This window comes from Idiotropiscis lumnitzeri, chromosome 8, assembly GCF_059441095.1.
Source record: "Idiotropiscis lumnitzeri isolate Australia: NSW breed Sydney's pygmy pipehorse chromosome 8, RoL_Ilum_1.0, whole genome shotgun sequence".
Lineage (NCBI taxonomy): Eukaryota > Metazoa > Chordata > Actinopteri > Syngnathiformes > Syngnathidae > Idiotropiscis > Idiotropiscis lumnitzeri.
The window spans coordinates 12,210,798-12,352,427 of NC_142398.1; the positions used below are offsets into that span (position 1 = coordinate 12,210,798).

At 40.4% G+C, this 141,630-nt stretch overlaps 2 protein-coding genes and 1 long non-coding RNA gene across 6 annotated transcripts; 1 reads left to right on the top strand and 2 right to left on the bottom strand.

Moving 5' to 3' along the window:
* Positions 1 to 1,195: 1,195 nt before the first annotated feature.
* LOC148332203 (alpha-1,6-mannosylglycoprotein 6-beta-N-acetylglucosaminyltransferase B-like) lies at positions 1,196 to 83,706 on the bottom strand. 2 transcript variants are annotated; one of them, XM_088303566.1, is made up of 17 exons: positions 83,217 to 83,706; positions 77,429 to 77,541; positions 57,864 to 58,014; positions 46,572 to 46,681; positions 44,957 to 45,033; positions 44,223 to 44,405; positions 42,041 to 42,205; positions 32,823 to 32,992; positions 21,236 to 21,367; positions 14,367 to 14,500; positions 12,739 to 12,869; positions 11,111 to 11,272; positions 10,838 to 10,984; positions 9,661 to 9,777; positions 5,495 to 5,569; positions 4,068 to 4,363; positions 1,196 to 2,025 (listed from the first exon to the last, which is right to left on the bottom strand). In XM_088303566.1, the coding sequence occupies exons 1-17, from the start codon at positions 83,282 to 83,284 to the stop codon at positions 1,827 to 1,829; spliced, it is 2,430 nt and encodes an 809-aa protein (XP_088159692.1). In that variant the 5' UTR covers positions 83,285 to 83,706; the 3' UTR covers positions 1,196 to 1,826. The 2 variants fall into 2 exon arrangements, with proteins under 2 accessions (XP_088159692.1, XP_088159693.1); XM_088303567.1 differs by lacking the exon at positions 77,429 to 77,541.
* Positions 83,707 to 100,626: 16,920 nt separating this feature from the next.
* Positions 100,627 to 118,902, top strand: LOC148332204 (uncharacterized). Of its 3 annotated transcripts, XM_088302943.1 has the most exons (5): positions 100,638 to 100,662; positions 114,749 to 114,873; positions 115,182 to 115,254; positions 116,824 to 117,150; positions 117,890 to 118,902. In XM_088302943.1, exons 3-5 carry the CDS (start codon positions 115,194 to 115,196, stop codon positions 118,288 to 118,290), a joined length of 789 nt encoding a protein of 262 aa, XP_088159069.1. In that variant the 5' UTR covers positions 100,638 to 100,662; positions 114,749 to 114,873; positions 115,182 to 115,193; the 3' UTR covers positions 118,291 to 118,902. The 3 variants fall into 3 exon arrangements, with proteins under 3 accessions (XP_088159068.1, XP_088159069.1, XP_088159070.1); XM_088302942.1 differs by lacking the exon at positions 114,749 to 114,873 and having other exon boundaries at positions 100,627 to 100,662; XM_088302944.1 differs by lacking the exons at positions 100,638 to 100,662; positions 114,749 to 114,873 and adding an exon at positions 115,003 to 115,044.
* Positions 118,903 to 122,968: 4,066 nt separating this feature from the next.
* Positions 122,969 to 134,098, bottom strand: LOC148332205 (uncharacterized). The gene is made up of 4 exons (XR_015844654.1): positions 133,666 to 134,098; positions 125,967 to 126,066; positions 124,893 to 124,969; positions 122,969 to 124,366 (listed from the first exon to the last, which is right to left on the bottom strand). It is a non-coding gene; the product is annotated as an uncharacterized LOC148332205 (long non-coding RNA).
* Between the last annotated feature and the right edge of the window lie 7,532 nt (positions 134,099 to 141,630).

The window sequence follows — 141,630 nt, forward strand, 5'->3', positions numbered from 1 at the left end:
GCTCTCTCTCTTGTCACATAAACTCAGTTAACATTTTGCTCAGCAATATTCAACGTATTAGATGCCGCGACGTGCATGAGTGCTTTAATCCATTACAGCAACTCTGCAATCACATCCATAGTCATGTCGCAATTCAATTGCACTTTTATTCGATTGAATATGTTCTTAGCTCGATATTGCCATTTCAGTGTTTGTTTGTAATGGCTTCAAAACATTTAACTTCACAAGTGTAGAAGCAACTCTTGAGATAATCAATGTGAGTTTATTACACATTTTGCAGAAAATAATTGATTACTCACTTCAGTTTGAAGCTGCTAATTGCTCATACCTGTGTTTGAACTCATCAAGTGCAGTAAAAAATGTCTTTAAATCATTTGTGTCAAACTCTCAATGGCTCTGTCATGAGGAAAGCTTGGCACAATTTTGCCCGAGTTCAAAACGACTTGAAATGTAATCGCATTCTGCTCCTTTACTGAAGTAATTCCGCATTGGCTTTGCGACTTACCGTCCACAAATTTAGCCATTTGTGTTTTCTGTGGTTTTTGCATATTTGCTGGAAAACTCACCCACTTGTGTTTGTGCTTTGTGAAACGCCAGAAGATACCAAGCGAGACGCCATCAAAGTTCTGACTAAATAGGAAATTGAGATGGTAATTGGTTTCGTGTTGAAGTGACAGCGCAACGAGGAAACAAGCTTTACATGTTGGGGAAGAGCCAAGTTTAGTCTGGGTTGTCAGGGAGAGTCTTCTTCACATTTGCATGTCCAAGTGCACTTCCTGAGTAGTTAGAAAAAAATCAAATCAAATCGGTATGCCTGTTAGTTTTAATATGATGAAAGATGTGTTTGAAATTATTTGAAACTGTTTTGGGTCAAAGTTTGTAGTCTAATTACAGTTTAAACAATTAACGTAAGCAAGGCAGGCTTCGATCCCTATCCCGAATGCGAACCAAACCTTTGAACTCAAAACTGAGTTATGTACCAAATGGTCACCAAAGAGATTAAAAGCAGCTTTGTAACTCCGAAGCCCATGACAAATGCAAGTTGAAGACCCCCGCTATAGAATTGAGACAAAGCGCATTTGACTTAGGATGCTGGCCTGTTCAAATGAAAAAAAAAAGCATTCATTGTTGAAAGATGAGAGGGATCGTCGACACGAGCACAACGAAAGAAGACAGCGCGAGGCTTTGATCCACGATGATCTTTTTATTTGACGACCTCTTCTCCATCAGGCAGCGCCCGAGGAGTCTGAAAAATCCACTTGAGCGTATTCATTGAAAAATAATTTTGTCGCCTTTATCTGCGTCGTCTCTGCTGCTTTTCCAGCCTTTTGTGACCACAGATGATTACATTGAGCGATGTTGCTTCCGACTCGGGGGCCCGGTCTGATAAATGACTCTGCCAATCGACAACGGAAGGGGGGTAGGGGGCACGGGAGGGCGCAAAGCCCGGGCAATAACCCCCGCTTGTCCATCTGCCTTTTGTGCGTGTGCTGAGAGGAGATTGGGATATTGAACTGTCCTCGCCTTCTCATTTGAGTCCACGCGTGCCAAGGAATGACACCGCACTTCTGCCTTCAAAGTGACGACTAAACGTTTCCAAAATAAACGGATGTGTTCTTCAAGTGCCCTCCAGGGGGAAGGTTACACTCTCGTCGGCTCTGCCAACGAACTCAGCCACCCGCTGACATCATATCGTACCCGGACGCCCGTTGGAGCGCTTTAAATCCATGCATAGGGCTTCTTTTCCTTCACTCACGATTCCACAGCGGCGGCCGCCTCCCTGCACTCGCAGGTAAGCGCTCATCACCTGCCTCAACGACAATTCTTCAGAGGCAGTCCCTGCACAGCGCCACCTGGCCGCGTCGGAAGTCCCTGCAGGGGCACAGGCGTCTGTATTTGGGCGAGTGGCCGGCGCAGCTGAAGAGCAGCGGCTCCCGCTGAAGTCCGCACTCGCGTCGCAACACAGAGAAGGCCGGGAGGACGTGGTTCATCTCGGAGTCCAGCACGTCGCACTGTACGTCCAACCTTCAAAAGCAGACAAACAAGACGGTGATGATGAAAAACGGTTTCAGGGATATCATTGAAGCAAGGCAAGGCAGTTTTATGTATATATATGTATATTAGGGCAGCTAAACATTGTCTTAATTTTCAAAGGACAAATAGTTCTGATTTTCCACATGAACATGTCAACAATTTGAACAACTGTCTGTGCAGTGATGAGACAGCTGATTTTAATCAACTTTAATGCTGATGTTCTCTATCTATCCATTTACCTTTTCTTAAGAGACGCTGAGGTGACCTGAATTTGGGGATGATCTCTAATTCAAAGATCAATGAGAAATAGTCAAAAGATAACATGTCAACATCCTTCGTGATGACCAGATGTAGTTTGTGGCCTTGAGTGTGTGTGGGGCCGTTTACATTTTGTTGCAGGCTAAACGTGTACAATACAGCAGAAAGTTCTTCACCTGTTCATCTTAACTTGAATGTTAAAGTCTACTGCTACGACTAAAAAGTTGTCTGTACAGAAAACTGACTGCTCTATAAATGTCCTATTGTGTCCTGGAGATCTATTAATTAAGAGTTATTCAAAAGAGCCGAAAATCACCCAATAAAATTTATTTTCAATGAATTTTTTTTTTTTTTTTAAATAGCAGCTATAGCAACAGTAGTGTGCTGGTGGTCATTCACATTTGCACTGGGACGCAAATAATTTTTGGACCTCTCGTATATTAGTTACAGTACAACTGTTCAATATAATGTTAATTATCTCGGTGGTCATCTCTGATTTTACAATCAGGGCTGCTGCTGCTGTTTATATCTGGTATGGGCAGTGTTATTGTGAGGTGTTAAAACATTATTTGATCATGAGCTACGATTATTATAAATAGAAAAGGAGGCACATGGTAGAACTAAATGGAGATGTATTTGCTGTCAAGCACAGGATTATTAAACATGTTCTAACCCTTTCACGAGGGAGTCATTTTTGAAGGGTGTCACGAAACAAAAGATGTATTCCACACGGAAAGAAAGAGACTGTAGAAGGGTGTGAAAATTCACTGACGGAGACGAAAGATTAAGTGGAGAAGCAACAAGGACGATGGAGGAGCTGTTTTGCAGGTGTGAGATGAAAGATCATTTGCGTCATACGGCAGACGTGCACACGCAAAGCAGACACAAGGATGACAGAACTGGAAAAGAACAACCTCTCTATAAAGCCAGGCAGGAACACAAAAGATGCCAACGACACATGCGCAAGAAATTGTTGAAGGAGGATGTATAAAAAAAAAAGAAAAAAAAAAAAGAAACCCGACTGACTAGAGGAGAATGTGTGGAGAACAATGCACACTTCACACGTATACACATTACTTGTCAGGGCTCCGGGAAGCAAACTGAACCAAAGGTCCCGTTTTGGAGAACACTTAAAAACGTAGCTTGCGCTCATATGTCTACATGTAGCAGCACTGTGGATTTTGTCAGTGACAGAATAATTGCTGGGATGTTGCTCCATGCGGTACGTGCATGCCGGTTCCCAGTTTGATAGTGAACTTTTGTACCAAAATGATTTTTTTTTTAACATTTGTTTTCAACTCATTTAAATCATTCATCATTTAATAAAGAACAGCGTTAATGTTTCAACTGTGCATAATTTTTAAAAAAAGTTTTTAATATTACTTTAGGAATTAAAACTCTGCCATATGTTTTATGAACACTTAGGCCCACTATAAAAGTGAGTGTTAGTAGTAGAAGGTTATGCTTGATTTATTGGTAAATTCCCAACGAAGCGGTTTGAAATTCACCATTACAGCTTAAAATGGTAAAATGTAGATGAGTCCTCATTAAGCACTTCATGATGTTGAATAACGGCTTCTCCACTAGTCTAATGCGTTTATAAAAATCTGCATCTGGTGTGTCACAAATGTTCCATGACACGTGTCACAACATTTTGGACACACCTTGAACAATGCGTGTGTATGGCCCACAATTATTATTATTTTTTTGTGCAGATTTCAAAAGATCTAATATTGCCCAATTAATCAGCCAGGCCCGAATAAATGCAGCCATACCTGCGCAGAGCCTCCTTGTTGTTGATGAAGCGAAAGTGAGCGGCCTCGCAGATGAAGCCGTGGCTCCGGCACGCCTCTACGCACGACTCCCCCTCTTGCGATACGAGCAGCCGCAGGGAGCTGAGAGGGGGCCAGGCGCTGGGAGGCGCGGCCACGTCGGGCGCCCAGCCCAGGGCTGTGGAGTTGGGCAGGGGCACAAAGAGGGGCCTTCCGAGAAGGCCGCCACCGCCTCCGCCAGCGGAGCCTTGCCTGGACACGTTGGCGGGGACGAACAGTTGCTCCGAGGCACAGAAGTCCTGAGGGGGGAACGCACCAACATCATTTGGCAAATAATTTTTCAGCTTTTCATAGTTTTGTTTGGGTTGTGGTGTCTAAGATTGATGCTCGTATTTCAGTACAGGTGGTCTTTGGTTTACGATGGAGTTCCATTTCTACAGTGGAGATGTACAGAGATTCTACGCTGGCCCAGTAGTCTAAACATGGTATTCTGATAAATATTGCATTTGCGCAATTTAGGTGAAGCATTAAAATCCATCACGGCTCACCAAACAAACAGGTGAGCCGTGATTGGTCGATACCTGAGCCCAGAGCAACTGCGATGTCACTTTCAGTGGACAGAAGTGACAAAATGGCCGCCCTCTGAGATGGTTAAAAAAGGGGTGAGGTTTGTTGCTGAAACTCATATTCATCAGAATGTCGTGTTTAGACTAGTGAAGAATTTTTTGAGGGGTTCACTTCCCCTTGGAATCCCCCTCGAGTTTTGTGTGAAAATGTAATCTTGCAGTGTGGCAGCACTAATTTGATGTAGCTGTAAATGATAGATTATTATATTTTGAAGCTCAAAAATCAAATTCTAGCATTTAAAAAAAAGGACATTGATTTGCACATTTTCAGTGATAGGCTGGCTTCGTTGGCCAGCCAGTGAACTAGAGGATCTAAAATGTTTACTAAACAGTCTGTAGTCACGACTGTCACCTGAGCTGTAAATAATGAAAACGACACTCAAAATACAAAATCCCCTGTTTGCCGTCCGTATTTAAAAATACATCAGCTTGGCGCATCTGTGCTCGCATAACTGGTCCCCATTTGATCAATGTCATTAGTGCTTTGGACCCGAACGGAGGGGTTAGATTTGTGAGAGTGTTGAGAGAAACTGACATGTGGCTCGAAGATATTGAGGAGATGTGGTGAAGTGCTATTTAATATACTCTAGAGCAGTGGATCGCAAATTGTGGGGCCCAGATCAACAGGGGTCAGCAAGCCATAGACGTTGGTGGTACACAATATCATTTGTAGCTAATTATAAGATGTCATTTTAAAAATCAAAAACCTACATACCTTAACTGTAACCCGAATATATATATTTTTTTTTAAAATGAATTTTCATGGTGTAAATGAATGAAGGGGACTTGCTCATAGCATCTCACCTGCTGCTGTATGTAGGCGTGTACACGCTCCAACATGCCCTCACACGTGTACTCGTAAGGCAGGTACGGTTGAACCTGGCACACACAAACAGCAATCATAATTATGTTGCATATTTAATACGGTCATTTCACTGAGGGTGCATTCGTCTGGATGCATAATTTCCGCACGTGCCTGATAGACTCCATTATAAGCGGCGTGGATGATGGCGAAATGGCGATGTATTTGCATGCCGGCACAACAGAGTGCCTGCTGTGAAGCGCCTGCTTAAAATTCTTTATTTGCCTAATTAGCTCCAAAAGAACTGCCGGAGTGATCTATAACTGTAGAAATAAGAGCATAAAGCAAGCAGATTGGAGGCGAAAGGTGCCGTGGAATCAGGCCACACTGCACGATGATGCACTTTAAGGAAGAGAAGTCAAGACTGCTGGAGAGCAACCTTCATAAATCTTTTTTTTTTTTTTTTTTTTTTTTTAAATCACAAGAACCATCAAGAGTGGTTTGATGAGAAGACAGACAGAAAGAAAGATATATTGGAACATGATGACTCGTCAGACAGCATAAGATTGCTTTGTCCTGCATGACTGAACAGAATGTGTGCGTCGTGAATGTGTGATTTGTAGATAATGGCCAAAATGGGTGGGTAGGGCTCAGTGGGCTGATATGACTGATACAAGGAATTTCATCATCTCAATACGATTCACAATCCTGTTCTAGTTGTCTGTATTGGCCTGTGTGTGTGTGTGTGTGTGTGCGCGTGTGCACGCATGGGTAAGTGCCAGAAGAGCATGGTGTATTTTTTTTTGCATGAAGGGCTCCATCAGCTAACCCTCAGAGATCTAATGACAGCTGAACCAAAAAAAAAAAAAGAGACAATCACAAAAATAGCAATGCTTTCATAAGTGGAAACGTAAGGTGTCACTCTTTTTCTAGTCGAGTCAAAACAGTTGCACCAAAGGAAGCATGTAAACAGTCTCCGGGATGAATCAAGTTGTAAGGACCGAGCACAACATTCTTTCATTGATGCGAGTCCAGAAATGTACACAAGGAGGAGCAGCCCTAAAACGTGGGCTATGAAATCTTTTGAATTTAGAGCACTTTTCTTCCTACGTACTCTGTCTTAGTCAAGTTGCCCAGGAAAGTTCAACTCAACTCAACTGTATTTCTAAATCACTTTAAGACAATGGACATGGACAAAATGAAGTTATAAAACAACAAACAATAGAACAAGACAATAATGAAGACAGTAAAAAGTACAAAAAAAACAGTAAAACCCAAAACCAAGTCTCAAGCTGAGTCTCAAGCCAAAGAATAAAAATGAGTTTCAAGACAAGTTTTAAAGACGGGACGTTCCAAAAAGTAGGACCGTAGCTTGATCCCTTCTGAGCCTTGGCTTAGTCATCAGAACCCCTAATTGTGTCTGGTCGACAGAACTGAAGCACTGGGCATGTGCGTCAGGGTGGAGGAGCTCAGGGAGGTAAGGTGGGATAAGACTATTTAAAGATTAGAAAACAGATAATGGAATCTTAAAAAGAACTCTAAAATGTAAAGGGAGCCAGCGAAGCGGGTAGAAGTTATGTGCTCCCTCTTACGAGCTCCAAGCGAGAGGCGCGCTGCAGCGTTTTGGACCAACTGGAGGTGCTTAATGGAGGATTGGCTGAATGAGATACTTTACCTTAGCCAACTGCCTAAGTTGAAAAAAAGCTGGGTTGAACAACAGCACCAATTTGCCGGTTCAATTTAAAATCATTGTGCAGTTTAAGAACCAAGTTTGAGACTGTTGGCTTTAGATAATAACCATTGAAGTTTGGAAGTCATTACAATATACGCCAAACATCCGAATAGTATTGTTAAAGAGAATAAAAAAAAATACACAAGTATCCAATGTACTTAAATTGCCACATTACGTTTGTTCTTTTCTTTCTACTGCAGTCTCATGCAACTATACATTGACATGAAGGCTATTTCTCCAGCCAGACCAATCACGTGCTTGACTGCTGCTTCAAGCTAATTAATTACAATAATCTAGAGCAAGCTCCTCAATGGATTGCCGGTCACCATGGCCGCACAGAGATATTGAGTTGATCAAAGAGGCACTGAGAGGCGGCGATAACAGCGTTTTAGCCGAGATATTTATGGATGGATTGCTTTATGTCGGTGCTAGCAGACTTTTTCCTGCCTATTATATTTATGATGCGGCGAGAAGCGATTCTGCTTCAAGTATTTTTCCAGATGGCATTAAAAAAAACCCAAAAAAAAACAAGCCTTTGGATTTTTAGTTTATTAGATAGAAAAAATATTACTACTCCAGACACCAGCTCCGAGAAGAGTACACACACTTCTGCTCATGACTAAATTCTACATTGATTGTAAAAGAGTAATGGTGACTTGTATATTAAATCGTTTGTTTTTATTCCAAAAGATCAGGGGTGGGCAAACTTTTTGATTGGCGGGGTACAATGGATTCTAAAATTTGACATAGGGGTCGGACCAGGAGCAGATGGATGGAGTGTTTAGGTAACCTCACCTCATCTAAGAAAAAAAAATACATTTAATTTTAAATGAAAGTGAACAAAAGCATTACAACAATATATATGTCAATGAAAAACCACAGTATTTTGAAAATAAAACATTAACGAGGTTTAGTCATTTAATTGTTTTCAAGTGCTGCGGGCCGGATTAAAACGTTTACCGGGCCGCATGTGGCCCCCGGGCCGTAGTTTGCCCACACCTGCAATATAGTGCGTATGTAACGCAAAAAAATATTTTATACAATATAAAAAAAGCATGCTCTCCTTCAAATTGTGAGTAGAACTGGACCAGTCAGCACATCCAGATTGGCGGACTGGCGTAAGGCATTTTCACATTTCAAGTGTGCTTTCTCTTTTCCATGAATTTCAATGACATTCACAAGTGTCAGGAAAGATCCATGCTTCCAGAATTGGAAGCCAGCCTCAGTGGTCAAAGTATCACACCTCGTTGGTGTCTCCACATTCATTCCCAGTTTACGCACATGGGTGAGTTAGAAGCCTGAACTGCAGAAACTGCGTCGAAGAAAAGTGCGCAAGTCCAGGCATGTAAAACGTGATGTGCAAGAGAACGGGAGAACTTGGCATTTCATGACCAAACACCTAACTCTATTTACTCATGTATTTTCTCTAATGAAATGCCATTAATACTTTGCAGTCCCACTAAAACAAAATTTATTTTTGTTGAATTTTTTTTCGTAGCTCGTATAATAGCTTTCTGGTTAGCTTTTTCTAACCATGAGGAATAGTGACTATCGCCGCCGAAGGTATGAAAAGGTGTTACATTTCACGCATTCGCATAAGGTAATTAATGGTCAGCGTCGCTGACTGTCGTTGCGGTGTATTTTCGTGATTTTTTTCCAGCATGACCTTGGCGTCGGTCACAGTTGGCCAATGTCGGATTGGTCTACCTAGGTCTAAAGATAGTTAAGATAAGACTGCATGGGGGACTAACTAATATTTTGATGATTAGTCTTCTCGTCGATTGTCAGAGGTCTATTTTTAAAACAACGTAAACAATTCTCGGCCAAATGATCTCAAAATTTAACAAATTGTATAAAAAAAACTATGTTAATAGGAGACTTAAAGGCGTGCATGTTTTTCTGCAATTTCCCAATATTTCTGTGACATCAAAATGCCCCATCGATCCAGAATTGTAGCACAAGAAGGTTTTTACAAAATATTCATAAAAAAAAAAGAAAGAAATAATCGGTAGCCATATTGCAGACACATGTTTCAAAGAGATGAGTTAACTCGGAGGCTTTGTCCACAAGGTGACCTGGGATAGAGCATGAGCCTTGGGACTGAGTTGCTTGGGGCAAAAAAAAAATAAAAAATAAAAAAATTCCCATAAGGAAAAAAAAAAAAAAAAAATTCCCACAAGGAAAAAAACCTACCAAAAAATTATACTGAAAAAAAGCTCATGAGTCGTGTGACAGACTGAGCATATTGTACATATTTGTGAACTGTTTGAAATCTATTTTCAAACCTATATCAGTCTGAATATGTTTGAATTTTCAATAAATTTTCGTTTGCCGCAGTCCTACTTTAGATGAGCTAATAATAAATGACGTGTTTTTAGATTCCCTCCATGCTGGCGAACAGGTGCAGAAGTGCAGGTTTTTGCTGGATGACACTACCTTGGTCCTCATAATTTCTCTGATGGCAGCGTCAAACTCCACAGAGTTGTTGTAATCCACCGTCATGACATGAGGGCTGCCGATGTACTGCTCCGCGTACGGATGCTGCGACGATACCTGCACAACAACAACGGCAACGGCAACTCTTCATATTGGATATTTTGGGTGAAAATAAAATATCACACTATCCACGGTCATCTTGTTCTCGCGCCAACAGATTGATTTGCCTGGCTTAGTGGGCTGGCCTGTTTGAGACCAAGAATAAAGTGAGATAGTACAGAAAATAGTATATAAAATTCAAGCAGTATAAAATTCCCTCCATGATATAAAACAAACAAGACCAAATCCCGTTTCATGAAATGGTGGCGTCTCCTCAAATCGTCCCTCATGACTTATCAGCGGTACCATCCACTTAAAAAAAAATAAACGCTACGCCGCAAAGCAAACCCCTTGAGACCTTGACATCGTCATATCTGTCAAGCTGAAGTTTACAACGCAGAGTGCTGCAAGATGTACACGTCGACCGAGCCTGAAGCCGCCTTATGCCTAGTGCATACCAGCTATGACCGTAACCTCATCTTTTCACAGTTTGCTATTCACATTTGTTCGTGGAACAAATTTTCAGTTATTCATTGAAAAATTCAACTGGTATCGTTTTGTTGCGCTTTCTGAAATGCTTCAAGCTGTCACAAATTGTGACAAAGCCCAGGATAGTAGGGAAGTTGTAATTGGTGTTCAAGAAGCAAGTCTGAATAGATATTTCTTGATTTTTGGACCTTGAGGAGTGGCTAAGTTTAGCCTGAGTCATTCGCAGATGGCTTGTGTAATCTTAGTGGTTATTAGAAAGTTGACGGTAATATAAATGTCGACTGCAGGTGATTTTTTTTTTTTTTTGGAAAATCTCTTCATCGGACAGCCAAAGATAAATTTGTAAAAATTTGTTTCAACTGAGATTATTTTTATTTCCTCTATAGGGTCAGTGAACATTTCAATTGTGACAGAAAAATAACAATGCACCACTTTTCCAGTCATAGGGCTGTAAATGTGAATGGTTGTTTTGTCCGTTTGCTCCAGGGTAAACTGCATCTCTTGCCTAAAGTCAGCACGGATGGGCTTCGGCTCACCTTCTGACCCTAATTAGGATGAGCGCCAAAGAAAATTGATTGTTGGAGCTTACTTCTCTTGATGTGGGCTTTCCTTTGAAGAACTCGTGATTGAGCGAACTGTGAGGCGGTTTAAACTTTGGCTGCAGGAAGATGCAGCCGTTGGCTATTGCTTCCAGGGGGGCGGGGCCTTCGTACGGAAAACCAAAGCCGATGAAAAGCTGCAAACAGATGAATAGGTACGTAAATATTTTATCCTTGTAATTACGTCATTTTGACTTACTCTGTTTCGGCAAAACCCAACCAATACAAAAAAATATATATATATTTCCCCGAGTGTTCTTTACCTTGGCTTTGCGCAGCAGCTGCTGCAGCTCGTGCTGGGGCAGCAGGCCGTGATTCTTGACAAAGGCCGGAACCTCTGGAGGTCTTTGGGTCTCGTAGTACACCGTGCCGTGAACCTCCATGTATTTGTGGAGAATCTGCAGGAAGCCTTCTTTGCCCTGAAGGGAAGCATGAGGCAGACAAAAGGATGAAGCGGCTTGTGTTGCACACTGGAAGCTTAGTTAAAGGAGCTTGATATTGTTTTCATTGGTCAACAATTTTATTGAGTCATCTAAGTACTCCCGATGTGAGAAAAACAACTTAGAGAACATCACAAATGTTTGTCTTTAATCATGTATTCATCTTTAATAATGAGCAAGAAAGCTGAAAAGACTTTTGAATTGACGCTGTTTTGGTTAACAACAGAGGTCAAATGGGATCAGCATTTAAGTTTGTCCGTGCAGTGTTTCAAAGTACAAGAGACAATTTGCAATTCAAAGCTAATAATGATGATAAACAACACGACACTGGCAAAAAAACAACAGCAAAAAAAAAACAAAAAAAAAAAACCGCCATTGAACTATTCCAGTGGTACTCACTGTATCCCTCCACCTGCACTCTGACCCCCTCACCCCGACAATCCTCCAGCCGTAACTGGAGGCAGAAGCGATCGATCAGCTTCTCCGTGGGGATTTTCCCCAGCCAGAGAGAGATTACTTCGTCTACTAACAGTGAGAGACAATACGAATTATTGGAAGGTGGAACAGAGGTGGATCAAATTCTCCTTTGCTGTGCATTAACATAGTTTGCAAGGCAATTTAGCTGGATATGTTACAGGATTTAACTACTCCGTTATAGCCGGATTATTTTCCAAAAGCTGTCATTGCTCACTAAAAAATGTACGGCACAACAATAAAAAGAAGTCAAATTCTATTTATCTGTCTGTCTGTCCACCCATCCAGCCATCTGCATCAATAGCACATATGGATTTATTCTTTTCAGCTCCTTGGACATTTTTTGAGATGATTGGTAAGATTAAGTGTTGGTTTTAAGGATTTTCAAGGCCATCAATTCGTATGAAAAAAAAAAATAAAAATAAAAATCAGGATCGGTTGAGACCAAGTATGGAACATTTATACACACATTCATAACACTCATGAATACTTGTAAAACCTCAAGGACAGTTTTCAACAGCTTCAGTATGTGTGTGATTAGAAAGTGCTGGCTTCAATCGCTCTCATTTTATTTGGAGTAAAGTTAGATCTTTAAAATAGAAGTGAAAAACATTTTAAAAAATCTGTATGCAAATTAAAAATTACATGTATTATAACCCTGATTTACATACATGCAACAGCTGTGAGATGTCAAGTCAAGAAATATAATCCAAAAACTGGCTTACCTGAAGCTTTTGTCCATGCAGAAAGATGCAACGTGAGAAAGAGACAAAAACATTGAAAGAGCATGTCAATATGCATTGCGAGACACCACATATCTCAATACATTTGGGGATGATTCGTAGACTACTTTAGACTAAAACAGAAACATAGCACCAGGGATTTCTCCCAGGGCCTATATTCGGTTACGTTTTGCTGCCAACTGGAAGCTTTAATGTGGCATCAAGCCCCGTTTGTCATTTGTTGTTGTTTTGTACCTTCCACATGCTGGCCTCCTTCCCATACACCACTGCCATGCTGTTGACTTTGCTCTGCTGGATGCTCCTCTTCTCGGTGTCGTTCAACTCCTCCGACACGAAGCCCATGAAGGAGTTGTCTGGCGTGTGAGCTAAATACGGGCACAGTTGTGGCACGGTGAGACAAAAAAGAGGAATACAAAGACAGTCGTGCTGCGAGTGAGATACAAAGAGCATCCGGGTTTGTTTCATTCCGCTGCTAATTCGGCCCTACAGCTGCATGCCTAAGTATTATAAATAGTAAATTGTCCATGAGCCAGCTGCTGTTGGCGAAGATACATGCTACACAAGTGTGTGGGTTTAGTCTCAGTAGACACGTAGTCAAAGTGAAACATGGGCACCAACAGAAAGACAATAATGGCGCCGCTACAGCCGACTGGTTTACAAGTGAATGTGAGAAGAGCTCCAATAATGTAGCCAGTAATTCAGGGAGTCACACGAAGGAGGCAGAGAACAATAAGTGCTTTGAAAAAAAAAAAAGAAAAACAACAGCCCCATCACTCGAACGTTTTTGTAGCTGGTCGACGCAGCTCGTTAACTGTGATGCTGCTGAAAATAGGCACTGTAATGCCGTGAAATAAAACAAACGCGCAAATCTTAGTCACCTGTCAAATGAATGAGTCAATGGCCACTGTTTGAAAACGTTATAGCTCAGGGAACACTTTCATTGCTATGCGCCAACATTCATCAACGAGCAAACAAAATAAGTACAATCTGCAATTGAAATATTGAAAGAAAAATGTGGACTTTAAAAACAACAACTTTCTGGACAAAGAGCATTTTGGCTGACAAGTTAAAAGGACAGCAGTGGGGCAAGACATCATCAGCATGGAAAATGCAGAATTTTTTCTGGAGTCTAAAGTAACAACTCCAGCTTGATCCGATGACATTTTAGAGAATGAGCTCAATGGAATTAATACATGTTGAATTCATAAATCTGGAAACTTTAGCCCATGCACAGAATTTATTTTTTCCCCCATTCAATTTTACTTCAAATTTTTATTTATTTTTTAATTAATATATATAATATAAAGATCCTTAGCATAACAATTAACCATAATTTCAATTCTATATTCACCTGTGGCTAAAAAGCGAAGCATGGGGAGTCTCTGACTTTCTCCCTTTGTTTTATGAAGAAATAAGTTTCTTCCTGTACAATTGTGCAATACTATTTGTAGTTCAATAAAAAGTCTCAACATGTTGTTTCCTGATAACAACATCAGATGTCATCGTGTTTTGATTTTAGGTTATGTGTGCGAGGCTCAATCGAGGTGTGTGATGCGAGTCCCCAACTGTAATTTGTTGGTGATTGCCCAGTTAAATTGCATTCTGCCGTGTCGCTCGATGTGCGGCGAGCCTAACACCAAGGTGATTAGTGTTGGAGGCACAGATTCCCAAACAATCCGAATTGTCATTCTTAAGTGTGAGCTTAATCAATGTAAAAAGTAAACCCAATAAAGGGCGAGACTTATTTACAATGTCAGGGGCAATCGGCTTTAGATGTTTCACCCCAAGAGGATACAGAGTGTGAGTTCGATGCTTTTCTATTAGAAAAAACAGCTCGACAAAAAGCACACTGAGCTTCTTACGGAACATGGTCATGAACTGCCTGGCGTTCAGGTTCCAGTAGCCCCAGTTGGTCCGGTAGCCGTGCAGAGTGGCGTACTCCTCGTGGTTGTAAGCCGGCTCTGTTCCAAATGTGTCAATCACTCGGATATGACATCTGTAACGACACAATGTTTTCAAAAAAAGTCACCTGGATGGGTTTTAAAAATAACAGCAGCACTTCTGACATCTACGGCTTTGAATAAAGAGATGAGGGAAAAAATGGCAAACTGGTACAATTAGAGTCTACAAGAAAAACATGATCCCTCATGACAATGACAAGTGTTAAAAAACAGCAAAGAAATAAAAGCTGTTAAATATAAAAAGTGTGATCGGGCATTGCTGCATTGCCACTCAAACGCACACTATGCCCGTTTGTGTGCCAGCGAAACACTCGCCACTCTCGACCTCACCAGTCCGTAAACTCAACAAAGATTAACGAGGGCTAAAAGTGCCTTTCTCTTCCTCACCTTCGCAACTTCCTCCTGGCTAGCAGCTTTATTGCAATATCCATCCATTCTCCGTACTGCTTCCATATTTTTTGCTTTTCAATTTTTCTCTGCCTCAATACTGACTGACTTGAGCGATGGGGGAGTGAGTAAAGCTTAAACTCCTGAAAAAAGCAAACAGAGGAAACAGACAAACCTTTGGTCTTCCATTTGTTCCGTGACCATATTTGGAAATCTACGCACTCACATCTCAAGTCATCTTTCCCCACTGCCCTAAGAATGTTGATGACGGAACACTCGAAATTGTCCCGAGTCGCGTTTGTGAGGGCGGATGGTTGTGTGTCTTTGTGTGCCCTGCGATTGGCCGGCAACCAGTTCAGGGTGTACCTCGCCCACTGACTGAAGTGTCGTAGCGATATGCTGAGTCCTGTGGCAGGACACCGGCAAAGCAGGAAGATTAAACGCCTACAATGTCTTGAAGAGGTATCAAAGATGACCATATCCGATGTTTGGGCTACGTTCATGTAAAAATTTTCCTGGATTTGGTCACGTGATGTTCACAAGGCGAGGCTGAGGGCAGTGATGATGTCATTTTCAGTTGCTAGCAGAGAGTGGTATTGAAAAAAAGATGGATGGATTAATCTGCTCATTCCATTACTCCAATCTTAATGGGAGTACTGTGTTTGGACTAATGGGGTACTTGACACCTGTCTCGAGATGGACTTGTGCAGATGCACATACAGGGAACGACTATGATTCACGATTCTTCCCAGTAGATGCATCGGTACGTCAAGCACACACCAAGACAAATGCATGTTCTGCCACTGTTCCGTTTGATGGTCTATTGAAGCATCTCATACAGAGACATTGATTGGTATGATTGTCCCTGCTTCTGTGATGACATCTTTATAGGATTAAATAAAGCGAGTCTGGGGTTGAAAAAAAAAAATTGTAACTGGCAACTTACGGCGGCAAATAAGCGATGAAATGTACCATGTACAGCTGTTTGAGGTGCGGTATTGTGTGAACTCAATAGCAGATGCAGTGGAAACCAACATTGTTAACAGTCACCAGAATAGAAAACTAAAATAATTGTGGCACATATTTGTATTTAGATCACCCTAAAAAAGGATAGTTGTACGTTTAGGTCAAGTGAAAGCTCAGAGCAAATTAATAATGAAAAAGAATAAGTCAAATATCGTATCCGGTTTCCCCTCCCTAGTCGACCTATCGCATGTCACCCTTTTGTAAAATGATCACCATTTGCCATATATAAAAGGTCGCCGAGGGAGGGAGTGCGGAAAAAAAGGACGGCTTTGAATGGAATATCCAATCAGCGCTCAGAGTGAGCGGCTAATTCGAGAAGGATGCTCACCAAGGCTCATCTGATAACTACAGAGTAGTTGACACGCCTACATTTAAACTGTTTGTCAGCCTTTTGTTTGACCACAGGGGCAGTCTAGACAATAATTATGCAAATTTGTAGTTCTCTCAGCGCACAAGTTGGTTTTGAATTGCTTTAGAATGACTCAGGTGATTGTGCTGCGTATCATAGCTCGTGCATTGCCAGATTGGAATGGGACTCTTTTAATATTCCAACCTCCATCTGTGTCTCCAGTCTGGAGCGTCTACAAATTTACCAATTGGCTTTGGAGATGCATTAGTTTAGGGAGGCAGCACTACATTTTCTTTCACACACTCCCACCGAATATGGGCAGATGCCACAATGCCAAAGAAACAAAACAAAACAAAACAAAAGCAATGACGACCAACAGCTTTATGTCATGATATATGAGACCAAGGGTGATTATTTGAACCCGACTGAAAATGAATGGATAATAAATATCACATTTAATCTTAATTATTCTTTATTTTCTGTGATTGGCTGGCAACCAGTTCAGGGTGTACTCCACCTACTGCCCGAAGACAGCTGGGATAGGCTCCGGCACCTACGCGACCCTCATGAGGAAAAGCGGTACAGAAAATGGATGGATGGATTCACTATTGTATAACAGACAATCACATTGTTTATTTTTCAAAACTACCACATTCACAATGCTGTCGTCAATTGATCAGATTCGATTCAACTTTCTGCACATTAAAGAAACAAACAATCTTTAGTCATCCAGCCACTACACTGCAGATGTGTGCCACCTAGCAGCCTCACCATTGGGGCCATTGCGTCTCTTAGAGCGTAGACTACTATTTGAGTATGCTCCATTCATAATCCAACATATTGCAGCACTGTGTCATCCAGACACAACATAAGAACATTTAGAATGATGGAAAACATAAAACGAGAGTAATTAAATGGAGCTGAAAGGCTCCAAAGCGCCAGAACAATTGATTAATGAGGCTTCACTGCACCACAAGGCTTAACTGAACCGCTCCAGATATTGACGAGGAAAACTTTCGATGAAAGACGGAGACTTCTAACCATTCATTAGCAATCTCTTGGCCATGGATTTGAAGATTTTTGAGACTTCAATAAAAAATATTTTATACACTCATGCAAACAGAGAAGAAAAATACAGTGAGTGTGAGAAAGCAAAGCCATGCCCAGTTAGAGACAGATAGATGGACAAGAGAGGAAAAATCCATACTGAGATAGATCAGCAAGAAAGACAGCCACACGGAAAGAGACCAAGATGAGAGCGTGACGGACAGACAAGGACAGACAAAGGCAGGCGAGAGAAAGATCGAGAGCAACGGTGGAAGCACACACGGGGGAACAGACATGAAAAACAAAGACCGACAGACTCAGGCAGGGCCAAAGAAGCGGCAGACAGACGGACAAACAGGTTGTTCATGTGTCGCTTCACACAAATGGAGAAAGCAGTTTCCTGCTCGGGAAATAGTTCAAGTGGATGATTGATGCTGAATGATGGGTGCAGGTAACACAGACAAGTTTAAAAGATCTTCATGGCTCGTTGGCCGATTGGTCCAAATAATGATTGCAACAAACATTGCTATTGATATTGATGGATATTATGTGGGGTGACGGCAATACCTATGTTTCAGTTTTGCTCCTGTATCGACGATAGCGGTATTAGCAATCCGGCAGATTCTATACTTTATTGGATACTACCAACCACGACCCCCTATTGACAACGTTGTATTATTTAAAGCGCAAAATGTTCAACCAACCAAACCATATGATGAAAATAAAAGTCTCTTGGCTTGATTTCAACATATAACGTAAAACACCACAGATGAGCTAATGGAGATTAGCATTGATGTTACGGTAGTGGTGGCGGTCAAGGTTTTCACAGCCTTTTCCACTGGCCTAACAGAACAAAGAAATCCTGATCATATTTTTCATTTTTTTGTACACATTTATGTCATATGTTGTATTTTTAGGTGAGAGTTTTTATCCAATCAGAATTCAGCTAGCCTGTGTTGCTAGGTAAACTTCATAATACCAGCAGTACGTTGTTTCCCTCCGAGCCTTCAGATTCTTCCCTGTGGGCGTCTGTTCTGTGCGAGTAAAAAGTGTGGATTTGATTACAGTTATACTTTTCCATTTTCAAGACGGTCCGTTCAAGTGAAGGTCACTCAGTATTATGATTGATGTATGTGTCATAAATGATGGTATTATGAGGGGGATTTATTCAAGTCAGACTAAGTGGGACTTTACCGAAGGCCTATGTGTGACATGGATGGCCCGCCACTGTTACGAGAAACATAAACGTTCACAACTGCTTAACAACTGCTACGTTAACACACACGGCGTAGCAACAGACGATTCCACACCGGAATATAATACCTTTACTCGACAAGAACAATGACCATTACTGAGGTATACTAGGGAAGCGCATCTGATTTTTCTTCCTTCATTTAACTAGACCTCAGTGTCACATATAGTGGCAAAACCTTACAATACACCTAAGGCGCACAACTCTTAATAGCAACCCATAAAAAACAACTGCTTAAACATCTGCGGTGTGAAAGGTAAACCGCGATGGAGCAGGAGTTCACCGAACTACACAACTTGCCGCAATAGATCTCGGCTTGGAAAGAAAAGCACCCAAGTCGGGATTAGAGTCCACATGTGCTTATCCATTTTTATGTATTACAATGGAGTGCTGCACATTCTTCTCCTACGAACAAATTGTCACATGGTGTTTGAGAAAGCACAAATCAGGACTCCAAACACTAACATAGGACTGCTGTCCTCAGCAAGCAATTAGATTCAGACTGCTGCTGTGCGCTGACATATAGTCGGGGGAAATGTGCTATTTTCTAAGTGTGACTGACTGGATGTGTATAAGACACACACACGCACGCACACACACCAACATTGCGAGTAAAAGAGAAACAGCAAAACAAGGTTGTGTTCTGGGGAGAAAAAAAAAGCGCTTCCATTGTAATGCTCATAATTGGATTTTAAAAATACATGTCATGGCTTTCACGGCTCTGTGTTGTTTGCTATCAGACATGTCCCCGCAGAGAACTTTATTCCTTTTGTTTCATTTTTTTGGTGCTTTTTGCTCTCTTTCCTACATTGTCACATCCCCACCTTAACTCTGATTCACATATTTGTTTGTATATAGCTGTGTTCTTTTGGCATTTAGCCTGTAGTCACATAACGTGTGTCTCATGCCTCCACTTTGCACTAACCACAAAAGAACAAATGTCAACTGCTGCAATCGTAGTAAAAATATGATGAAGACTGTATTACTGAAAGGATTTTGCTCCCTTGGTCTCATGGCTGTTGTGTCCTACTTTCCAGGATGTTCCACCTCTGTGGGAATGCCAAAAGCTGTTAGGCACACTCTGAGATGCGCGACTATCGCACACAAGCACACCCCCACAGACACGCACACACACACTCACAAGCACTTACACGTTTTTATAATCTTAACAATATTGTTTTTGTCAGGCATGCTATGTCATGTCTTTCTGCAGCTTCTTTAAACTTCCCTTAGGTGACTCAAAGAACATCCGAACAACAGAACTACGGCTAAGAATAGATAATATGACGGAATGGTCTTCGCACCTCATTTACCAACGGCTGTTAATTTGCATGTTCCCTCGTACAGTGTTGGTGGGTGTGTTGAGTGTCATCTACTGAGATTGAGAGGTTTTCCAAAGCTCCCAAAACGTGGGCGATCAATTGAAAATTCACTTACACGAACACGCTACTAACATTATACACCGTTAGACGGCTAGATTATAGGAATATGAGAAAAAGGATGGATGGTGGATGGATGCACATTAAAAAAAAAGTTTCGAAACATTACAAACAAATGTTTTGTCCTAAAAAGTTAAATACACCACCAACTAATGAATTACCCTTATGTACTACTTTCCTATTTTGACAAAAATTTGGTGACGTCTTATAAAACTACAAGGCGGTGAGTTTTTAGCAAATAGCTGGGCTGAATTTCACACAAGGAAAACACATGGACACGGGACTCGCCATCTGAATGTTCTGAACTCCCTTTTCTATGCAAGCAGTGCAGTGACCACAATCATGTTGTCGGTGTCATGATGCTCCCACGCTGGAGGTCTCCGTGGATGCAGCTTAACATCCCAACGCTGATATCATGAAGTTGAATCAACAGCACTTCATCTTGGTGGTCGTCAATTAATACACTAATACGACCAGGAATTGATTTGACCTCATCTGCCTCAAAACATCATTTTCAAATTCTAAGCAATCAATCAATTAATATGTTCATCCAATTTCTCAGCAATATGCTCAAGTAGGGAAAATTATGGTTTTTTTTGTCCTTTCTCCATTAAACTGAGCGACATAAGATCAGAATAAAGTGGTGGAAGCACAAATTTGTGGTTTTGTAATGTAAAGTTTTAGAAAAACATATTCACCCTGTTTGGCGATATAGTATTGAGTCGAAGTAGAAAATGAGAAAAGGAACGTCATTATTGTTTATGAACACGTGCATCAAGCGGCGAAAAAATTGGCACCCATCACCGAGGCTGTTTTCTCAACAAGCTATGTATATTGTTCAGCAGGAATTTGCAAAGATCGCATTCAGCCTGCTTAATTTGCCGAATGAATATTTTTTTCACTTCTTTCATTAGATAATAAAAATGTCATTACTTTAGGTATGTGTTAAATATTGCAAATAATATTAAAATAGTCAACAGTTGGATCGCATATTTTCCCAATATCGTGTAGCTCTATCAAGTGGTATCCAGCATTATACAACAAGGTGCTCCCATAAATGTGAGGCATTAAGATTTTTTTTCTTTTTTCTTTTTTAAGTTGTACACACCAGTGGAAGTACGTTTAGCCAAAATTATGAAACATGTTTACTGAGAAACGGGACAACTATTTCATGCTGCACTTCTATTTTAACATTATTTACAGCTACTCTCTTCTTGACATGCAAAATAAGAGCAACAAAAAAAAAAAAAAAAAGAGGAGCGGCACTAACTTGTGTCTCTTGAGCGAGAGCCCCATGTGCTGCTTCATCTGCTGCAGGCCGTGGTAGTCCGTATAGATGAGGTCAAAAGGCAGAGGGCCAGTCAGCGGGCAACTGCCTCTGCCGGGGGGCACACCCAGGAAGCTACAACACAAAAGACATTTTTACAAATCGACTAATAATAAAATATGAAATAACAACCAAAATTTCAAGCATTCTTTGCAATCATGCTTGTTGTATACCCGTAGTATACCACTGCATGATAATTCAATTATCAAAGGTTACTGCCTTACAGGCATGTGTTGTTTGTCTCAAATTGCTGACAGCAGAAAACATTTATTTTATGGGGATGACTGCTTTTTGCTGAGTGTGCTGCATTTTGGGTGAGCGAAGCACAGTTGAGGAATCAGAAAAACTGAGGGTGGCATACGAGAGAGTGTGTTTGACTGACAGATGTTGGGAGTGATAAGCAGCAGCAGTCAGCGCAGAATATTTTCCCATAGAGATGCCGATCAACGCAGAGTTCCTGTCGTATGTAGATGTACCAACGAGCACTGGTGGAATATTTGAAGAGGCAGATGATTGGCTAATTGCTTTCAGGTCACGACCCTGCTGATTGGCTGCTGGTGAAGAGACCGACAGCAAATGTCAAGCTGCTGTCAGAAGGCTTGTCTGACAGCGGCCATGTTTTTTTTTTTTATACCAACAACAAGAGGAAATAGGGGGAGAATCCCGGGAAAAATCCAAAAATAATAATAAATAAAAAAATAAAATAAATAAATGCCAGCATTTTCCGTTCTTTAATTAGCTTGTCTCAGCAAGCCCAGCTTTGTTTTTTTTTTGTCATGGTATTCCTTATATTCTGATTCTGAACTTCTCCAGATAACAACCATTACATATAAATTGGTGCTGCATTTTTGTGTGGTATTTATAATTTATATAATTGTGACGTGATATTGGCTTAAGTCCTCACTGATGACCCAGGTACCAAATGCGTGACCTGACACGGCATGCACAGGTTCACCTGTGAAATCCTCATCAGCCAGAAATAGAAAACTTTACTGAAAGGTATGAAAGCATGTTTGTCCATGAGGCAGCATCACAAGCATAAAGCTTTTGGTCCAATCAAAGCAAAGCTGGGAGGGCACTGGCCTCTGGCATAACATAACACAGACAACCAAGATGAAAAAAAAGAGTATTGATGAGGACCCGGCTCGGTGGTACCTTGCAACAGCAGATGGTCAACTAATGGTGGGAAGCACCACGGATGTGTTGTCGCTCGTCTGTGTTTGTGCGTATTTATTCATACAAGCACAGCTGCTGCTTACGGGCCCATGTTACAAAACATCAGATCAACGCTCCATAAATTCACGCTGGCTGGATTGGGCGCATGTAAGCAGGCAAGGTGGACGCTATGCTGACAAATGCCATGCAAAATGCTTGCTCATTAAAACCTACAGCATACACATTCATGGAACACCTCATTATGGCTTACAATAGGTCTGCACCAACAAAGATAACACAGGAGGATGAATATAAGCAAAGGAATAAAGAGTAGCTGGGAAAATGGCACACAAACGCCTTCTTTTTTCCTTTCTCTTCATTGGCACTCTGCTGTTCTTTCTATTGTTGGTGAGCCTGAAAGGCAGTGAAGCTGATGAAACCACATTGAATACCTGTCTTAAGGTGAGTCGTGTGCAAAATAAACTACGGCTTCTTTTCCATTTTGCCATTGTTAGAGCCTGACGGAGAGTAAACAAGCAACTTTGTTCACGGCCAATGGACGATGTCCAAACATATTCCGACATACAATAGACCCTCTACATTTCAATGCCCAATTTGGAATATGACCAACATTTTGATTGCACATGGATGAATGTTACGATGCAGATTATGCGTAATACGCCCAGTAATCTATTAGGAGGGATATATAGTCACCTCCATGATCAGGGCCCCTAAAATTGTAGAATTTTATTGAAACAAGAAATAGAGTGTGCAGAAATTCCTGATCCGTGGGGAATTTTGATGAAATAATGTCATGGTAACATTATTGCCCATCAAATGAAAGATTTTACAACCGGGACAACTTCACCCCGGTGCATATTAATTCTATTCCCTTCATTTTGGATCCTAAATACAGAGATTAAAAGCAGACTGTTCGACCAAGATGGTTCCACTCCTGCTACCGTTTCTGTGCAGAAGCAGACAACGTGAGACAAATATAATGAAAAGGTTAAGGTTTTTGGAGCATACAAAAGATTCTCTAATGCTGTCTAAGTCAAGGCTCCAAAGTACAAAAAGCAACTAGTAATATTTTAACATAGCAGAAATACATCTTGCCTTGGTTGGTTTCTTCTTTTGAGTTCTCACATAAGCACACCATGTCAGCATTGAGAAGAAAGTGAGCACGTAGAACTAAAACAAGCAAACATTCAAATTGTAGATTGCGCACACAAAAAGGAGAATGCAATTTAATTCAAATGCTTTTTTGTTTGGTAATATACGAAAAAAAAAAAACACTTGCATGAAAGATTAAACTGCACACTGCCATTATGCATACCAACTGTCTGCAAAATGTGCAAATTCGGCCACGTCTAAATGCGAAACTAAGCTTTGACGAGCACACACTCATGGCATTCCTGGTAGTCCCATGCTGGGCCACAGTGGAGGCCAATTATCCACGTTGTCGAGGTCTCCAGGCGGCTGTGGTCAACAAGCACTCAGCGAACAATATTAAGTGAGAGGAAAAGAATCGGCACCAAACGTGAGAGTCGTCCGATCGTCATTCAAAGAGGATTTTGCTGCCCGTTCCAACTGCTAAATGGCTCTCTGTGGGTGTGACTGGAAATCAGTCGACCTTTCATTAAAGGGGACCTATCATTGAAAAAAATATAAGGAACAATTGATTTTTAGGGGCACAAGGTAGCATATTCTCAAAGAGGAAAGTGATATTTAACAAGCAAATTTGCTAAATAAATTCTCCCTCAATATTTTCACACCTGTTATCCCGGAAAATACCTTTATTCTCAAAATATCGCATTTTTTCTGTTCGTGTAATGTCTTTTATTTCATCCCCAAAATGACTTTCTTCATGCAGGGATGTCAGATTCACAGTATGTGATAAAAAAAGTTACAATCATTAAGCTTTTAATTGGCCCAAAGTAAAAGGAGGGAGGAGTAATCGCCTCACCACGTTTGTTTTTATTCGAGCACCTGCCCCTTTATGTAGGTAGAATGATCCGATGACAATTCATTTCACTATGAGGACCCTCAAGCTTGCCCCCTGGAGCCAGAGGAAACTCATTTGATAAAAATGAAGGCATAGATATATTAAATAGATATGATTTGATAGCTCGTGCATCATTGCGAAATAGTTTAATGTCACTTTCCAACTAAGTAAGATATCCATATATAGCAAGACGCCCCCCCCCATCCTTTTACTATGAATTTTACATGACTCACGAAAAGATGCAGATAGTTGCCTTTCAAGGCAAAATTTCTGGGTAAACCTAAAATGCACCACAACATTTTATAGGTGAACTTAATTTGACCTTCTGGATGTACTTTTCTAACTGTTTAATTTAGTACTTTTTTGCACAAGTTGCTGTTCTGTAACAAGGAGTCACAGAGTAAAATTGGATCCATATTTGATCCAAGACTCAACTATTAAATTTGCAAGGATGCCTACTTCTATTCAGCACTTTGTTAGAACAACAACTGATGCGAAATGTACTGAAACAGTGAGAACAGTTGGTCATTCAAAAGCTTTGAGAACATCAAATTAAATTCACCTGGAAAAGGTGTAGTGCATTTAGGTTCATCTTGAAATTTCAACCTAAACCCCAATACCTTACTTTTTATGAGTGTTTTTAATAAGTCCCTAGTGCCTTAAGTTACTTTATCAAAATTAGCGAATAGGTGAGTTATTCAGCAACAAAGCGAGGCTAGTTACACAGCCCTAAAAAAAAAATCTGATGAATTCATAGACACTAATTATTTTCAAACGACAGCAACTAGTGCGATGTGCAATAGATTCCATTTAATGTTTACTTCTCATAACTTTTACAAAATATCAATGGCATAAATACAATACACCACAGCCTAAGTGATGTGTGTTTTTGTCTGCATGCTGGCAGAGATAACTGAACCACTGCCTGAACAAAAGTAAATGATGTTTAATCAATACGCTCCGATTACCACGTTGAATCAGTGATAGTCGCAACACACACACACACGCGCGCGCGCGTCCGCGCACACACACCCATCACCAGTCATGAGCATAATCTAACACTCTTACATGCATGTAATCATCCATTTCCACATGCGCCTCTGATTACACCAAAGGGATAGCACTCTGTATGCATGGCAAGGTTTCTTTTAATTGAAACGCACACACAGACAGACCGAGCACCTCTGCTGACAGGCTCCAGTTATCAAGCGAGGCAGGTAGCCATGGATCAGGCGGCCGCGAGGCATCATACAAAGCAATTCAGGAACGAGGGAGAGAGGAAGAGTCGCAGTGGAGGGGATGAATCTGAGATGAAAGAGGTAAGCGCGAGGAGAGGCGGGGGATAAAATAAATACTCCTGTCAGAGATAATAAAATTGTCAGATGGAGAGCTACGGTGCAGAGGGGGTGACGTTGAGAGATGCGAAATGCGAGGGCAATGGGGGGGGGGGGAGGCGAAAGGTTGGGATGAAAGGGAGACTTGGGAGGTCAAGGGAGGGGAAACGCAAAGAAATTGGTGAAGAAAATGAGGAGGCAGAAATAGATTGACAAAAATCTTTTTATATTAACGGCGCAATAATAACCAAGATAGAGGAAGCCCCAAAGAGAAAGAGGAAACCATGGGTGGCAACTGACATAGCGCTTCAATTTGCTGTTTAAGTCGGCCAATTGTGGCGATTTTTACCCTGGCATCATTTCAGCACAGTCCCTATTAATCTGGAAGATCTCTCGGGGAGTAGAAACCCACACAGAAAAATAAACGCCATAGATCACACACAAACTGTAATTACAGCGACCTAGTGACACCGCTATTTTGTTTTGTATCTTCCCGAAGATCTGGATAAGGTCCATGCGAAAGGACAACATCAAGCTGGTTTTCCACAAAGCCAACTTGCATTATTGTTTGGAGTGAGCACTTATGTTATCTCCAAAGTGCAGGGCAAGTTTCATAATGGGGGGCGATGCCAGAAACCGGCCATTAAGAAGATGACACCCCAAAGAGACCGATTCGTTTTGTCACCCAGTCAACACTTGGCACCCATCGGCTATCCTCAAGACATTTGCATGGGGTGCCCTGACCTCAACCCCACTGAGCACTTTTGGGAACGGCTCGGACGTGCGGAATTGGGATAAATGAACCATTTAAAACAATCATACACAAGCTTTCTGGCATCATTTGAGTAATTGCCACGGAGCTAAGTTACAACAATCAAATATAGTTTCTTCTTTTTTGTGCTTATTTTACGAGAGGTATCTATTTGAAGTTGGCATCTATTAGTGAGGAGGCCATTTTATTTTCTTTTTTTCCTCAAATTAGACCTTTTCCGATCAACCTTGTGGCACTACCACCTAAATCTCAGAGTAAAATATTTGAGGATAGGCATTTACCGCATTGACTTAAAAGTCTTACATTTTCTCCAAAGACTGGAACGCGTCGCTATGTGAGTTACGCCACAATTTGTGAATGGATTGCGGATGCTTGGGCTAACGTTCCGGCTTGCACTGTTGTTCGAGCTTGCACAAAAGCCGTCATCATTTCTAAAGGAGCCGAACGGCAATGTGACTGACTCTGACAATGATGAGAGGGAACGTGGCATGTTAAATATTTCAATTAAGTACAAGTGAACTCCGTTTGTTCCCGCTGCCTTTTAAAGAACATACGTTAGCATGCATGCTTGCGTACGTTTTAGCATTCTACTGCATATTTAAGCTAGTGTATCTTTTACTATGCCTGCTCCCAATAATACGGTGAGCCTTATGTCCGTGTTAAATCCAGAAATAGCACCCGTAATACGGTCATGAAAATACAGTATTTTATTTTTTTAATATTTGATAGTTGGTCTTTATTTGGAAACATAACTATAGCAAAGGCAATTATGTCCACTTACACTGCTTATGTTTTCGTAAAGAGAAAAATGAAGGTGCCAAATGGGATCCTGTGTTTATTTGACGGCGGATGGACCCTCAATTTGATTAAAAAAATGGCTCAAGTTAGTCAAGTCAGTCTGTTAAGTGTGGAATTGGAGAGAAATGTTTATTTCCTCAAATGGACAACGCCTCCAAGTGTGATAATTGAGGCGCGGTGCCTTTTAGGCCACTATTCAAGGGTAAAATGAGAGATACTTTTGCAAATATCAGAGTCCACAGATACTTGTGAAGGGATGAAAGCTGTTGAACATAGGAGCAGGTGGATGAAGTGGGAGTATACTCAAGAATGTGGATGAATGTGGTGGGGAAAAAAAGAAAAAACCACTCATCAGCGAGTCATGTCAAGTCGAATGGGTTGACGGACCCTCCCTGCCCCCCACACGTATGAGCACTCAAGAGAAGCTACTCGATATCGATGTGTTTTGCAGACCATCAACCACCTTGTAGCTGCAATCTGCGAAGGAAAGAGAGCACTATTTCTCACCAAAATTGACCTGGCGTTGGTTGGAGTAAAATAACAACTTCAGAATCATTTGGATGAGACAGTGGCTGGTAATTGGGAGACAAGCATCGCTGTAGTTGCCATGGGGATATATTAGCAGCATGTATCAGTGGAGCGGCCCACACAGCTCTCGTGTCGGTGTTAGTGTTAACGTAATAGTGTATGCTCAGTGTGTGCCACACACCAAAAAAATGATATGGGAAGCAACTTGAACATTTTGCTTTTTTTTTTGATAAAATGTAATCTGGATATTGAAAAACCTCTCAAAAACTGCTTCAATAAAATGATGAATGTTGATTTCAAGACTTGATGCTAAACCACACAAACCCCAAAAATGGTTACAATCAAATTTGTTGGGACACTTTTATCCTGGAAATACAATAAAATGGGGACGTACCAAGCAAGGCTTTCGGTTGATCCCTTCTTAATGCGAAACGCCAATACATGCGATTACATTCACTTCCCCTTGCACGTCTTTATCCCGTTGTTTTTAATCATCTCCTTTTCTGTCTTCTCCTGGGAACATCTCATGACAAATAGAGCTAAAACGTGGGGAAGGAGGCTGATGAATGGATAATGTCAGGTTTACTGGCGCTCACTTTAATGTGTCCCCTGGCCCTGGAGACTTTCCAGCACCGGAGCACTGTTGGCCACTGCTTCTTATCCTCGGGAAAAAAAAAAAGATTGAAATGGAATGATGAAAAATAGAATCTCATAGGCATGCGGTACAGTCTTCCCCTCATTTGCCGTGGCAGTCTGTGGGGCTTTCCATCATGTTGGCTTAGAGTAAACCAATTTTGGCTTGTGTGGCGGAGGGATGCCGATCTGTCTGTGCCGCCAATAACTTCAGTACATTGGAAACCAATGCATTCTGGTTGAAGTCCGTGGTGTTCTGATTTTCATCCAAAATCATAGTTGGCAATCTTTTAAATTTGTTACAGTGAAAACTGGAACATCAAGAGCCAACTTTGTTGCTTAAATTTATACTCGGGCTGTGCGATATTGTTGTTGAAAATAATGATATCAATATTATTGCAATATTTAACATGTTAATAAAGAAATAACATTTTTATAAGTTGATGAAAAAACCCCCCAATATTTTCTTTTTAGTATTTTATTTTCTGTGTTCTACTAAGGTGCTTGTAGTCGAAAAATGTTTCAAGCCAGGCTGGAGGTGAAAAGCAGCGGAAATGGGGAAGTTGTTAACAAGCACGCTGATTTGAGCTCTGAGGGAAACAATTGGCCAAACAAGCTCCGGAGAAACAAGGAAACAAAAGGAGCATGCAAGCCAGAACAGTACGAGGTGGGAGAGGTGAAAAAAAAAAAATGTCATGCGGAGGTGGAGAGGAAGCTCGTGCAAATAGTTTGGAAGAAGACAAGTGTGGTTCTTTATGAATCTAAAACCTTCAAATTGCTACAAACTAATAATCCCAACAGCTAATCGTTCACTTATCATATTCACAATCACATAATTCAGATGTGGTTGTGTTCATAATTACCCAATAACACTCAAATTTATGTGAAGTTAATAACGTTTGGATGTTCTAATATGCTTTTCCTGACATTTTTGTAGTTGCATTGAACAACACAAAGGGAGCGGAGGAGCTCCCACAGCATCAGAACCTTCTTGTTCAAAGGTATCAGTCAGGAGAAGAGTACAAAAAGAATTTCCCGGTCATTACTGAAGAAGAAAACTGGTCAGGGAGTCTCCTAAGAGGCCGACAGCAACAATGAAGGAGCTGCAGGTTTGGCAGGTGCTGGATGTTTAGTTCTTCATCATCAAAATGCACTGAATTAATAATAATAAAAAAAAAAAAAAACAGTGATGAGGGAACTTTGTCAGTAAATAAAACAGCAGCACGTGCTCACACACCATCCACCTCAGTTCATTTGGCCACAAACTGGAGCAGCTGGAGTATGATATAGAGCAGGTGTAGCTCTGTCTCCCCTCGCTTTCACACTAATCCATCTGGGGTGCCTTTGAAATCTAATTTGCAGCAGCTCCATTTCCATCACGCTACTCTCCGTGAGCCCCACATTGTTATAAGAATGCACGATCAGCACAAAAAGGTGACGACGCAAAAAAAATGAGGCCTGCAATGTCCACTCTAGTTAAAAGGAGCAAGTGCATAATGAGGGACGGTCCAAAATGCCTGACAGAGGTATCAGCGACGGTCCGACACAAACATGCATTATTTTCACGTTCAAATTCAAAGGATGCCAACTCAGCAGTTTCCTTTTCTTTGCCTTATCCTTTATGGGTTTGCACGTATGCACTTTTTCGTCTCATCTCAGCCCGCCTTACGATGATGAGGCGTGCGACTGAGACAAATCTATCACAGAAACACAATATGTGATTAGACACCGGAATATAGCATTCAATTTAGATTTCTAGTCATTATAGAGCTCGATTCAGATCTGTAATGCTTTATCCGCAAGGCACTTCCTAATTGGCAAAAAGCCGAAAACGAGCAAAGAACAAGACTGAGGCAAATTGCGACAAAGTTGTTTTAGAAATGTACTAAAGCGGAAACGTGTCAGAGAGCAGCGCTTTGAGGAATCATCAAATCGCCACCAGATACCCGCCAACCGTTCAAAAATCTAAAGTACATTCTTGCTTTTTTTCAACCCCCTCTGATTCTGCGAAACCCGTTTAGCTCGAGGCCTAGCAGGTGGGTAGTGCTTCTCATCAGGGCATGGGAACCCCCACGATGACACGGCAAGATAGCGAGTCACTGGAGGCATCAAGTGCAGACATTGGAAAGTTGCTGTACAGTTAAGAATTTGATTGACAGATGGCCGTTACGCGGGGCGTGGCTTCAGCACAATCAGCGGACGCGCCCACAGTGTTTGAAACACCTTGATTTTTTTTTTTAGATTTTTAAAGCTACATTTAATGTTCTTGGAAAATTTTTTTTAAACCTTGAAAAATTTGGCAGGGTTGTTAACACGTCAAATTTTTTCAAGATTATTTTCACTTTACTCGGATTTCAATGGAGTCAGCCCAATATCTCTCTGCTCTCACTATCAAATGGTAGCCTGAAAATCCTTCATAGCAGCACGTAATAGGATTGTGTTTTTCTTCTAAACTGAAGCAGATGTCTGTGTGTGCTGTCAGTTCATAATGTATTAGGTACAGCCACCTGATAGCCGGGCGGGTCAGGGCACAAACTCGCTAATCACCCCCTTAGTGACCAATTACATATGTACACTGCACTCTCCACCGTATTTCACGACACTGGGCACGGTGCATCAATGCAAAAAGCGAACAACCAAGTTGGCTTCACTCACAAACTCGAAATAAATATCAGCGCAGCCCAACATAGCAAGATGAATGTTTTTTTTAATGCATTTGGGCATGTTGTTGTGGGCAACTAGACACACTTCCAAATCCGCACAACACCCAGGAAGAGATTCTCAAGAGTGAATTCAAGCAACCATGTCATCTTGAGAGACTGCTGCCAGCCGATATGTCCACTGAGAGAAAAGGGAAGCGGTCGGGAACAAATGTTGTGCTTCCTGCGTCATTTGTAAGGCTTTAAGTCAGACAACAGTGTGTGTGGTCCCTACAGACATCATTATATCGATCTTAACTTTATACCAGTGCCACTGCGAGAATCGATAGTGGCAGGAAGACAAAGGCGATTGGAGCGATTGATGCTGAACAAAGGATGCCAAAGCACAATGCGTGAATCACCCTCTTTTGCGCTTGCTTGAAATTACAATCGGGGAATGGAACCACTAAACATCCGTCATCCATCATCAGGATGTGAGCGGCTCGACAAGATGGGTGATTGATGACATTTAGGGCAGGAAAACAGATTTTGAATAGAATGTACAAAGCCAAGCCACAGGGATTTCCCCCCCCCCCCCCTCTCCTCAACAAGGGTACATTCACATCCATCCGTCAGCCTTCGTGTATGTTGGCACAAAACTTGCAAATGTCAGCAGAAACGTGGAAGCATGCTGACGCAGTGCCCACAAAAAGACGCGCGCTGACAAGACGCTGCGGACGGACGTCGATGCGGATCAATATTGCGCCAAATGAATCAACAAGCGGATACCGTTGTCTAATCTATGCCTGAAGAGGGAAGCTTGCCATTAGAGCACATTTAGTACATGGAGTGGAGTCTGTAAGACAACACCGATGACAGGAGGATTGTAAAACATCATTGATTGCTTGTCACAGCTGTCATTACAGGTCATTTTGAACGCGACAGTTATGCAGCTCTTTGAAGTTCAATCCTTGCTGTTCGGTGTGATTTATATACAGCGGGACTTCCTGCGCTACAGACAACAATACTGCTGTTTCCTTTTCCTCTTTTATGTGCAGTAGGTGCTTGTGCATCCAAAAACGGCAACCCTTTTACGTGTGCTATGATTATTTTAGTATAGTACTAATAACATTGATACCGTTTATCGTCTTGGTACCCTGTGTGATGTTCGACGGTGTGAAAAGGGTGCCACTGGTGGTACACAGGCTAGCTTGTGTTGCCCCGCAGATTTCCGCCGTTAGTATACCTTTAGAATGAACAGTGCGGGCGCCTCATGCTGTGTGAGTGAATGGGCTCTTCGAGTTGATTGAAAGTTGTAATAGCAAAACAGATCGCGAGTCGGTCCTGTGATGCGATAACCACAGAATCAACAAATCCACACCAGACATTCTTACCCGGCGACTGGTAGAAAATCTGAAATATATTCTTGCTTTTTTACCCACACTGGTTGAAATGTGTGGATCTGATTGCAGCTATACTTGTAATGCCATTTCCAAGGCGGACCTTTCAAGAGAAGCTAGGAGCCGAGGCTGTCCTATTTCTCTGTCCCACCTCTCCCTCTTCTCTATTCCAATCCAACCAAGCCTGGTAAATGGCACCATAACAATAAAATTGAATAGAAATTATTGTCAAGCAATACTGGCGGCACATGTTCTCAGCGACTCACCTCTGCAGCTCCTTGACAGACATGGAGATCTTGAGGTTGTGTCCCAGAACATGGAGTGTCGTGAGGATGTCGGCCCACTGGACCATTTCGCCGAGCGGACCCCCTTTAAGCACTTTGGGGCTAAATACGTCACCAGACTCTTCTGTTAAGAACCCCACGTGGATTAGAATCTGCAAGAGGGTACAGACACACAATCTTGTTAGTGTCTGCTTCATGTCAACAAGTTGAGAATAACATTAAAGGGGAAATTTTCCAAAAACATTATTTGCAATAATATGTTCCATGTGCCTTCCACTAGTCTAAACATGGCGTTCGAAATCCTCCGTTTTTTAGCCATCTCAGGGGTCGGCCATTTTGTCACTTTCTGTCAACTGAAAATGACATCATAGTTGCTCAGGGCACAGGTGATGACCAATCATGGCTCACCTGTTTTCTGAAGCTGAACCATGATTGGTCATTAGAAGTCGACAAAAAGTGACAAAATGGCTGCCCCCAGAGATGCCGAAACGAATGGATTATGCTGCTTAACACATATTCCACAAAGACAATATTAATCAGAATGCAGTGGATGTTTTATTGCCAATAATTTTTTGGGCAATTTTAAGGGAGGAGTTTTGTCAAATCTCACATTGTGGTCTTAATTCTGCATGTTCACCGAAGGTTAGAATGAGAAGTTAATGTGGGTAACTGCATACTGACAATACACAACATTCTGTACGACTGTGATATTTACTAATATAATAACCCAAGTGAAAATTGTTCGTTGATAATACTCAACACACAAAAAAATTAGTTTTGGCTGATCAAAAAGTGTGCACGTTTCTATTGTCATGCCTCAATTCCAACCTCTGTGATCCTCTATTAAAACATCATTTGTAAACTCTTGATAAATTGCAGAATAAAACAAAAACAAACAGACGATCTTAATTAAATATTCACATAATTGTTCACACATAGTTTGTTGAAAGCTAGCTGCTATTTTAATGCCTTTGGAGGTTAGAAAATTTGAATTTCAAATGGAAAAAGGAATTTGGCAATCCCCAGGGCATAACCTCCTCATGCTTAATCAAACAAGCCAGCGCAACGTTTGTATGTATGCGCGAGCATCTATTTGGCCTCTCCAAGGAAAAAAATATCACTTTTTTTGGGGGGTGCCTGCATAATCAATCAACGCATCCCAGCAAGTATGAAGAAACATGTCGTTTTTGAGACTGGATTAGACTGGGCCATGCCCGAGCCTTGCTCCGAGAAGTAATCCTGATTAGCCATCACAGCACGAACACCTCCCACTGCTCGCTTGCAAACAGGTCACGTTTCTTTCCAGTATGCATCCTCGATGAGTCTTGCTTAAGTCTACCTCATGCTACCCTTTTTTCCAACTTTAAATAATTCTGTATACATACAACGACAGTGAGACCTTTTAAAGCCCATGCTCTTGAACTGTGTAATGCCAAATCTCCTTGGTCCGCTACAATGCCGGAAATAAGATTTATGAACAGCTGGACCACTGTTGCCATTTTCGCTAGTTTATCTGTTGAAGTTAAGTTGGCAACACCACAGAAACGTAGCTCTTGCTTGCTACCTCGTTTGTACTAGGGTCCACATGAAATAAAAGCACAACTTTCAAAATAAAAGCACCACATATTTTACATTTTACTTTGACAAGATGGTCACTGTGCGGTCCGGACAGCGATTAGAGGTGGGCCGGATGTGGCCCTTGGGCTGTAGTTTGCCTAAATCTCCTATGAACTAGATAATTAACTCGCAATTGCACCGGATAAATGCTGATGTGAGCAAAGGCCCCCCCCCAAAAAATAAAAATAAATACATAAATAAAAATAAAAATCGCTAAATTCCCTTTAAAGGGTCTTTAAAATGTTACGTGAAACATTAGCATTTTTTAAGTTAAAAGAGCGCTACATCAAAAGATTAGTTTTTAATTTTTTTATTTATTTATTTTTTTAAATCGAGTCATGATTAATTGTTGTCAAGTTATTTTATGGTATGTGAGGTGGTATTTTACCCAATAAAGACATTTTTTCCCAAGTTTCAGAGAAAATGGATGTACAGTGAAAATTGAGTTTCAAATAAGCTATTGAAATTGAACATGCGTTATTTTTAATGGACTACTGTACATTTGACCACAGACTGCAGTGTGTTCAAGCTCACTGTACTGAAAACTACCCGGCCATCCGCGTAACGTGCAAGGCAACTGCAATCTCATGTAAACACGCACCAAACATGTATGAAAGAGGGAACAATAGTGTGCGTGCGTGCGTTCGTGCGCGCCTGTGTGTGTCAAGCGCCACGAGAGTACAGCTGGCATGAAAAAAATCGTCAGATTTAATAAGCCGGCGAGCTATCTTGGCTATTAGCTCGTGCTTCATAAAAAAAGGATAAGTGAAATTTAATTACAGTTATGGTGGCAGATGGCAAGAGTGACAACCCGTGGCAGCAGCGCCATTACTTTTCACGCTTGGCCGCAATGACACCACGTGGTGAGGCAGTACGGCACAAAAGTGGGAAAGTAGTTCATCTCAAGAAAACACAGAACTATACGACCTCTTTATCACAGTGAAGGAATCTATCGCAAGACAAGAGAGCAACTACGAGTTTGGTCCTTTTACTGTTTTAATGAGAAAGCTTGTATATTTGCTCCCTTAATAATTAAAATAAACTGTTGCTAAAGCTGCACTACTGCACGCATGTTTAAAGAGAGCTTGTTACATTTTGAAATCAATCAATCTGGATTACTGACTTGAAAACCTGGCAAAGCCATTGAGGGGATTGGGTGAAAAAAAATAAAAAAACGATATAAAACAACTCAATCTGGCTGATATTTTCGCCCGTCCAAATATGTTCATGTTTCTCAACAACATTTTTCCTACAAATAATCTCATCTTTAGTGCATAACATATAGCAAAACTTTTCTAACCTAATACAAGGCTTTGATGCATGTTTTTAAAGAACTTGTGTGTACTACTACCACGGTGCTTGAAGAAAATAATGAGCGGAATTAGAATAAATGGATTTATTACACGGGCCTGGTCCACATCAAACTGAACTATTAATGGTGTGTGTGCGTGTGTTTGTTTGGGGACCCTGGTTGAAGGTCAGTTTGATGGAAATGCACAGGTGGCAACACAAGCTGGCACTGTCAAACAGCACCACTACACCGTTAAATTCACCGTCTCTGATTTACCTTCATTCTAAAAATCTTGGCTGTTTTTCAATTTCCAGTACAGCCTCACAAAATCATCTTCTGCAACATGAGCCGTCTTTGACAATGAGGTTTAAGTGAGCAATTCTTGGGTTGTTAGACTACGAAATTATATAAAACACTTTTGGAACACCCTTTATATACTGTGTCTTTTAATTTCCTCCAGAAATAAATATCGATAAGCGATGGGAGATGAAATCATGTTCTTTATGAGAAGAGGTTCTCAGTAAATCGATTCGTAGGAATCATTGGTTTGGTTGCCGGACGATTGTGCTCTTACGTCATAAATGAGTAACCATCAATCATTAATATCATTATTATCGGAGTCGCTCTGTAGCTACACTAATGTAGCATTCGAGACACAAACCTTTCAGACATGACCATTCAACCCATGCTTAATTAACCTGTTCCACGAATATAACTAAAGCTGAGTGCAAATTGAGGGGGGGTGGAAGAAGTAAGGCGAGTTCGAGCCTCGGGCAGGACCGCACCGTATCACCACCGAGACAGAATGAGTTACAGAATTTGTATGGAAAGAGTGACTTTAGACATGCCACGCTAACATTGTATGAAAAATTTATTCAGCTAAATGTAACGGCAGCAACACTATGACATCACCTGCAAATACTGGACTGTATCTAATAGTGGGAAACATGGGCTTAAACAACACTGCACATTTCTACAATCCTTGGACATTCTCTATTTGTTCGATTGTATTTTATTTGTCTTCATTCCGTTTCATTATATTTTGACATAAAATGTGATTTGTGAATACATGTAGAAAAATATGAAAGAAAATATGCCGATAATTTCCTGTAATTATGCAAAAACACCTTTTGTATTATCATACGATGATACTCATAATGATACTGACATCAATGATATCATATTTCATTTGTAGTGTTTCATTTCTTTACCCCATAAGAACTGTTAAGAAATAGGATCGATAAGCCATACCGATAATGGAATTGTTCATAATTCCATAAACTTCAGCTTTACAGATGCCACGTCTCCTTGCGTTGTGGTCAAGAGGTTGGAGACAAAGTAACTTGGTTACATCTCTTAGTGGCTCATCCTGTTTTAAACCGATACTGTCCCAGATGTCTATTTGAGGTGTGGTGTCGGGTTATTTAAGTGGACGACATACCCACATTAACCTCGGGCACTTTGGCTATTTGAACTCGCACATTTGAGGAAAGATTTCATTTCCGAGCCTTGGCTAAATCCTCCTAAACCCTTTTACTCTCATGAATTTCCACCTAGAAACGTATTCTTCCACAAAATGTGGACTAGACTAGATGAGTCTGAGGTCAGCCAGGTTGCGAGAGATCAGACTCTTGAAGAGCCAAAACGCAATCAGCTTCCACAGATGCTTTAAGGTCACATGATAAAAGAAAGGTGAAGAGGCAGCGGATACACTGCAACTGGTTTGTGCAATAAGGCTCATTTCTTTGAGCCGTGAATAATTTCTTAAAGCCTCGAATGCATTCTGTGATGTCCTGAAATGAAGCAAAGAAACCAGAAATTAGCATTTTAAACACTCACTCTGTAATGTACCACAATTGACCCTGGCTTTTATTAACGGCTCTGAAAGTTACTTCCTAGATGCTTTTCACAGTTTAATACAGTAAATCCACCCCCACATAGACAGATACTTTCTTCATGCATCTCAGGCTGTATTCATTTATCACTTTTTGTCCTTAAGTGTCATACTTGATTTTTAAAACAGACACAAAAAAGGAAAAAGCAAATGCAAATATTGTAAACTTATTCCATTATTTATTATTATTTATTTCTGGGAGATGGACAAAAATCTCAACGTGTACCCGCGTCAAATGGAAGGTGTAAATGAGCCTTAAAGGTATGTGGCTTGTGTCAAGTCAATCACATAAAAAAAGTTCCAGGTCAAAATAAATGCAACAGTGCATCCTTGCAGTTTTCAGTGTCGCTTGGAGGAAGCATGAATTCATTTGCACTTTTATTAGTTTCAACACTTCTCTTCCTTAGGAAAGTCAAAGTTAGAGTCTGTTTCGCATTTTTCCGGACAGTTTGCCAATCAATAATAGGTTCTAATGTCACAATTGCATTGGTACCACACAGTGGCGAGCTGTGTGCGACTTACTTGACTTATCCATCAGCAATATCATGTTGCAATTATAGACACCATCCAAACACAAAAATGCCAACATGTAAATGTACCATTTATATCATCTGGAGCAGCTCATTATCAATACGCATTGAATAATGTGACAAATACAACAAAATAAATAAATAGATACAAGAAAATAAATAAATAAATAAATAAATAAATAAATAAATAAATAGATAAATAAATAAATAAATACATAAATAAATATGAATAAATATGAATAAATAAATAAATAAATAAATAAATAAATAAATAAATAAATAAATAAAAATAAATAAATAAATAAATATCACATATAGATACAGGAAGGAGTGCAATGAAGAGAAACGCCAAATATTCAAATTTAGGCTGGAAATTTAAGATCGTGTTTATACGAGTAGAAAAAGACCTCGTAGAGCCCTACTTCCCACCGCTGGCGCAACTTGGCTCCGAGTCATTTGAACATTCAGCATCCATGTAGCAGGTTTAGACGAGAAGCAGCAAAGAGATTTCAGAGAAAGGCCCCAGGTCCGAACCGTACCACTGCTGCACCCTGCCACCCCCAATCCCAAACACACTTCCACTTGCCATCACTGTGACGGAGCACCTCCGACAGCAAGGCAGACCCGCGCAAACATGCCGACATCTGCTTGTGGGATAGCGATGGCTCATTGTAAGGCATTTAGGCTCTACAGGCAGCCATGATGGCGAGCAAATAAAGCCCCTCATTGCGCCTCAAGAAAAGCAAACATCAATCACAGTGACAGGCAACTACGGCTACACTTGTTAACCAACTTTGGGAAGAGAGTGAGGTTTAGAGAGATGCAAAATGTGTTTATGAACTGCTTTCTCACAAAAGCGTGTTCATTCATCTTCATTTTCTGGACCAAAATCAATTCAAGGCAGAGTGAGGCATTAAATCTAAAATGTAGTGTTTTCAGAAAGCTCTTTCTTTTTTCTTTTTCCTATTAAGCTGACCTTTGGCTCAAATCAGCCTTTAAATGACACCCCAAGTTTCATGGCTAAACTCGTTTTTAATGAAGGCAGCAGCTACAAAGCCTCAGCACCGCAAACCATTCGCTCCATTCAGTCGTCCTTAATCAATTTTCTCCTACGCCTTCTTTACGACCATCTATCCCGTTTGTCCTCCTTTTTTCTCCTCTGGCAACAGAAAAGGCTCGGAGCCTTCCGTCATAATCCCAATCACCGTCATTATTAATATCACCATCGTCATTATTCGTGACCTCCTTTCATTACATTGCTCATCTATCTCCGAGTCCCTTTTGTCTTCCGCTTCTCACAATAGGCCTCTGGCATGTGATATGTTCTCAAACCAAAATTAGATCACTTTAACAGTTGAATGTTTTTTTTGTTTTTTTTTTGTTTTTTTTAACTTACCCACTTCAAAAGAAAATCTGATTCTAGCTGACATGCACAAATTGCAAGACTTGACGATGTTATGATGGATGACAACCTATCATTGGCTCTTTTTTAAAAATTTTTTTTTGAAGAGAACAACTGTAATGCTGCCTATTTTTGGAATGCTGTGCAATTCTCAGATACAATATGTAGCTTATTAAAATGGCAAATTATTGTGTATGAAGCAGAAATGTCTCAAGTTTACATTATTAGTTTAACCCTAGCTTGCAAAACTGCAAAATATCTTCATTCCATTATTTTCCTAACAGATAGCAGATTATCAGATACGCTTTTCTGGTCCATGCAGAAGACATTTATTTCATCAGTGATTGGAGATACTGACCACAAGTCCGAAGCATACTGAAAACGAAAAATTTCGTTCTGGAACTAAATGTGCCAAACACCAAAAGAAAACAATTCACATTGGCATTGTTGCTCAGTTCTCCACATGGCTAAGAGTAATCAGGACTCCGAATCACTTGTTACAGCTGGACAAAAGCACTCGGACATCGCTAGAGGTTTTTTCGGCTTACAATTTGAGGTTACTTGGATAGCGGCCTGCTTTTATCACTGTTAACCTTTCAGAAAATCTGTTGCCAAAGGGAAAGGCGAACCACAGCGACAATCCTTTGATTCTCGCTGAAATGATCGAGTGATGTGTGTTCAGGTCTTGCTTGATATGAACTTCGGGGCATATATGCTGCCAACATTTTGGTCAAACAACAAATTGCAAATTTTAGGGTGGCGTAACAACCAAGGACCACTGTTAAAATTCCAATGAATTATTCATGCATTTATAATTCAATCTAGATATTATGTCTCTTAGACTTATTTTACCCTCTCGGCTATTTTATTTCATTTCGGGATTGCTGCGCCATGGAAACGGTACACAGATAAAACGTTGCTGTGTGCGAATGTCAACACAAGAGGTTGTAAGCAGCATCCCTCCATCATTTATCATCTACGGGGGTCACCCTGGACGGAGCCCCAGTCAATCAGTGGGTGACAACTGCTCAGTGGTCACACACATACTAATGTTGTTTTGGGCTGTGGAGAGCTCGGGAGGTGGAAGACTCTCACAAAGATTTTTTGGGCATGTCTACAGCGATGCCACACTTAGGCATTTGGCCAAAGTCTCCCCTGCCCCACTAAATAACTTTTCCTGTGTCATAGTTGGATGACCAAAATGATTCCCCCCTCTCCAAGCGACCTGAACACATTTGTTCGCATCTGCGGTTGGCCGTTGTAGTTGCATGTTTGTTATTTATAATATCTCGGTGCATTTCTTGCTCTACAGCGTGCAGTTATCTAGCGAGCTATGTCTACACCAAAATAAAATGCGTCTTCTTCAGATGCCACAATTTACACAACAGGTCCAAAGTGCGACTGTAATTCCAGAATGCAAAGCATTTTGGGGTGTAAAATAAGCAGGAATTATATACTCAAATGGCTGTCATGTCGAGCCCGCCACAAGCTGAATCATGCGTGTGACTGCGTTTAACAAACGGTTGATTTTCCCTGTTGGGTCTGTTAGGTGAACCCATCAAGTGAGATGGACGAGCCCACTCAGTTGGCGGTCGAAGATAAAATATGTTGCTTACAATATGATAATACAGTGACTAGTCAGTAGACAAAGTTGTGTACGGAAGTTGTTTTTAATACAAAAAGTAATTATCCTGGTTTTAGTTTGACAGGAAACTCCAAGTTGGACTGGTGATGAACAACTCGAAGCCTCTTGCTTGAAGAATTGTTCACCATCTGTGAAATTGCTGCTTGTTGATAAATGAATTGATCTGGATTGTGACACAACCATGTCTTTCGAGCCTTGGTAACTAAGTTTCATTCAGCTCCCGTCTTTGGGTTCCACATGGATCAATTTTAGGGCCCTTGCTTTTCTGTTTGGATTTGCTGTTTCTTGCCTTCGGGTCTCCAGTTCCTTTCGTTTGTTTAAACACATTCTTTGTTGGCTAAAATAAAGCTTGTGGCAATTGACCTCACTCCTTTTTGTATCTGGCATCCTTTTTTTTATGTTGACATCTCAATGATTCAAAGAAGACAAAACACCATCTTCACTAAGCATTGATGATGAGTCAGTTTTGTGTGCCACTTGAGAAGGAAATGCCTTCTACTTCTAACTGCATTTATTATTATATTGTGAAGACAATGTTCGGATGGCCTTGAATTTCTTAAATATCAATGAATCTCTCGGTCAACTTGGTCCTTGTGGCACTTAGTGAAGCCAACTGTCTCAAACTTGGGTTTTACGGTCGAATGACACCCTCTAAAAAAACTCAAAGGTCATTTTTGATGGCGATAGTTTTGACTAGGTACACTTTTTTTTCATTGACATCCCTCTTTTCTGTGAAAAAAGAGGCTCTTGGAATTAAAAAAAACAAACAAAAAAAACAAAACAAATGTGAAGCGACAGATCACAGTGATCCTCGTTGCTACCTTCTTCTGGTCCCTCCACCGATGCTCCAGCTTGGCATCGAGGCGGTTGGCAGCTGTTGTCCACTGCGGCACAAGACGACGGATTCTGCGCTTCATGAAGCTCAGAGACTCCTTTCCTGCACCAATCTGGTCGAGTAACATGGACAGATCTGTGCGGAATGCAGCCTGGGAACAAGGTGGATGGATGGAGGGAAAGAGAAAAAAATATAGTGGAGTCAACATGAGGTGGAAATTAGAGTCTGCCAAGTAGAAAAGAACGCCTTCGGGAAAATCCGTGCCATAAACAGCCCCCCGAGCTCAACCCCTGTGGCACTGTTTAATTGCAGATTTCCCCTATTAATTCTTAGCTTCTCTCCCACTCACCAAATTTGGGTTTTCTCTCAATGATTTCTTTTTTGATCAGTTTCATGTTGAAATGTTAGGCCAGTCATCCTCCGACTGACGTGGCCAAATGCTACTCAAATGTACATGTATTGAAATAAAATTCACACATATTGAAGCATTCATATCGGTATTCAGGGCAGCTCAGTTCAAGCACACTCTGGCATAAAGAAAAAAAAACACACCATGTAATGCCTACAAAAGAGCCTTCAAAGTTGCGATCAAACTGGTCACGGAAAAAGGCAATCGGACACCAAAAGTAATGATATAGGCGGATTCGGGAGAAGGATGGCATTAAATGTGCAACAATCCAAAGATTCTGGACCTTATTTTTGTTGTATGTTTTTTTTTGCTTCTGTGTTACTTTTCCACATGGTTTTATGTCAAACATATATGTAATAAGTGTAAACATTTTTATCTTATTGAAACACCAATGCAATTTTTTTTAAAGGCACTTGGTCCTGGAATTGTTGTCACTGCATCCATATTGTAGCAGTAGTATTTCATTATTCAACACCACAATGTTCCACCATGGTGACTTTTAACAAAGAACTCATCGCCTCATTAGCTAATTAATGGCCTGTCTGGTGAGAACTTTTCATCCTTAAAAGTTGTGAGTCACTCCATCCATTTCTTTTTTTTTTTTTTTGTAAATTGGAAAAGTTTCACTGAACTTTTCCAGGCACTGGATATGCACTTCAAATTGAGAATATGTTTGCACTGTACACAATAAGAACGAAAATGACAAGGGTGAACAGCGCCACATGACCCCTGAGTCAGCAATGGGGAAAAATAGAAGGGATGATGGATGGATGAGGCGTGTGTAATTAGTAGACTTTGAATCGGGTCAGATGAAAGTGAACCACTGCGAAGTAATGGGGTCGGCGCTCTCAAACTCTGCTGAGCATTAGCTATGTTTGCCTTCGTCCTGTTTGGAGTTTTATGATTGATGACATCGCAATTTTCATTCTCGGCCACCTCTTAAGGACTTGTTATGACCATTGCAAGGGTATTAGTATGAAGATATCCTATGAACCATTTTTTTGACACAACAGTAAAAGCAGGCAGCTCTGAGAAGATTATTACTGACGCAAAAAAATTAAAATAAATTAATGAATGGAAGCACAAGCATCGAAGATGGCAAAATGTTTTATTCATGTCGTGACAAACTTTTTTCCCCCCTTTCCTTACAACATACCTCACTTGCTCCATTAATTGGAGTTCAGTCAAACCGCTTCCACAGATCATCTACTCATGACCTCAAAACATGAGTTAGAGTCTTTCTTGCATAAAATTAAAAGTGAGTTTGAAGTGTGGTTAAAATAAGACACTGTCTTTGATGCTTTTCGGAAGGCATTGTTAACATGTTTAATTTAATTGTGTCATTAAAGCAGTTCCTCAAGGCTTTAGACCAGCGGTGTCAAACTCATTTTTGTGGACGGGCCATATCGTAGTTGTGGTTTCCCTCACAGGGGCGGTATGACTGTGAACCCATATAAATTGATTGGAAAGCCAGTTTTGAAATCAGAAGCTAGTTAAGTAATTGTTCAACAATTTTTCGATTTATTTTAAAAGGGGAGGATTGGTAAGAAATAAATGGCAATATCTCATATCTCAGTGTTGTTAAAAGTGAAGAAAATGTGCTAGAAACAGGAAGTTGTTGCAGATGATTTGCCCTTTGCGGGCCACATAAAATGAGGTTGCGGGCCAGATCTGGCCCCCGGGCCTTGAGTTTGACACATGTGCTTTGGACTGTGTTGAACAGGCTTGAACAGTCATCTAGGGTGGTTTGGATACTCACAGGCCTCTTGGTGCCCTTAGCCTGGTGGACATGTTGAGGGCTGGGCTGGCCGCTGTGGTTCCTCCAGGCCAGCGGGGGGCAGAACCACTCCACTTCACTCAGGTAGACAAGGAAGGAGCAGTCGGAGCCATCGACCCCATAGAAGGCGTAGCAAGGGTCAGAGGTCCAACGGGCTCGCATCCACTGAAGACACATATACACAACGGAAACAAATGTGACACATTTATCATCAACAGTATGCTTAGAAAGGGCTGCAAGCTGCAAAATTGTTTTTTTTTGTTGTTTTTTTTAAGTGCATCGAAGCTCGCAAATCCCTCTAACACAAACGCTAACAAGCAGATAAACTGCAAACGTGTGAATTAAATCCATGGTGTTAGAAGTAGATTTCAAAACCAAATGACGCATGTGACAAGTTTGATAGCAACTGGTGTTCCAGACGCCGCTCCCTGGGCTCTACCTGCCTTGCTGGAAGTAGATTAAATATAATTTAATCTGAAAACGGATGTGAAGTGGATTACAGTGACCATGAATGTCAACGACAACAGAGGTCGGCCAGACAATTCGGAGATAATCTCTATTAAACCTTTTAATCATTTTATATCCCTAGTTAAAAACTAAACAAATATCATTAAGGGGGATGTAGGATCCCATTGGGGAAGATGAAAGGGATTAACGATCGACACAGTTATTTTTACTAACAATTAAATTTGGAATTAAATCAAAATTATACTTACATCCACTTTTCCAGGACACTCTGGGTAGCGGGGGTCTTTAGGTACATCGCACTGGCTTGACGTGCCATCCCTCACAGCTGAAAGACACACATTTGGCCTTGAGTTATCGTTTATCAAGACTGCCAAGGTATTCCCATATTCATGTTTTTTTTATTTTTTTTGGCAACCTAACCTCCGCTTTTTGCTGAAAAACTCACACTTTTTGTGCTCTTTATGCAATGGTCGAAGATATTGCAAAATCTCACAAAAGCGCTGGCTAATGGGAAAGTAGTATTTAGTGTCAAGGAAGTACAGAGTATATAAAAAGGCCTACATTACATTGTTCAAATGCCAAGTTTATGCGACTAAAAAAAAACAAAACAGCCCTTTTGGTGCTTTGTGGAATTTCAACTAACCACACTCGAGTCAATAATTCAAGTCCGTTCAGACTGAGCTGGTGTCACCCCCCCAAAGACTCCAAGCCTTTGGAAATAAATTAACTTATCTTAAATTTGTGGCCTCATTAATTTGCAGGCTCTATGCTTCCATATGAGTAGATTGACGTTAATGATCCATCCGGCAATTACTCATCATGATAATATCCTTCAGCTCATTTAACACACATTTTACAACATGGCTGCAGCCATGGGGGCTCCAGGTTAGCGTGTCACATATTCGGTGCTCCTCACCTACTTTTGGATGGACAGTGACAATAACCTGCACATACACTTCACCTTGGCCATGTCACTCCCGTGCAGTGCACACTGTTCGCCGGACCTTACAGTGGAGCCTAGCAAGTCATTCTCTGGTTACGACTAACCAGACATCCATTGCTCCTCTGACTTGGTTAAATGCCCGTCTGCTGCTGAAGTAACGCAAACAAGGGGAGTTGTGTTTATGTACTTATGTTGCCTCTCTCTCTCTCCCTCTCCCCTTTGCCTAATGAAACTGAGACATTACTGCAAATAAGTCCCCACCCCCCCAGGCTTTTTTTAATTTTCCTGAAATAAAGATCCACAAACAAACATTCAAGATGAGGGTATTCAGAGGTCAACTCCATTTGCCAACCAAAGCCACACAAAAAGCTGGACTAACAATGTGCATTTCTGAGTTGAATTAATAAGGCAGCTTTGATAAAATACTAAAGGTATGCTAGTCGAGTTTTGTGTTATCCATCAATGGAGTCATAAAACAAAAGGAAAACCGAATCAAATCAATTCTGAACTCCAGTCTGGACATTCATTGATATGGTGTTGCAGACGGCATAATGAACAGGTTCCCTTGGGTAACAGCCGGTTATGAATGACACGCAACAAACAAGTTTGAGCAGAGGGCGACATAGTACATCTTTGAATTATCTCCAACTGGACTAATTGAAATTAGATTTTTTTTTTTAGATTTAGAAGAGACACAAGATATTTAGAAGGTAGCCTGTTTTTTATTTTGGCCGAGAAGTGTTTTTTTACTATGAATATTGCTAGTAGTTATGATTTTACCAACAAATTACTGTAGATTAGTGCTAAACCAAGACATGTTTGGATAACGCACAAATTCAGGTGAGGTCACAGCGGTATAGGAACAGAATTCCGATGTAAATCAAAGTCCCCCGGTAATTAATTTTCACTGATGATTGTACCTTTGCCTTGCATAATGCTGGTTTGCAGTATCTGCTCCACTCGGACTGCCATGTTGGAGACATTCTGAGCTATAGTCTGGATCATCTCCATGAGGCCGGCTGGTTGAAACCTGCAAATGCACCGCAAAACAAACAAAAATGTCAGCTCAAAGTGTAATCGGCAGAATTGGAACGTAAACACAAACCGGAATTCTAAAGCCCGGCCATCGCATTGTTTGTCACACACTTAGATTTCCATAAACATACCTCAAAGAACGACTAAAATACATCAATATATCATATTCATAAAGCAACATTACACAGAATAAACAAATTACTTGCAGATATATGTATGCCCCAAAGCTGTGAAAAGCTGAGAATATGTTACACATAAAACAAATATCGTAATCCCAGACCACCCCTGTCAAGTAGCAACCAAATGTTTATTCCATAAGTAAATAAGTAAAGCAGCATATTAGCATGTCATTTGCAGACACTAGTTTTGTCCACGTAGGGTCGCCATCCTCGGTTGCACACTGCAGTATCTGTGACGTTGAATGCGTGTGTGCCTTTAAAAGACAGACCTGGCCTGTTGAGTGACATTGATGTGAGCAAATTAAGATGGACAGTTGGTTGGCTAAAGCATTAGCCGCTGTGTGTGAGCTGAGTGACGGCGTGAGATCAAATTATTGGCATGTTGTCTAATAATAAACTTGAGTTTACTGAAATGTTTGCTCAATGAAGTGACTGAAAGTGGCTAATCATTTTCTTGACTGGAATCCTGCTTCTGTCCAAAATCCCCAACTGGTCAACCCTTTTTAGCGTACAAATGAAAATAGTGGAATGTTGACAGCTGATTTAATGGAATAAAAATAGCTCAAAGTGAAAAAGAGGCGACGCATTGTGTCAGAGTACCGAAGCTTCAAAACTCCCCGCACAGCAGTAGAACAGGAAGTGACATTTGCAGGTACATTTTTATCCTGCTTAATGTGCTGTAGCTGAAAAGCTCATTCGAAACTTTGTTTGCGGTACGGCAATAACGGCACACTTTTCGCCCTAATGTGTATGCACGAGGTACATTTTTCCTCTTTTGTGTCAAATAGTGATTCGATGTCCATGCAGAGTAGATTTGAATGCAGCGGAACAATTTCATTTCACTAAGACTTGTGTATGCTTGTGCCTCTTTCCCCCCTCGTTTTATCTCAATCCCCTCCTGTGCTGCCACGTCTCCAGCTTCTCCTCCACTCCATTTTGAACATCTCAAACAGATGTACAAGTGTTAGTGAGGGATGCAAATTGGTAGACACTTGGTTGGAGCGTGAAATAGAAAGGACCTGCGCTGCCACTTCCTCTGCCGGATGACAGAACTCCTCATTCACAAGATAAGACGTGCTGAATAAGTTGTCTGCGTGTGGATTGTGCTTGTGTAGTTTTTGCATGTGCATGGTTGAATATCATGCAGAGGTTGAAGCCCTGATTATTGCTCATGCCCGTTTCTGCTGCAGTGCCCATTAACTCCCTTTTAACGACTTGATTTCAGCGGGCACTTCAAGCGCTGAAGTGTTTCTGTGCATTGTCTAATCAGCAGATGGCTTTAATCCTCATTAATTTCATGCTTCCCAACTGCAGCGTGATCACAAATCACTCACAATGATACAATGGGTTGTGTACGCGTGTGTGGGCCGGATGATGTGCAACGGTGCTTGACTACATGCCAGCAGCAGACGCATGAAAAGAGTCTAGATAAATCCAAGATGTGGAAGTACGCCTGGCAGGAGACAACCTTTGTGGCTTCAAAGAAAATAAAGATAGCCGACAGGCTCAACCTCTTGTTATTCTTATTAGTGCAATATTCATTAGGGGTGGGCGTTTGACTACATTTCCTTGATCAAACATGCACAAAATTAATGGGCTGTTATTTTTTTTTTTTAATGAGACAGGAATCTTTGACTCCCGTGTGCTCTGATCTCCTGTTTTCATGGCAGGTTTGTATTGAGCAGACAAACGATGCCTAGAGGAGTTGGGAGTCTGCGTGTAGCTCAACTTCCAAGAGCTGACGTCATACTTTATTTCCTCAGACAGTAAACTAGTTGGAACGGAATCAACAACGCCTCTGAGAATTGCAGCCAAGTAGCGTATTCCATTTTGCCGCAACTGCATTAAGATAAAATTAATCATCAGTCCATTCCACAGAATTGGCCCAATTTTTTACCTTTTTTTTAAGAACACCGTTACATGAACCAGTTCAGGGTGAACCCCGCCTATTGCCCGAAGATAGTGTCATGACCCGTGTCGGTCATGCCATGTTATGTTTATGTTCCCAGCTGAGCAGGGGCGTTTCCTCGGCGATCGTCTCGTGTCACGTCATCAGGAGCGGAGAGACGCGCCCACCAGCTCCACACCTGACTTTCATTCACTCACTGATTACACACTACGTAAGCCACCTACACTGACAAGTCAGCGTCGGATAATTATCCCGCATCGCTCATGTTCCTCGTATTTTGAGAGTGCTCTTGCTTCGTGTGTTTTGCTCAAGCGTTTTTGTTCTTTCGTCTCCAGCTACGGCTCGGTTCGTTTCTGTTCACCTTCTACTCATTGGTCCTCTTTCTTGCCCGTTTGGTAAGCTATTTTCGTTATTTGTTTCCTTGCTCGTGCAAGCGTTTTTCGTTCCGTCGTGATTCCTTTCCCTGGTGCGAGTTTTTCCACCAGCGCTTTATGTTAATCATTTTTTCGTCGACGGTTGTAATTGTAGATATAACTCTATACCTAGATTAATAATTGGATAACTGAAAATTCAGTGTCATAATAAATATCGTTATCTATATTTTCCTGAGTCCAGCCACAATTTCTCCAGCGATCGCTGGAGAAACCTTAACAGATAGCTGGGATAGGCTCCAGCACCCCCCCGCTCGGCTGGTCTGTGAAATTCAAGTTTCAAACCGCTGTAATGGCTTGCAGATCCCTCTAGATGGCAGCTTTGAATCACTTTGGATTGAAGATCAGCACTGCTTTTGCGTAGAAGATCATTGTAATAATGTCAAAGATTACTTCAGTAAAATAGCTGAATTTGGGTCTTTCCAGTTCAAATATATGGGCGAGAATGAAGCCTCGAGAGGAATTGTGCCTCAAGCTCAAGCGACTATGCACATATTCATTTACACGGACAATTATTGGTGCATGTCCTCACATAAGCGACATTGCTGTTTCTCTTCATATTGCCAATATACATGATTTATCAGACGTACTGCACGTGCTGGCATTCAACAGTTTAATATATTTGATATATGTGTGTGTCACATAGTGGTCTTTATGAACGTCCAGAAAAACGAGTGATTCCAGAGGAGTCGGTGCCTCACCAGTGATGAAACTCACCACACATCACTCGTATGAGTTGCAATGGCTAAAAGTTTCTAAATGAAACAAGAGGTATTATTTATCAATGACAGAGCAAGGAAATGGTACAATACACACGCGAAAATAAAATATGCTGTCATGATGGTCCTATTACATACACCAGAATAAAAAAATATCAGGTTCCTTCCAATTTAGGCAATCCCTTATATACTACACTTTATGATTTGTTGTTTATGACAAATATTGTATGTTCTAATGACAAGACAAGTGTACCGTATATATTTTAAACAAAACATTTATCACGGCCATTAATGTAAACTAAAGGACGCAAGGGTTTAGCCTGGGCTGAGATTGGTTTCCCACCGAGTTGCACTCTATTTATGCATGTTTTATAGCCCCATTTGTACACTTGTATTCATACGGTTTTATAATCTATTCTCTGATTAACTTCCATTTTCTAACAACCCTGCTGCCCTGAAAATTAAATGCTGCTAGTAGCGGTGCACTGAAACGACATTATATTATTACCAAAAGTAATGACTTTGTTTGGTCGGTTAATGAACCGGCCAATTAATTCACACAACAACATGGGGCTCTGTGTCTGTGTGTGATGGTGAACTGTAGCTATCCTGAAAAAGTCCACCTAATCTCAGTTTTGTGTTACAAAATTGCCTAATTGGGGGCGGCAGGGCCTAGTAGTAGAATGGTCGTTTCCCAACCTAGAGGTTGTGGGTTCTATCCCTGGGCATTGAGACCACGTCGAATTACCCTTGAGCAAGCTAGAGAACCCGCAGTTACTCCTGGTTGGATGTCATTAGTAGGCAGGTGTGACATCAGTGTGAAGTGCTTAGAGTGCCTTAACGAGTGGAAATGTTGCCATATCAGAGAAAGGGAAAAATAAATCATGACATAAAAGATGGGGCGAATTAAAAGATTCAGAGTGTGTTGCATAAAAGAAGTCATGAAATAGGAAGCCGATCAAGCATGAACAAATAGAGCACCACAGGGCACTACAAGAAAATGCCCCACTTCCTTTTCATTTAGAGGATAACAACAGGGTTTGACTCGAGCGACAAATAATGCTCATCAAACAATACAAGAACACCGTGGACTTTCAACGGCAGCGCAGCGCTCACCACTGATGCCCCCGCGCTTCCATTCCTCGACAAATGAGCAAAACAACAACAAATTAAGATGAGCTTGAGAATGAGAACGTGCATTGGAGTAGATGAAGGAAAAGAAGCAAGAGAGAGGAAATCAATGAATAAAATGAAAGACTCTACGGTGATAGAAAATGAAAATGCCTTCTCATATTTGACATATAAGAGCACTTCCCTCCCTCATCCCTACACCCTCTCGCTCATCTAATGAGCTCATCCTCTTACGGCCCAGAGGAGGGTATGTTAGCCAGTACCGCATCACTGGATGCCGTCCAGCACCAGAGATCTATGTGATGTGGTGTCAGCATGTCTCTATATAACTACTCGTATCATTCACGACACAACTAACTCAGACGTCATTTAACTCATTCACCACCAGCCGAGTAATAAAAAAAAAAAAAAAAAAGGATCTTTGACACGTCTCTCTCCCTATATATATATATATATATATATATATATATATATATATATATATATATATATATATATATATACAATTTGCAGATTTGCTGAACATCTTAGGACTGTGCCTTTAGTGCGAGAGCACTAAAAGGCATATCTTCCTTGTCAATCAGTTAAGGACTGCCATTGATGTCTGTTTTTCTTCTAGTGTCTGAAATGTTTATATGTTCATGCTGGTGCTCCCCCCTTCATTCTTTAGCGCAAATACATTGTATTGTTAGGGACTTCCCTAATAAAATAGAGGGCTCGGCGGAGTGTGTAACTGAGCACATCTCCGTTCGTTTTCCTCGCGAGTAAAAGATCAACTCTTGTCTTCCTTTCATTCATTTTGCCTATGTTCAGTGAATGCTTAGGTGATTGAACCTGACAGTTTAATTTTCCCGAAAGAAGAAAAGTTCGATGGACTTGGTCAAGCACCACATTGATGTCAAACTGAAAATGTGCAACAAAATCTAACCGTGTGGTGACCATTTCACTAAGTATTGTTTTGCCAGATGTCATCTGAGATTACACGTCTTCATGGGTGAAGTGTTTCGAGGAAATGGGGCAGAGACAACTGCCTCTTTCCCTGGGCAGTGTCCTCACAACATCCTGCTGTCATCAGGTGCCATGGTCACCAGTCACAATATTTATCCACCACTGAGTCCAAGTTGGCTTGTGTGCTTATTTTTGATCGTGACTCACGGTAACTATTACATTTTGTAAGTGAAATTTCAAATGTGATTTTACATCATTATCATCCAACATGTTCATGATGCATGTATACACTGATGTCGAAAAATAATGTAGTATTTGATTGACAGTTAACAATTGAGAGCGATGTGGTTGCAGCACATTCAGCGGCCACAGTGTTTAAGAGCAGAGACAACGGCTTGATTTATCGCAATTTTGAGGCTTCGTTTTAGAGAGTCCGATTTTTGGAATCATTGACGTGACAGTGCCTTTTACAACATTCTTCTGTTTTGTGTTACATTTACATGACATTTAATTTTGATTCACAGAAGCTCCCGTATTTTGAATGAAGATTTTAGAATGATGATTAAAATGTTTCACCATGCAACAGATTATTTCCACTTCCATTGTATCCTGTGGGAAAAATCTCCTTTCGGCATATCAATTCCAATCAGCTTTGTTTATAAATTGCTTTCAGAACAACACAATTAACCCAAATTCTTAACACAATTTATTTAATATGAACAAATGTGAGACCAACGTTCTAGAAAAATGTTCAATTTTATGAGTCCTATTGTAGAATTTTGGATCAAAAAGCTAATCAATAAAAAAAAAATTGTAAACATTTCTTACCTCACTTAAAGCAATAACCAATTGGAAAATACTGTAGGACAAAATGCAGATTTTTGGGGGGTTGGATCTAGCCTTCAGCTTTGTACTGTGTTGACGGTAACTTGATGCCCGAATTACAGCACAATTTTCAAGAGAACTTATTCAAAACAAAAAGGTTGTCAAGTTTAGAAGAAAAAAAAAAGCTGAAGTCTAGCTAAAGGGAACAAAGGCCCAAAGGCAAACATACTGCACCAATAACCAAAATACTGCGAGTCAACTGAACATTATTGTGCTTCCATTCATCACTGTTAACTCTCCTTCTCTTTCCTTTCCTTGTTATTTTCTGCCCTAATGAGTGGCTGCCCTGTGGGTGAATTGCAGGCGGAGGTCTCAGACATCCAGTCCAATTCGCCACTACACTGCTGTGTGTCAGCATCCATGAAGCTCAAGCAAAAGATGAGAGTCTTGCCCAGCATGAGCACATCTTTCTGTAAATGTGCGCCTGACTGCGCGTTTATTTTTTTTTTTCAATAGGAAGTACTCCATTTCCTTCATTCCTCTTCCCACTCTGGCTACAGAAGTCAGAAATGCCCTAAAAAACTAAAAACAAGAAAAATCAAGTCACACGTTTAATGGCTGATTCATGCACCTCACCATGTCAAAGAAAGCTGAATATACACAAGAGGTGGTATTGGAGAGTGTGCGTGTAAACGTGTGCGTGTGTGCGCGTGCGTGTGCGCACGCACGTGTAAGTGTTGATGTGCGGCCATTCATTCTGTAGGCTGCATACTCAATCAGGTTGCTGCCTGTGCCCTGGTCTCACGCCCAGACTGAATTTATTAACACGTGTTAGTTGGAGTATAACTAATGGATAATCATTACGGTGATGCTAGATGGCGCGTGCCGATGAACCTTTCTTGAGCTTTTTTATTTTTTTTGCTCTTAAGGATCCATTTTGTCCAAATCAAAAACTGCGGGAAGAAAAAAAAAAGTAATCCATTTATGTGTGTGTATTTAATGACACCTCTAGAAGTGTTTTAACTACTCTCGATGAGTTCAGCAACAACAGGCCAATTCTATGCATAAGAAATGAGGATGGTTGCAAAGGGATTACCCCACAAACCTGAGAAAAAGGTCCGCCTGGGTCAATGGAAGATGGAAATTAAAATAGATATGCCATAGTAAAATATGCCAGAGGTTGTGAAAATTGGAATTTGACCAACATTTTCAAGGAAAAAGCATCTTCAAAAGCCACAAAACGTCTCTTGAGGCACGTCAATCTTCCAGACCATTTTTTGTATTACCGGTTTCATAAAATAGACAAGCGACTAGCCTCAAGAAGAAGAATATGCACCGGTATTTAAGGCTGAAATTACAAGGCATCATTCAAGTGAGTCAATTGTGATTTTTTTTTGGGGGGGGGATTATCTGTCATTCAAACTGAGAAAAAAAAACGCAGAGTCAAACTTGTCAGATCAGACTCAAGCTTCTTCGAAATGTGGATAAAGAAAAAAATCTGAAACATATTGGATATCTACCCATGTGACTGAGTCATAAACACAAAGATCAAATACCAATATCTTACCAAACAACACTTGCTGTAAATTTAAACTACTAAAGCACAGACCATTAAATATGAATTCCATTTGCTCCATCAGCGATGCGTCTGTCAATAAATAAACTGAATATGGGCCCATGGCTCCTGGCTAAACACGATTTAATGTTGAATATTTGTGTTATGCATGCTTGCTATCGTGTTAACACAGCCTGTTATTGACCCTCGTGGAGTTATTTATGTAAAATGTGCATTTGGGTTGTTTGGTCAGTGTAAACAGCCATACTGGACCTTATTAAGCTCTATATAGAATATAAATATGAAATGGGAATTGGTTACTCAAACCTGCATTGAAAATTCATTTTAAAAGGGAAGTCACCCCCCAAAAAATCTTAAAAAGAAACATGTTCTAATCCAAACACGGCATTCTGATTTATTTTGTGTTTGTGGAATATGACTTAAGCAGTAAAATCCCCCCATTTTTTGTTCAGGGGGCAGCCATTTTGCCACTTGCAGTGGAGTGAAAATGACATCACAGTTGCTAAGTGCTCAGCTAACAACCAATCATGGCTCAGCTTTAGAAAACAGGTGAGCCGTGATTGGCCGTTACCTGAGCAACTGTGATGTCATTTGCTGTCGACAGAAAATGGCAAAACAACCGCCGCCCTAAAATGGACAAAAACGGGTGGATTTTACAGCTTGACTCATATTCCATAAACACGATATTAATCAGAATGCCCTGTTTCGACGAGTGGAGGCGCATAGAACATATTGTAAAAAAAAAAAAATAATTAAGCAAACTCACATTCAAAGCAGGAACACTATGACTAATATGTCATTAATTTTTGTCAAATGCTCGACAGTTATATGATGATGACAGTTTGAACCTGTAACATTCCCAGTTATAGTAAGAACAATTGTTTCAAAATACAAACATATTGGGGGGTGTCGACGTTGGACCCCGCAAATGATTACGTAACTTTAAGACATTCCAGACATTCCAACTTCTAAATTCTGTCACATCTAATTACACATAGACCTTTCTATGAAATTACAATTTAGTTGACCTAAGATGAAACCTGATGTGTTGAGAAGCAGTATTTACCAACCCCATTAAAAAGATGATTGACACCCAATATTGATTTGGTGCGTTTGACCCCAACTACAAATCACCACAAACCTTTTTTAACTCATTCACACTTGCCTGGCCAAGTCAAAAACTGCATATTGATTCCTTTTAACAGTTCTGTGTGCACTCAGTGACAATAAGCACACTTCCACATCCATGGTCGAAGAGCAACTGTGCTTCCTCCGCATTAAATAGTCCATTACTAGACATTGATTGCAGTTAACACCAATGCCAGACTGTATTAATTGCTCCATTCTTCCGTTCTAGTACCTCTGTGCCGATGTGAAGCTGAAAGCTTATCCAAGATCACTTAACAAGGTTTGGGGATGTGTCAGCATGTAACACATCGGTACTCATGCACAGGATTTAGGCGCTTTAAATGTAAAAGAGCGTGCGGAATTATGTGACAAGAGAATGCGGCAAGCAAAAGCAGATGGGATCAGGTCAAAAATATTGTTCAAGCCCCTGCTCTATTGCCACCGTTTTAATTGTATTGTTGATGCTTTTCTTTGTTTTTTTTTTTCTTTTTTACATTATACTTACTGCAGTGCCCTTGCACGAGGGCAAGGAGAGCCAAAATGGCACCTTTCAGCCATTTAATGAATGTCATGAGAACAATAAAACACTTATGCAGAAGCTGCTGTAAGCCACAGATCTCACACGTGTACTCGCCGATGTTAGATGCCGCCCAACCAGGCCCCGCTTCTTAACTCATTCACTGACAGCCCGGGTAAAACAAATGTACTTTTTGACTTCTATATCCGTCAATGGCAATGAATGAGGTAAAGGGGGAGAAGTAAAGTGTCATATTTGGTTTTATTTAAACTGCAACATGATAAATAAAATAATCAGCACTCTCGGACCCACGTTGTACCTCAAATTTTACACAGAAAAAAAAATAAATAAATAATCACAAATTAATTCTCTTCAATCAATGCAAAGTATGGTTGTTTCTTTTTCAGCCAAGATACGTCTTCCTTCGAGGCATGTCATGTATGACAGCTATAGTTATTACTTATCGTCATTTTCAAGTTCTGTTTACTTTATTGATCTCAGAGACAGGAAAAAATTATGCTCACACCGCCACCTAAACCATCTCTAAACACGCCATCATGGCATCCACACAAATACTCATCAGATCAACTCACATTGCCCTACCAAAACATCCATCCTGTCATAAACATTGATTCAGTAACAAATTCCAAAACTATCACAAGCATTGCTCCACTGACTCGCGTAAATCCATATAATGTCTGGAGTAATAAATATCCATTCACTTCCCTGTACAAGACCCTCAATTTTATTTCTAGCGGTTAAGGAGCTTGCTTTAAACAAGAACAAAGAAATGTAATGTGCTTTTGTAAGCGAAGCCTATATGTCTTCTCCTAGAATAAAAAATAAAATGGGACAAATTCACAGTTTAAATCATGAGTACTGTTTGATAAAACAGCATTTGACTATGTATTGACTTGGCTCAGTCGTTGTTATATACCGGTAACTTGAAGAGAAAAGATAAAGTGGCATTCGACTGGGGTGCACCAGTGTTGCTTACAGACTCATAAAACAGAGCGGAATTAAAAAGGAGATAAAAAGGAGTGGTACCACCGGACTAAAAAGGGTAAACATTTAACTGAACTGATTTCTTAAAAAGAATGTGCGGCTGGGTGAGATGAAAAGTAATGCTAAATCCAGCCGGGTTTTTCGAGGTGCTTTAAGGTGAGGTGCATTACAGTTGCTATGGCACCACTTGTGCTCTGATTTTTGGTATAGGCAAAATATTCTTCAAGCGCTGCTTTCTCTGTGATATGAAGCTTCGCTAAAATGAGCTTCTCTTGTGATTTAAAATCTTTTGAAGTCATGGTCGATAATCTTTTTCCTCTTGGCTTTAACCTTTTTGGGTAATTGAATTGCAATGAAACCCCCCACCCCCCCAAATCTTGGTGCTGTATAAGTGTTTATAAAGAGCTGGAATAATTTCTGCAATGCCAGCGACAGCAAAAGATTTTAAATTTAAAAGCAGGCAGTCAGTCAACAGGGCTTGTTGCGATACTATCCAGATTGAATTCACATATCTGGGTGGCATTTATTGAAAGTGGATGATGCAAATGTGAAATGTCCTTGACTAGCATGAAGGAAATGAGATTGCTAACAGAAGATGTAAAAAGGGTGCATTTTATTTTTTTACATTATTGCAATAGCTCGACATAATGTTTAGTGTACTTGGCTGAGACAAGAAACCAAATTTTGGAAATTTGGGGTTCAGTTCCATTCATGTCATCAAAGAAAAGAAACGGCATGACGTCTGATTGCCTCATTCAAAATCATTGCAAAAAAACAGCGCTTGGAGGGGGGGGGGGGGGTTAGCTTACTTGTTGATTGCAGAGCTGAGCTCATCCAGGCGTCGCGTATCGGCGGCGGTGGCGTTGTCCAGCTTGGCCAGGCTGTCCATTCGCTTCAGAATCACCTCCAGCATGTCACTGATCTTCCTCAGCACACCGCGTGACTCCACACCTCCCAGCACTGTGAAAACACAGAGACATGAAGATGCAAAAGGAAGGAAGACAACACCAGACCTCCTGGCTATTGTTTTATCTTTTCACAAAGACTTGAATTCAAATTGTTCACCTGCATATCTACAGCCACAACTGTCATTTCCTGTGCACGCAGAATGAACAAAAAAAAAAATCCTTCCCAGTGTTGTATGTAACATGTCATTTAATGGCCACTGTCCTCATCCGACATCCACTCTAGTGTGATATCTGGATATGAGCTTACCGTCATCCTTTGATATCAAGATGAGGTTTGTATGAGTATGAGTTATGGAGTGCCAAGAATTAATTATGTGGAGACTGTGTGCAAAAGCCAATTATTTCCATCACCTCACATTGCACAGCGGGGTACTCTGGAGTGTGAGGAGTGGATTTCTTTGTAATTCTGGGTGCAAACTGGGATAAACGCTCTGGTTGCTGGGATAGAAAAGTGGAGTCTGGACACAAGTCCTGTGTAGAAGACAGCACGGGAATAAAAAAAAAAAAAAAGAAGGCGTTGGAAATGCTGGTTAGTACTATTACCGAGTTGCAACCGTTCAAGGTCAGTGGGGCTATAATTTAAGTCATAATGAGTGAGAAAAGAAAGGTGTGGACACCAACTGAGCACATTTTACGGTGGAAGTTTAAAAAGGTTAAACGAAATTTGGTCAACGACGGTGGCCGACTCCCCCTTTCTTTCAGAAATGATGGTAAATTAAAAACAAGCTTATGTGTAATAATTAAAAAAGGGTGGTAAAAAAAAAAAAAAAAAAAAAAAACAATTAGCATGATACACACCAAACTGTGATTATTATTATTATTATTATTATTGGATATTCTTTCTCCTATTTTTAAGCACTAATGGTTAATATTAAATGTATTTTATTACCACAGCATCTCTGTATAGATGTGCTACTTCATCATCTGAACCAAAGTGGAGGGAAAAAAAATTCAATTTGGGTTTCAAATGGATCATTTGTGATACTAGTCCTCAAACCTTTTTAACAGACCTCATATGATAAAGCAGCAATGTGTTTACTTAGAATATCTGATTTTTCAGGCCCATTACATTAGATTTATATTTACGCTAATAAATGATGTCAAATAAAAGCTTTCGTATTCTTTATGTAGATGCCATCAAGAAACTAAAGTGGCAGAGAATCACAAAAGAAGAACCCAATTAAAAGTGATCTATTGTGACAAATATTTATGGTGAGGCATTTTGTTAAGCTGGAGAGGTTTATTGCTCAGATTTTTTGGCTTCAGTTGTAATATTTATAATCACATAGCGTATGCGACGGTTCAAAATTAAAATTTCCATGTTAAAATTGCTTCTCTTAATGGATGCATACATCAATAAAAGAATTCCCCTCCAGTTCCATTTTTGCTGGAATGTCACCTTTAACCAGCAGAAAATTAGTGGGGAAAAAAATGAAATTGGATGGATGGTTTTGATGTCTCACTTCACTCCAATTTATCAAATATTTAATTAAAGCAGCACTGCAAGGTGTTTGCATTTTACTCAGGAACCAATCTGCTCGAATTTAAATGTAGAATATTTAGAGGAGAAAGCTGTTGGCATTGTATTTTATGCCCTTTTTTTTTTTGCAAGGGCGAAAATAAGTCTGCATGCATATGCACACACAAACATGCAGCTAAAGTATGCAGTGGTCTGTTTTCTCCATCATATTGGATTGAATATTTAGAGTCTCTGCACATTGCATGGCTCCAAAAGCCTGTAAAGCGTGAAAGGGACACTTTTAGTGTGTCGAAATGGGCGACTGAAGTGAAAAGGGCTGTTTATTTGAGCACATTCTACAGTCTACATTACGGTACTCTCGGCTCGCAAATGTCGCCACAATGGGAGTTTATCAACATTTTCATAGAGACCTGAGGTTGCTTGAAAGGCATAATATAAATGGAATATATCCATCCATTTTCTGATCCGCTTTTCCTCACAAGGGTCACGGGGGTGCTGGAGCCAATCCCAGCTGCCATCGGGCAGTAGGCGGGGGACACCCTGAACTGGTTGCCAGCCAATCGCAGGGCACACACAGACGAAGAACCACTTGCGCTCACACTCCCACCGAGGGCCAATTTAGAGTGCCAAATCAACTTAGCATGCATGTTTTTGGAATGTGGGAGGAAACCGGAGTACCCGTAGAAAGCCCACGTGGGCACGGGCAGAACATGCAAACTCCACATAGGAAGGCCGGAATCAAACCCTGCACCTTTGTACTGTCAGGCGGATGTGCTAACCAGTTATTCACCATGCCATCCATGGGATATAATAATAATAAAAATAATAATATACATAATTAATGTATTATTATCAACAATATTTCTCACTTGGGCAGCAAGGTGGGTAACTGGTTAGCACGATGGCCTCACATTGCAGAGGTTGTGGGTTCGATTCTGGCTCCGGCCTTCCTGTGTAGCATTTGCATGTTCTCCCCGTGCCTACGTGGGTTTCCTCTCCGTACCCCGGTTTCCTCCCACATTCCGAAAACATGCATGGCAGATTGATCACCCTACATTGTCCCTAGGTATTAGTGTGAGCGCAGATGGTTGCTCGTCTCTGTGTGCCCTGCAATTGGCTGGCATCCAGTTCAGGGTGTACCCCGCCTACTGCCTGAAGATAAGTGGGATAGGCTCCAGCACCCCCTGTGGCCCCTGAGAGGAGAAGAGGTACAGTTAATGAATGGATTCCTATTTCCTCGACAGTCAATCAAGAAAATGCAGTGAAATGTCTATTGCTAGTTCAAGTGCTCTGTCACAAATTAAAGCGCGTTCCAAAATGTGTGCTCTATATTGAAGCAAATGGAAAAGGGACACAGGTGACAGAAAGTAGAAACTAAACCAAATTCTGCTGAAACACTAAAGTTTGTTCAGCGGCGTTTATTTTTAGATTTGCATAGAGTACTGAATTGCCTTTACACTTTCGAAATACTCATCAAATGCTTCAAGATGCCCTAAAATAGTTTGAAACATGAAATTTAAGGAGGGGGAAAACACTATCAGTGATGGATGAGTGAGACGGCACTTCGTAAAAAGCTTCCACTAAGAAAGAAAAAAGAAAAGCTAAATCTTCTTGAAGCAAACATTCAAAAATTGGTATGCGAGGAAGCTCGGAGCATCAACCTGCGAGTGACTTACTCTGACAACGTGCATGTGTATATACACACGCACACACACCCACGCGCAAGCCACAACAGGATGGTGTTTTGATCTGCCGGGGGCGTGTTTGCATATTCATGTGATGAGAAAGCCATTTGTGAAGTGATGAATACTGACAGGACCGCCTGCTCGACAGGAGTCGACGCCTCTAAATTAACCGGCGAGCGGCGTCATTTTGTCTTTGCAACTTCCAACTGTGAATCAGAGAAGGCGGCTATATATCTGCAAAATCCCTTTCCCTATTTCCATTATTCATAGCTAGTTCTGAGAATAGCCGTTGTAGCCCCGTTCAGATTGTAAATGTATTTGAACACCATCATAAACTGTATAAAAAAAAAAAAACGTGCCTTTTATAGTGTTTGTGTGTTATGCGCCTTTAAGAGGCAAGTCTACTTGGGAGTGTCTCGGGGTGAGCTGTGGTCGAGAGATGAGTGTCATCTGTGTTTTACGGCTCTCCTGGCATTCAACAAGCCTCTGAAAATTGAATTTATTTTCCCACATGCATATAAATGCATTACAGAAAGCAATCATGATATTACTTAAACGTGGGTTTTCTTGATCATTCTGCCTTGGTCAAATAATATTCAAAGGTGTGTTAATTAGTGTTTGTCAAGTTTGTGTTACACCATGGTGAAAAGGTCTACACTGTAAATCCTATAAAAAAAAAAAAAAACTGATTTCCACAATATAGCAGGAATTTCTGCAACAGACTGACAACAATCAACAAATAAATCAGCGCCCACCAACGATGAACCGAGATAAAGTGAGAGAACATTGTAAAGTGCTCGGCGTAAAAGGACAAAATCCAAAGAACAACTCCACTCTCAGCACACAGAGACGTAATGGCCCGACTACCGCTCCAATCTCCACAGCAACTCATCTCATCTGCACACCAACACAATTACCACAAATTGCATTCGCTTTAATTATTATGGCGCAGGAGCTCCACTGTTCATTAGCTAAAGAACAGCAGGAGTGGGTGAATATATTCCTCTTTTTTTTTTTTCTTTATTTTCTGCACAAATGGCTTTAGGCAAATGAAAATGTTGCCGTTAACGCCAGCAGTCGCTGAAAGACACATGCGGGTTTCTAATAGAAGATATCAAAGACCAACCATAAGGAAAGGATCAGTGAGAAAATGGCGACCAATTGGTGACTAAATAAAGAGTTTGCCATTGCTGCAACCTATTTTCAGTTCGTATTTCAATTTTTAATTTGTTATTTTAGTTGTTTACCATTTAAGGGATAAGGGACAAATTGATCACTTTTTTCTGGTGCAAACCATTTGATGAGTTTGTTAACTTGGTGCCTGGTTTCTTATTACACAGTATATTTAAAAAAAAAAAAAAAAAAAAAAAAAAACAAATACAAAAAAAAACAAGCCTATCATTTTTTTATAACAATCCAGTCCCAAAAAATGTAGACAGGAAAATGTCTGTGTTGTAGAATAGTCCGTGAAAATCCAAAAGAACAAGAAGGTGCCTCTGTTGATCGCCTTATGAACAAACAATCTTCTAGACAACAAACAAATGCAAGTGTAGCTAACTGGGACATCTTGATCAAATTATCTTCCTTCATCAAATTAACAAGAATAATTAGTTCTTGAGCTCATCCATACTAACTTCATTGTTAGGTCACCATGACGTCGCTGAGGGACAAACGTTCATTGGTTCATTCGATCAAAGTCGCATCATAACGCCACCATGACAATTCAGTCTTTATTTGGATTGTCATTCGGCTCGACCATAATATCCGTTTCAAACCAAAATATATATTCTAAACTAGCATAAAACTCTATTGCATTTGGACTCGGGTCTTGGCAAAACTATGACAAGATAGCGCAGAGACTATTTCAGACGGATGTTTGCAAACGCTGGCAATGCCGCGTTTATGAACAAATGCCCTCCTGACTGTTGGCAAGCTCTTTCTATTCAACACACACACTTTTGAGTCAAGCCGACAGGCCTGACGGACACGAGCCTTGACCCTCATTAGCAAGTCCACCAGCAAGTGAGGTTGACGTCTCTGCGCTTACCGCCTCTGGCCACAACGATGCTGACAGAAGCGGAGCTGCGGGGCCTCCTTCCATCCAAGACCACATCAATGCATGTTAGCGCTGGCACAAAGACAACTTTGGTGTGTTTCCAGAAAAGGTACGCACGCGATTATGCGGTTGAAGCTAAACGAGATAAGGTGCAATTTAATGAGAATAGCATCATCGTCATTACTATGGCAACCCCAAATCACTCCCTTTTAGTCTGGCTGTTATATAGCAATAATGATTTTGTGTGCGGTATTTTCTCGTGATCAGAAGACTGCCTTTTATGATCAATGGAATTGGATTGCAAGAGGAAGGAGCTGAATGAAGGACAATGCAAGCGAAAGAGGGACAAAGCAATAAATGTGGCTTCAAATAAAATCATTTTAAATGGTCATTGAGGTGTACTTTGGAAATTCATTACTTAATAGAATGTGTAGAATGTCTGAAAAGAGAGAGGCAATTTAATTTGAAATCAATGGCAATGTCTTTTTTTGTCTCTTTGCAACAATACTGATATCAGTCCATCTACTGTCGATACAGTTGAAGTTACATTTTTTCCTTCAATATTTCCTGACATTTCATTGACATTTCAATGGCAACTCCAACACAAACCCACCATAGATTTATCATTCACGCTCACGACAACACATTTTGTCCCAGGCAGTCCAATCCAAAGTAATCACCAAAGTTTAATCCATGTCTTTAATCATTCCTTTCATACTTTGTCCGCATTTCCATCCTTAATGATGTGCACATGAAATTCTTCACAATTTCAACTAATTTTGCACTCGTTCCTGCCCACCCGTCCGAAGTGTTGGTCTGTGGTACAAATTAATTATCATCCGTCCAAGCTTTGCTCTGTGAATGGAGCTTTAGCGAAAGTAGTAACTGGCAAGGTTATTTATTTATTTATTTATTTTACCCCTGAGGTGCACTTTGGCGCTCAGGCAAACCCCCCCTCATGGGGTGATTTACTTTTGAGTCACAATTATTGAAGCAAATTGTGGCTAAAGTTACACGTGAGAATAGTAAAATGTTCAACTCAGAATGGAGATATGATGAGTAAAATTTGATGCGCTTAGTGCAAACGTGTTTATACAAGCCCTACTTTAAATTTTTTCTTCTTGTGCTTTCTCTTAGGAGATGATCAGCCTTCTTTTGGTTTTATTCAAAAAAGCATTTACAGGTGCATAAATGGCCATGAAGGGAAAAAGACTCATGCATAGTAGTGATTCCATTAATATTTTGTATCCAAGGTTTGACAAATCTACAGTTGACGAAAGCCTTGGAAATGGAACACGCGCACACGCACACACATACACTTTTGTATCATGCGAGCAATACTAGTTCTTCACAGCGATGTCGACTTGCAATAGTCATATGAATATACATTGGATTACAGTTGCTATGGCTGTCATGTTTATTAATATCCGTTAAGATTAAGTGGGTCGGTTCGGAAATCCTGGAATCCAATAGGAGCATCACCCATAGCGTGAATAAAATCCTAGCAAATGTCAGAGGAATCAAGATGAGGGTAATAAGTGAAATGGCTCCGTAAGGATGGGAAGTAAAGGGTAAGGAGTCTCCGATTCTGGCCGATAGCCAGAAAAATACCAAGTTGCCATCATAAAATAAAATAAAAGGGAAACTTTTCCCACATTGGAATGAATTGGAGTTATTGTAGTCACTTCATCATGGAGGAGGAAGGGATTTGTGGCATCAGTATGAAGACCTAAAAACATCTGCCGCAGTTAGTTTGTTATTGTTAGGATAAAGGTGTGGCATCTTTTGTGATTGACATGCACCTGCATACAATGCACATGCTTATTCAATCTCACGCTAGAGTAAATTATTTATCAATTCCCTTGTGCTGAGCATGGCATTCTTGTAAAATATTGATGGTCAGATACAAGGCATTGGTCGTGTGTCCTTCTATGTCCAAAGACTATGAATATATAATGTAATATTATTTACGCTGTACGTTTCCGGCTCTTAAGGATAGATTGACCGGGTTCAATCGGAATGTATCGTCTGCAACATCTCCCGCCTCTTGCTCATCATTTTGCTTTTGAATAGAATCCGTTTAAAGACCATATACATCATTTTCACTCACACTCTTTTGCTTTGCTGTATTAGCTATAAACGTTTACGTTGTTTTCTCCTTCAAAGTGCTTCAATTGCTCCAGAGTGGGTTTCAGAAGCTCTTTGATTACCATACATTGCTAATTTAGTCATTTTCCATCTGGTTTTGGGCATGAGTCACGGATAAGAAGGATTCTAATCGTGGTCCCTTAAGGCTATGTCCACAATACACTATTTCTTGCCCATATGATATATGACGATTTTTTTCAAATCCGACCAAGGCCTCTTTCATATGTGAAAGTCGGATTTGTATTTGACTGTGTCAGCAGTATGAAAACTCATCCGTACACATCTGACCTAAATGTCATCAAAAGCCAAATTTCTGCTACTCACAATTGTACTGCATATGCAGTTATCTATAGTGACAGTGTTAAGTTTCTTATTTGCATTTAATTCAACACCACCTGAAACATGAAGCATAAAGTGGACGCTTGTGGTTATAGAAATTATTCATTGACGCAGACAGTTCAGACTTATAATGCAATTATGTAATGTCATCTTTTGGAGACGTCATATATTTTTCTGTAATCACGTTAACGGACCACCCGGAAATGTAATTAATTGAGAGCTTTAGAATTATATATTCTTTGTGTCAAGTGAATATTATTAATACACCATTTATTTCTTCAACAGTGACTTTTTTTTCCATAAACTACATGAAGTGACGATTTGAACGTTGTACTCATCAACAGCTTCTTGACATCAGCAGATGTGTGACAAGTAGCTAATATCAAAGCTGTTGCTATGATTACAATGGTCACATGATTGTTGGACGCACTGGAGGGTGTGACATGCAAGTGAAGTGTTTACTCTGTGTAGCAGATGGAAGACAATTGAAGGGTGGAGCGGGAAACGAGGGATGCCGAGAGGCTGATAGTAATTTCAAGTGACTGAGTGATGAGAGCAGTGTGCTTTTGGGTTTTGTACACACACACACACACACATCTCCATTTAGATTGGCAGCCTGGTGTTTTTCCCGTGCTTTTATATTGGTAAGAGAACATCTCTGGTGCTTTAAACAGAGTTTTCTCTTCTTTTCCCAGCAATCACTTCTGACATTGTCATCTACTCTTGGTGCCGTCAAAACATTAGCCGTTTGCTAGCTTGTCTTAGCTTCCATTGTTGTTTTTCATGGCAGTGTGATTGAAACAAAAGAACAGAAAGATACAAAGCCAACAGTTGGAAATTAACTTTTTTCCACTTAAGATTTATTAGATTCAAATTCATATTGATACATTACATCGGGGGGGGGGAGTTCAAAACAATTATTTTTGCTGTACTAAGGGATTTTAATTACCATTGTCTGAACTTGGATATGTCCGATTGTTGCATGGCAGTGAACTAAAGCTGCTGGGGGATGGCTAGTTACCTCAGTAAAAAAAAAAAAAAAAAAAAAAAAGTTATTATATTTTGTTTTCTCTTTTGAGGCATTACCTGCAATCGGAGGGTTTCTGTTGTTACCCTCAATGACACGTGCGCCACCCGCTTCAGATTTAAAGGGTTGCCTTCCCCACACGGCTTGTTTCAGCTCATTATGTGACGTTCGTTTAGCTTTGTGTTTTGTTGGATGCGCCTAACCTTTTTGACACTGGGCAGCGAATGTCACTCCAGAATGACTTAATGGTGCTGAGATGTCATCAAAGCCAGCACAGATTCAAGACACCCTGAAGTAGCAAAGCAGTTCCAGTACATAACAGACTCTGCTCCAAACTTCACTGAAGGAACAGCGTTCTGTTATTTGCGTTTTACTTCATTGTTGCATTAGTAGAAAGAACTGAAGCGACTTGCTAAAAAGCTCCAGTTTTGTCGCTGTCCAAAATACATCCCCACAGAAGCTTTGTGGCTTGCCAATAGAATCTGATTCAATTTCTAGTCTCTATCTGTAACTTCACATTTGCCTATTTGGGTCATGGACCAAGCCAAACAATATGACAGATTCTCACGGACAGATATTTTAGGACCGCTTTACAGTTCAAAGTGTTGGACTAATGTACAAAGAAAAGACAGCGGAATGATCCAAATATTTGGAGCAAATTGAAGATTATGATTGAATAAGAAGTCATAATATAGCTTTCAATGAGAACCTTGATTGCAATACCATGTTGCTTCCCCTACTCTGACATCCATAATATTTATGTAAATTGCCAAAAACACACCTGAAGTTGAATCTAAACAATTGGACCCTTCCTAATTTTAGTCCCAAAAGGTGACTTCAGTTCTACATTTTTGATGTGGAGCCTCTCCTCCCCCTTTGTTCACTGGTTGGTTTGTTCGCAGGGGAAGGTCACATGGGGGTTTTTATTGTTGGCAGGTGTGACGAGTGAATGGCCATTTTACATGATCATCAGAAGCCACTTTTCTTATCGGGTGAGTTTCTTTGGAGGGACGAGATGTGGGAGATGTCTTGACGCTGTTATAAGTAAGTTGCACATACGCTTATAAGTACGATTTGTGTAGGTGTTGACTTGTGTGTCGAGGTTTACTGTATTCCTCAACAACGCTGAGTTTTGCCTCCCGTATTTATTCTTTATCTTTAACTTTCACTAATGCAAGCATGACGTATGGTGGCCTTAACCAGTCAGAAAGGTACATAAACCTGACTTGACCTGGGCGTTAGAAATTGAAGTGGAACATGTACTTTTCAAAATGACGGCAGTAATACAGCGCAGGCTATTACGGGTAACTAAAGGCTGATGTGAGAAATACAAGTACAAGCTAGCATGAATAAATCATGTTAGCGGCAGTGATTTGGCTTGGTGGCACAGTTAATGGCACACATTGTATTCACTGCATCCAAAAGTGTTCTGCTGCCTAAGAAGGCTACAGTGCTATTTCCGGAAATGCTCCGTGGAGAAAGTGAAAATGACTCTCGGGGCACATGTGGGGTAAACAAAGAATGAGGGAGGAGGGTGGGGGAAGAAATTGCTGTAAAATGACTTAGCGCTGCTCACTTTGCATTTTTCACAGTTCAATAGACTTGTCTTTGATTTCTGCATGCTGCGGCATTAAGATTTTCACTCATTATTTTTATCTCTTCATCTTTCTTTCCCTCCCTGTTATTTTTCCCATCCATCTCTTCTCGGTCCGTGCTTTGAGGGCTGTAAAGTCTGTAGTGCTCACTAAAAGTACAACAATACATATATCACTGCTTGTGATTAACAACTGAATGCAAATGAGCTGATTTCTTTTTTTTTTGGGGTCAAGTGTGTGCATCAGCCAGTACAAAGTGGATTTTCCAATTAATCTACAGTTCTAGCTTTAAAACTTTTTTTTTTCAATACTACCTTTCACTTGTCCTTGCTGCACTTGTTTTGGCATTGCAAATAATACAAACTGGTGCATTTTTATATTTATTTTTTTGTCCAAGTGGTCCTGATGCCATCAGTATACAAACTTTTTTTCAGCCGGACGGAAGGACAAGCTGCAAGTGCGTCTTTATCATGATCCAGGAAAATAACCAGCTTACGGCAGAGGGGACGATGAGCTGGTGGCATGTAAGACGATACCGGGAAGGTCATTTAGACAGCAGATTACAGTACACTTACGCAGTCACCTTCAGAGATCACATAACCATAATACCGTATAATGTGCTGTGGAGAAACTTCTCATTCGCGGGTAATGAGACTTGGGTCAGAACAATGGCTCTGACAACTTGGAAATTGGGTCAGCATTCTCATTAATATGTATTGGAGTTAAGAGTAGGCTAAACCAGTGCAAAGCTGTGAGGGACAATTAAAAATGAGGATGGTGATGCTTTACTGGCGCAGTGGATATCCAACGATAAACTTGTAACGCTACAATTTTTAGCTATGCGTTTTCCGGCATATACTGTGAAAAGCTCGTAGGTGAGCAGATATAACTGCCATTTAAAATAAACATCTCTCCTTGTTACTACTTGGTTCTGAAACTGAGCAGACAAAAAAAAACTCAGTGATGACAGGCACCTATTCTCCTTGTTTGAGGAAAATAACGGTGTTTTCCGCAGAAGAAACTATTCTAATAAATCCACAATAGTCAAAATCCAGTTGGCTAAATTGGCCATTTCTTTACTAGAAATGCAGAGTTTTGAATGACCACATTGTAAGCTACCAGCCAGCCTCCAAATAAAGTTGTATTATATTGTAATTGTTTGATAATGATGACAAAATCTATTTTGGAGTTTATTTAAGATAGTGAACCATAATCTTTAAAATCCAGTCAGTCACTCTTCTCACAAATGTACACGGCACTGAGGGGATATAATTAAAACTCTTCCATGCAAAAAAATGTATCATATTGCAGCAGTCCGACAACTATAATTTATGTAAAGTACATTCAAGAACAAAAAGGCAAGATTTGCTGCTGTGTCTGACAGGCAGTCAATGTAATGCGCAATAACATTTGCCTTTTACAGTGCTAAGTGGCCTCTAAACTGCTGACACACACATACACACATCTGGCAGAACATGCCGCTGACATTGACGGGTCAAAACGGAGCTTGTTTTAATCTCCATTCGTAAAAAGGAAATCTGTTTTGTCATGTTTAATCACCAAGTCATTGCTTCACATTACTTCATTTGTGCCGATCTAAAAGTAGCTCACTCAACAGCTGGTTGGTTGGTTGCTCGCCAAGCCCAACTGTTCAGAAACATTATCTCCTTCGCCATGTTCAAACTTCATGTCAGCACCATTTTCTCCTCAATCGTCGTCCAGTGCTCTCACCTCTTCCTAATGTGTTGGCATGGCTGATTATGTCAACGTGCGGGCGATTACCAGAGTGATTTTTGGCACTCATTGAGTTGCCCTTCTAACTCTATTCTGCTTCAAAGATGCCGTACAAGAACCAATGTGCGCAATTTCAACTACAAAGCCACGATGTATTGACTGTGTGCTCTTGGCCTTTTATTAATTAATTACTGAATTTATTTATTTATTTTGCAATAGCACAGGCTGATAATTGATTCCACAAACCTCAAAAAGGCAAAGTGGAAAACAACGCTCTATTGATCTTGCAACATCATTAACGTAGTTTTAAGGCCTGATTTGCTAGAAGGTTTGCACGTGCAAAATCAGGCTCAAACTGGCGGACTAACCGGGCGTACTCAAAATTCTGTGAGTTTCATGTTCTTGGAGGACTATATGCAAATGGAATCATTCAGCACGGGAAATGCGACAGTCTACTCAGCAATGCGGTATTGGAGCTTCTGAATCATTTAAGGTCTTAGAAACAGTCACAAGAAGGAGTCATGCCATAATCACAAACATTTCTTTGCATCAATGTTATTTTGGTGCATTTCGATGAAACGTTATGCAGGTTGAGGAGATCCTCCCACACAAACATGGAAAGTTACTTTTCATTTGGTTTTACTTATCAAAGCTATCAATTTATTTTCTGTGACTCATTTATGCGTGTTTGCTTTTTCCAATTTCATTAGTTCATTTTATGTTTGCAGCAATTTGGCGACAACTAATGGGATCTTGGGAAGGATTTACAAAGCTGCAGTATGTCATATCTATTTTCTATGAGAAAATGTGATTTCAAAAAAATGACCAGCGTCCTCTGCAAAGGTTTTACTCAATTTTAGATGTTGACAGCATTTCACTTGAGGAACGCCATGCCCTCTTTAATGAAAAACAACTAAATAAAGTCAAATCTGTTTTTTTACATTCCTCCACCCACGCAGGTTACGTAAATATTTCTAGCTCTGCTCATAACGCAGTAGGATTTGCAGTCATCATCAGCTACAAATCTGCCAAATATGCAAGTCCGTAGCTTGCGGGCCAATTAACACTGCAGAACATAATTTTTTTTGTGTTTCAATGCAGACGAACTCATGGCATAGCTCATTTCATCTGCATAGCCGCATTTGTGCAGGGGTTTAAATCACAACTCATTAACACTTTCTATTAGCCACCACTTGCACCAAAGCTGACGTTGACATTAATGATGAGCATTTGCAATTGCAGCGTCAGGGCCAAGCGTCAATTGCAGTCCCTCTGATCCATTTTTACAAGCCCAATTTGGTTGTCTTTTTGCATGTTTTGTATAGCGCACCTCATGTGTGTCATGCCCTCGTTCAGGCAGAAAATAACAAGTACAACCAACATACAGTAACCCATTAGCTTGTTGGCCCTCAGTGGGTGAGGTTATCAGGAAGCACATATACATGCACTAACACATGCACGCGCACGTACGCACACACACACACCCACACACATACAGACAGTCCCGAGGCTATGAGTGCACTGATAAAGTGTACTCCCAGAGTGACTTGCGATGCACCTTACACCAGCGACGTGTAGAAGATTGTCATGCCACATTTGTTCTACATGAAGTGATGTGGAGGAAACATCACTGCGGGGAGTTTGTGATGGAGATGAACTGCCAGCTCGGGAGGAAAAAAAAAAAACATGAAAGCAGGCCACAGATTAAGGCAGCAGGATGCGCTCGACTGGTTCACTGCATGATGATGTTCTTGGGGGGGTTGACCCAAACGGAAAACGACAAAAAAGGCACTCTGTCGAGAGAGGACCTATGCCAAAGTGAAAAGACTGCGGTTAGCGACGCAAAGGATTCCTGTCATCGTTAAATGTAGAAAAGTGTGTGTTCAGCAAACACTCAATATTTTAAATGTTGGAGATACCACAAACGAGAAAAAATGTGTGTCTTTGGTGTGAACTCGCATGTGAAAAAGAGCAAATCAACTAAATGATGGCGCATGTCTAAAAAAAAATATATCTCTTATAAAGGCACCACTGTATTTTTTGTTTGCACTTCACTTTTTCTCCCACCTGTGCAGCACCCCTTACTCATACGCATTGTCCTGCCTCCAAAGGCAGCAAACTGCCAGGTCCACTTTGTCCTTCAGTCTTTGTCTGCGCTGTTTATGCAAAACACCAACACGGGGGGAAAAAAAAGCTGAGAAAATGCCAGCTTTAACAGCCAGTGAACATCAACCAACAAACTAACAATGCTAAACCTCTCTGCTGTCATGCTTGACGAAGGTAAATAACCTATGTGCCGTTAGTGAATGAGTCAACTCAATGTAGGGGTCTTCTTAGGACATGGATGAGCAAAGTAAAACGTAGGCACGAGTCTTCCTCTGACTAATGTGAAGAAAGCCGAAACAGTACTGGACCGAATTTAATGCAAGTCTGATCATCGCATGGCAACATTTACAAACGCAATGTTCACCTCTTGGCCATCTATTCCCCATTTCGTAAATGACAGCAGCATTTTCAAGCTGGTGGCTGTTAGACCTGCGCAGCTCCAAAATAAGAAAAGAAATCGTGAGAGTGGAAAATAAAATTAGATTCTCCTTCCCATCAGGGAGGCACAGAGAGTTATGAAGCCTTGGGTCTTAAAGCTAGAACAAACAGCGTTGCAAGAGTCAAGCTGAGGCTAAAAGGGATTGTCGTGGCTTCTTGTTATGATAATAAACTGACTGCATCGTATGAACAAGCTCCATAGGGAGAGCCTTTGATCAAGCTAACGTCTCCCTTGTGTCGGATTCATTTTAATGTGGAGATAAAATGCGTACCTTTCATGCCGACGCCTTTTCATCTGTGGACTCTGTGAGAAATATAACCCCAAGAAATCTAATTATTTTTCTTAATCACAGATGTGCACAAAAACAGGCTGGCAATCTGTTTTAGACTTTGGCCTCAGTCCCCAAACCACCACCACCAATGAACCCGTGTCACTTCACAGCCCATGATGAGTTTGAGAGTTACTGAGGAGGGACAGGGATTTGAGAAGATGGAAGCCGATAATTCAGGGAAGTGAGAGGCGGCAATGGGATTCAGCTAATACTCAAACAAGCGCTCGGCTTTGCAGAGCAGCTCATACTACGGTGATAAGCCCCACACAAATGGAGACTTTATTCTGCGAAGAGAAGGTTAAAACCCGGAGTAAAAATATCTCATAACATCAAGAACGATGGTAATGCTGCAACAAACTCATAAAATCTAGCAGACGTGTCACACTGAATACGAGATTGTTGCTACTGAAATGCACTATTCTATCGAAACTACAACCTTGGAAGTACTACACTGGATGCTTGACTGTCAAATGCACGTAGGTCACTGAATGTGGAATGCGACCAAAAGGTTCCGGAAAATATATCTTAAAGGACTTTTCCACAATTAAAAATCAGTCCCTCAATAAAATGTGAGCACCACGATTAAAGACCACAACAATAAACAATTTACAGCGCACTCATCACAGTCTTGAAACAGCCCTTTTAAGGGCAGTCTGAGGAGCGCAGCTTTGCATTACCAAGACTATAGAACAGGCGTGGGTAAACTACGGCCCGTTTTAATCCGACCCGCCGAACTTGAAAAAAATTAAATGCATAAACCTTGTTAATGTTTTATTTTCAAAATACTGTGGTTTTTCAAATACATGTATTGTTTTAATGCTTTTTGTTCACTTTCATTTAAAATTAAATGTATTTTTTTCTCGGATGAGGTGAGGGTACCAAAACACTGCATCCATTTGCTCCTGGTCCGGCCCCTGTGTCAAATTTTAGAACCCATTGTGGCCCCCCCCAATCAAAAAGTTTCCCCACCTCTGCTATAGAATGTGAATCCTAGGAGAAACACGGCCGGCGTGAGCAGTGTTGGGGGTACCGCATTGCAAAAATTACACGGTATATTAATATAACACATTTTGGTAGCAACCAAGTAATATAACGGGTTGCACTCATTTTTTTTGTAATATCATTACAGTTACTGAGTCAGTTAGGGTCCAGAAATTTGTGACTATAATAATATTGCAAAACATTTGAGTATATGAGATATATATATATATATATATATATATATATATATATATATAATTAAATAAACTTCAGTATGAGTTTAAGGTGTGAGGTAAGCATGACCCACTGTATTTTGAGTAATAAATCTATTTTAAGAATACTAATGTTGGGTTTTTTAACGCAAAGCCCTAACAACAAAAATGCTTTTGTTCGGTAATCGCTGATATTCTTCGGGAATGACGTCACTCGCAGAACCACAAGCTGCCAGTGCCCATATACTGCATTGTTTATTGTCCGATGTGCTGCCATTGGTTTTGCGTTTTGCAGCGAAATGCTTCAGCTCTGTGTGGTGATGCATTGTTCGTTATCATATCATGCATGGGTTGTCTTGCTATTGACTGTGCTCGTGACTACCACATTGTTACGTTATATATTTTATGTGCCAGTTGTCCGAGGCTAAAACTGTTCACCACTAATCTGCGTATCCAACAACACTGCAGCTCTCGGCTTCCACATTGTCGCATTCCGGTATAATCAACAAAGAATCATTGAGTAGCTGCCAAGTCACGGGTGGAGAAACTTCACAATAGGGACGGACACGATCTGAAAGGGTTGCTTCAAGATCCTGTTACTTGCTTGTGTAATTTCACACTTGATAGGAGGCTGTTTGACTCGGGAGGCCCAAATATGTACAGGACATATGAGCAATTAAAGACACATTTCTATTATATGTACTTTTTAGAATAACAGGAACACAATTCTGTAAAAACTTCATTGCTCCTGGAATCAAAAATTTCTTTCTGTATGTTTTGCTTTTTTTGAGACACTCGTCTTACTTTTCAAACAGCAAGCAACATATCCAAGGCAAAAATAAGAGACTGAAAGTAGTTTTTGTAAATGCACAATGTTTGTTGGTGAACAACTAGGAAAATTCTATTAATTGTTAAAAAAATAAATAAAAGATGTTTTTTTTAGATGGGAATATCATCACTAGCGCCAGCGACACCTTCACCAGCGTTAATGATGATAAAAAGTGAATAGGTCATCGAAAAATGATTGCTATGTTGCTTTGTTATGGTTTCAGCTAACAGAAATGACATCCTCAAAGACGTACAGTGCATTATTTAAGAAGAGTTTTCCAAACAGCTGTCAAACTTTTAAAAGGATGACAGCTAATCCGGAATGTACACAAGAACGGAGAAAAAAAATTTCCGCGAGAAAACAATGACATCTCCTCTGGGCTTAGAGCAAAGCTCAAAAGCAAACAAGTCATATAAATCTGTCTAAAATGAAGGAGCTCAGCTTGAAAAAGTGCAGACTGATTTGGAAAAGTACGTAGTAATCTCCTTTGTATTACATGGAAGACGTGACAAACATGACATGCAAACACGGAGTGACCCTGCAGGTGCTGAGCGAAGGCTTAATGAAAGGACCAGTTGTTTTTCAGCGAGCAGATGGATCGGCCTCCGGGCCTGCGCCGTCTCAATCTTGTCCCACATTGCTGCCATTGCCCCTTTTAACACCAGTTTCCTGCCAGCTCATCACAAACGCAGATAAGCACATGCTCTGAATGGGCAGGGAGTCGCAAAACCCGCGTGGTCGATCTGCACGGGCACGCGTAAAAAGGCTCAACTGGCAGGGCATTCACATAAAACGCATCCTCCGTGCTCAAAGGAAGGCACATTTTCCTGCAATATATGATGCGGACATCATTGACAGGCACACCACATGGTGAAATCCTTTGGGGAAGCACGGTTGGACGTTATGCAATTTTAATGGGCTAGCTCCAAATTCCTGCCCAGGCTGCACGGCACAAGTAGTTGATTAATCGAGCACGTACAGCCCATTCTTATCCTAAACTCTCACAAACTTGCATTACCTACAGTTGTTGCAAACTCAGTAATCCCAAAGCAAATCCTCCTGTCCCATTATCTTTCAAATACAGACACATAAACAGAGCAGATTTTTTTTAGTTTTTTTTTTAGACTGTCTGCAGAGTGGAGCACAATTTGTCTTGTGTTTAATGAGCATAGGGAATGAGCGCCATCAATACAGCCATCTCAGCAGTGCAATCACTCTACTTGTTTGTCGACCGACTCCCACCAATGCTCGCACCTGACAACAGGCACGAACGGTTAGCCGCGAAAGCTAGCATTTTTTTTTTGCCATGAAGCGACATCCCCTGAATCGCTCAAACCTATAACAATTGTCTCTCCAAAGGCTGCAGTGCCACATATTTGAGTTCACTGCCACATGATGATGCTTGTTGGCTGGCTGAGAGAGGTTCTGGGACATCACAGTGTAACCACTTTTTTGGGTAAATATTTAAAAAAAAATGTAAATGAAATCCATCCGTGAGACATCTTTCTTTGCAAATATGTGCAAATGTGTTTTTATGGATACATTTAGCTGTTTAATCCGTATTGTATTTCAAGATCAGCATAGTTTTTGCTATAGAATCTTCTTTAATCCTGCTTTGTACGCCTACAGAAAATAATAGTATTTAAATTCATTTTAGGATATACACGTTTGGACAATGGATTCATTTCCATTCATTTCTCAGGGGAAAAATGATTTGAGATACAAGTATGGTCACAGATTCAATTAAACTTGTATCTCTAGGCACCACTGTGCAGGCAATGTTCGAGTTAATCGAATTAACGAGTGTTGAGTAGCATTGATATTTAATACGTCTGCATGCAATGCACTAACATTTATTGTGGCTGCCACGCAGTTCTGAGGTCAGACAATCAAAAATGTTAAACGTGCTCAGTAATTCTGAACGCAAATCCTTGTGTGTGTGAGATCAACACCGAGCTGGGCTGACCCATAGACTCCGTGACAGGAATGAGAAAGTAACCTGAAGCTCACGTTGTTACCAAACACAACTACAGTCTACGGAAAAGTGTTTGTACAACGCGTCTCACAAGTCATTCACAACAATAAGAATGACAAGGAGAAGAGTTAGCAACGCCAACATCATAACAGGACAAGCTAAGCGTCTATGCTTTCTTTTTCTCCTTTTTATCTTCTTGCAGTCTGAATGCCTTGTGGCGCCATGCTCCCTCTCACTAGTCAGTGTTGGAGCTAAGGCATACATAGTTCGGAATGTGGTGTGGCGTGAAGGTCATCTTTAGTACACCACAGGTATTAGACCAGTAATAACACAAATGGTAAATGTTAAGAATCATTATCATGCAGCCCTCTTTAATAATACTACATCATAGTCATGTTTAGTGCAGCGTTAGCAAGAAGGACAGGGAGCATTTTAAGCACACGCACGCACAGAAAGCACATGTCGGTACCTTCTGTACGGATGGTGAAGGGGGAGTCCCCCAGTCTCTTGGCGGAGAATTGCCCCCCCAGAGAAGTCATTAGAAAGCACAGGCTGAAGAAGCCTATTCCCACCACGAATATCCTGCAACACACAAAAGTGCAGGGAAGGAGGGAAGTGTTAAAAGGAGTGAATTGAGTTCCATGTGAGACAGCAGGAAAGTATGTGTTAAGCAATTTGTCAGAACGAGGAGATGGCCAAGTCATTTAGAAGCAGGGGAATTGTAATTGGGAGAATATAGGCAGGTGAATTGTTTTGGGTTAGGTTGCCAAGGCAACGATTGACGTGACAAGGTCAGTGGAAACAGTGAAAAGCAGCACTATAATGATCACACAAGTAGAGGAACACTCAATTTACACTTTTTACTACACACACTACAATTTGCTTAAGAAAAGGGCAAACGCCAACAATATGTTGTGTATGTCGCCAAGGAACGGCGAGAGAGAAATAAAAAAGTGCGCAATCGCGTTCTTACAGTGTTGTATGGATGCAGCAACATTAAATCATGTTGGGCCGGTATATTTCATCTTACTGTAATAACACTGAGGGACACAAATACCAGGTAGTCGTAGCTTACATTTACCGAGCCATGCATGGAAGAGGTGAGGTTGTGCGGCATAGCTCACAAGACTTCGACTAGCCTGCCAGCTGCTATCCTAAATATGCGCACTAAACATTTGCTTCCTTGCAATCATGAATGTACAATTGGATGTGCAAAATAACTTTGGATTATGGGCCATATGCTTTGTTTATTTTCTGATGCACATGGGTGGCTAAATGTACATGTACAAATACTGAACAAGTACATATTAATATTGGTGCTGTTCTAAAAAGAAAAAAAAAAAAGTGAATTTCAGTATTCACTTAAGCCACCCTGAAAAATGCTATTTATTAAATTCATTTTTTAACATTTGTCTGCTCCACTACACCAATCCACTGTCTGTGTTGTGCCCAAAAACAAAACAAAAAAAAACATTCATAAGAGATTGTTCACATTTTCAAATGCTCACGTTTACTTCCTAAGAAATCACAACACCCACAACTGGTGAACCACTCCTAGAACCGGTCCTTCAAGTCTTTTGTTGTTGGTCAAAAAAAAAAAGAATTTATATTAAGTGCTAAACTTCACCCCCTTGCACAAAGGTGGCATCTCACCTCTGTTGCGGCTCATGCTTCCACCGAAGCTGTAAAGCTGGCGAATAAACTTTATTCCCTCTTTCCGCGTTGGTGGCCTTTATAAACATCACCACAAGGAGAAAAAGTTTTCTTTTACAGGTGGTGTAAAAAAAGGGCCACCAAGTCCTGGAAACTAGGGCAATAATGGGCTCTTAACACACTCTTAGCGGCATCAGCTGTTGCGCTTTGCATAGAAGACATCTATTAGTGACACACCGCTACAGACTCACTGGCTTTTGTGCAAAAACGTGTGTTTCATAAAATCTCATGGGGGGGGGGGGGGGAATTGAGACAGCAGTGTGTGCATTCTCCCTTGTTAAGACAGCCCAGAGAGATTCACATTTGACTTAAAAGAGACTAAAGGCAGGTGTTTTGTGTCGGTATAAATCCTGACCCAGTTAAGCTACTGTTGTCAAAAGGATAACGATCAACGGATTGTCTTAGTATTCTCCAAAAGTATTTGGGAAGTAGAGAGGGGGTGGGTGTCTGATTATAATCCAGTCGACAAAACAGCAATTGGCTTTCATGATTTACAAGGCAGGCCACAGCATAAAAATGCAAGACTTACTGCTGACAGATGCATGATAATTAAGACACTTGACTCTGGAACAAATTTTATCTGCGGTTCAGAATCAGTATCAGAATTAAGAGATTGTCCTTCACAAGTGACCTTTGTATCGGATAAATGAACGGACACAACATACGCATTTATGATTCGTAAGCGCACAAGGAATGCCCAATGCTAGCTCGAAAGTCACAAAACTTACTGATCTGGCTCAGCCAAAGGGATGAAGAAGATAACGAATGATGGGTGAGGGACGAGACTCTTGGTTTTACGAGCCTAATATTACAAGTTGGGCCAGGTCGTAAAAATCCTTAAAGTAAGTGTTCATTTTAACTGAAAATAAAAGGTAGGTAAGCTTTAAATTGTTGGATGGAGAAGTGTGGGCGGCATAGTGGGCAAGTGGTTAACACGTCTGCCTCACAGGTCCGTCTGAGGTTCAGGGCATGATTTAATGTGGAGATTGGACATTCTTCTAGGGCACCTGGCATTCCAAAACATGCATGCGGGGTTGATTGAAGATTTAGTTGTCCAAAGGTATGTATGTGAGAGAGAATGGTTTCTTGTGTGCCCTGTGATTGCCCTGCAATGAATCCAGGGTTCAAAATATTACATTGATTGAATTATTGAACATATCAAATACATCACAAGACATGGTAGTAAAATCAAAGAGAAAAAAATATCTATACATATCTTAGTTCAAAATAATTTGTATGTTCAAAAGGAGTAGTAAAAAGTAACGACCTATAATTAAATTACAATTGCGGAATTACAGCCGTAAATCCAGTCAAACCAATCTGTTGTGAGATGTTGTCACCCTGATTGCCAATCACTACGGAGTTGATTTTGCACAACTGTCCATCTCACAATGTACTCAGCAACCAGACCATTTCCTATGTCACATCATATTAGATCCAATTCCTGTTCTACGGTGACCGTCACACTCATTAGGTGACCAGTCCAAGGTATAGAGCGCCTCCGGCTCCCCACAACCCTTCACAGGAGAAGTGTCATAGAAAAGTGACGGATTCATGAAATGCAAAACACACAAGTCCTAATTCTATAGTAAGAATCTCAACTATATATGTGTGTGTTTTTCTTGTACATGCATTTATGTGTTTTAATTTGTTTTCTAATTAAGCACTAATTCATATTACACCGTATGGAAAGCGCTTTGCTACAGCTCCAGCTGTTGTGAAATGCACAATCTATAAATAAAGTTGTATTGTAATTTATTATATTCCAACTATTGATCTAGCTCTTTCCTAAAAATAAGGGATCAATGCCAAAATATGCATTTTTGTACATGTCTTGTTCTTATCAAGGTGCGATGAGAAGTACTTTATTTGAAAACCTTTATTGTTTCTAACTTCTATACAACTTACAGACCAAAAAATAAATAAATATGGGTCACAGGGTGACTGAATTCTATAGATCCACACTGAACTATGGTTGCGTAAATCTATTGGATGTATTTATAGTTTAGAGAACCTCCAGTGATACTGTGCGCATACATTTGCTATGAGACAGGACACCGGAAAACAGATTATTTAATCAAATGCAAAGGGCTTTGTTCGAGCTGCAGCTGTTGTGAAAGCGCTATATAAATAAAGATATATTGTCTGGTATAAAATTCGTCACACTGAAAGTGTTCATTTTCCACAGAGTGTTGTTTTAAATGATCACCAATTACAGTTAAAGACAGACTAGAGCAAGATTTAAAAGTTATTTCATTCGTCTACGTGAGCATCTCCAAGGCAGTGCATTTGGATGTTGGGAAGCGCAACAAGGAGGTCGATATGAAGTGTAAAGAGGCATAAAATCTATTTAGCCGGCGCGAGGGCAGAGGGTCTGCCCCGCAGCCGTCCTACAGTGATCGTCATACCCTCTGATTATTTATTCAGCTGTTTTGCAAAGGGCTGTTAGGTGGGTGACGCGGGAGGATTAGTTCTTGCCCCTCTTGTACTGACGAGCCTTTAATTAACAGGCTTAAAAGTAAATGCTCTGCTCGCTTTAATTGGATCAGAAGAGGAGATGCGCTATCGGCTAATTGGCTCTCTCAAACATATACACCTATCTGATTTGGTCTCTCTGCAGATGATTTGGAAAAATAGAAGAATTACGCCAGTTCTGGGGGAGGTGCCGGCGTTCTCCGACAAAGTTTAACTGGCACCGGTAATCGGCCTTCTGGGAGTTCTTTTGGGAGTGTGGCAACTTCTGCTTGAGATAGTGTGGAGATGTTGAAGTTAACGGCATTTTTTGTGAGCCGAGTTTGTTTGGTCAAATTTCAGAAAGAAGCCACTTTATCCGGTCATAAACTGCAAATCAAATATAAAAAATGATAATAAAAAGAAAAGGAGCTGGCAGAATGCAACATATTTTTACAACACAAGCAGTTATTTGTAAAACAGCAACAAAAACCCTCTTGTTTGTGTGCAAACAATTTTCAGGCACATGTTGATATTGAAGCTACCCATGCAGCAAGTGTAACGTCAGGGGCTTGTTTCATCACTCGCTCCATTGCTGCTAAACAATATGCTACTGACTCCACTATAACACTTCTGCTTGGGGGGAAACATCTGCTAGCCTTGGTGGTGACAACTGACGCAGCCCAACTCAGTTTTTGGTTCTTGAGCCGCTACTGCGCGTCACGCGTGATTGGGAAGAGGGAACCAACGTGAGCTCAATTCTTGGGGTGCCAGCTTGACAACTAAATTTGAGTAGACAATCGTGGCAACAAGTCATGATGATCTGTTTGGTATGCAAGAGGAGGGATCAGACTACAATCATCATGCCGAAGGGAAGGAGCTGTACACTGCAAATTAGTCACTTTTTCCCCTTATCTAGCCATATTTCTCCTCAAAGTGACAAAGGTTTTTTTTTTTTTTGTTTTGTTTTTTTTTTATCCACAGTTGCAGCACAACCTCACCTTGCATGCGTTCGTAATATATGCCAGATTTATTGTGGCTGTATGCAGCAGTCACTTGTTGCTGCTCTAATGACAACATTGGGAGGGAGGAATTAAAAAAAGGAAGGTGGCACATTTACATTTACATTTAATTCTAAAACTAATCTAATTATTGTTGAAAAAATAAAAAGTTTTATTTTTATTTTTACGGAGAAGACTGCAGATGTTTTCAGTCCACACGAGCTAGGATGCAAGCACTTGGGCTGTGTTTTTATGATGACTGTTACTGTGTATTGTGTTTAGGGTACCAGGTATCGGTAGTGGACCGATACTGGCCATAATTCAAGGTATCAAAAAAAAACAAAAAAACAATATCTTCCTGACACGCTCCACAACAGTAGTTGGCTCTATACTGCAAAAGTTTGCCGATTCAGGATTTTCTATATTAGTGCAGTCAATTTCTGTTCATGTGTTTTACTTTTCTATGTTTCGTACTGCATTTCATATAATTTCAAAAAATATATTTTAATACTCTATACAATGGGATGGTTATTTGTTTTTTTTTCATAATCTTTAACAGATTTGATAGTATTGATGGTATTATTTTTTTTTAACTTGTGTCAAAGTTTAATTTATTTTTTCTATATTCAAGAATTAATGTTGAAACTGTTACAATGGATTATAGTATTATTTGAAAAAAAATAATAAAAACTGTGATTTGTAATGAAATTTGAGCATACTACACCTCTGAATTTTAAAGTTAATTTTGGTCCCGAAAGTGGTATTCGGAGTAATAAAAAGTTTGACAACCGACTGCACTGACATCATTTAATAATATAATAGCTGATCGGTGTACAATAGCTGATTCCGAGCCAGCATGAGTACTCAATCATAGCACCCTGACGACTCATTGGACTCAGGTGAGCCAAGTAACCACCAAATACCTGCAAGTACCTGTTACACGTAATCACGTCAGAGCCGATCGGGTCCGTATAATTCGCGAGTGGTCAATTTTAGAACTCACCTCAACGCTCCGATGTGACAACAAGCATGTGACAGTTAAATCAGAACGTCGAGACGAGAGGAAAACGAGGTTTGAAGTTGGTTCCTTACCTGAACGGCTTGAACGTCACGAGCCATCTTCTGACCATAATTTTGCCGTCGGTGGTGACAGTCATCATTTCCCAAAACGAGCGACCCCTGACATGGACGCGAAGATCCCGGCTTGCAGCATGTGCCGACCAAACATGTTGACAGCCTTCCAACTGGAGAAATGGGATGAATTTATGACGCAATTTCGCAGGTAGAAAATTAGAAAGTTTTATCCAGTCTCCAGGTGTCTTTGGACTTGATTTTTTTTTCAATTATTTTTTTTTTTGCAGCGGCGTCTAGAGAATCCGAGGTGATGACGCCGCAGGTTGTTTTCTTACGCCTTTTAACGACTTTACGAAAACTACGTCCGAGAACGTAGACTGAGTTGGCAAGCGTCTGCTTCAGCTCGCCGGAAGCCGCGGACGAGTTAACGCCGCGCTTCGATAAGACGGTTTTAACTTGTCACAGAAGCCCACCCGAATGAGCCGACGCTCAGTGGCTCCCGGCGATGTGTGAGCTTCACGAGTCAAACTTAAACTACGGATGCACACGTTATCCGGTAATTATTTCACAATAAAGTGTCCATGCATGCCTCACGCCAAACCACGCAAAGTGGCGGGTTATAAACTACAGACAATTATTATTATATTGTATTTTAGTAGAATAATAACTAGATATAACGCGAAAAACGCCAGAAAATATAAACGATTAATAAATACAAACTCTTATTTTTAAAAACACTAAGCTGTTTTCTTTCTTGTGTTCACATAACTTCCGGGTATCTTCACGCCAGGCTGACTCGCGGTATGGCGCTCTCCGGCTGGTCACTGACGGACCTGTGAGGCCAGCGTTTAACCTCTGTAACCAACCTGAACCTGTAGTACCAATACCGCCACCACTACCACTAGTAAATAGTAATAATCGTCAGACACAATCCTTATAATCACCATACTGTCCAATCGTTTATGAGTTTAGTGGAAAAATAACTAACAATATTTATTCATCCTATGCTGTGCTATGCACATCACCTCTTATTCAGATTACACTTTGAACTAGTTGGCACTCACCGTCACTTTAAAACAGAAAACGATCCACACTCACGGTCAGGTTGAGTGAGAACTAATTAACCACGCAAGTCTGTCAAACTACTATTGAAAACATACAATAATCCAAAATATCTAAACAATGTTTACTTTAATGGCTAACTGGAACCGAACCACACTGAAACACTGCTCCTCTAATGAATTTTTGTCTGGTAACTGTATTATAATAGATCTTGTTCCAGAAAACACACACGTGTTTACCCCACTGACAATCAACATTGTGCCTTAGTAATCATATTCCAACACTAATTATCGCATATGTCGGTGTCTGGCTAAATTGTCTAAATTGCATCATTAGAAAATGGGCAAAAGGCAAGTGTTGTGCCCTTTTTTTTCCCCTGAGGGGAATGATTTAAGAACCATGGAGAGCGACATTCATCGTAGCCAGGATACAACAGCGGCATCTAGAGGGCATTAGACGCCTCGAGAGGAATACATTTGTTCAATTCCTGGTAAGATATTTCAGTTTCATTCAATTGCAAATGCACATCACACCACACAAGAAAACGAAGCAGTATTTGGGTGAAAGTGGTGGAAATGCAGAAGCACAATACCACCGGGCAACAGATTGCAAACAAGAGTGACATCCTCCTTCTTGTGCATCACTTACTCCTTGACACTTTGACTGACAGCGAACCACCCACGCGAGCTGTCCGGATAGGAGAAATAGTTCTGCTCCATCACCTGCAATACACTGGGTAAACATCTGATTTTTACACGTGTTTACTGCACTAGTGGACAGTGTTGGGGGTAACGTGTTGCAACGGTAACGCGGTACAGTAATATATAACGTTTAGGCAGTAATTAAATAATAAAACAAGGTAAAACAGAAAACGTCCACACTCACAGTCAAACAGTGATGAATGAGAATTAACAAAACCAGGAAAGTCAGGCAAACTAATATTGAAAATAAAAAAAAGAAAATACTGAATAATGTGGTAGTGTAATTTATTACATTTGAGATACTCATAATACTTTTGTGATAATACAGCTACTGAGTCTAAACGTTACTAATTCGAGGCCACATCACACATTCAATCACATAATTTGAACAGGTGAGCAGTTTGTTTCGGCGAAATCTATTACTAATTCTTTCACCAACCACAATCAGAATCTATTGACTGAGTTTGAATGTATCTGAGCACGATTGTGTTCAAATATCAATTGCTTAAGTGGCTATACGTATATTTGTTTTCCATTATGCGTTAGCATTAGCGTTTAGCTGGTGGACTAAAGGCTGTGTGCTTGTTTCAATACACAACACAAAATTGTCTTTTTTATGTTTAGTTTGACAATAAACATTAAATGGGAGTCAAGTTCGCGCCTGCATGTCAGAGCGAAAAATAAAACAACAACAAAACGTCGGAGTGAGGACTTGTATCCCGGAAAACTCGTCATATTTCAAGCCAAAGTTGTAGATTTTCAGCATTGAATATACTGTACTGTATATGAAAAGATGACTTGCATGTGCAAGAGCCCATCCCAGCTGACTTTGGGGTACACTCTGGACAGGACACCAGTCAATAGCAGCATAAGAAAAATCAAGTTGGTGAAAATGAGGAATGACAGGAGAAAAGATTGCAATGAAAAAGACAGATTCTTCCATAATGAACGAAGGAAATGGCTTGGCGGGAAGTTGTGTCTCAGCCACGCTGCGGGTTGATAGCATGCCTGTTTGTACAAAGTTGGTCTGCATCAAATTATTGCGAAGCTGATTGACAGCACAGGTCAACAGCAGAAGGACAATTTGCATTTTCATTACGTTCACCATTGACTCGCTTCTCCTGTGGTTTGAAACGCTCTCTGGCGTATGCACTCACATGCATACACACACACACACACACACATGCCCGCACACACACGCACACACATTCATGCAAATGCGGGTACATAGTGGGTTGGTGTGCAGTTGGCACTAAGACCTACACACTTGCTCTGTGCTGATTTGACTTACCACAGCAAAGATAATCACCATATATAATAAACGTGAACTTTTGTCTTGATAAAATTATTTTTATGACTCTGTAATGTTAATGTGGAAGTCTAGCCATGCAGACAGATTTCATAATTTAAAGTCCATTAGTGGCTGGTTTACTTTTCGACTATATGAAATTTCATTATGTTGAAAATATTTTATTCATATTAAATGTACTTGAACATAACAAAATGAGTAAAATGTCATGTCAAAACTTTGCGTTTACTAAGACAATTTTCTATGTGTCAAAAAAAACCAAACATTAAAAAAAGGAAAAAAATTACTAAATTTCGGACTACAGTGACGTCGTTTCTTTGATGTGATGTGATGATATGGTAAATCTGACATTGTGAAATGTAACGCACATTTAATAACAACTAAATACACTGAATGAAAGAAGAATGTATTTGGAATAAATAACAAATTAATTAATAAAAAAAGTTTGCATTTAAAATATATAAATAATTGTTCAATGCAATGATTAACAACTTTCCTTATACAATAAATGATCTTCAAAGTATGAGAAATTTGAACTATAGCTGAATACATGTATTATACATTATGAAAATGTCTCTTTTAAACATTGAAGTATTATAATTTAGAAGGAAAATCATCGTGAGATTTCCATTGCAGCATTTCTGAGTGCAACACATGGTGGATCCATTCCCATGTGTGTATTTCCCAAAAACAGGAGCAATATGAACACGCAGACCCACTTCTTCTCTTGAGTGCAGGAACTTTTTGTCAAGCAGATTGTTTTGACAGACCAGAAGTCCTGTGAGCGTTGAGAACACGAAGGGATGCCATGGGGGGGTTGAAAAAGGCCTGCGGGGAGTACGCAGGCTTATGGAAGTGACACTGTGACTGACAGAGCCACCGTCCCGTTGTGTGACACAAGCGCGGAACACACGGAGGTGACAAGCTCCCCAATGTGTCTGCCCACGGGCTGCAAAGAGCTCATCTCTGCACTGTGACGATTTCACACAATCACTGCCAAAGCAGACAAAGAGAGAGGCTGCCTTTTTATGTCGCTCTCTTTGCTTTGCTCCAACACTCAATTTAACATCCCAAAGAGTTTGAACTGAAAGGATCTAAAGAGAATTTGAGTTGGAAGTAAGGTTTGTCATTTCACTGGACTAAAAACGTAGTAATGTCTAATGGTGGTTGAATTACACGGGATGTTGCTATGGGGGAAACAACGCTTTACAGGGGAACCTTGACTCATGAACGACTTAAAAGTTCTTCAACATGTGAGCTGTTGGCGCAATTCTTCAAATAAGACGCTATTACTTATTCTCCCTCAAATAGATGACTACAATCGGAAAATTACGCCATTTCATACACAGATATTCAAGAGTGGATTTGAACTCTGTTACTAGCCAAAACAGGAGCACCTATCAAAGCACGTCCATCTTAATAATTCAAGTGTAGAGTCTGACTGATAATTTTTCATACATACCTGTCTATACATAAAAGGGTAACACCTAATTAATGACCCAATGATAAATTAGTAACCAAATAATGAGAAAAAAAATAAAATAAACACTTTGTCACTATCACCGCCCTCCTTCCTGCATGTATTGAATCTCATCTTCTACCTCTTTGCTAATTGGAGTAAATTTATACACTGTTTCAACCCGACACAAATTATTCCACAGTTTGACTCCACAAATAATTCACTTCTCTACTCAAATTGCATCCTCCTTCCATTTCAATTATGTAATAGTTTTTGAATATTTTTAGAAAAAAATACACCTGTTGCTGAACCTGACCCTTAATTCAGGAACTACTATATTACATTGTATATAATAATAATAATAATAATAATAATTTTAAAATTATTATTATTATTATTATTATTATTATTATTATTACATCATTGGCTTTCTTGATTTCAGTGAAACCCCCGATCATTGAGGGATTTTGACAAAATGCATATGCCCCCATTAAACATGAAATCTGAATGACCCACATGCATACATTGTGCAGGTGTACCTAATGAAGTGTGCAGTGAGTAACTTCATGCCAGAAACTTCCACTGGCATTGTCACGCTCTAAATGATTTAAATTGTAAAGTTCACTTTGTAGTATCATGAAAGAAACACTAGAAACTCCATTTCCATTCAAGCCTCTTTGTCGCACTCCCTCGGCTTTTGTTTTCAATGAGCAGATCCTCATCTCTCTCTCTCACTTTTGGAGTAAAACATCCACATTCCACAACTCCAAAACCCTTTCCTGCGTGGAATGCCCTACTTGCTGCTGCACCAACTTCCTCCAGGGGGACAGTGGTGGAAACTCATCGAAAGTCGGTACGCGCCGCCATCACATCTTACCGCCTCGTCTTCTGTTGAGGAACCAAACAGCAGGGAAGGACAATGGTAAAACCCGGAACAACGATGAAGAACGAACACTTAAGTTGCTCCATTAGGGACTACATCAGACAAGCTTCTTATCTTAGCGCAAGTTGACTCCCTCTGGATCACTTTTGAAGCCAATAAACATCCATCTCTACTTGTCCTCATGCTCTCGTCGGGTGAAACATTGCAGTATGTGGAGCAAAGATTTCACCAATTTCAATTTTGGTTCTCAGAGAGAATTGTGATGAAATGTTGTCATCAGCCGGTGCCGGTGGCAAATGAAAAGAAGAACAAGAGTGACTGTTTCGATCTAGTTTCTACTTTGGGATGTAATAAAAAAAAAAGAGTAAAATCAATAACAGTTTGTAAAGATTGCTGCTGCACTGTGGAAAATATTTTAACCGCTTGGTGTGAAACACAGTGGGGGAGGGCAATAGGGACTGAAATCACGAAAGCCATTGATGTCAATAGGGCCTCTTTGTTTTGATGAGGTTATTCCCCACCACACTCATAGGAGCACAACTTCATGGATCATCCGTCGTAAGCTAGGACCAGAAATGGGCTCCCAATCCATCCATTATCCAATCCACTCCTCCTCACGAGGGTGCTGGAGCCAATCCCAGGAGTTTTCAGGCAGTAGGCGGGGTATATCCGGAACTAGTTTCCAGCCAATCGCACGGCACTCAAAGACAGACAAGCGTTCACACTCACAAACACACCTAAGGGACTATTGAGATTGTTCAATCGTCCACGCATGTTTTCGTAATGTGGGAGGAAACCGGAGTACGCGGAGAAAACTCACTCAGGCACTGGGAGAACACAAAGGAAGGCCAGAGACCGGGATTGAACCCTCTACCTCTGAACTGTGATGCGGACGTGCTACCCTGTCGCCCACCGTGCTACCCATGGGTTCACAGAGTTCAGAAAAGGTTGGAGCATACAATTTGCAAAATGTCACGATAGGAGGGAAAATTAAGATTCAGGGTGACTTAAGGGTCCCAACCAACCGGATTGATTATTTAATTGATTCATATTGGGATGTAACTCTATTTTGTATAGCTTTACTCTATTTTGGTGTAATTCCACGGTTGACCACTAGATGGCAAGTGTGGGATTTGTTTACTCGCTATTCCGATGGATAGCTATACTGTTACACTATACTTTTGTTATCCATTGAACCTGTTCTCTCTCAATGGACGGCGGACCCCGCGATACACACAGAATTGATGTGAATTAAAATGGATTGTGGAAAAAATTAACCCCGAAAAATTCTCATAAACCGCCCATATCTGTTTTTCATGAAAAATTAGGGGAATGGGAAAAAAAACAAAAAACCCTAAATAAAATCTTTTAAACTATTGAAAAATAAAATAAACACATTTGTGAAGCCACTAGGGCCGAATGCGGCTAATGTGGGGGTCTACTGCATCATACGTGTTTAAATGTGTTTGTTTGTTATTTCAACCATAAAAGTGTACCATACATGCTATTACAGTATTGAAATTTGTTTTTTTTCAATATCATGGATTTCTCATATTGGAGGGGTTGCCTGGAATGTAACCCCTCACGATAGAAGAGGGATTATCGTATGTAGTATATTTTCGTATGTAGTATATTTTCTTGTCCACTGGCTTGAAGTGGAAGATTATGATGCTCAACAATCTGAAGCTGGTATGGGTAAAGCTTTGTCACTCACTGAGGTATCAGCTGAATCAAGCATTTGCTGACTGAGCTTCTTTGCAGCACTCTGGAGAGACTTCCCTGGCTTTGCGCTAATGCCTGCTCTAGGAGTTTGGTGTTTTCATCAGTGGTATGGTTGGGCTTCCCCTACGTGGTTAGTCAAGAACAGATCCTGTCTCTTCGGTCAGCATAAATTGTACATGTTGGAGCAGTGTGCCTTACATGAAGTTTCTCAAACTGGCGCTGAACTGCAGTCGGAGACGGGAAAACTTTTTTGCCAGGTGGCAATTTTGCTTGCTCCAATGTCAATTGACAAGCCACGGGCACGGGAAACGGATAACCTTGCGTCGGTCCGAATAATACCTGAAGCGATGTGGAAAAAGGGATGTTTATAGTGACTTTTGGGCCACTCTGTAAATCATTAACAATATTATTGGGCAAACCAATTGGATTTTTATAATACTGCATAACATATGTTAGTATTAGTCATCAGTGTAAAGACAATTACTTTAAAACTAATTAGTGTCACCAATTGTTTTGTTTTTTTCCAGAGGATGAAATAACTGGTCAGATCAATGTAAAGCATCCATTGGAGTGGCGGCGAAACCACGAGGAAATACGCAAATCACATTTAAAAGTATGAACGACATTACCACCGATTACAAATACTGATGATATTAATAACAGCGTTCATGTAATGGTGAGATACCCAGGTATTAAAATTGCACCTCCCACCCATGCTGACAGTACTTGGGTTCATCGCTACACAAATCTGTACGTCTAGTATCATTCAACAGTGTAGGAGAGTAGATCGTCCTAAATAGGACAAATGGGCTGAGTCCTGCGAGAAGGCATTGATGCGTCAAAGCCTGCCATGGCCGCTGCAAGGCTGAAGGCTGGAGAGCCGGAGTGATTAAAGCAATGAATCACTAGTGGGAAGGTCTCAGCTTGCCAGCGTCATCGTACATGCGCAGCATATGAGGAGGATTTAATTATTCCAAAGAGTTGTTGTTTTTATTAATACTGAACAATAGATAAGGGCTATTTAAAATTTTGTCAAGCGAACATGGAGTTAAAAAAAATGACAAATACGACTGTGGTGAATTGACACACGCAAAATTGTGGAGCGTTCTAAGTTCAATGTCTATAAAAATGCAAATCGCCGCAGAAGATAATGCCTTCACACGCGGGTAATTCAGGTTCCACATTTTCACCACCCGAGAGATTGTTTTTGTGCTTGTTTGGGTGCTGCTGTTTTCGTTAACAATGAAGTGAGAATGAACACAGAAACAGGGAAAGAACAAGGGCAGAAGGGCTCACAAAAAATCAAAATCAGGTATAATTGACGCCTATTGCTTTTGATGATTTAATTTTTGTCCCTTTTAATGTGGCTCAGCTGGGTGGTGATGCGGCGCCCTAGAGCCCTCTATTGACGAGCCACCACTGTTGTGATGTTCCAATCAACTTCATTTTCTTTGCATAAAGTTGATTTGCTGTTACATATTCGTGTTGGTCAACCTTGCGCACTTAAAAATAAAATAAAATTAATTAACTGCAAGTAGTCAATGTACACGCAAACGGAAAAATATGTGGGCTTGCTGAACGGGTGGACAATAACTGAGTAGACATTTTTGTTTTATGTTAGCATTATGAGCCCTCGGTGCACCTTCACCTGACAACATTATTCCATTAGCAAAGCTGACTGTGTGCTTTTTTATTTCAACTTCTGAAAAGTGTTTTTTTTTTTTTTTTTTTGATACCAATCGAAATTTCATTATCACAAGGTGGCTTGACAACATCCAACTACGCACATATGGCGAAAATTATGAAACGTAAGTGTAAATATTGATTCCGCACTAACCACTGTTTCAGCCTGCATTGATGAGGAACAAAATGTTCTTAGTAATTTCATTGCAGAGGGGACTCAGGGTGCTTCCACCATAATACAGTACCAGCCCTACTTCACATGTAAAATGTTGAATAGGTGTATGATAATAGAACAATACACATAATCAAAATGACTCATTTAATCAAATAACTGCTGATGCAGAATAATAAAGTTAATAATAAAATTATAAAACACACTGTGGTCATCAAATGAGAGTGTGGTACGGCAAAATTAAGAGTTCCGTTATTCTTCGATATTTGGATGATGAGATTCTGTGATATTGGCCAATTATTGTAGTGGCAATGATAAGATAGCATAGATTCCTAACTGTCGTGTAAAAAGTTAACCACGCTTACGTTTGAAATGTGGAGACATAACGCAAGCGTATTAATGTGTGGATGTGTGCGTGCCTTTGTCTGTGCTAAACCGATGTCAGACTTTCAAGCTGTTTATTTAAAGAGTTGATTTTTCTCTCTTTGCAGTCCCACTAGGCGCTGGCAGCATTTGACCGATCAATAATGTAATTCTTAACCAGCAACTGCAGCACACCGTCCTAATTACCTCCTCCATTATCTGACCACGTCTCTCATGATACTGTAAGCAGCCTTTATTAAGGCCTCGGGCAAAACGCAAAACGGGGTGTGCATCCCGTCCACACAAATAAACACATACCGAAAGGAGTGATGAGAATGCACAAACATGCTTCTTCTCTGACCGCAAGACTCGCCGATAGAAAAGGCCGGCAACCTGCTTGCCCCCCCCTCATCTCCACTTCCTTCCCCTCTCTTCCTCTCTTTGTTTAATCAATCAGATCGCCATTAGCCAGCAGCGACTGCTTGCTCGGATATTGCACAGTCACGGGAGCGTTGCCATTTCGCAAGATGGCTAACCCCGCCACCCCCCCTCCCACCGTCTGCCTCATTGTGATAGCGGTGCAGCCCGGGGGAAATAAAGACGGCAGCAGCTAAATCAAATCCACAGCATAGTGAGGTGGATGCTCGAAAAGATACCTTTTTAGTCCTGATTTGATATGTTCATTCTATTGGCAAATCTCACAAAACCACCACCATGTCCTGACTGGGATATTTAAATGCACGTAGTAAAGACACAAAAGGTATCAATGCATGTCCTTCACAGTTCAATTAACATTTCTTCTATTCAATATAATACTCATTGGATCCCAAGGCAACAATTTATCTCTTCTAAGGGACAAATAAGTGCAGGTATGTTCCCAAGACGCAAAACCAGTGTCCAACTCAAAAATATCAAATCAGGCCTAAAGCACGTTTTATAATCAGACTATGCATGACTAAATAAAGCTCCTCCCTTCACTTATATTTTTGATGAAGATGATGCCAAAACAATATTACTGTATTAGACATGGCCTAAGTCTGAGCACAACAGCAAATAGGTGAGTTTTTCAGCAATTAACAGGTAGACACCCCCAAACAAATAGTGTCCAGAAAAACGCTATATAAATATGAAGCATTATTATTATTATTATTATTATTATTATTAATGGCAAACTGCTGATATTCAGGTTTTCACTTTAAATTGATTTAAAACAAATTAAAATTGGAAGTCTAGGTATCGCTCTTCAGGCGATACTTGGGTTACGTGCTACTCAGCCTATACACCGTTTCAACTTTACAACTTCCGAGTCATTTTGTCTCCATCCCCATAGTGTGTGTGAAAAAAGAAAGACTCCAGATATTTATTTCGAGATTTAGGGGCTACTAAAGCGTTAATTACGACTTACATGGAAATTCGGGTTACGTTGGCAACAAAGTAACGCAACCCGTTCATAACGTGAGGACCGGCCATATTTGCATTTTATTTTGCACTTTTGAAATCAAATAAAAATTAAGACATTCTTTTGAATGGTAATAATGTAATATAACTGTGATATTGGTATAGTTACAGTTTAAACTATTAATGTAGGCCATTATGAACCTTTTGTGGGCAAGGGGGGGGCCGACACTTTTTTCATCTATTCGTTTCATCCCCATCTTCTGTGAATAGGAGGGATTTGCTTTATTAGTACATCCCAGCGTTTGAACAAAAGACATCAGTATGCAAGGGAGCGGTATTATTTTTATGTGCTTTTCCACCTACGGCTGTGCTTGTTAACCAAGTTGTACTCCGAGTTGTGATAAAAAGTCATCGCTGTTGCGTTGTTCATCATCAGCTGTTCGCCCTCCTCTGCTGTCAACCTCGTGGCAGCTTGCAAATGGTGCCAGCTGATTTCAATTAGCTCTCTGCCAAGCTCCGTCGCTTCGTCCTCTCGGCTGAAGAGAAGCTTTAAATAGTCTGAAATAGCTCTAAGAGGGAATCGTTGATAAGAGACAATTGGGAATAGGGGACGCTGCCATAAAACGGCATGTTTTAGTGTAGGTTTTCTACTTGTTCCACAGTGACAAACACATAGTGTCCTATAAAAATGTGAAGAGGGAGAGTTAATAACCAGAGGGCTTTGCGCAGAGGATGGTAGGCTTTTTCATCAATTACCAGCTTCAGACCAGATAACGAATGGGGAAATGAAATGCAAGAAGACACATGCATCGCTACAATTGGCAATGCGTATCCGTAGTGTGTCATTGGGGCAAAGAAATATTGTTGAAAAGACAAGAGAAAATTCCAACATACAAGCAGGATAAGTGAAAAGATTTAAAATGGAACAAAAATGCCAGATACTATTTTTGGTTCATGGCTAAGCAGCAACCACAATATCAGTCACTCAAGGGAAGTGAACGGGAAAAAAATGGTGATATTGGTTATATTATATTTTTTCCCAATGCATTGAAATATTACAATGGAAATAATTCAAAAGAAATGTATATCCGAGGATGAGCATGATAAATCACATGTTGTTATTGATGACTAAAATTGATTTGTTTATCTGTGGAGTCTCAAGCGATGACATACTTCTGGTTGGGGCGCACAGAACATCGCGGATAGGCTCTCGTTAAAACTGTGACAAGCACAGTAGCTCAATATATATTTTATATCATGATTGTTGTTATTGTTTAATTTTTTTTATAGTGCCCCCCTGACGAAAACTCCACGACCACCACTGCATCTCAATAGTACTTTATGAGAATATTGACTCTAACAAAGGTTTTATGATGGTGACAAACATGGAGCTGATTATTTCTGTTTCCACTAAGGGTGGGAATAGTTATTGATTTGTTGAGTCATCTTAAAAATCTGGATTGTGTGATTGATTGTGTGTTTGTTTGATTGTTGTCATATCTTGAATGAAGTGACTCTCAACTCTCAACTGCTTCGCATCCCAAACTACAACCGTGACTTGAACTGTTGGCAAACGGCAACTTTTTGGCAATGCACATCAGCTCTACGTTTGTCCACCCAGTTTATACCGGCGACTGCCCTCATTAGGGTCATGGGTGACATGTCCCAATCTCATTTCTTCCTCTTAACCTTAAATGAATAATTAAAGGAAAAAAAATGGCGGTCTGGAAGAGTGAGTACACAGAGGCAGATGCAATATTTTTGAAATTTTTTCCAAGTAAATATTTCATATATCATCACCAGCTTAAAATAGTTTAAGTCATTTTTATGCCTTGAAACATCTCAGGATCCTGGCCACCTCCGAAATTAGGCTACACCATTAGTTAAAGTATTTGTTTCAGTTTTATGTGTTTTCTGGAAAAACTGAAGATCTAGTTCACGGGCCATTATTTCAGGGCGGTGACTATAATAGACAGAAGCTAATAAACACAAAATGCACATTTGAAACATAACAAATGTTTTGACATGGGTTTAGTTCACCCTTTAAATTCGTGGTGTTCTGTTCTTTTTCCTAATCTGAAAAGTGACGATTTCTGCCACGCTTCAGGGAAATTAGTCATTTGGAAAACGTTACTGTGGTGTGGGGCTGCAAGGACTTTGTGTAGTCATGTGACTTCCTGGCTCGGATTGACTAGTTATGTGGTGTCAAATGCCACCAGTGGTTACGATGGATTAGGGAAACAGTCATGTGAACAAAGTCCGTCTGCGAAAGCAAAACAGTAATACACGACGTAATGGAGTAAAAGTAGCGTTTATTCTTCACAAAAGAGAGTAGAAGTATGAATAAAGTCCAACAGAAAATCAATGGATAGATGGATGCGGAATTCATACTTTCTGGTTTAGCCTCTTATTATTGTTACTCCTCAGCTCTCTGTAGCCATTCACACACAACGACTGTATTTGCTTTTTAGATCATAAAAGGTGATTCAAATAACTGTCAGAACAAAGAGAAGCACAAACAAATAATTAATTACTTAATTGAGCCTATGATTTGCAACCTGTTACTTTTGGCGGCTTTTGAACCGATAGAGATTGTGGCTTCAATAAAATGTCAAGAATTGAAAGAAACACGCATGGCACATCATATAGTAAACACAACATTCATTGTCTTCACCCACACCCTTCTTGCTGAGCTCTAATCAATACTTTATATGGATTTCACCTTGCAACCCATTACAATCCTCTCTACAGCGAAAACACTGCTTTGCCAAACAGCACAATGAAGAAATTGTCCATGAAGTGGTTAACAACAACATCACTCCCTTCAGTAACTCTATCACGGCCAACTAGGTACGGCTTGTCTGTTTGAATGTTCTACATGTGCATGCAGGGAGCTGTTGCTTTTTAAGCCTTTCATTAAAAAACACAAGGCTTGGCACGCTAGTGTTGCTGCATTTGTCCCCAGAGACTGCCTGTTTTTTTTTTTCCTCCTCTCCACCGGCTCAACACGATCAATCCAACGAGGCAGAGTAAAGAAAGATGGATGGTTGGATGTGAAGAGAGGAGACTGAAGGATGGATGGCACAGGGATGGAGAGGGAGAGGGGGGGAGGAGGGGGCAGCCAGGGACTGAAGCATGGCAAACAGGATTGATGACAGTGAACTGCGCAAGCATAGAAATCCCTTCATTTTGCCAGCAAGCAAGCCTTCAGTGGGCTGCTGGGGTTGGAAAAAAAAAAAAAAAAAAGCGCAGTCAGAGGGGGCGATCCGGCGAGAACACTCAAACACGCATGATGCTGAGCCAGCCAGGTTGTGAGAATGACCGGAGTCGCTCACACTCAACTGTTTGCAGCCTCATCTTCGAAGGAAAATCATTCAGCCCAATGTTGTGATGATAATTCATTTGCCACAGCATTGGGGGAAAAGCATGTTTTGTCTGAGCTCGTCATTGTAGCTGAGATTGGAATGAAAGAACAATCGCAACAAATTTAAAACAGTCTAATTTACTTTTAAACAGATGGCGGGTTCTTTTTTTTTTTTGCCAAGGATAAAGAATATATGCATATGTGTATTATATTTTCTGCAGCCCCAGTTGTACATTTCACCCATATCTATGAAAATTTAGTCGTATATGTAACAGGCCATGGTCTACTAAAAAGTCTCTTGAGTTATATGCTAAACCTTTGCATAATGGTTAAAGATATTTGTATATGTTGGGCAATTAGAAGTAAAGAAACAGCATGCCATCAATCTCAGACACATCTTGTATATTGAAGTCTAGTCAAGTTTATTTACAGTAAAGAACCGAAATCGCAAAAGAGTCTCAAAGGGCATCACAGGCCCAGAGTTCCCAAAATTCAACAATGTTTAATCCCCTTATTTAAGCAAGTAAAAACTCAAGTGAAAACCCATTTATGGAAAAAGGGAATGGAAAACATTTATCACATAGTATGACACTGTACAATTTTAGTTTAAACAGCTTGAGAGTCGCATATGAATAGAGAACATGTATGTTAAAAAAAATAATTATGCTGTATATGATTGAGGAGACAAAATGGAGTGCACTTGTTGGATGCAAACACAAGAGGCACTGTCGATTTCCTCATCTAGAGTGGTGCCTTGACATATAAGTTTTATTTTCTTTCCTCGATCACTCTCATAAAGCAAAATACTTGGATCTCAAATAATTACAGAAATGAATGGAAATTCAATTAATCTGGTTAACCAACCCCAAAAGAAATTATTTTTTTTAATTAGAAAAGTAGAATTCCATAATGTTGTATTTGATCATAACATACATTAGTAAATCCAATTTGTCCCGTCTCCTTTATTTGTGTTACTTCTTCTGGTGCGTGTTCCTTTCCCACCTTGAGGCAATATAAGACAGACATATAGATATAACACACGGGAAGCTCGGCTATCTATTCATCGCTCAGTATGGTGATAAAAACTGTTTAGTAAGACAAGTCATTTGTGGCTGAAAAGATTAAAGGCAGGTGAAATACTGCAAGTTTTGTGCACTGTAGCTCTTGTGGCACATTAGTATAACTCTCCTCATAAACACACCGACACCATGTAACCGGCAGAGGCCCATTAAGAGCTCATTACATGGCCACTCATACAGCTGCAGCAGCACATTGTGGCGGGATAAATTGGACCCGAGCCTGCCGGAGTGCTTGAGCAACCTAATGGAAACATGCTGAGAGGAAATGAACATTTTAATGTAGATGTCTCAACCCACAAAGCAGAACTTACTAATGGGGCAGCGTGGCTTTCCCGAGATAACGGGAGACGGGGTGGTGGCTGTCTATATGTAGGTAGGTAGGTATGGCACGTTGGAGACCACACCACCCAACCAACGCTTTCATTTCATTTTTCAGTTCAATGAACGATATCTTGAGGTGAGCCCAATCAACTGAATGTTGGCTGCACAGAACAACAGGTGGCCACTTTCCGGACTTTCAAGGAGATCGAGCTGAACCGCGACAACATCAAGGGTTGCCGGCCTCCGACACACCAAAATAAGTCACTCATCTACAGAAAAAAAACAAACAAACAGTAGCATAGCTCAGTTGATTTAGTGACCATTTGGAAATTAAAAGTGATAAAAGCTTCATAAACAATCTAAAATAAAAATGTTAAAAATTTTTTTACTGGGTACGACTAACTATAATTATAGCGAAATTGTCCTTTGTTTTTGTCTTTATCAATTAAATTCACACCTGAACTTTCTGTTTTAGAAGTTTTGAGTTTTAGTTCCACTAAATTGTCAGCATATTCTGAAGGCCAGACTGTGATGACTTCGTTTGAACATTTGGGCCATCATGAAAGAGAAAATAATAAACGAAGAAGAATATGTGTATTGTTGCGTGGATTGATACCATTTTTAAGCAAATAGAGAGATGGCATGTTGGCTCTGTGTGCTGAGCTGGAAATGAAATGAATGAAAAAGAAATCTTGATTGGCACAAGCACATTAGTTAGCTGAGGAAAAGAAATGACAGCATTCCCTCAGAAGCAATGAAGGAAATCTAACTTGATGGACCACAGATGGAAATTATCTTTCTGCTAAATCTGGTGCAAGCTTTCTCTTCATGCCTTTAGTTCGTGATTAATGTATGTGCACATCATCCATAAACTAAAAAAATAAATAAATAATCATCCACACCTCAATATTAATTAAATACCATCACACCTGGAGGAAAGCGGCTCTGTAGGACCGGGGTTGCCTACTCGTGCGTTATATTATTCAATAGATGTTGGATAACATTGCTATAATTTATACTATGATGCATAAATAATGAATACCTTGTTTTAAAACATGCACACAAGAAATACCCAACGTGAAAAGAGACTAAAATTAATTTAAAAAAAACACCCAACAACAAACCAAAATAAAGCGTTTACAAAAACTTCCAAAAAATTAAACAAACTGAATTTGGAAAAAAAAAGTCAAAATTAAATTAAATTAACTTTAATAGGAAAACTATGACAATCCTGGTCTCTATAGAAATTTTGCAAACATCAGTTTGCTCAACTCGAGACATGAATTAGCACAGAAAAAAAACAAGAAACTGGAGCTGGAAGGATAAAAGTTTAATACATGAGGCAAAACAAATCTGGAGGAGGAGTTGCAGTCATTGTAATGAAAACGTAAGCTTGAGGGTACGTAATAGATCATTTCATTGTTTTTCCCAATGTTTTCAAATGCTTATGGCTTTGGTCAGAGACTCATGGGACAAGTGAAGTGAGATTACAATCAAATCTTGCTAGCAGTTGTAATGCTGCAAACTCCTTTAATCCCCATAATAGCTCAAAAATGTTACAAGTTCACCAAAAAATACACTATTTTCCTTTCCGTGGCATTTATTTGCCCAGTAAATTCATGTTACAACATTGACGACATTTAAAAAGAGATTCACCGTACGGTAATTAGCATCATCATTTCCTGTACATGCAGTTCAGTGTGTGAACATAGAAAGTAATAACAAACATGTCATAACATTTGAAGGCAGGAAGGAAGGAAGGTAGGTAGGAAGACAGAAAGCAGACTATGCTCCAACTTGGCTGCAGATTTGCTACTTCTGACGGGAAGGGAAGGTTATCTGGGAGACAATAGAGTTCTTAACCGGAAGTGACTCAGCACCGTTGAGAAAGTGTTGGAGATAGGCACGCCGCCACTCCGACACTATCAGCCATCAGACAAGGACGGAGGTAAGTGGGGCCTTTCTTTAAAACTTTGGACAGTGGCAGTGTTCTTGGCACATTGACTTGCATTTCATTTCCATGGATCTCAATTAGCTTTAGCTGACGTCATCATTATTCTACCTGGAGTCCACTTTCACCGTTATCGTTATGAAATGGATGCTAGCTTATGCCAAGTGTAAGTTCGTAAAAGCTCACTCCTCGAAGACGAGCGGTAATGGTTGGGCGGAGGCTGGTTAGCATGATGGCCTCACAGTGCAGAGGTCGTGGGTTCAGCCTTCCTGTGTGGAGTTTGCATGCTCTCTCCGTGCCTGGGTGGGTTTGCGCTAGGTACTCTGGTTTCCTCTCACATTCCAAAAACATGTATAGCAGGTTGATTAGACACTCTGAATTGCCACAAGGTGTGAGTATGAGCGTGTGTAGCACCTGAAATAGTCTATTTTCTTTTAAATGCAATCAATTGATGACCTTCTCTCTCAATTAGTTTATCTTAGGATGTGGTATCGTGCAGTACAGCAGAGGGCAGGGTTGAATATTATGTTTGAAAGGAATGTTGGTGAAGTGAACGAGAGGAAGAATCTCAGGAAGAAAAGGAGTCGGTGTGCTGTAGTGATGTAACACACGCATGTTTTTTTGTCTTTGTGTGCCCTGCGATTGGCTGGCATCCAGTTCAGGGTGAACCCGGCCGGCCTCATGAGAATCCGTGGTTCACATAATGGATGGGTTGGATGGATGTTAGCGTCTTGGCATTTTAGCTTTGTCGTTAGCGCTCGTCTTCTGAGGTGGTGGCGCAGGTCCGGAACCTGAATAAGGTGTGGCTGAACAGCACAGGAACGGCCACTGTTACATTGGTGCCGTGACCCAGTTTGAGAGTGAGATTTTTGCTCTGTGAACGGATGCCAGCTTGTGCTGTTTATCAAAATACCGCTCCTTTGAGCCTTCAAAGAGGGTGCTAGCCTCGACGTTGGCGCCTGAGCTTTTAGCTCAGTGGTCAGCATGCTCGACTCACAAGCCGGTGACGCGCGACGTACACTACAACGCACAACCTGAATAGAACTGGCATTGGGCGTTAACCTTGTCACTTTTAAGGAAGCCAATAAATCAGCATGTTAGTTGAGCCATTCACATTGCGTCGTTAAAGACAGCAAGCCATACTTGCATTTTATATTGGTCAATAATTTGAGAAAAATAATAACCAAAAGCCAACTGTGGTTCTGAATTGAAGTACAAGTCTGATTTGAACAACTCATATCAAATCTTTTTTTCCTATTGAAATGAATGAAATGGCAACATCTAGATGGCCTCATTTGCCCCTTTTCTTTTGCCAAGTCGGCAAGTATATTCTACATCTTACGAGATTTGAGGTTCACCACCTTAATGCAGAAATTACACATAGAGGCCGCACACGTTTACGTCCTCAATTCATCACAGGGAACAATGGCTAGATGGTTCTGTTACAACGCTGCCTTTATTGATGTTGGCTTGCAGTTGTTTTCCATTAGGCCTGTTTTACACTTGACGCTTCCACTCTTTCTCAACTAGCCTTGTCCCAGTTGGAAAGCCCTCCCTCACCCCCCAGCAAGGACATTGCTTTAAATCTGCTGATTTTAGTGTTTCAGAAAAATACATTGTGTACTGTGTTAGTGGCTTGTAACCCACAGTGGAATTAAAAAAAAAAAAGAAAGCAGTTTAAATTGCACACAAACAACTTCCATGAAAATGAGATCTGAAACCACATAAGCAAAACAGTCAGACCTACGCCAAGACCAAACTAATAATGGAAGACGGTAGTAGTTTACAGCTGTCATGCATAGAAATAGAGTTAATGGAATATACTTGTGATCTCGCCAGAAAGATGAGTCGGCATCGAGTAATTGTCTCTGGCCCCTTGCCTGCGAGAGGCAATGATGAGAGGTTTAGTAGATTATTCTCGCTAAATAAGTGGCTGGCTAGTTTTTGTAGTGAGCACGGACTGCAGTTTATAGATAACTGGCCTTCTTTCTGGGGCCGACCCGACCTGCTGAGGATGGACGGCCTTCACCCTAACTGGGAAGGCGCCATCACTCTTTCTAGAAACATAGATTATTGTTTGAGCCTTCCATGACTATTCATATTAGAGCAGGTCGGGCTGCAGGCGAATACTGAGCCTGTAAGGAAGGGTATGGAGTCTGTAAGGCTAGAGCTAACTAGCGCTATGCTAGACTTAGACAACACACATAGCTTTTCTTCTAGATTTGAGCGCTACACACCATACGCTGGTAGATCTCATACTGATATAATTTCTACTGAGGTGTCAATACATGATGGGTTTAAGCATTCCTCCTCGGTCGGTTTTATTGACGACGAGCCGTTCTCTCAAAATAATAGCACTCGAAAGCTGGTAAATAACTATCGGATTCCGACCGTCAGAATTTCTCGCCGCGTTTATAGTCGCTCGAGGTACAATCCGGGACCTAGGCAAGGCAATCTCCTTAATATTATGACCAGGAGTCCTGTTGCGCGGAATAACTTAGATAGACCTATTTTACTGAAACTCGGTTTTTTAAATATTAGATCGCTTTCATCGAAAGCCTTGTTAGTTAATGACCTTATTAGAGACCATAATCTTAACATGATTGGTCTTTGCGAGACCTGGTTAAAACCAAATCAGTTTTTACCGCTAAATGAGGCTTCGCCTCCAAACTTCGTGAGCTCGCATGTTGCGCGCCCTCAAAAGAAAGGCGGGGGTGTAGCCCTCATTTCCGAATCTAACCTAAAACTTAGTCCTCGTTTTAGCAATTCCTTTAAAACATTTGAAGTTCTCATTATGCGATCCTCAGCCGAGCTGCCGTTTTATCTTGCCGTTCTTTATCGTCCACCTGGCTCTTACTCCGGCTTTTTAGATGAATTTTCTGAATTCGTAGCTGATTTAGTAACTCATGCGGATAATATACTTATCATGGGCGACTTCAACATTCATATGAATCTCCCGTCGGAACCACTTACGGTAGCGTTTCGGACAATCATTGATATGTTTGGTTTCACGCAAATAATAAATGAAGCAACGCATATAAATGGCAATACGCTAGATTTGGTATTAACCCGAGGCTTAGCATCTTCAAAAATAATTGTATTACCATATACCAGTGCTATATCTGACCATTACTTTATCAAATTTGAAGTCTTGGCTCACTGTCATCGTTCTGACCATAATCAAAATTATAGCAGCCGTAACATTAGCTCCTCAACCATCGTTGCGCTCTCTGAGCTACTCCCTTTAGCAACTGCTTCGTTTCCTAATTATATTGGTACGATTGATGATCTCACAAACAACTTTAATGTCGCTTTGTTAAATGCGCTTGACTCCGTCGCGCCTTTAAAAACTAAAACTCGTCCAAAGAGGCTTACTCCGTGGTTTACAGAGGAAACGCGCGTACTGAAACGATCTTGTAGGAAGCTTGAGCGCAAATGGCGTGCGACCAAACTTGAGGTCTTCCGTCAGGCATGGTGCGATAGTTTACTAATATACAAAGAAGCGCTTAATTTAGCCAAAACTAATTATTATTCTAGATTAATTGTCTTACATAAAAACAATCCTAAATATTTATTTGATACCGTAGCAATGCTAACGCAACAGCGACCAACCTCGGATAGCTCTTCCTATTCAGCTCACGATTTTATGCAATTTTTTACTCAGAAGATAGAATGTATTCGTGATGAGATTAAAGACACTGTTCTTAAAATTCCGTCGAATTCCGCGATAAATTGTGTTAATAGGGACATTAGGGCTGATAACTGTCCGATAACCTTATGTCAATTTAAAAAAATATCTCTTGAGAGCCTAACAAAATTGGTTAGTGCGGCAAAACCGACAACTTGTGTGCTCGATCCGCTTCCTGGCAAACTAATTAAAGAACTGTTTACGACCCTAGGACCGTCTGTTTTAAATATAATTAATCTATCACTTACCACGGGTGTAGTACCAGCAGCTTTTAGGACCGCCGTTATCCGACCATTACTTAAGCAACCAAACCTTGACCCAGAGAGTCTCATCAACTATAGGCCGGTTTCAAATCTTCCGTTTATTGCAAAAATTCTTGAAAAAGTCGTAGCGCAACAACTTAATGAATATATGACTGTTAATAATCAATTTGAACCTTTCCAATCGGGTTTTAGAGCCGACCACTCTACTGAGACGGCCCTTGCTAAAGTTACTAATGATCTTCTCATAGCTATGGACGCCGACACCTCATCAATATTACTCTTACTCGATCTTAGTGCCGCTTTTGATACCGTTGATCATAACATATTATTAAAACGCCTTGAAACGTGTGTTGGCATTTCAGGTTCAGCGCTTTCTTGGTTTAATTCGTATCTGTCGGAGAGGACGCACCGTGTAATTCATGGCAATACGACTTCGGATCTTTGTAAGATCATATGTGGAGTTCCGCAGGGATCGGTACTTGGACCTCTATTGTTTAGCATCTATATGCTACCGCTTGGTGATATTATACGGAAATATAACATTAGTTTTCACTGTTACGCTGATGATACGCAATTATACATGCCGTTGGATATAACGAATCCCCGCGACTGCTATAAATTAGAGGCGTGCCTTGCCGAAATTAAACAATGGATGTCTTTCAATTTTTTGCGTCTTAACTCAGATAAAACCGAGATGCTCATCATTGGACCAGCGCGTCATCGGTACCTTTTCAAAGACACCACTCTGAATATCGATAAATGTAATATTATCCAAAAGGATTCAACAAAAAATCTCGGTGTTATATTTGACGCAACTATGTCTTTTCAAATGCACATTAAAAATATTACTCGAACTGCGTTTTTTCATCTGCGTAACATTGCTAAAATTCGCCCAATTCTATCAACGTGTGACGCGGAAATCTTAATCCATGCGTTTGTTACATCTCGCCTCGACTATTGTAACGCTTTGCTCTCGGGTCTCCCCATGTCGAGTATTAAAAGTCTGCAGTTAGTTCAAAATGCAGCAGCTAGACTCTTAACTAAGACGAGAAAGTTTGATCATATTACCCCGATATTAGCCAATTTGCATTGGCTTCCGGTCCACTTGAGATGTGATTTTAAAGTTCTGCTACTTACTTTTAAAATATTGCACGGCTTAGCACCTTCTTATCTCGTTGACCTCGTGGTACCATATGTTCCGTCCCGAAACCTTCGCTCACAAAATGCTGGTCTTTTAGTGATCCCGCGAGCCAAAAAGAAGTCCGCAGGTTCTAGAGCGTTCTCTATTCGGGCACCAATGCTTTGGAATGCACTTCCCTCAGATATTAGAGGCGCCACCTCAGTAGAAATGTTCAAAACACTATTAAAGACGCATTTATACTCTTGTGCATTTAGCTGAAATATTTGTTGGCCTGTTTACTGCCGCTTTTTTTTTCTTTTGTTTTCTTTTCTGCCCCCTTTTCCCCCGGCTGGGGGATTAGGTGACGGTGACCCACTAGGAAGTTTAAGGCATTGACCAACTGGGCATGCACCTGTTCCAGTGATGTCGTCTTCCTGCAGCGCGACATTTGATCAATTTATTTATATACTTTAGCATCTAATTTAATTATTTGTTGGCCTGTTTACTGCCGCTTCTTCTCTTTTCTGCCCCCTCCTTCCCCTGCTTGGGAATTAGGTGATGGGGACATGCTTTGAAGATTACGGCACTGACGAACCGGGAAGGGACCTGCTCTGCCGAAGTCGTCTTCATGCAGCGCCTTTTCTGATTTCCTTATATTTCAGCACTTCATTGAACTACTTGTTGGCCTGTTTGCTATTTCTGTTCTTTCTTTTCTGTTCCCAATTCCCCGAATTAGGTGATGGCGATTCACTTGGAAGTAGCTGTACTGAATTTACACCAACTGACCGGTACAAGATCGAAGGCTCATCTTCGGATATGCTGCCATGGATATTACGGCCCTGGATGAGGACCCACTCCACTGAAGTCATCTTCCTGCAGCACTTCATTCAATTGACTCTTATATTATCTCATCTATTATTGCATAGCATCATTGTATGTGTCAAATGTTGCCCAGTTGGCATCCATTGCAGCCTGGTCATCCTGGAAGGGGGATTCCCCCATCTGTGGTCCCTTCTCAAGGTTTCTCACTTTTCCCCTAATGAGGTTTTGTGAGTTTTTCCTTGCCCTCCTGGGGGTTAAGATCGGGGATGTCGATTGTGGCTATGTAAAGCCCTTTGAGACTGTCTGTGATTAAGGGCTATACAAATAAAATTGAAAAATTGAATAATGCTTTCGAACACACTCTTAAGAAAATTACTTAGGAAACAATATTGTCCCCTAATGTTTCTGGAAGTAGTAGTAACGGATAGTACAATGAAGGAGTGGAGCGAAAATATATATTTTTTTCGTCAACATGAATGTGGTGAAAATCATCCATCCATCCATCCATCCATTTTCTCGACCGCATCTCCTCACGAGGGTCGCGGGGGGTGCCAGAGCCTATCCCAGCTATCTTCGGGCAGTAGGCGGTGGACACCCTGGACTGGTTGTCAGCCAATCGCAGGGCACACACAGACGAACAACCAATTTAGAGTGTGCAATCAACCTGCTATGCGTGTTTTGGGGAAGTGGGAGGAAACCGGAGTATCCGGAGAAAACCCACGCAGGCACGAGGAGAACATACAAACTCCACACAGGATGGCCGGAGCCGGAATCGAACCCACGACCTCTGCACTGTGAGGCCATCATGCTAACCAGTCGCCCACCGTGCTGCCCGTTGAAAATCATATCTCAGTTAATTCATCAAAGTTGCATTTTTTCTGCAAAGTCCAGCTGACCTCAACACTTTTTTAGCACCAGCGAACGCCATCACGTAAAGACAAATGCATATATAATAATTACAACTCACAATTAGGCCGAATGCGCATACTGTATGAATACACTTATTTTATTTGTGGATATGCTTGCATATTTGGCTAGTGACTCTTATACCAGTCTTATTTTTGATAAAATATTACCACTTACTTGTTGCCTACGCAGTGAAGTGACACAAGTGTTGTGACGTATCCCACGGCTGATGAAGAAAATTCTCGTAAGCATATGGTTGTTGTCCGCACATTATTGAAGATAACATTTTGGCTACAAGGATGGAGCTTTACTTTGCGCAGCTGCCCCCGTTTCTCACCGCCAGTCCTGTGATACCGGTAGTATGAGCCTGTTAAAACTAGGAAGAGCTAATGATCTAGATGATGCCAGCTCCAGTTTTTATAAAGCTGGCCAAATGGCAGCCAACTCCTGGTGTGACATTTCCGCAGCCGTAGGCTTGGAATTATTGGAGTGCCAGCGAAGGTGGAAGGTTTTGAGTGTCAAATTCGCCGTTGCAACACTGCCCAACTTGGAGTGAAAATGCAACACATTTTCAAAACGTGTGGGTGCGCCAGAGCGTGAAGGCAATTGACGCGCGACATCGACGCAGTGACGTACGCACGGACATCGGACGCAGAAGTATAAAGAAGCCTTAACGGTTGAGCCAGTTATCGGCGAGCCAATTCTACATTCTCATTCGCTCACGTTCACGTCACACAACAGACCAGACCCTCTTTTATTTGGCACACACGCATTCAACAGCGCAAATTCTACAGTGTCGAATATGAGAATGGCAGCCCCAAGTGGACAAATATAATATCTGCACCTCACGTGTATATTTTGGTAGCATATGTATGAAACTTTTAAATATTTATAACAGTCTGGAACTTAACCTCTGCGATAAACGTCACTTTAGTGAATTATACTGCATCACAACTTGGTGTATGGAGCTTGTACGTATGTTTTGACGTCATGTTTATGTCAATAATTCCTCTTCAAACCTCAATAGAGAGTAGAAGTGTGAGTTATACAATAGGGGAAGCATCCTGAGCAACATGCGGGCAGCAGGTCCATTCTGTTGGAACAGGTCATTCATCTCATGCATTGCCACTAACGGACCATGCTAACGTTTTGTCTGGATTTCCATACATTCAATGGTTTAAGTATGAATGAGGCTATTGATTTCAGATATAGGTCACTTGAGAATTAAATGGAAAATATTCTGATTTTGACACTAAATTGGCAAAGGCACTTCTACCTACCGACATGTAAATTCTGCCTTGAATGGGGTCTTCATTGAGGGTTTTTAACCTAAATAGACAATTATCAAACAGCTTCCAGTGATGAATGATGAGCTACTGAGAAGTAAATATTGTCCAGAAGATGAATTTTGCCCCCAGTTCATTTACAAATGAAAATGTGTTCACAGGGGAACTATTTGAAGGATAGTACTTTGTAGTAGAACACAAACATCTCTCAATACAGAGAACAGGAAATGTGCTTCCTTTTCATTGTGTTTAAGTTTTATTGCTGCCACTAGGCTGAACACTACGGCCTATTTAGATTACCCGAATCCACATGTCAAGAGTAAGAACTAATTTTTCTCTCAACAATCCTAAAGTACACTGGCCGATGACTAATGGCTACTATATTGTAGTGCTGCAAAGGTTGTTATGGTCATTACTAGACAGTAGAATCTACTTATTGCAAACACCTGGTGGATGAAGAGGCCAGCATTTGTAAAAGCCTTATTAATAAATGAAATACAGGAAATGTGCAGCCCAGAATGCTGCTTTGCTTCTACTGTAATTAGGACAATCATTTCTTTTCTAATCAAACAAACGACCCAGTGTTGAGGCTCTGGCAATAAAAATCTATGAGCACTTGCTTCAAGTCGATGTCTGGATGGAGGCCGTTTGAACCACTTTTAATCATCCTATCATAAAGTAGCTTTTTGAACCTAGAATCTAAGCTGGGAGCCCAGCCGAAAATAAAAGCTCTGGGAAGAGAAATGAAGAAGAGAAAGTAGATGACTATGGGTGATTTTCGGATAAGAAGTTTCGGGGAGCTGGTGCACACGTGCGTGCACGCACGCAATACAATTTTCAGTAAATAAAGTCTTAAGATCGCTCAAATTTAGAGGGTAGTTGAAAAATGCTCTCCACACGCCAGTGGTGTATGTATCATTTAGTATGTTCAAGCAAAGTCACAATTATTTTGAAAGTATTTTTTGTGCAATGGGAAAATGGCAACAAAATGTCCTAAAACTTATGTCTGCATCCCTGCCTAATGAGGACAAATGCTATAGAAAATGGATGGAGGGGAGAATAGCAGCACACGTTTCAATTGAAGCCAAGTCACCACGTGGTTTACATGAACCCCCATAATTCCGAACAGTCCCAAACGCCCACCCACAGATAAAATGCTGTAATTTCCACTTTATGTTAGGCTTGGAAAGTTTCTTGATGAATTCCTTTGATTTGCATTTGACATGAACTCCCACCATAATTAGCCTGATCTCTCCGTGACGACGACTTCCTAAGACATTGAGGCACACATCAAGCGACTTTCTCATTCTGGTTCTTCCCTTCAAAGTCGCTGCCAGCTGTGACGCACAGCTGCTCACTGATCACAATTATGTCATTACATTCTTCTAAAAGCTCCATCACACGCTGCGGATAAATGGTGCGATTGATGTGTGACAAAATCACAGATGGCGAAGCACAATGCCCTCAATGTTTACGTGGAGGCAGCGGGGCTGATTGCTCCTACAGTAGAGCTTTGTCGCTACCAGTCTTATTGACTGCTTGGAACACCCCTATGTAGTCTCTTGTTTAAATTATAAGAGGGGGAGGGGCTAGTCTAACCTGGAGGGGCAACTCATTCCACATTTTGGACACTGCAACACCAAAGTCTCTGTTGCCCCTCCCTTTTCAACCTTGCTCTTGAACGACAAGGAGTGGCGCGTCATCAGACCTCAGAGATCGTGTTGGAGTATATAGGTGTAAAAGGTCAGACAGCAAGCTCATTCATAAAAAAATAAATAAATGAATAAAAAAATAATTAAAAAATGAACAGAATTCTCAAATGTATTGGGAGTCAGTGGAGATACACCAATATAGGTGAGCAAAGGAAGCCCGGCTGCCACCAACATAGAGGACGTTAGAATAATTAAGTCGGGGGAAGACAAAAGCATAAAAAAAAAAATGTATATTAAAAAATTAAAAAAAATAAAAAATAAAAAATACCTTTCAAACCTACTAAAGGAAATGAAAGGCTGGACCTCCAATAAAATTCTCATTTGAAAAGAAATTAACATTATGACCAGTCTATGCGCCATTATTTTCTCATGTACATCTACGCAAAAGGAAACACTGAAAACTAAATACAGACAAATTGACGAGACAACGAAGAACACCTGCTGGACATGACACAAAGGGTTGGAGTGACCTTATTGGATAACACTACAGACTGCTAGCCCAGGTGGATCCAATAACCCAACAAGACAAACATAAAGGAACATAGGGAAAACATGACACTAAATTCTAAACCAAAACCAGACAGAACATGAAAAAATGTATTGAGATTAAACAAACAGTATGATGCAGTTCAGTTGAACACTACTGCAAACTCCAACTGCAACAACATTCTTAGTTAAATACTATATATTTATTCACTGACAGTTCAAGAAAATTGAGCATTATCATCAAAATCATTATTTTTATTTTTTTTTTGTCCTGGATCCCCAAGACAGACGCTGCAGCATTTTTTTTTTTAATTCTCTCCAAATTAAAAAGACTTATCAAGGCCTCAGGCCAAGTCATCAGGTCTTAGTGTTATCCTAAAATAAACCACATATACTATTTCTGTTTGGCCTAAATCTGTGATTGACTTCCCTCCAATTCCAGCTCATCCGTCATTAGCTGTGGTGTTTTTTTTAGGGAGGGGGCGGAGCCTGGTGTGTTTCAGAGTCACAAATCATCTGGATATGCTCAAAAAATGATACCTGATTGTATCAGGTAGCAATGCTAAGACAGCATTAGTTACTCTCAACAAGCCAATGTCAGCCATGGATGGTGTTGGGAGGATTTAGGACTTATCCCTAATAGTCTTACTAAATGTTATGTTTTATTTTTTTTTGTAATGTAAAATCGATTCAAAATCATAAACGTGATAAATGTACTAGCAGGTCAGACTGGGAATGCAAAGTTGTGCCGATGACCTGAGTGCTTGGCAAATGATTGACCCCTTACCAGTTACCCCTTTTGTGTCTGATAGGTTATTCTTTCGGGTGCATGGTTTCTTAAAAAGAAATAAACATCAAACTCCCCCTTTTATTGCAGTTGAAGTGCTTTAAGATTTCTACTAACTTCACAAAATCATGAAAAAAAACATCTTACTCACCAGATATGCTGATTCTGCAAAATATCAACGTGTGCAAAATTATTAATTCGACAAACCAATCACAAAAATGCTGACATTATTTGGTGTGAATTTGAGCAGTGGTCTCAAGATCCCATCCTGGAGGGCCGCTTTCCTGCTTGCTTTCAATCTCTCCCGGCTGCAACCCACCTGATTCAAATGATCAGCTCGTCAGCAAGCTCTGAAGAATTCTGTTCATTTGAATCAGGTGTGTTGCCGCAGCATTGCTAATGTGGTTTAAGTTACTTTGATGAGCACTATTATTCCAAAAGCCTAAAGTGAATTACATTGACATGGGACATAGAGGCTGAACTCTGATTGAATTAAAAAAATGAAAGAAAAAAAATACTGGTAGTAACACAGCCAAGAGAAATGCTATTAATTGAAGAATATGGAGTGGCAAACTTAAACCAATTTCTGAGGGGGAAAAAATACAATTAAGGTGATTCCCATAGTGTTTACGGTCCCTTTCTGGGTACAAACGCTTCTTTGTTGACTGCTGAGTCACAGCCTCTTTCTTTCTCCTGAAAACCTGAAATGAACATTCATGAATGGCACTTTTCATTTTTTCCGTTTTCACCAGTGTCTTGCTGAGCACTGAAAAGGGAAATGTTCCCAAGTGTTTGACGACAACACACCAACTGAAGCATCCAACACACATGTCCTGAATTAAACAGAAATAAGAAAGTGAAATGATATTAAAATGATTGAAAACCTTTGCAGGTTTTATGAGTAAAGTCAGGCGAAAATAGGAAATGTTCCGAAGAATGACCAACAATGGAGCAGTAAAGCGTTTTAAAAGATCATTAGGAGACTTCCTTGAGGATGCTGATGCCATATTTCGGCCTTCACATAATTAGACCGTGTCATCCCTCACCGGACCCACCAGGATCTCACCCAACCTCACCATTAAGAGTTGGGACTGTGACCGCAGGATTAGTGTCAACATTTATTTAACCGGTTTCAAACAACTTCAGCAGTTTAGCAGACCTGCAGTAAATCCCACTAAAGCTACAGATAATACTCAGCATGATGGGTAATCTGGTCCCCGAAGCAATTAAAGTCCAGGATAAAAGTTGATATGCCCTGTAAATTAAACTGCACCACTGCAAGCCAAGTAAGACTTGTATGTGACAATGTATTTGCGTACTAGTGTGGAAATGTTTATTCATAGTATAGAAAAAAAATAACTGTTTTGATAAACCTCTAACGTTGAACAATTTTGCCCACAAAAAAAACAAAGAAATCAAGGTCCAACTGTTGCCATCATAAAACCTTTACTGAGTGTACAAGCTACTTTGAGCATTTGGTCATGTCGAGGAGGTAAAAAAAAAACATCAAAACGCTCGAGCAGAAGTGACAAAATAATTGAAACACTATACAAAAAGCATCACTGGAGTCTTTGAGTACATTTCGAAAACAATATAGTGTGCACAAATAAAAAGGCCAAGTCGAATTGTCAGGTTTGTGATTGGCTGGCAACAAGGTTAGCATGTAGTTTGATCCCTCTAATGTAATCATGGGCAAACTACGGCCCGAGGGCCACATGCGGCCCGTTAAACGTTTTAATTCGGCCCGCCAAACTTGAAAAAAAATTAAATGAATAAACCTTGTTGATGTTTTATTTTCTAAATACTGTGCTTTTTCAAAGACATATATATTGTTGTAATTGTTTTGCTCACTTTCATTTAAAATTAAATTTTTCTCAGATGAGGTGAGGTTACCAAAACACTCCATCCATTTGCTCCAGGTCCGGCCCCTCTGTCAAATTTAAGAACCCATTGTGGCCCACCAATCAAAAAAATTTGCCCATCCCTGCGAATGGAACATAAACAAAGTAAGGCTCTGAGGTTTGCAGATTTGGGTCAATTAGTGGAGCCCGGAGTTCAAAGCACACATGGTGAAGCAGCATTTAGCTGTTATGCTGCATATAAATTGAATAAGATGCCAACAGAAGTGATCTCAGCCCCAAGTGTGAATACTTTTGTATGTATGATTGAGATTTTCCTACGTATTCCACTACATTTGTAAAACTCTTTATCTTGCAGCGTATGTTCTTTTAGTCAATTTAGTAAACTACCTTTTATTCCTCAGTTCCTTTCTCTGTAATTGCTTTTAAATGTTGCACTTTTAATCATGTGAAGCACCTTTTGTATGAAATACACTATATACATAAAACTGCCTTTCTTTGCAGAGTGAGGATAAAATCTATAGAAAATTGACAGGAGGCTAATTGTCAATTGAAAGGCAGACAACACCTTGTACTGTTTGCTACCCAATCATAAGTCACATCTAGACTGAACACAATTCACACTCACATTCACATCGTCAGGGAGTGATAATGGAAGTCAGGCTGGGTTAACCAATAGATCATCGTGAGATTGAAACAGTGTTCAAATGTGTGTCGAGTCCGCGCTACTCACAACCAACCCTCGAAGTGAACAGCAAAAATCCGCGAGAACATAATGCCCAATATGTGTGTAATTGCAAAGAGATGCCACAAGTTTTTTTTTATTATTATTTTTTTTTACACACCACTATGGTCTGACCAGATGAAGCTTTTTCCCTGAACAAGCAAATATATGGGGGTTAATTTTCAGTCTAAATTTGTGTTAGCATTCAGTCAGCGCCGTGTTTGATCTCAATGAAGAAATTGGAATTGTATTTCATTACTAGCCATGGACTGTCGAAACAAGATGTATTCATTGGACATTTTGCTGCTTAATTCATATTCCATAAACACGATATTAATCAGAATGCGGTGTTTAGACTAGTGGGTGTGGGAAGAAAATATTGTAATAAAAAATGATAATAAAAATAATTTGACTTCACTTTCTCTTTAAGAAATTTCCTAGCCCACTTAAAATCAGATTGGAAATGAATGAGGCCCTGAACTGAGTTTGATACCCCTGCAGAGGGAGCCCTTGACCATGTCTTCGCTCTGGATTTAACAATCAGCAGTTATTCCTGTAAGTTGCCAGAAATGGACTACTACAATATTTCAAAGGCTTTCATACAAAGTGCCTTTTGATTGCAACTGCTACTGCCCCATCAAAAGGATCTTAAAACGCTGACAGTCACACACACACATCCGGCAATTTCTCTCTCCATTGCCTTGTTCATCCTCCAGACCACTTCATGTGAGAAGCCCCGTTTGTGTTTCTTTAATCATTAACAATGTGTACTCAACGAACTATGCGTGCGCAGCATGAAGAAAACTGAAAGCAAAAGGTGTTTATCCTTCTGCCATCTTCTTACTACATTTTCCATTTCACAGTGAGGACCAAGGATGAAATTCACAAGCCTTCTCTTTGTCTGCTTTCTAACCGAATTGACTCTTGCAACACAAGGTACGCATCTATCTTTGTCCTAATTTATTTTGGTACTGTCTCCATCCCGCTGCATGTATTTCACTCACAAGAGTTGTTCTGCGTGACAACGGTGGGCATTTGACGGCTGGAAAATGTCCTTGAAAGGCAATAAGAAAATGTGCATTTATTGTTGAAACATTACTGTTATGATGTTGGTATTGTTGCAATCGATGGGTGATAAAAGCTATTTTCCTGCTGAGGTTTTTACTTTGCACATTCTTGCACTGCTCTATTTAAGTTCAGAGTAGGCAAAGTACCAGCTGGGGACTCCCTTGTTCTGCTGGGGGACTTCAATGCACACGTGGGCAGTGACAATGAGATCTAGAGGAACAGAACCCAAGTGGTGTTGGATTTCTGTGCTCATCATGCACTTTCCATAACAAACACACAATTTCAGACATCCGGGTGTCCACATGGGCATTTGTCACCAGGACACTCTAGGCGGCATTGTGTGAGAGTGGACCATGATCTGCGCCTCCATTGTTGAGGCCGTCGAACGAAGCTGTGGCCATAAGCTACTTGGTGCCTGTTGTGGCGACAACCCTCAAACATTTGGTGGACCCCCGAGGCAACTGATGGGTACCGGCTAGCCAGCTTTTTTGGTCACAGGAAACCCAGGTGTGGGAGGAGTTTGGTGAGACTCTGGAGAAAGACTTCCTAAATGGCTACAAAGAAATTCTGCTCCACCCGCATCTCAGAAGGAGAGTGCAGAGCCCCATCAACACTTCCTCCAAATCTGCGACCTTAATACTCAGTCAGGCCGAGATCCTGCCCCAAGCAGAGGAGTTCAAGTATCTTGGGATCGAGAGGAACCGGATAAGGTGGCTCGGGCATCTGGTTAGGAGGTTTCCTGGACACCTCCCTGCTGAGGAGTTCCGGGGACGAACGTGAAGCAGAGATGTCTTCCAGCTGGCATGGGACCGCCATGGGATTCCTTCGGAAGAGCTGGAAGAAGGGGCTAAGGAGAGGGAAGTCTCGGATTCCCTGCTAGGGTTTTTGCCCAATTGACCCCAGCCCAGAAAAGTGGAAGGAAATCGATGCATGGATGGAATGATGGGATAAAAATTGCAGTTATGAGTTAAATCCATTTTTCATCTTTGCTTTCAGAAAAAGCATAGTAGAGTGAAATTACACAAAAAGAGTGTTGCTCTTTTTTTCTTTTTTATTATTCTGGGATTTGATTTATTTGTCCTGTCCCAAGCTTTGAAACACTTTTTTTCCCCCCAGCATTAACTTGCATCAATTTCGTTGGAAATAATATGAATATTTTTTCTTCACGTTAAAAATTCGAAAAATGACACTCGGATCCTTAATAAATTATCATTTTAAATGTTCAACAATTTCATATGAAGCTGCATGGCTTGGAGAGTAGTTCAGCACGTCTGGAATTTTTTTAGTTTGATTGACTTCATGATTGTCTTCCACCGTGCACCTCACTGGTCAGAATACAGAATTAAAATGATTCTGATGCTAACTCTTTCTTCGCAGGAATTCATGTTTTGGGTGTGTTACAACTGCGTTCTGAATTGTCTGTGCATTTGTTTGCAGGATTGGTGAGCGTCAGCAATGTGACAGCCGAGTGTGGCAAGTCAGTGGCACTACACTGCAATGTGTCAACGTGGAGGGACGGGCTGTCAGTCAAACATATGGAGTGGTCCCAAAACCACAAGCCTTTGTGTCACGTGAACAGTGAGGGGGAATTGAACCACAGCAAAAATACAAAAAGTGACTTCCACTGCGAGTACAAAAAAGGCCATCTGTCGCTCATCTTCAAAAAAGTGCAGCCGAAGGATAGCGGCGCCTCAAACCGCTACATGTGCAAACTGCGTTCTAACCGGGGAATTTCACATGGATACAGCTGGATAGAACTGCAAGGTCAGTGCACATCTACATCATCAACACCACCAAAACATTTCAAGCGTTAAAAAAGTCAAGCTTATTTACACTGAATTCACACTACATGGCCAATTTGGAACAAGAACCTTATATAAAATAAAACTTGCATCTCAAATCACATAAAGGCTTGAAATGAGCGGTTTCGCATCTCAAGTTCGTGCATCATCTAAACTCAGTGAATAGCAAAACTGAGAAATAAACCGATCCCAAAAAGCTTCACTGTGTGCCTGTGTCTGAATTTAAAGGATTTATTTATTTATTTATTTTTGCCTCATGAATGAAACGGCTGTCTATAAAAAATAAACTGAGCCTTTTAAACTATAAGTCAATGTAAGCGTAAACAGCCGATCTTTCTCAGGGAATAGTCTCCGGCCGATTGCAGACAAACAAACATTCATATTTAGACTTATGGAACATTTCGGCTCTCTGAGTTGGGTTTAATGAATAACCCCCCCTAGTGTTAATTGGGTTCAAATGAACCCATTTTGGTGTATTTTTATCCAACAGAATATGTGGTTCGGAAAATGGATGGGTGGATGTTTCTATAGTGCACCTTGTAAAAAAATAAAAATAATAATTTATAATAAAACCTTAGAGTTTCTTTAACCTACTCTATTTACATCATTCCTGATATTGACCCATTCTTCAGAATCCGTGCATTGTTTTGAGTTTTGTCCAAGTGCAAACATTGATTCCAAATTGATGGTCTGCCCCTCAGAGTGCTGCGGGATGGTCAAGGGCAGCATGACCAAGGACGGCCCAGTCTGCACGTTCAGCTACGTTTATCCCGACGGAAAGGTGTTGTGGTCTCACGCTTCCCAAAGCCACTCAGAGGGACCTGTAAGGGAGCAAACTTTTAAAAGTGCGAAAGAGGGCGGCTGGGTAACCATTCGCAGTCGGTTGGAAGGGAATTCCAACGGGGCCTTCAACTGTACTTTGATGAGCATGGTCTCTGGAAGACAAATTGCATGCAAATTGTCTGAGGATGCTGAATTCCTAGACGGGTATGAACTGAAACCTCAGGGGTTCACACGCAAAATGAGGAATGGTTCTGGATCTCTTGACCCTTCGATGAAAATTCAATTGATATCAATGCTACTTGTCATCTTGCAGAAATGAAAGTTTTGATTAAGCAATTCCGCAGAGCTGAGTGTGATAAGACTCTCTTTACTCGAAACGTCCAACACCGTGGGATCTTTTTCACTGCTATGCTGATAATATTTTATTATTTTCTTGAGCGACTTTGTTCACGTCTTACTCATTAAGTTTTGCTTTGCGCCATTACTAGCCAGCCACGTCATTTATGGCTCCCAATCAGCTCCCTCACCCACTTGTGTCTTGTCCAAGTGTGTCAAACTCACTCCTGCACCCACAATCATCATCAATGCATTCCTGCTCCCCTTTTCCTTGCAAGTCAAACATCTCAGCATCACCCTGGACAGCACCCTCTCGTTTGCACTTCATTCACACCATCACCTGGTCGGATTTCTTCCACCCATTGCTGCTCTCCACACCACCCCATTCCTGTGCACCCAGACTCTGGAACTCTCTCAACACCCCCACACATAACACAAACAGACGCGTTCACAATATTTAAAACTCAACCTATTCAAACTCCCATATCCATTTTTTTTTTCATTTTCTTTTGTTCTTTTGTTTTACTGATGTATTTTAATCAATACTTTGTAAGGGGACATGAGAGGCATGTCTGAATAAAATTAATTAATTATCTGTTGTGTGGTTTGGTAACAATAACGTACTGGGATTTTGCTGATAAAGACAGAGGGAGTGCTGCCGACATGGTCCAAAGGTTTATGATTGTGTTTCTACTTCCTGATTGACACCAACAAGGAAATTACACACTGTTGACTGGTGATAACAAGGGAGCAGCTTGTCAACATGGCCTATAACCAAACTTACATATACGTATCGTAAAACCGGGTCAAATATGTTATACGGACAGAATACAGCAGGGCATAAATGTTTCTTTATCATGTTTAAAAGGACAACATACATAAGACACAGGCCTTAAGTATCGAGTAAATGTCAGGAGCGAAGGCTAAGTTTATTAAGGCAGTGGTCCCAAACTTTTTTTCTGCTGCGGTCCATAATTTTTGTGAACCGGCAACTACGGGTCTGGATCTTGGCTGACTTATAAAACACTACAACTAATGCAAATGCATTGTGTGTTTTTATGTAACTCAATATGGTCACTATGGAAACGGAACACAGAGCAACTATTACAAGCAACACAAAAACTATTTTGTAGATATTATAATATAATAAATAATGAAATATATGATATAATAAAACGTGAATTCACGTTTGTATTTAACAATATACTTGCAGTGCCCAACTGAAATGTGCAAATAAAAGGCACCACAGAATCACACACAATATGGAATGTGAGGATAGTGATGCCAAGTGGATTGCTGTGTGAGCCCGAAGTGAACATTATATGGAACGAAATGTATCTGTTTTGAAAAAAATACTTTGCACAATAGAGAGGATAAGCGGAATAAAAGATGGCTGGATAAAGTCGTCCTTGGAGAATTTTCACTGAAAGCTGAAGGAGGAGAATTTTGTTCGCAAAGGTCATGCCAGTGGTTTATGGGTGTATGCTGCCCCCTGGTGCACTAATTGGGCCGTGCAACCGCACTGCTTTAACATTGAGAATGGATGTCGATTGTGGTTATGTAAAGCCCTTTGTGACTGTCTGTGATTAAGGGCTATACAAATAAAATTGACTTGACTTGACTTGACTCTACAATTAACTCTCCAACAATAGTGTCTCTGAGCTGAGGTAATTACAGTCACTTTGGTTTGTCTGTGTTATCGGATTTTTTTTTGATGCGACAAGCAGCAGGTGGTTTATTGGTTTATTGTTTTTTTTCCCACATGCATTGCACCAAGAAACAGTGAATAATTTTATGTTCAGACACAAAATCCCCTTTTGTAAGACATCAGCGTGCAAGATACAAGATCACATTCTGGCAATTTGCATGCATCATAAGTATGGACGCAAAGCCTTAAATTAGGCCATCTGGATATGCAGTTAAGAAAAAAAAAAGAAGGGCTGCTGTTCTGATCCTGAGCACGAAACACAAAAAACAACAGGACCAGTGAAGCTTGTAAACACTTGCACGCTGATTTTTGCACTTTTGCAATTCGGGGGCCAGGCTGGTCCCAATATCTCATGAATATCCTGGTTCCACAGTGTTGTTTTAAGTTCTTATATTACCATTCACCACTAGATGGCAGACATGTCTTAGCTGTGCTTGCACTGTGTCTTATACTGCCCTAATATTTTTGTTAAGACATTCAGGACAAACAGAGTACTATAATATTAAACATTTTTGAGTGAGTTGGATTTTGTGGAAAATTAATTAATTAATTACTCGAATGGTAATTCTTTATGCAGGCCCTTTGCACTGGAGGTGTGTGTGCGTGTGTGTATAGGGGGGGGGGGCGTAGAATAGCAATTTGTGTTAATTTTGTTGTTTTCTTCCAACCCTTTCTTTTATACAAATATTGAGAATAGTTTTATGAAAAATTAAATAACAACAGCTGGGATAGCCTCTAGCACTCCCGCGACCCTAGCGAGGATAAGCGGCGAGGATAATGAAAGGATGGATGCAAGAACACGTATTTTGTCTCAAGTCAAAATCATCATTTTGATGATCCTATGTGGCCCCCCAGTGGCACAAATGAAAAATGGTGGCCTCCTTCTCCTGTATTGTATTGCATAGGATCATTTAAATTGCCCAACCCTGATTAAAACAGTATGCTTAAGTGAACCCACATGATTAGCGGTAAATTAAAGACAATTAAATTGTCAGTCACGTCAGCCTTCCAGTGACAAATGTCTTTCTTATATTCCTGCCATTTCAATCGGAATTAAAACATTGTATTCACACATTTTCTGTTTTCCTCTTACATCACCTCTCCATGTTTAAACTTTCTCATCTGGACAAAGTACACTGTGGTAGTTGCTCATTTATTTAACTCTGTGTGTGTGTGTGTGTGTGCGCGCGCGCATGCGTGTGTGTGCGTGCGTGCGCGCGCGTATGCATGTTTGCTTTAGGTTAAGTTCCCATGGCAACACAAGTGTCTCGCTGTGTCCCCCGGCCTGGCGTGTTTGTGTGTCTGGACAATTATCGGTGGGGGTTGTGGAGGGTGGCTGTTATCTTCTCTCCGAGAGGGTTACATTATCTCCCTGGCAGCTTGGTGGTCGTAGGTCAGGTGAGCATCCTCTCAGCTGGTTACATCACACACACTTGCACAAGCGAAACAAGAAGAGAGGAGGCCAGATGCAGTAAGGCAAGAAGTGAGGGATGACGGAGACCCATCATAGACACTTTCTATCAACAAACACGTGGAGATTGATGTGAGACACTGATTGTACGTTTCCCTGTATTTAATGGCTTGGAGTTAAATTATGTAAGCGTTTACAATTAAGTGCTAATGTAAGGTAACACTTTGTGTAAGTTGGTCACTGATTCTTCGCCTCCTCAAGTGTTGCAAAAAGGGCCACAAAATTCTAAAAGCATAGGCAAACCATACAAGCCATCTGAAATGAGCACCACCAAATATGCCAGTGCGGGCACCCCTGAGGGGGGGGGGGGCGGTGCAATGCTGAGGGGAGGCACGTGTGACCCTGGGAAACATGCTTTGTTTTCCCCGCCGTGCTACAATAAAGAAAGTGTAATTGCACATCCATTCCAGTAGTAGTCATTGTAGCCAATTATCTTGGCTTCCTCATTTTTGATTAAAAAAAATAAATAAATAATGATCGGCACAAATTGTTTCCTTCATTTTTGTTTTGTAGATTAAAGTGTTTTATATATTTACATTTTGACTGATTCATTTATAGCAGACAATTTCGTTTTAGGTTAATTTTTTTTACCTGTTTTATATATTGTGCTCCTGAGTTAATGTTGCTGAAGTCAATTTGAATTTGTTATTATTTATTGATTTAGTTTCATTTTATTTTCAGCAGCAAATGGTGCAATAAGTCTGTCAAAAATGATTACAACTTAAACAAGCATATTATGATTATTTATTAAATATCAAACAAAGAGATCCACTTCAAATATTTTCTTTGACAGACTAATAAACATTGTTAAAAAGGTTATTCTTGTAAGTTGAACTATATCTCTTGATGTTTTCTTTATGTTGACAAGGATACGATGTTATGCAGAGGGGTACCGAAAACAATTTTATAGACAAATGCTATTATTTATAGTTGCGGCAGAGAGTGGGTGGTTTCTTTTCGCTACGGGGGCTGTAACAGAAAATAATTGAGAAGCGCTGGTATAGACAGATGCAGACACACAAATGCGCACACACCTGTGCAATACAACCAGTTGCACGACTGTGCTCCGAGCTACAAAATATATTTGCATATTTGCTTACGGGCACGTAGTCTTGAATGAGACTCACCTGCACTTGGCTAATATGTTGCTGCATGTACGTGACACAACAACAGCACTTTGTCACACAGTCATAAACGGCACGCCAACACACCCTCATTTGACATAAACGAATGTGCATGCTGGCTGGTTCTGAGTTTCTTGGCCAGGGGTGCCCAAGTCCTGTCCTTGAGAGCCCCTATGCAGTCTTGTTTAGATGTCTCCCTCCTCCAACACATCTAGTTTAAATGATCAGGATCATTACCAGGCTTCTCTGAGAGTCCTGATGAGCTGATCATTTGAATCAGGTATTTTGGAGGAGGGAGACATCTAAAACAGGCTGAAAAGGGGCTCTTGAGGACCAAACTTGGGCATCGCTGGTCTAGGCCATTGAGTTCAAAAGATGTTTTCCACGTAGAAATGAGTTGAATGGGTGCAGTACCACATGTCACCAGCAAAGAGCGCACTCCCGGGATGGTGAGGAGTGCCTCGCAACTGAAATAACAAGGAGAGCTACTTGAACTACGAGAAGAAGCTGCACAACTGGCTGCCAAACAAAGTGAAAGCATGTCAAGCGCCTGTGGTCACGGTGGTACAAATGATGATCAGATACGTATGCTGCTTATGAGACAAAAGAAACACAAACAATGAGTGTCAACATTTCAGTCCATTCGGAACAAGAGCCGCAAGAATGTAGAGCTTGGTGGCAAAGGTAACATGAGGATAAATGTTTGTCTTTGGCTGAAGTTTACATTGGGGTTTACATTCACGCTTGTGTTCTACTCATAGACTGCACGCCTCGCTGGGTGTCCCGGCAGAACAAGGGGATTTTTTTATTACATTATGTAATACACTATTTATTACATTATGCACCCGAGAGAAAGTCGATTAGAATTTAGACTTCTCTTAGAGGCAGGTCTAAGTTGTGGTGCTGTTGGTGTAGCGTGATTTTGTGGATTTGATTGAGGCACAGACAGACAGAAGCGGGGTGGGGGGGTGTTGTCTTATACAGACGCATGATCAGGGGTAGAAGTGCCCACTCCATAGTAGAAATTTGACATCTTCCGGAAGCAAAGATCTCGCAGTTCCTTTTAAATGTCTTTTGCATGCATTGGGCTGTGATGAATTTGAAGAAAGTGAAGGGATCCGGATGGCAAAAAAATATCCTCTCTGTTCCCTCCCACAACAGCGCAAACGCCCCCTTGAGTTCTCAAGGGGATGATCACTTGAATGAGTGGAACAGTTTCCATTGGACGGCAAACAAGTCAGCTGTTTTACCTCCCAAAATAATGCAAATGCGCGCTTCCACCTGCAACTGTATAGGAAAAAAACCGAAGGAAAGAAAACTCCTGTGAGACCACGCATTGTGCTAGACTGCTTGAAAATAGGGGCCTATGTTCACACAAAATCACTTGAATCCAGTCAATTTCTTCACACAAGTGGCCAAATCTTCATGTTTTTATAACACTTGGCTCAATCCACTGAAGACAACATGTGCTTGTGGGTCACAGCGATCCACCGTGAGTCAAACACTGAATGCACCATAATGTCCGTGTGGGCTCCATTTTGGAGACTCGATCAAAACTCTCCATCCCTGCTCTGCGGCGGGATCCATGCATGGTATATGAGGGGAGCGAGACACGAGTGACTCACTGCTTAAAATTAATTTTTTTTTACATTGTTTCCTGATGGTTGATGATCAAGCTTTTCATTCAGGACTCAACCAGATTGCAGAAGTGATCAAGAGATGAATTCATGTATCATCTGCCTTGGTGAGAATGCATCTGTCATGTTGAAAAGAAAGAAAATAGCAGGGATAGAAGCTATAAATGTGAGCAAACATTAATTTCAGTGGCAGCTCCAGTAATGCGCGGCTGCCAGAAAGTGTCAACAAAGGCTGTCAGGCGAATGAAGACATCGCTTGCAGAAAAAGATCACAACAACAGTGTGAAGCCGTTAATAAATATTGAGATTTTTCTATCACGTTTTGTAAGCTTGAAAATTCCAGGAAATAGATCTGCTTTTGTTGTCACCTTTACATAACATACTAGAAGATGACTTCAATGAAAATAAGTATAAGTCATATATTCATGCAAATAATTCAGTTATTTTCCTCCAACGATGGCAAAAAAAATACAAATGAATATTTGAATGAAAAAAAAATCAGGTGACCCACTAAGACATGGAATATTAATCAGGCTTTGATACTGATGCATGCGTACATCTCATGGATACGGCACCAGCCAACCATGTTTGCTTTATGCATGTGCGTGTTTTACCTTACACGGGGGGTGTTTTTCCAGCCCCTACCTGTGTCGGCCCCTGAATCAGTCTGGCGAAAATCCTCATCATTCAAATGTAACTCGTTACTTGTGTTGAAGAACTCACTGTAAGACGGCAAAAGCACAACGTCATTGTCAAAAGAAAACCTTGAGCTATGACAATGAAAATATTCAATTAGATTCAATGTTATTGTCATTGCACATTCAATCATAAGCACAGGGCAATGGAATGTACGGAATGGAAATGTATCGAACCAGGTTTGCGTTTGCAGTCATTAAAACGGTGACATATGCAGTCCGTACTGAACGTAAAACGTGATGTGATCTGTAAATATATGACAACCTATGTGTCTTGTCATACAGGCTACTATGAGTAATATAGCAGGCGGAAAATGAGCAGTCTAACATGACTAATGTTCAAAGCAAATAATTATTGGAGGAGGAAAAAATGTTTTATCAAAATGTATTAATGGAAAACGTTGTTTAAAAGCTTCACGAAAGAGAAATTTGAACAGAAATGGTGAATCAACGCATGAAGACAGAAAATGACAATGCTTACAGGCATATATTCGTTATCCTTTGCAAAAAGTGACTATTATCAGTTTGCTGAGACACTTTCAGTAATAATTGTTTATTAATAATAACTAGATAACGTGAGCGCATAGTTCAAAAGTAGCATGTTGTAGCAACCTCAGATGCCAATCATGCACATGCTATTTTTGGTATGGTCTTCTTTTCTACAGCATCTAATCGTAATGTGTGCCATTATCCTCTCCCAAAGCGCTAGCAAGGTAAGTTTTGAAAAACATTAAAACAGTTTCAAGCTTTATTTAATTTATTTATATACAATAATGTTGAACTGGACTGGATATTTTATTCTGTTAAAAAAAAAAAAAAAAGTTCAATACAATTTTGTACTGTAGTGGGCGTTTTTAGGCCATGAAAAATTGTACTTCCATTTTACAGAAAACCTTTTCCTCCAATTAGTCCGTAAAAGTGTGGTTCCACTATATAAGAATAATGGATGTCTAATTGACAAAATGAATTATGCTTATCTTTATGTAATGTACTTGTATGACTTAATGGGAACATGCCCTTTTACCTTTCTCATTAGGGAACACCCATCAGGCAGCTAGCTGTACAGTGGCATGCTTGCATCTTTAGTCAGTGTATGGCAATACACCAAAGTTTTGGCAGGTGTTCTGAAATAAAAAGAAGGCAACGAAAATGTTAATTACACCTTGGCAGGGTGATAATGATGCCTCCAGCATCAACATGGGAAAATGTCATAGACTGCAATCTGGCATCAAGCTTATATTCTACATGTCAATTGGCACTTTATATATTTATGCCTCCCAATGCGGACGTCGTGGGTTCAATTCCAGCTCTGGCCTTCCTGTGTGCAGTTTTGCAAGTTCTCCCCCTTGCCTGCGTGTGCAGATAATGGATGGATGGACAATACAATTATAAGTAACTACCCAGAACGAAACAACAATCCCTACAGCTGCTTCTTTAAAGGATATAACGGAGATTGCTTTTCCTGATAAAACTCATGACATGCTTATAGCCAGACGGTACAACTTTGAGCTTCACCTTGAGCACAATTATGATAATGTCCCACCATTTAACAAATTGTCTGTATTTCTCGAGTCAGTTGTGACATATCGCAGGTTATGTCATGAGGAAGTGGACACTAAATATCAAAATTGCCTGCCTATATATATATATATACGATATTATAAATAAACCTATACTAATTAACGATAACGCCAAATTTATATATATTTTTTTATTTCATTTTAAATTTGAAACCAACTCACTGAAACGTATTAAAAAGATTGAGACAACGGATTGATCTCAAACGGTGCGGCAAGACATGTTGACAAGCAATGTAAGTACTCACAGTCATATAAGCTTCATCCTCTGCAATGAATGACTAAAATTAGAGTTGTACTGATGATCTGCGAGGAGTTGAGACATCTCATTGAACAGTGTCTTTCTGTCTTATACAGAATTCAGGTGGCCAAGGCGCGCACACCTGAACGAGCAGCAAAATTTTGGTGAGGTTTTTGCAATGTAACTCATGTATGTACCTTGGGTCAATAAAGGCTGGGACACCTTGCCTTACTGTCCCAAATGTGAATTGTCCCATGTCCTTAAAACCAAGGTATGGACCGAACCGTGATTTTTGTAAAACTGTCTCACACAGAATGTGGACAATTTTTCAACCACCACTGGAGAGACTTAACGTGATTAAGATGAGGAGGCTGGCAAGTGTGTTTAAAATGATGATTGCAATTAGCAGTCGAAAGCACACATCTCACTTTTGTTAATATGCCCCCCCACACACACACACAAAAAAAAAATTAACACTTGTGTAAAAACACAAAAACAGACAGACAAAAACATACAAGTACCTTCACACCTCATCATATTCACGCTTGGAGCAGCAGGAAATACATTAGGAATTTTTTTTTTTTTAATAATCTCATTCAGCCTATTTTGGGCAAATATTTGTGGTGTAGCAAACACACACGCTTAAATGCAGTGACACACAGACACGCAAAATGAGAACAAATAGTTTAACAGTTTCTTTGGAGCAATCAGTGATTCCGACATGCTGTGTCTGAAATGAAAATGAGATAAAAGCACCCCTTTGTCTTATTGAAAACAACATTTGCACATGTAGAAGTAGGTCATCATGCAGAGTAATGCATTTGGATCTCAGTCGCATCCTGTTGACAGATCAATGACTCACTGCTCTGAACACCACAGCACACACGCACACAAACATGCATATCCATTTTGTTTTTCCCATTATTTTTAGTCTCAGAAAATGTAAAGCTGTACAGTTTATCAAGCAACATTTTTGTGCCAAACCATTGGCATGGCTCATTTTTAGCATATTGCCTCAGTGCATCAGACCTATCACTATCACAACACTTCTCACTTAATGGTTCATTTCATGGATTAATCCTCTACCCCAAGAGAACGAGATGGAACAGGGACAAAACACATCTTTTTTTTAATATTGTTTCATTTATTTAAATGAAATCCCGCTGTCTAATTTTTTTGTCTGTTTTTTTATTGTAAATAGGAGAAAATAGGGGAAGGAAAAAGAAGAATAAAGAGTTTTATATATATATATATATATATATATATATATATATATCTTGGAAAATGTTATTTCTTACAGGAAATGTCTTGTGATAGCGCATTTTTTACTGCATTTATTTTCCTGCCAACCTTTTTAGTTACATGTTCATGTTGTCAGCTACAAGAAATAATACTTGTGTCTTTTTTTTTTTCTTCTCAGTATAAGCTCTGTGTCAGTTCATAAATGAGGGAAAACATTTTGAGCGGTGAATTCTCCACTCATTGTGCCAAGTTATTAAAACGGCCCTCGCATGTAATTTACGCAAGTACATTGTAAGGTTTGTACTTACAGGAATTGAATCAGTAATTCCAGCCCTGTCTGTCTTTTTTCCCATTAAAAAGATGTATCTGTAGCAGTAATTCTATTTCAGTCAAAATTGTGAGTACTTTTCCCACCTTTGTCATGGAAACTGATCCCTGCTCAGCGCCACTCATCATTGGCCTCTTTTGGACGACAGCAAAACACAAAATCAATATTCTGCTTTCCAGACTCTTGAACGCATGAGACTGTGCACACTATTGCGAGAAGAAATGAGTTTTTCACCAGGAAACCATTACTTCTCCTGCACGTGGCTGACTTGAAGAAGATACAGAAATTGACTTACAGCCGCAACAGCGGCGTAGCTGGTCTCATCATTATCACCGTGCCTCGCACGCCGTCAAAGCCGAGTACCGAGATGCATTCAAATGTGCAGCTCAAGTTTTTCGAGTGCAAGTACAAGGGTGGGTGACAGTCATGTGAATCATAAGCTATCAAAAAGATGTTTTACATTCTGTTTTATTAAGAAAGAATTTTTTCAAAACATTTATGAAAATGAAAGTTGTTTTTTTTTCTTTTAAACTAGGCTAGAGTGGCACTGTGGACAAGTAGTTCGCACGTCCACCTCAAAGTGCAGAGGTGGAGTTTTCGGCAAATACAACTATTGAATCACGATAGAAAAGCTAAAATGTGATTAAAACTAAAATGTATTTTCGTCCAAATGACTAAAACGAAAACGGTTGTCAAAAACAACATTGATTGTTTACATATTTGTAACTCTTGTCATTGGGCATCAACCAAATTTTACTATAATCTTGAATTTCTTTTTTTCTCGTGACACAAAGTGACAGGAAAAAAAAGGTTCCCGGTGGCATCACCCTACTTAAAATCCCTTTTAACATTATTAGCTAACTAATAAAGTTTAACCCCCCCCTGTCATTTAAGGACTATATGCACCACTTTACAGCCACGACAAGCATGTCAAAAGGTAAAGATGCAATTCACAGCTTTAATTAGTCACCATCCCCCCGCTAGGAAAAAAAAACTCCCATTTCCATTCCACACAGGAAATGGGGGAGAAAAAAAGCAATTCTGCTGGCTGAGATCACACATCCATCTTAAAAAGAGAGCGTGTCGTTTACATCTTGCCAATGGTCTCGTACGCTTGAATTTTTTTTTTTAATTTTACAAAGGGTGGGCTTGCACCTGAGATAATGTGGAGTGTTCCATCACAACGTGAGATCTGGTGACAGGATCAGAAAAGCGTGGCCGTGCTCCCGGTGTTGGTTCGAAAACCGGAATGTTGTTCACAGTGTGTGGGGGGGGGGGGGGGCGCGTAGGGGAGCATGTTACTAAGGCACTTGAGCATGACAGTAATAACCTTCGAGATGAAGCCCAGAGGAAAGGAAAGAGCTGTCAAGGTCTCTCCGACCTGTACGCAAGCAGGGTTAGGAGATTATTGGGCGTGATAAGACACAATGTGGGAACAGCAAAAAAAAAAATTAAATGAAGAGGTGGGGGGGCGATTCAAATCAATGCATATGGTGATTGTTTTGAATATTCAACATCGTGAATTATTATTGTAGAATTTCCATAAATGTTCCCAACCAATTCAGGGTGTATTTGGGATTGGCACCTGCACGCCCGCAACCCTTGTGAGGTTAAGCGGCTAATATAATGAGTGGATGGATAAATGTTTAATTTTGTGGATATATTTTATGTTTTGTGTGTGTGTGTGTGTGTGCAATTATTACACTTTTATTAAAGCCGCTAAAAAATGATTGCCAATCTATTCATTTTAAGCTGATTGCAAAACTAGTTCATGAAAAACATGACACTCCACTCCCATCCACCCACACGTGCGGACTGACTAAGAAGATTAAATTGTGGAAAAAATTATGATATTTATCAAAGTGTGACATGGGAAGTTTCGGCTGAAATTTTAGACATAAATACCCTGAATTTATGTTTCATATTCTAGAATGGTGAAAGGATCCACAATATTTATGTAGACACATGTAAATATTAAAAAAAAAAAAAGAATTCTGCTCATAAATATATAAATCTGTCTGCTTTGGAACTTCAAATGTTAACTGGCTGGAAAAACTCGCATCAGACACACCTAGAGAACCCACAATTACAGACCACACAAACAAAAAGAATGTTTGCTGATTTACCTGTGAGTGTCTCATCCTTTTCACCCTAATATTCACTACTCATTAAATTAATTAACAAATACTTACGGACTGTAAATGTCACGCAAAGATGCCTTTTTTTTCACAATCACAACACTTCTGCACGACTCCGCCAGTCAGTAGGCTATATTTATATATATTTATTCACACAGACACACATTTACGTGCAAAGATAATGTACATTAGCACAAATGTCAAAACATTTTTTGGTTTTAAAAAAATGCATTTTCATATTACAGAATTACACAATTCCAAAATTATACAGCAAGTAGTACACTTGGTCTTGCCTTACTTAAACCATTTTCAACAACTTGGAAAAGGACTGCCACTCTCACAAAATCTCTTTCCTGTGCTTGCATTTTTTTTACAATTATCATTTTTAATGGCATTTTCTGTCATGTTTGTAAACGTCACTGCCCACTGTGACGAAAAACGCAAATAAAATTCCAATCGCAATCTGGCCGAAAAATTACATAATGGTTTTCATCTAAAATGATTCACATACATGTGTGAATGTAACCATGAAAGCAAAGCAGGTTGTCCCTGTTGTTGCTTGCTTCACCAGTTGCTAATCGTCGAAGGCGTTGCAATGCTGGCGCTCTCCCACATGGACACTTGATGATTTCATGCTCTTGTATTGACATGTCAAGCGAAGGGAGCGCCTTGTGAAAGGCCTTCTCCACAGCTTTCGCTGGCGGTTCATCATCCTTTCAAACGTCATCATACATTTGACTGTGAAAGAGCTCGATGAAATAGTTGTGACAGACGCACATGCGGCACGGCGGCAGCCAGGCGGCTAACTGAGGCACAGCGAGACAGACACGAGAAGCAAGGATGCGTTGTGATTCATGCGCACGACGCCGCCAGCTACAAGACGATGCAAGATGTCGTGTGTCGTATCCTCGCAAGCGTTCCGCGATGTATGAGTGTGTTTGCCTCAAACGAAGGGAACACAAGCAACGCTTGTTGAACATCGCCAAGTCCGAGCCCAGACATGACACATTTGGGTTGTCCTGTTCTGTTCTAGGAGTGTTTTCTTTAGCTTCATTTAAATGCAAAGCAGACAGACAGTTTGCTTGATTTGAAACTTGTGCGGAAACAGGGCAAGATTTGTATGCATTGAGGGCTGAACGACAATGAGAGGTAAACTAATTTGAACGCCTAATTTAAGACTGAAACCGTGAATATAAGCCCCGGACGGTCCGGACGCGCACTTTTTGGGGTTGATGGATTTAAAATAAATTTAAAAAAAGGGCTCGATTATCAAAGGCCGGAGGTTGATTTTAGTCCGGGCCATTGATGTAGGTTAGGCGACATGCAATAATTCCGCCATCCTCAAATCAAAACACCCTTTTCAATCAAAAGAAATAAACTAAAATAAAATATTATTTTCATTTTGATAACTTGAAATAATTAGTTGAATAAAACAAAACAGACTTGGCAGCGAATTTGAAACACGCCACTTCCATGCAATCAAGGCTTCAATAGCTGGCAAAGTATAAAAATGTGAATTTCCCAAACCCGAACATAAAAGCTAAAAACTGCAGTTTAGTGCAGGTATGCTCTGTTGCTTATTCAGGCAAGCTGCTCTGACTGCCGGCCACAACATCACTTGAGGTCAGACTCAGAGGAAGAGGTTTCTCCTTGATTCCATTCACCAGAATATTTTGTGTGAGCGTGTGTTCAGTTATGATGTACCGTAACGAGTAACTTCCCTGTAGTTGTGTTCCATGAATCATCTAAAAGTGACTGGATGAGTGACTCAGGGACGCAGGCACGGGGAGAACATGCAAACTCCACACAGAAAGGCCGAAGCCGGAATCGAACCCACGACCTCGGCACTGTGAGGCCATCGTGCTAGGCCCTTGAAAAAAAAAGCTACTACTGCCTCTAACTTTGGCAACGATACTAAAAAAAATTCAAGTTCATGGGTTTGATATTAATATACTGGTTGAAAATAGCCCTTTGCGTAACTCATAGAAAAAGTTCACAAATAAAAAACCTTGATGAGAAAAAAAAATATCCCTCCATTCGTTTTATGAATCAGAATTGGGAATCGCTCTGAATCGAATCAAAGAACTGAAATTGGAATCATCCGAATTCAAACTATGCACCATCTCTACCCGAATCTACAAGTCCAAACTCCAAACCACAACCCAAACCTACAATAGTTTAGTTATGAGAAGTTGGGCAAAGTACATCAAAAAAATTTTTTAAAAAAAAACACGAAAACAAACAACCATCCGCGCTCACACTCATACCTCGGGGAAATTTAGAGTGTCCAATCATCCTGCCATGCAGGTTTTTGAAATGTGGGTGGAAACCGGAGTACCCGCAGAAAACCCACACAGGCACAGGGAGAACATGCAAACTCCACACAGGAAGGCCGAAGCCGGAATCGAACCCACGACCTCGGCACTGTGAGGCCATCGTGCGAACCAATCATCCACAATGCCGCCACATCACTGAATTTAGAAAAAAACAACAAAAAAAACAAAAAAAAACAAGTCCGACTCGTCTTTGGTAACGGATAAAATGATGACAGACAGGTTTAGAAAACAGTTCTGAAGTTTAGTTGTGCTATGCACGCGCATAGAAAGTGGGTCAGTAAATGACTCACACTCACACACTGATACCAAGTTTTCCCCACGACAGCACATATTGGAAGGACTACTAAATGCGAGGAAATATCAAGTAGTCTGGACACAGACGACCTCGCTGGCCAAACGGAGGGCACTTCCAACCCTAAAGGTTTGACCATCATGATCAATTAAGCATCCGCCCATCCGTTTTCTAATCTGCTTGTCCTCATTGGGGTCATGAGTGAGGAGTGAGCTGGAGACTAATCCAACCGACCTTGGATGAGAGGCCATGTACACCCTGGACTGGTCCCCCTTTAGCACGGCACATAAAGAAAAAAACATTCTCACTCATTCTCACGCTTAAAGACAATTTGCTGAACCCAAGATGCATGTTTGTGGACTGAGGGAGGTCGCAGGAGCAAACTCACAACAGCCATCAGGCACAATCGCTCCTGATTTGAAACGAAATTTAACGCAATATTTAAAACATGACAAACCGTGAATTAAATATCATAAAAAAATTATGAGAAAAATCAGGAAAAACAAAAAGGTCATGACCATGGCCTTACTTAGAGTTGATCTCAGTGAGAAGTTGCCTCTCGTACTCACCCGTGTCGAAATGCACCGTGAAGCAAAAGCAGCTGGTACCAAGCACCGCCAGCTGTGAAGACAGATTGGGTGCCGCAGAGAAAACAACATTCGAACAAGATATTTATTCGCAGAAAATGAGTGGAAGGAAGCATGCAGGGGCCACGGGGTACAACTCCAATCTGTGTAAAAATCCCTCCTCTCGGGGATAAATATGCATCGCCGTCGTAACAAAAAAAAAAACGAGCGGCCTATTATTAAAATCAAGCGTAAATGAACTGCTAATGTGTCAACACAGACGTGTCAGGTTTTCCGTGGCATTTCCTCATCCTTGACGCAATAAAATAAGATTTTGCCACAACATTGGGCCCACCTCCAAGGCAGAATCCCTGCCAGGGAGACATGTGATTAGCAGTAATACTCTAAGTCACGGGTGGGAAACTCGGGTCCTGGAGGGCGGCCTTCCTGCATGCTTTCAATCTCTCCCAGCTGCAACACACCTGATTCAAAGGCTTCTTTCGAGCTTGCTGATGAGCTGATCATTTGAATCAGGTGTGTCAATCTGGTTAACAACCGCTGGTTTGGATGTATTTTAATGGCCCCAGCTTTATTGATCAAAGTGTAACAAAATATACACAGGCAATAATTGACACCCAGAGAATGAACGCACTTGCTCCTCTGAGCGAACGACAGGCAACTTTGCTCGCATTCCCTGAGTCACACGGCACTCAACAGGCCAGGCCCCGCCAACCGCCCCCCCCCCGCCGCACCCCAAAATACACTTGAACTACATATGCATATTTTGTATTGTTATACGCACAAAGAACAAAGCATGTTCGGCACTTGTGTATTTGCATATTCGCTGATTTGAAAAAAAAAATCCCTTTTATTTTCAATATTAAAAAAAAATAAAAATAAAAAAATAAAAACGTTGTTTTTTGTTTTTTTTTGTCCGGGAAAAGAAAAAGCAAAGCCCCCTTATGCAGTTTGCTGTGGACAGTTAAGCCTTAGCGGCGGACTGAGCTTTTTTGTTTGGTTATCGGATCGCTCATTTTCATTATCCAGGCCAGAGGGTTAGGATATCGACGACAGACAATAATGTACACAACTCCTCTTCCCTGATGTGTTTGACAGGAACAGGAACAGGAAAGTGCTCCGTTTATCTTCCAATCAGTACACACACTCACCTTTAAGGACGCAGCCGCGTGTGTGTGTGTGTGTGTGGGCCTGTTGACCCCCAACACGATGGCACACATCCATTGAGTCCATCAACAAGATGTTCACCGTGTAAGTACCGTGAACCCTCGGGATAGGGACCTCACCCACATTTGCCGGTAATTGACTCCTCCCTAGGAAGACAGTTTATAATTGCCTATAATTATGTCTGAAACACGTCAACTTATCATGCGAACGTCATTGCAAATGTTTCAAATTTGTTCAAATGTTTCAGGTTTTGCGGATGACACCGCTTCAGTTAATGCTGGGAAAATATAAACGACCTATGACAAGTTGTGGAGAGTTTCAGAATATGATGATGAAGTGGTTCAACGCTAATGGACTGTCTTTAAAAATTTGCAATACCAAAGTCACGATTTTCAGGTGTCGGAATATAGACGTTGAGGCGACATCGACTGTGCTTTCAAAGAATAAAATGAACAGAAGTTAAAACTCATCTCATATTGTCCTGATTTACAGATTATTTGATTTCTATAAAATGCACCAGAAAATATTGACAGAACTGCTTTCCTATTTTCACTTTTATTTCGTTTTTGGCTCACTGATGGATGTTCCATTTTTTTTAAAACATAAAGTAATATTAATTTACTTCCACCACATTAATCTGAACCTTTCTTTGTTAGGGGTGCAAACGTTAATAGATTAATCAACAACTCACTGTTTACCAAATGAACAATTCTTTTTTTTTTTATATTTGATTAATCGTTTGGAGACCTTGCTTAATGTAAAATTGTCCAAATTCTCAGAAATTCAGCATCAGTCGTGAATTGCTCCAATGTGCTCCATGAAAGCAAACTTTATATTGAATCAAAATAAAAGAATGATTTTACTTTCTACTCTGGAAAATCAATGATAAGCAGTTTTGATGATTTTCTAGCGTGTTATGGACCAAACCAATGACTGAGTCATAATTAATTACTTTGCGGATTTTCTGCACTGTCAATTTGAAATAATTTCCTCATTTTGAATAAAGGAATGGAAATTTGTAAAAACTTGAAAGAAATCAGCACTTCCTCAAAATCTGTGAAAAATTACAAAACCACATTTTGTTTGTCTCCAAGACAATAAAAATAAAATGTGATCAATATTTACTGCGCACGATTGGCACAGCTCAACAAGATGAAGCACTCGTAATGTCGCTCATAGGCCAAATCAACCAAGAGTATGGCCAATAAAGATTTACAGGAATGCGAGGTAACCGGACGAAAACGTCACATGCCGAAATGAGGGAACAATGACGATAAAGATGACAGTAACAGTGAGTCAGCATTGTTCGGTACAATTACCTCAGTCTAATTTTTAAACTTATTTATGTTATGTAGTATCAAAATGGAATGTGTTCTGTCCTGGCAGCTCAGTAAAATGTTGAGAGAAGAAAGTACCAGGAAGCCATCAGAGCTACTTACTGTATGTGATCGAGTTGGGCGCTTTTGTAAAAACAAAAAAAAATAAAGTTTTTTCCAATTATATATTTTTTAAGAATACAATTAAAATTTACAGACATGCAAAACAACTTTTGCTTTAATTACAACAATAAAAATGTCACTTTCACAAGTAAAGTGCAAAATGTCTGCCTTAAATAAATTACTTTGGGAAACTAATGTAATATGAAACAGTGAATTACATTTATGGACTCCAAACTTCGAAGTTTTTGTTTTATTTTGTTTCGTAAAATTAGCACAAAGCACAACATTAGTTTTGCTTCTATTTTAATAAAAGCTCAATTTATTTTATATTTTTTTTAAAACGGCCGCTACTCAAAAAATTACTGAATTAAAAAAAAAAAAAAGAAATGGACACATCGTCCAAGCAGGGAGCAAGTTGAGTGTTCAGACTTCAATTTTCATTGCTCGTGTTGTCTGTTTTTCAGTAATCCTTTCAAATTTAAATCACCGCTCTGCGTGACAAGCGAGCTACGTACGTGCCATCGTTATCAATACTTATCATCCCCTCACCACTTCAGAATTGCAAAACGCGTTACTCACATGTTTGAGCTAGCTTGATATAGCATCAACTGGTCTGTTAGCTGTGACGCTAACGACTGAAAAAATACCACAAATTATGACATACTGAAGGATTTTACTCTGAAAACAGGAAAGATAATGCTGCTAAACCACATTTGTGTTGCTGAAGCAGCCATTTCTATGGGTTGTGGGGAGCTGCCAGTTTGGGGTAAAAATATGTTGACGGTTCAATTATAAATATATTTTTTTAACTTTATTTAAAAACTGAATTTTACAAACACAACAATCAGTAGGATGTTTGAACGTACTTGTCTACTAAATGCTTCACTAAATGCCTGTAATGCCGCGGGGAATGGATGTCATTGTGGCAAACACTACAGAATCGAAAATATACCAATACGTCAAAAAGTAAATTGAATAAAAACGTTTCTTTTTTTTTTTTTTTTTTTTAAATCATCTCCACTACATTTTTTTTCCACTCTACAATGTTTCCCATTATGCCACGGTGTATTTGCTTCCATTTGCGCGTACGCTGTGGTATTATGGGAAAGAAAAAGAAAGGTAAATCATGCCCTGCAGACACAACAAAACCACACAATTACAAATGAACAATGTTTATGTGCGTAACATATTGTTTCATAATAAAATATTCATAATTTTCTTTAGCTGCTGTACCTGTTTGTTGGTGAGGGCGGAGTTTGCACTGAGTTAGTGCCATATAAAACACAACAAGATGGGGTTAGTGACATTTAAAACCAATCTGCTAAAACAGTCCGCTATGTTGATACAAACAGCCATAGGCAAGGGAAGCATGGGTCGTAATTCTCACAACTTTGGGGACTTTGTCAGGCTGACGGAATGCATATTTAAGGTGGAAACCTCAACAAAAAGAGAATATCATATCAGTTCACGTTCTTATTCTCATGAGGCCAGTTGCAAAATGAATTGCCTGTTTTCGCAGCTACTTGGTAATGGAGTGGTCATTGTCTGCACTCACCTCACTGAAACACCGTCACGTCAAAGCCAAAAGCGAAGATGCAATGTTGTTGGATTCAAAGGTGTGTGCTGACAAAATATCATCTATCCTGCTGTCTTGAATCATATATACGCATAAGCATCACAAATGAACAACTCTGCTCAGGACAGGTTTTCTGGCTGGTCCACTAATATAAGCAAACCACAAAAGTAGGTAATTTGGCGTTGGCATGGCAACGGGATGGATTCACTTCTTCCTATTACAAGTGAGCAGAGCATCAGCAAGCGGATTTTGATGCTGTTGCTTTGAGGCAAATGTGCAACTTGAAGTCTTCTGAATGCTTGGGGCTGAGGACCACAGACAGTCAAGAGGTCAGAATGTACCGCGAGACTAAACAAAAACAAAACAAAAATCAAATGTACACTCACTCTTGCATGAGTGCCTGTGCAAAGAACAGAAGAGCAGCAAATCACATTCCTTGAGTCATTTTGCTGGATTTTGCAACAGAGGGCAACATTTTATATTTGGCATGTGTCACATTGGAAAAACATCATGTCGCGGCGACGCCTTGACGTGAAATGACAGCATGTGTTTGTCAGTAGGAGTGCGTATGATCTGACCAGAAGGCAAAACAACACATCTTTGACACCTTCCCCACTCAATAACATTTCCAACAAATTCATTAACAAGAAGTGTTTTTTTTTTGTCATTAATAGCACATTGTACAATCACCGGCATATAGCTGAAAACCTTCATGGTCCAAATGTGCTCAATTTCATATTTTTCCACATTTCAATAGTGTTGTTCCGTCCCAAATGTGGGTCTTTTTCTTAGTTTTCTGAAAAGTGATGGTTTTGGAAATACAAGAATTCCGCCTGGCGCCACCAATGTGCAACTTACGATACAGTGGAGACTTGAGATACAAATTTAATTAGTTCCCTGACCATGCGCGTAACTCAAATGACTGATTTCTCACCTTTAACTCATGCAATGAAAATAAATTAGTGGACCCGTTATTTGCAGTGTTTGGGAAAGGGACCATTAGTGAATAGCGAAAAACCGAGGGTTTTTGACAGCCATTATAAATAAATACTTTTTTTTTTTTTTTTTAAACCCAAAGAATTCCCGAAAAATTGTGGAAAAGGCTACAATTGCCTACCCGAAAAAAAAAGTATAGCCTCTGAAGCCTCTTTGTTGATAAATTGGTCATTATTTGTCAAATTGCTGCTTCTTGTCAAGTCTACTGAGTTGAATTCACCATCACAATACAGCGCTTGTAATCTCAAGTCTGGGTTCAAGTGAAAGAAAACAAAAAAAAAACAAAAACAAAACGTTTTTGGGCAGGAAGTCAAAAAGGAGGTAAATAACCTGTGCAGGAAGGAGCACAAAGAGACACGTGCACACACACACACACACATGCACACATGCACCATCTAAGAGTGTTACGACACGGGTCACGGAGACACAGCAACCTGTTGAACAGGCTTTGTAACTAAAAGGAAGAGAGGATGAAAAGGCATGACAAGGGGCAATTCTCAATTGGCTCTAATGTATTCTGATTTATTTATGCATCTACTTTACTGGCTCGCTGCCTTCTGTCAGGAATCAGAACCTATAATCAAGGACTACTATAGGACTCACTCTTACCTCCTAGGTTCAGATTTCTCTATCAGAGGCAAAGAAACCCGCAAAAAAAAAAAAAACATTCACCGCATCTGCTTGTGACTCAATAAATTGTTGTTGTGCACACTGTGAGGCATTTTGTGTGTTTGCACCACACAACGTCTGCACGGTAAGAAAGGTAATTATGGTGGTGTTTAAAAAGCATAAGTGCTCTGTTCCACAACAAAAAAAACTATAGTGGTACCTCATTTGCACTCCCGGTTGAAGTTTACTGAAAAAAAATATAAAACAAAATAAAAAACAAAGCGATCTCGACATTGCTTTTTTTTAAAAAAAATAAATAAAAAATAGCTTTGTCTGAACAAAGTAAATTAGCTTAATGCTAACACACGGTGCAAAACACCATCGATGGGCTAACGTAACTAGCATTGCTGTTATCTGTCGTTGTAAGCCTTTTAACAATTTATACTTGAACACAAACAGTAGCAACACATGTACACCGAGCGTGCAACAATTATCACGGGATTATTCTTTATCCTCTGTGAAAAACGATCTCGTTAACCCTCCTATTTACACACAGTATGCCTGGGAGTAATATGCTGACCCCTGGTGGCTAAGAAGAAGACATCAGGAGGATGCCCTGAGCGTGGTCACAGAACCAAATCAAACTAGTATCGAGAAATTTAGCAGACAAAAAAAAACTGAATAATCCATCCATTATCCGAGTCGCTTATTCTCACGCGGGTCGCGGGCGTTCAGAGCATTTCGAAACGATTCAAGATCAAAATTGAATCTGAGGAAAGTAATCAAACATCTTCTGCTGTCTGACGTTGAGTGGGACATTTCAAGTCTGCCCATTGCTGACAACATTAGTTTCAATCCAGCACATGGGGCCATCTGGCCATTATGCTGGTGGGACATGACGGCCTCATCATAAAACACAAAGAGGTCTGGGAAATGAGACCGAGTGGGACGTGTGGTAAATGAGCACTACTCAAGGAAATATTCCGCTTGATTCCGTTCTCTTGATAATGGTCATCTTGGATTAGTTTTTATTAGGAACGGTACGTATGTTCCAAATAACATGAACAGGAGCGTAGTCGTGTGTTCAATCCACTTGTTCCAGTGAGTCATTTTAACTAACAGTGTGCTTATGAGTCATCGCGCACAATGCGGGACACTCACAACTGAAGCTGTCCGGTGCATTTTTGTCATGATTTGCAACTATTAAATTAGGCTGCTTTTGATGCCAAAAAGGTCTTCTGGTGAAAGCCAATATAAATCACTGACATCGACACACGCATGCAAGTTGGAATTGAATCGCTATTAAGTGCTCGCCAACATTGCATGAAACTACAGAGAATCAGCATTATTTAGAAATGTTTAGGATTTTATTTTTCATGAGTTAGTTTTTATTTTGTTTAATCTTTCATTTCTAAAATGTTACTTTTGATTTATTTTTAGAGCGAGTTTGCTAGTTTTGTTCTTTCAAAAATAATTTGTTTCAGTTTAGTTTTGATTAGTTTTAGTATTAGGATTTTTTTTTTTTAGTTCATGGAGTATTTATCGAGTTCAGGATGTATAAAAAGTTGCCAAATATTGTGTAAAAAATTACGTAAATTTTATTTATTCATTTGTCCAAGCATTCATTATTAATTATGAGCAAGAGTGGTACAGTGACAGACTAGAACAATTAATTGTTGACTGAGTGAGATGAGTTTTTGTGTGCGTGCGTGTGCATGTGTGAGTGTGTGCGTTTTATTTTTGGGTGAGTGTGCAAGTTTTTTTGTTGAGCATGAGCCCTGGTGCTTGTGAGAGGTTTTTTTTCCCTCCGGTGTGAGAGGTAAATGCTTTTTTTTTTTTTACTTGTACACAGCATGGAGTTTGAACTTTGAAGTAATCCTTGGTAGCCATGTGCCATTATGTGTGTTGACAGGTATGCATTGCAAATGTCACTCAGTGAAAAGAAGATGAGGTACGGCAAGGTCACGCTGTCATTGACAGGACAGACACAAAAACACACAAACCCGCGAGCGCTTATCACGAGGCGCATCTGCAGTGCGTGTTTATGGGACGGTGTAAGGAGAGGGATGATTGGCTTAACACGGTGTTCCTCCGGGCTTGTTTTGGTTCCACATCGTTGCGAGGCCTAACAAGGCGGGGAAGACTGCCTCCCTGGAAATCTGG

Excerpts from the sequence above, each read along its gene's own strand:
- LOC148332203 (XM_088303566.1), bottom strand. The coding sequence starts at position 83,284 with ATGATGACTGTCACCACCGACGGCAAAATTATGGTCAGAAGATGGCTC. Across the intron at positions 46,682-57,863 it reads CTCAGCTCTGCAATCAACAA|GTTTCAACCAGCCGGCCTCA; the intron begins GTAAGCTAACCC and ends GTGCATTTGCAG. Across the intron at positions 9,778-10,837 it reads GAAAGCCCACATCAAGAGAA|GTATCGTCGCAGCATCCGTA; the intron begins GTAAGCTCCAAC and ends GTTGTTGTGCAG.
- LOC148332204 (XM_088302942.1), top strand. The coding sequence starts at position 115,194 with ATGAAATTCACAAGCCTTCTCTTTGTCTGCTTTCTAACCGAATTGACT. Across the intron at positions 115,255-116,823 it reads ATTGACTCTTGCAACACAAG|GATTGGTGAGCGTCAGCAAT; the intron begins GTACGCATCTAT and ends ATTTGTTTGCAG. Across the intron at positions 117,151-117,889 it reads CAGCTGGATAGAACTGCAAG|AGTGCTGCGGGATGGTCAAG; the intron begins GTCAGTGCACAT and ends TCTGCCCCTCAG.